Here is a 144,179-nt window from a genome sequence, read left to right on the forward strand (position 1 = left end):
GACAACTGATCCGATGATATCTCTTGTGTTTGTCAATATCGAACAGCATGATATGCATATTTATATGCATACAGATGCAAATATTCTGAACGAAAGTTTATCGGAAAAGATTTGCGAAAATTTCTTTAATACAGTACACACTATCAAGAAATTTTTATTCTCAACACAAATTATTCAGCACTTTTTAAATGGATTAATTTTAATAATTTCCAAATTTAATTTTACTCGATTAAATCGTATTTTGGCTCGAGTCTGCTTCGATTTTAATTCCGTTGCAATTTCTTGACCGGCAAACTGTAATTGTATTTTCCAAAAAATACTTTAAGTATAATTTTAAAATCTTTTTAATTTCTTGCGAGCTAATAGAGATAGAATTATTCTTTGAATAATATCGATATTTTTCTTTTATCCCAATTAGGCACTTCTCGCATAATTTTTCGAGGGCTTTTTCACTAGAGTGTGTACGATAAATATGACGTTGATGATATGTTCGTTATGCCAAATTAATATTTAATTAATGCTCTTATTTTCCGAGTATTTTATATTATTTAATATATAATGTATATGGAGAATGTACTCTGCACGACTATTATCATCATGCATACAGAATCTTACGATATATTAGCTAAATGTTTAACAATGAGTTTTATAAACAGTATTTAATTATTAATTAATTTCTTTTCTATTCAATATGATCTGTCTAGTGCTTATGAATCGCGCTTAATACAAATATTTGAGAACTGCATTTAATGTTAAATGTATGATGCGGATGTACTATTAATCAGTGTATGAATATATCCCAGGAAAATCTCGTACTGCATTAAAAATAAAAATGTATACACATGACATCCTTGCCGTTCTGTTTCCGCAGGAAAGAAACATTATAGTTGAACCACAAATGTCATATATCTTAGCTAATCTCGCGATTTGTAATGAAGGCATTGCGTGTATTTCAAACAGACCATTAATATTTATGATTTGTATACGACAGAATATAGTCGATTAATATTCAACACTACGTGCATATTTTTGGTTACATAAAAAAAGTGATTGATAAATATGTAAATTATATCGTATAAAGATTGATTTTTTAAATTGAAATTGGCTTAAAAAAATATTCTTCAGTTTGCTTTATTTAAGCGGAAATATGAAGACTCCAAAAAAATTCATAAAACATTTTGTGTATAAATCTATGATTCATGCCTTATTAAATGTTAAAATAACTTACAATCGTATATACGTGTGTATCTATATGCATGTGTAAACTATAATTCTACTTTATAAACCTAGGATCTATTTAATTCATATATTTTTAACTTATATTACTTCAATTTCGAAACATGTATTCTCATTGTAAAATGTTGCTAAAATATGTATGAATTTATATTTGATATATTTTAATATTATATTGGACTCAAATAATTTGTGACATAAAAACTTTCACAATAATAGGTTTTGTAAATTTTTCTTATTTGAAATGTTAAATAATCATTTCTCATTCATATTAGTATTATTTTTAGTATTTCTCAAACATTTCAAACTACCTAATTTCTGATGTTTGCTGATAAAAAGTGATTTCAAATATTTCATATTTTTTACATTAAATATATAATTATATATGCACACATTATATCCAAATATATTTCAATAAAATCTTCATATTCAAAGTTAACCATATTGTAAATTTTAGTTTTAAATGTTAAATCATTAATTAATATTTTTTATTTTATAAATACATTTTCTTTTCGTAGAGCATTGCACGAGAATCTTGAGTAGTTTAATCTTTGTCCTCTTCGTAGGTAAAGCGAATATTCGGTCGCGCGAGACCGACGACGTCCTTTATAACGAGAGTCCTACACAGCAGGAAGCAGGTAATAATGTGCTCCACATTGACACCACTCTCACAATTTCACGCTAATTTTCACACACACGAGCTACATCTATGTACAAACACAATCTCATACGAATTTACTTCACACTTCGTAGATCTTGCAAATTGGCCTAATTGATTACGGTATACCACATGCATACGACACTCACTATTAATAATAGCGCATCTAGTCTCTTTTCTTTATTACGTGCGAGCGACTATTTCAACTCAAAATCAGAAATTATAAAACGATCTCTTGGCTTCTACGAAGAAATCTCATGAATCCTGCTACTTAGACTTATTTACTTGGAAGGACTCGGAATCTGTCTTCTGCCACAAAGTGACAAATAGGATTTTTAAAAATATTGAATTTAATTAAAGTTCTAGAATTATCGTTATTATATTTCATCTGAGAATTTTTTAATCACCTTGTAGTTATGAAAATTCAGTGCGACATTATCTTAATTTTCAATATTTATCTCGAATGTAATCATGTATTAAAATCATCTAATTATATAAAACTAATCTTACTTTATTTTCGTAAAATAATATTTCTGTCTTTATTTTAAACAACGGATAAAGCTTATTTTCCGTCGATTTGGTTCTTTCTTGCGATTGAACAGTAAGTAGCAGCATTCTTATGGAGAACAACCTCATGACCTACCTTAACTCCACGACTATTCTTCATCTTCCTGATATCGCGGCGCTCTTATAGCATGTCGAGGTACTCATTGCTGCTCCACAACATTTGATGACATACTTCAGTGCGTCATATTCAACCCCTTATCATCTTTCCTATCCTGTACCGAAACTTCACAAAACACGCGAAGAGAAGCGGATCTAACTTACCTGCGAGAAATTGTGTACGATTCATAAAAGCGTGACGCAACTTGCTTCAAATTTACCCCAAAATTCGAAACAAAGATGATAATTACTGACGAACGGTTTGTCAAGTAAGGAAATGGAAATTTTCGCGAATATAAAGAATAAAACACAAGATTACAGAAATTGCTCTGTCCGAAAACAAATCATCAGTCGAAGTTGAAGCGTTCTGTGGTTCACCCCCTTCACCGACGATCACACGGCAACTCCGAACAATTTACAGAGTCATACGTGGCGAACGGTGGAGGGGGTCTGGCCGCTATGCTTGGTCCACCTCGTGACAGACTTCCATATAGTCCGGGTTGTGCATTATATCCTTTATCATATCCTTCAGTATCGTGTAACGCGGGAACATTGGATACAACTTTGAGCCGTTGTACTCCTCCTGCGATAGAAAGTAACCCTTATTTAACAAATAATAAATTATACGCATATTATGTCTGTTTTTCCACAACAAAATTTCTCATGATTCGATTCTATCTTCTATATCTTTAAAAGTCAAAATTGATGATAAATTTATTCGAAGACATTAAGGATGTAACAGTAACAAGCAAATGTATGTATCTTTATTAATAAAAATGTTATAAGATAGCAAAGTAAAAAGAAACCTCGGATATGCCACACTAGAAGTGGCATCGAAGAACTATATTCATCACTAGAAATTAATAATCCTTTCCTTTAGAGAATGTACTTAAAGTATGATAAAACACAGATAAAAATTTTAATTGCATTATATGTATAAAAAACGATATATATATATATATATATCGTTTATAGTTCTAAGTTAGGAATAAATTCTTGAGAAGTAATGTAAAATATTTAAACAGTTTCTTTGACTTTAAAAAAGTATTTTGCACGATATATATTTCCGAATATAGACAAAAGAATAAAAAACGACATAAGATGGTTGATATTACGGTACCTTCGATCGCCTTTAATCTTCGATTTATTTGACACTCCATAGAAGAACATAAAACGAGTAGATGATAACCGTCGTATCATTGACCAGAAAGTGTTATAAAAGTAGCAGTATGTAACTTATTGCAACATAAAAAGGAAAAGAACGGTCATAACAATGTTCTAATATGATGATATTATATTTCGTCGCTACTGAACAGTATTATGTATTTTTTTACAATCATGATCGCGAAATTATAATCAATATAGTATAACTCATTCCAAATTTTACTGTAATCAGAAAGAACTACTGTAATAAAAAAATTTATTCAAAAAACGTTGATTTTCTCGATGAATTTTAAAATTTGAAAAGAAAAATAAAAATTGCTATAATATAAAAAAGGACAATTTTACATTTCTTATTACTAATCAAATTAATTTGATGTTGACATTTTGAAAAAGTTTAACTTTGATATCGAAATATTGTTTTATATATAAAACTATGAAAATATTCAATAAAATTTCGAATAAAAATTAAAAAACATTTTCAGAAATTATGAACTAGTATTCATCCAAATGTAATTTTCCTTAGGCTAAATATCCTTTTATGTGACAAAATCTATAAGTTAAGTATTATAAAATACATACTTTTAATACTTTGATGAGATTCCTAAGACCCGTGTATTTCTTCAGCAATCTATACAGATCATTGGTCATCTGGGTATTCTCAGCTTCAATTTGCGCCGTCGTCATATCTATCCGATACACATCAATTCATTAGTTCGTTTCATTTGTTAAATACGATTTCGTAAACATTAAAAAAAATATATTGGAATTAGATCATGGAGAACACGATTGTTCCGCAGCTTTTAAGATAACTATTAATAAAACACCAAACGCGGAGTCAATTATATGTATATGCCTTATTCTTAATAAATTCTAAAATACAACATATTTATTCGATATAATTAATCTTTTTCATTAAATAGCTTTCATGTCAATTATGCGATATAAAAGTGCTACAATATTAACGCGAGGTAACAATTTTTTTTTAAAGAAACTTTTTAATATAAGGTCATAAGTAAAAACGAATCAATCGGGTGTTGCGTGTAGTATATCAACATAGTTCGCTTGATATTCCAGCGAGAGGCACTAATTAATGCTCAGGAAAATATTGCTCTTGCTGGCAAAATAAAAACCAAGCGGAAACGTTGATCGTTAATATGTATGTTTACATGTAACTGAGAATCAAACTGAAGTACTGGGACAGCAATTTGATATCAGAAAAATATTTTTAAACTGCAACTTTTTTCAAAATGTGTTTTTTAAAAATATTATCCTAAAAAATTTGTATTGTCTATTGACTATATATTCTTATTGCCAGAGTCTCTACCTGTAATATTTTGATAATAGTTTCTGTCTTTTATCATACAGGTATTGTATATTAAAAAAAAATAGTTTGTTTTGACTTTCCTGTATCAAAATACATATAAAATAAAATAAAGCTATTAAAATGGAAAGGTACAAAATAAAATAAAATAAATTAGATTACATATATACATATATGTGATTATATCCATATATATATATATACTCAGAAAAAATTTCCAATCAATTAACCAAGTTAATTAATGATTTTAATTAACCATTTTATTCGAGCCATTTGTATCGAATGGTTTTAACTAGAATTTACATTCTGCTATGAAACAAAGAGAGAGGAAACGATTCTTTAATTAGACAGGTGAGAAAGGACAGAATATTGTACCTGCAGTGAATATTTTTAATTACCACTTCAGCTCAGCGTACTCGCGCTATCGACAATTTACATTGTTAATAAGTTCTCTTTTCTGCTGAAGTAATTTACGAATCCATGATAATCACGCACCCGATCATACAATGGTGATGTTCGCAAGTACGAGATACAAAATAAAGAATAATCTTCGAATAATTTTTTACGTATATATCGCGATCATGAAAAATATGATAAATTTATCACGTTTTCTAGAATAATTATGAACTGTACAAAGTATTTAGTTAAATATTTCTAAGAGTGTAAAAATCATCTTAAACGAGACGAGAAAAAGAAATTAATTACAAAGTATGTAGCTTTTCAATTCTACAAGTTTTAAACTGCCTTCGAAAACTCGAATTGTCTGACTTCGTTTAGAAAAAAACGAAATTCGCTCTAATTTTTTAATATCTTATTAACAAAATGCTTATACGAAGTATTAATAGTCGACAGCAATGCTATTTTAATATAATGCGTCAATATTGTCGCTTTAAATATTATACGATATGAAAAATAGTTAAATATACAGTACTCAACAAATTTAGGGAACACTTTCGAACAAGCTAAAAATTGGGCAATATTCAAAACATCGTAACTCGATGAACAATCATTGCAGACAAAAAATTAGAAAAGCATTTTAAAGGTTAAAATCTCTACTTTTGAAATCTATAATTAAAATTTCAATATGACTAATACTTTACGGAGCTATATGGACACAAATGGATATCTGTCAAATCTAAAAAAATAACCGTATAATTTTGTACAAATTTCAGAAAGGTCTATGGTGTGGGGTAAAAATCACACAAATATGCCGTTTACAGCAGTCGAAAGAGTGAATCTTTACCTTTAATTTGCTTTTTTACTGAAAGATTTTTTTTTCACCGAGCTATTGAACGTTGAAACAAAAGTGATCACTTTTGCTTCAACGTTCAATAGCTCGGTGAAAAAAAATCGTTCAGTAAAAAAGCAAATTAAAGGTAAAGATTCACTTTTTCGATTGCTGCAAACTGCATTTTCGTGTATTTTTATCTCACGCCACAGAACTTTGTAAAGTTTGTGAAAATTTTTTAGATATGACGGATATTCATTTATGTTCGTATAACTCCGTAAAATATCAATCATATTGAAATTTTAATTACAGATTTCGAAAGTAGAGATTTTAACCTTTAAAATACTTTTTTTAATTTTTTGTCTGCGACGATTTTTCACCGAATTACGGTGCTGAATATTGCCCAATTTTTAGCTTATTCGAAAGTGTTCCCTAGATTTTGTTGAGTAAATAATAAAATTGATGACGCGCGCGCGCACACGCACACATACAAGCAAACGCACATATTACAGATATGTTTCATCATAATGTACAATGAAACTTTAATATCTTTAATCTCTTGGACACTATGACGGAAAATGATATATCGTAATATTATTCTGACTCGAAAGCTTTCACAGGAAAATCATTGAATCATATTTCTTTCGTATAATTTATAACAAATAAAAATTACAATTGTTTCATAATTGCAGAGCGTATAATATATATACGTTATATAGTTATTATAATTATAAAATTATAAAATATCTACATATTAAACTATTAAAATTACAAGATACCTACACATTAAAATACAATATTAAGGCAAAATTAATAAATAAAATTCATTATAAAAGAAATACAGCTACATTACAGTTAGTAATTAAATAAAAATTAAACTACAAAAATTAATATTGAAGTCTCGTTAAACGAAAATTACCGAATCAAAAGAAACGAATAAAAAAAATCTAAAATTAATTCACAAATGAAATAATTGACTTCCTATTCATTATTTGAGTCGCATCGATTAAGGGCGTTAAAGTTAGACAATAATCAAAGTCGCAGTTAAAAAAACGAACCACAAGGATGTAGAACTATCGACGGAGGACAATGGAGAATTATTTTCCTTTGGCAAAATCTACCACTTTATTACTATTCTCGACAACGATCGCTTACCGCACTTCAAATACTCACTCTCTAGTCTTTCGATGCGTTCTCTCTTAGTCTCGGCCTCCTCGGCGAGACGCGCCGAAGTTTTCACGCCTTCACCGCTTTTGTGAGTCTTCTCCATGATGGAACAAGCACGCAACACGAAGGCGGGCACAGTCTCCTGCTTCTCCTGTCTCGGTATATCTACCAGCGTCCAATATTGCGTCTCCAGCTTAATTACATCCTGGAAGGGCAAAACCGTCGGTAGCTCGGGCTACTATCGCAACGACCGAGGCAACGACGAAAAAAAGAAAATTAAGCGAAAAAAGCAGCGCTCTTGTGCAAACTGATCAGCCATTGCATGTATATATAGCGAATCTGCGTTTATCTACCAGTGTCGAATGCAGTCATTGATCCATTCATCAGACGTGGTTTAACGAGATCGATTTCATCTACGCTTCAGAACACGTAACATCGTTAATCTATATTTATATCTACAATGATGACTTTTACAAACTGTAAAGATATCTTGTCTATAAAAATCAAATTTTACTATAATTTTTCTGTCTGTTCTTTAAAAATAGTTTCAGTCACATATTATTTCTATACCTTTGTAATTAGATTCAATTATTCGTCGATCATGTAAATATCAATTATCAAAGAAACATCAATTTAATTTTAATTTTATTATTTTACGTTTCTTTAACACTTTTCAATTTCCTTTTCATTATTTTAATTTAATTATTGTAATTCAACATAGATTTTTAAATATGCCATTTAAATCGTTTTTTCGTATGAAAATTAATTTTAATTATTTAATTCCGTAATAACAACAATACAGTTGTTTTCCATAATGTCGACAAATGGTAAGTTTACGCATTGTCTTTACAATAACAAAGTAACAATTTTTTCTATGTATAGTGCTAATGTATTGTATTATTTAACTTTTTCTCTCGCATATTGGTAAGCACTTTAAACAATATACTTTGGAATTACACAACCGTCGATGGAACAAACGGCACTATTTACAGGGTGCAATTTTATTTTGCACTCGTATCACTCGAAGATTAATCTCAAGTTGGTTTTTCCTCTGACAGGAATAAACTCCTAGCTCTATCGATTCTCTCGATAGCGCGAGCTGCTGCCTCGGTACAAAAGTTTACACTAGAAACACAAACGTCGTCGTCCGAGAAAATGCACCTGTGGGACCAACGATCGCGAATTGTGTGTATGTATCCCGGAGAAGTAAAAAAAGCGAAAAAGGGGGAAAATAGAACTAAAAGATGGTGATAACGTGCGTTCGTCTTCCACGCCGACTACAAACATATCCGGCAATCATGCTATAGCTATCTTTCACAAATACGTATCTTTATTTGTTGCTTGTCCCGTAGGTGCGCGATCTACTCTTGGATAACAAACGTCGCGCCCGTTACAGCGCGCATTTCGCGTAGATACTTCGAAAAATAAAACGGCTGCGTTTTGAGTTTTTCCCTTTGTTCGTTCATCGGTTTTGTGCAACTGGGAATTGCGCGTCGAGTTGCACGCGGATGAGTCTGGATATTTTGCGCTCTATTATCTATTTACTGACAAAATATCATACATCTGTCATTTTTCCGCTGCTCTTTATTGAATCATTTTTTAAATAATCGCTTCTCGATCAGTTTCATTAAATATTGAATCGACAAATTTAAACGTACCGTTGAGAGAAATTTCAGAACTAGTTAAATATCATATAATCGTAGACTATATTTTTAATTCAGGTACAGTCACATTATTTCTTTTTACTTTAAGTACACCTCAGGTTTTTACATTCCAATTAAAATCACGATTATTGTACGTTAATGATCGTTTTCCGATTTATTGGCACTTGAGAATATTATAAATGCGTACTTATTCTTAATTTTCTGAAAAAAGTAAGAAACCAAATAAATATTAAGCGAAACAAGCACGTTAATAAACAGCTTATTGACAGTAAAAAATAAAGATTTGGGCTGCGTTTGTTTTTCATGCTTACACACTGTAAGCTTCAGTCTATCATTATTGCTCGGTATTTGCAGAAAAAAGATAGAATAAAGTTTATTAGCGTGAAAAACAGCCTTAAATTAATATAACGCTTTTTTTTATTACTGGTTTATAATGGAGAATTACATATTTAAAGATTTGTAAAGAATAATTATTAAAAAGAAAAAAAATATGTCCAAAAATATAAAGACAATAATATTCAATTTTACAATTGATATTTTCTCGCCATTGCACTGGAATGTAAAAATACCCCAGGTGACTATTCCTGGATTAATAAATTTATATCACACATTATCTCTCTGTAATTATAATTATTTACAATTTATTGCTTTCTTTCCGATCATTTTTTATCTCAGTCATATCAAAAATTGGCTATCATGTTTACGTATTAAATATTATATACAATGATTTTGTAAATAAATTTGTTTTACTTTAATTGAATAATAAATAGAAGAGAGAGTTTAAAGAAAAATAAAATATAATAACATTGAAAAATGTGAAATTATTTGAGGAAAAAATTCGACAATATAAATATCATATTTGTTATAAAATTATTTGTTATAGACTTTATAATAATTTGTGATTTTGGGAAAAAATCTATTATAAATTTCTCAACAAGTTAATTACAATTTACATTATAGTTACAAGTTAATAATTAGTTCCTTAGCAATTCCTTAACAGAGAGTCGAGTGCAGGTGACTCAACCGAGTTTTAGCAGGAGCGAGTTACTGTTCTGTGTTCATCGTTTACCTGTACACACCGAGGCAACATAATTACACACCGTAATTACGTCAAGTGACAGTCTGGGACACAGCTACGCTCACCGAGCACAAAGCGTGGGACAAAAACACGTGTGCTACATCCAATTACGACGCTCGGTTTCTCCTGTCTTACCTTAATCATATTTTTGAGGAGGTTATAACGCTGAAACACGTTGCGCACTTGCTTACTGTCGGTGTACTTGCACATCAGTTCGACGAGGGCCCTCTTGGCGGTGTCGTAGCTACCATCCAAACGTATCCTTACGACTCTCAGCCTCTCATTCGTCTCGATCACTTCCTCCTTCGTTTGCCCACCTGCGTCCGTCGCAAGAGAGAAGCCTTATTGCAATTCGAAAAGTATCGGAAGCACGGGCAATTTCCCCTAAACATTACTTCTGTCGTGCATCGACGCGTTTTACACTCATCACTGTATTCGATCGATTTTCCTTATCATGCGCTTCAATCATTGCTCGTCGCGTTTAACAGGGCTGTTAATTTATAGCGCGATGGAAACGACGAAGGCATCGCGCATGCGAATGTCGCCTTCAATTAATTTCCAATTAACTCGACACCGTGATAACGTCGAAAGTTTCGACATAAATAAATCGAGCATGATGCGATAAGCAACTAATCGACGTGTTTCCGCCATAGTTTTATCTTTCTAGGAAAAGTTCAAATCCCAAAAATAAATAAAATCACGATAAATATTTTAAGCAACATAAAATATATACATTTAAAAAATTTTATTCGTCAATTCTTCATTAAGTTTACATTAAATGGTACTAATTATGAATTGACTTTTTATGAATCGATTAGAAAGACGTATAAGTAATTTCGAAAATTATTGCATGGTTGTAAAAAAAAAAAAACCGATTATTCTTGATGTTCTATTGAGATTAGATCGATTTTAAATTTTTTGAGAAATTTGCCATCAAGATCGAGATTGTGGATCTCCTGTACATATGTTATTGCCGTACGTTAGGAATTTATCTGATCGCATTTCACCGACGACGGCACGGGAACGTTAATGTCGGAATTAATCATAGTTCCACATTCGTCGATGGGAAAACGTTAATCTAAGCCTGACAGAATTCTCAGCCGACGAAGTTTCCGTCCATTCAGCTAATACAGCGACAGTCGACACACCGTTACTCTCTGCTCCAATCGAATACAAGAGTTTCCGCTTCGATTCCATTCATGGGACAACTAACAACGTTCGCTGTTGGCAGACTGCCAGACACTTATTTCCGAGTGATATGTACAAACGTCTCTATTGCTGATTCATTGGAATTGCTATACTTGGAATGAATGCTCGCCTTTTATCTTTAATTCGTTATTTAGCATATTATAAGACAAAAAAAATTAGAATATTTAATTTTGATAAACAAATTCAAAGCTAAATTTATATCTAAAAGTTGATGCAATGATTAATACGAATGGGACATTATCTTGTGCCATACTTCTATATTTTGAAAGATATTAATATTGTAATAGACAACCTTCATAAGAAATTTAATAGTGACCAATTTAATATTAAAAGATAGTAATTAATTATTTATTTGAAGTATAATATTAAAAGTGTTGCTGTTCAATGCTTTTAATATCTATTCCAAATAAATATTACAATTAATTTTTGTCTTTCAATAATAAATTGGTTAGTATTAATTTTCTCTCTGTCAAGAGTGCATGTGTCCTAGGCTAAAAAAACTCAACTAAATTGTCGAATAAAAAATTTCCAAAAGGTTTTTTTTTAGGAATGTTTCTTAAAATATTTGTATACAGAGAGAAGTATCAAACTAGTCTGCAGTATTCTTTGTAAGAATATTTCTTTGTAAGAGATATAGATATTTAAATTAAATTTATAAATTTCTCTTCTTTCTCAGTCTACTATTTATTTTCATAAGTTTTTAACAAAAATTTGTTCAGGAATTATTCTTATTAGATTTTTCTGAGATTATCGAGGAAAATCATAAATTCACATTTGATTTTATGAGCGAGCCGTAAAATAAAAGCATTCTTAAAGTAAAGAGGAAGCGTAGGAACACTTCATCATTTCGCAGTCTTTTTCAGCGTATAAGGTTATCGAGTCGCGGCGATTTGCCAAGGTAGCGGCTAAAGTTTAATTAAACTCCCACGCGAGATGAATGTGATAAAATATCGAACTTACTAGAAGTACCCTCGTCCTTCACGTCTTGGACGATTCTCCGCACACTCTGTGTGAACTTGCCTACGAGATTGGTACTAGCTGAAACACACAAGAATTTATTTATAATGTTCCATTGTACTTAAATAACACAAATATAGTACTTCACATTTTTGAATTAAACAATCTCGTGTTGTTCGCACGATAAATAACATTACAAAGTCAAATTGACGAAAACGCGCGCGCTTCTTTTCGCCGCGCCGGATAAAGACTCGCAAGAATAATGGATGAGGTCCGTCGAGAGGATGAGAAAGAGAGATCTCTTTGAGACAGAGCGCAAACGTCACTCAGTGCATCCGGCAAGTGGATGACTTGACGAGAAATACCAACATCGTTCGCGTCCGTTCGTGTCGGGAGACATAAAGCGCAGCGGCACGGAAAAGCAGGGTAAAGCTTCTTACTCGTAAAACACGGGATTGTTCTTAAAGCAACCGTGGGCTTTTTAAAGCGATCGATTCGTTCTATCGACCAGTTACCGCGGTTGATGCGACCGTTATCTGTAACAGTTCAACGCGAGCTATGCCTCTTCTGGCTTTATCGCATGTATGAACAGTCGACAAGTCGTCTATTTATATCGAGAGATTTCTCGCGAAATTTCTCGACTGACATAATGAATAGCTTTATCATGTTCAATCCTCTCGGTTGGCTTAATCCTTCACGAGATGAGAACGGGACGCCGTCCCCCGTCACATACTTAACTACTATGCTCCGTAATTTCCAAATAAAGCTCCGCGAGCTCTTACTGTCTACACTTACGTCGAATTCACTAGTATTTCGCTATTTCTTTTTTTTTTTCCTGTTTTTGACACAAAATAGATCACAGTGAGATACATTAGTATGTGTATTTTAATCGTAGAAAAGGAATTTTTATTCTGTGAAATCAATAAAAAGTATACTTTATAAGTAACAAAAATGGTATTTTGTCTTTTAAGACGATCTTAAACATATAAGGACCGGTCTATACCTACTTATTACGCGCGTCTGCTTTTTACTATCATAATGAATTTAAAAGGATGAGAGAGTTAATTTCCGAAACGTTTAAATTTTATTGAAGAAGTTTCGTCGTTATGCGTGAGAGTAAAGACGGCTTGATTATTTGAGATATATATATATATATATATATTTCACACATTCATCATTGTTGCAAGTAACATAAAATGTATTGAACAAAGTTTTCGCTATCTTCTACATTTCCCTCACGGGGAAATAGTTCCGTTCCGTCGATTTCTTTCTTGCAAGGAATCGTTTCATAAGTTGTTAACGAGTGAACGTAAACATGGTAATGCTGAGACTTTTGTCGAGGCAAAGAAGGAAAGATTCCCTTGTAGCACAAAACGTACGAAACGCTCCGCAATCCTCTTTTACGGCTTTGTAAGTCTCGACGTTACAAAGTCGAAAGTCCACATTCCTCGTATTCTTTGTTACGGTTCCGCGTACGTATACTACAATGCGGAAGTTCATTGCGGCAAAACGGAAAACGATTCGTAGCGCGTCAACTACTAAAAAAGCTATAGCTTCTTTGAGCAACTTAAAGATGAGTTTTCTTTAGTGAAAAATTTGATTAATTGTCGTTTTAACAATATAGAATATTCTCATCTAAAAATATGTGTGTAAAATTTATTATTCAACTAATTTTTTAATTAATCAATTTTATCTGTATCTATTTTAATGTCAAAAATATAATCGCGTTAAGGGAATAATGCGATTCCTCGTCGACACACAATATGGAAAATTGAGTTTCGTAACATCTGTCGTGTTCATTAGTATGAAACTGCCCGGCTCGGCGAGCTTGGCTGAGTGCCAGTTTGTATAAGACACCTTATAAATCTGTATTATCTCGCTCTTCATAATGGAGAACGTTCGGCCAACGAGAACGACGAATAAACTCGCTTTAATAGCGATACTTCGACAGGCTTTCTACGGTGAAATGATTGTTCTTGTTACAAAATAGGAGAAACAAACTTTTCTGTATTTGCTCCACTTAACCATTTGTTATGTGATCATTATGTCACAATAATTTTATTTGCAATACAGACATCATGTATGATGTCTAATGAAATAGTCTATTTTATTAAAATTATGTGACAAAGAATTTTGTCTTACTAATTCACGAAATAAATATAGGGAATAATAGAGATTACATATTATTACTTGAAAAATTTATGTAAGTATAAATATGTCATGAATATTATACATATATTGTACTGTATACTGTGGAAATGTAGAAATTTAAATATCAGAATATAAATAAATCAGTAACAAACACCTAACCCTTTTTATTCTATATAAATATATTAATAAAATTTCTTTCTCTCTATAAGCTTTTAAAATCGTACAATTTTAATAGAATCTCGACGATATAAAGAAACGTAATTTGCCTCAGTAGTCAATTATCCAAACGGAGAAGTTTTTTATTCTCGTTTGCGTTTAACGTTTTACGATTGCGACAGCCTTTGATTGGGAGAGCGCGATACATTCACACATCATCGTTCATTGACAAAAGGGTACTATCTGGTCTCGTTAAGATAATACGATTTGCCGAAGAGAAGCTGGCTGGATGCCAATCTGTAAAACGCACCATCTTGCCCTATAGTCCTTCGAATTACTCGGTAATTGCATTTCGTCGACTCGCGGGAATTTAGTGGATTCAAATGGAATAATAGAAAAGCTTTCCAGATGAAATCTCAAAGCACAAAGTGTTACTGACTATATTTTTTTTTCCCTGAAAAGAAAACGTATATGTAATCTCTTTTCAGAGAACAGAGATATAATAATTATAAAAATAATCTGCAAGTTTATTCATTAACTTCTTAATTCTTATAAATTTCTATGAAAATGTTTAATGCGTATTACATCCTGACATACGCTCGCTTCGAGGCACGTAACGTACAGTAGTAAAGGTACGTTTATGATCCGCCATATTCGCGCTACATATGTATGTACCTAGATACGAATCGTGTAGATCCAGACACATATAAAAGGGAAATGTAAATCTTGCTTGAACTCTTGGGTAAATTTTGCGTTATGTAAAGTATCACAATTTACGATTGATATACCAATAGTAAAAGTCGGTCATTGAAAATCGCGATTTGCGAGACGTCTCGCATTGTAAGATGTCATTACAGGATAAAGTAATCGCCTGAGGTACAAGTATAATCCAACTTCGATATATGTCACGTCCTTTTCCACATCACACGTTTGCGTTTTATAAAATTTTCTAAACCTGACGCCATCGTGACTCCCTTTCAAGAGGATTCACGTCAAGTTATCCATGGGGAATTCTCAATGAAAGGCTTCTAAATCCTACTCGTACGTCACGCAGTATCGCGCCATCCGGTATTTTATCCACGCCGAGTCGAGCCGAAACGAGAGGACTGCGCATGTCGTTTGGCATTTGTACTCTGTCGTGCCTTATCCAGTAGATTTTCGGACGGTTTCATTGGAATTCAGCGCGCTTCCCCTATGTGGGCTCTCGTAAACCATCGCTTCCTCGATCACGAGGCGATGCACCGAGATATATCCCGCGGAATAAGTGACCGATGGAGGAGACCTCTTTGTTCGACGGGCCGGTTGCCAAAATGCAACAAGCGTATTGCCGTTCGAACCATACGAAATGGATTCGTTTTCTTCGACACGCGCCAGCTAAGTGAACTGTCATTTTCGACTGCTGAAAGATCGAACGTGACTATTGTTGAACGAGTTTTCATCATAATCTCCCAAATTGATATCAGCACTAATACAATCTATTTCGTAGTCAAGTAAAAATAAAAATTCTGCTTCAGATCCGGTTTTTCGAGCATAAGAGATAAATTAAGTTTTCAATAATTGCGATTTACGATATCGGGATTATCCTACATGATGTACAATGCGAAAACCTTTATATTTGTTCTCTGCTGCTCAGAAAGCAATGCGACGATTTTTTTAAGATGTACAGTAATTTATCGAGAGACAAAAGACAAGGAACGATTTAGTCTGGTCGTGATAAAAGTTATTTCTCGAAACACTCCCAAGTCCTAACAATCGTAACCTCGATAACATTCTAAAAAAGGAGAACGCGATCGTTAGGAATACCCATAAGAGGAAGGTCGATCTTCAGACTTCAGACGCCCAGGATTTTTATCCTGAAAGCCAAAGTTTCTTCGTCGGTCTCAAGAGACAGTTTGCGACCACAAGCATGTCGTCGTTTTAGTCGTTATTACCTTTGGAATTGTACTGTTGTGGAAAATCGTGACTATTGAAGTCGAATTTTTTGTTGTACAGTTGCGTGCGAAGTCGCGCAAGTTCTTTACATTTGATCTGACACAGATAATTTAAGTTTAAAAAAATTTTACTATTTCTTATAAATAGCAATTTACAGTATCGATATTGTATACAATAATGTTACTCAACAAATTAAAAAATATACATATATAACACTTTAGGAATAATGATAATTTGGAACCTTATTTATAAAATACTGTATATATAAATTCACGCATTTAATTAAATAGAGAAATAATTATATTTTCCAAATGGTTCTCGTGACATCAGAATGTAATTAAAGATTTCATATATAGAAGGATATAAAATTGTCGTTAGCGATTTACGAGCGTTTGAATGATTACTATGACGAGCGTCTTTATAATCAGGTTTGTTTCTCCTCAACTTATAAATAGCGCTCGATACTTAAAAGTGTAATAACATAGAGATCTAAATTTGTCATCAATTATGAAACAGTCATCAATAATGCGGAACCGTTTTACAGAAGCCGTCCTGTATAAATGTGGATGATGTGTTCTCATCATGTCCGCGCGCCATTGAAGATTGGTAAACCAGATTTTTCGCCAATGAAAGCGACGCTGCTGCTGTTTGAGCGACTGGAATACGGATGGATGCACAGACGGATTTCGCCACATAGATCAAACGTATTGACCACACCTCTGCGGCTTTCCCGATGCGCGCGAGTGTGGTCGTGTATGCAGACTGGATTATAGTCTATGCTTTTTCGTCGATAACAAACACAATTGCTAATGGAAAGCATCGCGTGATTGGATAGCCTAACGCTGCAGGAGGAACAAAAACGAGAAACAAAAAAGATTTAGTCAATATTATTCAATGTCTGAATTGGATGAAGTTACTGTGTTATCGTTAACTTGTGACGATAAAAATCAGTGTTATTCTTGATTATGCTACTCGTATTTAAATTAAAAGAACTGATTTTAAAATCTTCAAATAGATATATATTAATGCTATTATAATAAAATTATAAGCTGAACAATATTAAAATCTCCTATTCCTTTTATCATATAAAAATAATATACGTCTGTATATTTTAAATGGCTAAATTCGTAAAAATCAATCTCATCTCGTAAAATTTTGAGGGAGACTTTTAGTAGGCGAAATACTTTGCTTGAAATCTCGAAGGAGTCACAAAGAGACACCGAGAGAGCGAAAAAGGCAACGATAACGAGTGAAAAGCGCTATCCGCTTGATGGGAACCTTTCAGCGTTTTCACATCTGAAAGTTCCTGTTCGGAAAAGGTGTGCTGACGCGCACACGAGGTCCAGCAATCCCACTATTTTTCGTTACGGAGCGAGAACTGTACGGTACATCGTTCACATACAACTCCTCGGTCCGAGTAACGCTGGATTCGTGTTACGTTGACGTAAATTTTCGTTTACGCTAAGAGCTCGGCTGGAAAATTCAATTTCATCCTGGCGCCGCCGCTGCTAATTGGAAGTCACGTTAGGGCGCGTCAATCGCAAATGCATATGCTCTCGTTCATCATTCGCTCATGGTATCGCACAAATTGATGATCATTCAAAAAACGGTAATTTGGAATGGAATGTTAATTAATTGAATACCTATCTATCGTTGTTACGTTGCTGCGTCTTGTTTGTGATAAAATGCTTTTTGTTTTTTCTTCTTTTTTATATAATTTATATAATATAATAAAAAAACTAAATAAAATATTTTGTATACGAAATTATTTGTGCTAATAGATTCCAATATAAAATATGAAATACATCTCTTTTTCAATCATTTTTATCTTACAATTTTTTTAATGGCAAGAAGAATCAAAAAGAGATATTCTATAGATATAGTTAAGTTATACAATGTATATATTACCAAAACAGAGAAAATTGTTTTTGTCTCTTGCTTAATTATCTTGCTTAATTTTTTAATGAAAATTGTATATCTTCTATTTAGTTAAATAAATAATAACTTTAAGCTTAGGATTCTCCTTTTTAACTGTATAAAAATCTCTTATATTTATAAAAAATTTCACGTTTTATTAAAAAATTAAAAACTTTAAATTCAGAATACAAGTGGCCTTTTTAAATAAATTTAGTATTTTAAAAATATTGTTGTGTCCTCCGTTGATATTTCATTATTCCAACAAATTTTGTACATTTTTTTAGTTTCAATATCTTGCATACATATAGAAAATGTAAAATATTTAAACCAATTGAAATGAGCCATTGCATTAGAAAATCCACATGCTTGAAAATTAATATTAGGTACATCATCACGTTCTCGCGTAATAAAAATTCAAAGAACACTTTTCTAACTCATTATAACCCTCTATAACTTGTTCGGTGGCTCATTCCAGACAAACTCTTGCTCAAAGATGCCGCGTCAGTTAAAAATTTTGTTGAAAAAATTTCCAATTGAGTGTTTCGACGAAGATGAGAATATTTTGAGCCAAGACTCGTGCTTCATTTAATAAAACTCCTTGAAGCTGCACGTTTGATCTTGCTCCGTTGGATGAAATTGCGATGCAAAACGATCGCCTGAGGGAATCGGCGGCAGTGGGTCCGATAGCGACTGATCAGTCATTAAGAAAGTTCCGCTATAGTCACGGATCTATTGGACAGATTCCGAGTGGCTACGGCTACGTGTCGGGACGTGAAGCTCTGCATGGGAAGTAGATAAACGACGAGAAACGTCTGATACATCGCTTTGCCCGATACTTCTCCTCAGTCAATCCTTCTCGCATTCGCGTCTCCTCAAGGGGCCCTAGGCGACGAAATTATTCGAGGTCTCTAATGTTCACAGTGTTTCACAATACGACGCCCGAAGACCCGGAAATTTATAACACAGTATAACTTCGGTAAATTCAAATTTCGAAACTATGAATAATGATCTCTGCATTGTTTCTCCTGATAATAGAAACGCAAATTAATGTGAGATAGCTTCTTCTATATTTATAGTATCGAAGATTAAAGTCGGTAAGATAGTACTGAATTTCTCTTTATTCATGAGTATATATAAACATAAATGTAAATATATATATTTAATTATAAAATACTATACTTTGAACAATATTGTATTCATGCTAAGTTCGAAACGAACAATTCAGCCGTTGAGGAATTTGATTTGTAATTTAATTAATTAATTGAGTAACAGATATAGGTATAACAACAGAAATAAATAATAAAACATTATCAATCCAAGGCTTTGTTTCATAATGAAAGATGGCACTGCATCCTTATACATCGAGATCAACATCAAAGAATCACTACACACACACACGACACATACTATCGAATAATTACGATGTGCGCTCGAAGAAATATCAGGTGCACTGATTTTTCTCTCATCGAATGATATCCCGATAGAAAAATCAGATTATCAAGGTACTTTTCAAGAAACCCTAATATTCTTTGCGTAGTTGATACGACTTAAGTAATAGCTGCAAACAAAAAATATATAGACAAACAAAACGAGAAAACGAAAGAAGCAGAGAAAGAGAGAGAGAGAGAGAGAGAGACAGAGGTAGGATTATTCCTTTCATATACAATAGAATGCGCTATCGATATACTATAATATTATAATTCAGTCGACATCTTTCCAAATTTCTGTTTTGCAGAAATCTTCACAGAAATTTAGAATATTATTATAATTGCTTTTTACGTGTGTTGTGTGTGTGTGTGTGTGTGTGTGTGTGTGTGTGTGTGTTGTGTGTGTGTGTGTATATAATATTACAAAGTTTTTTAATATTTAAGAAATTAAATGATATAACAAACAATTGTATATAAAAATTTTTTTCACGAACATCGATTCTTTATATTTCCTTGTTTTTTACGACAGTTCGAAAAAAACACGTATAGGGTGAAGAAAGATAAATTTGTAAGCAATGATAAATGACAAATAATCGATTATCAATATTGAATATCTACGAAAAAGTGATTTTTTACAAGCAGTATCGACAGGATTACATCTATCGCATAGTATAATACGTATAACGCTGTCAGCATGCTTTCCAAAGAAAATTTCTATCCGCCCAATATAAAAGTTTCTCGTGAATTTATAATTTTTTCTCGCAGATACCGGTTTCAACCCTGCTGACACGACGCTACAAATTTGCCGGAACTTTTACCAGCAATATCGGAAAAACGCACCATGTAAAATCCTTCTTTTTATAAAAAGCAATTTTGAAAATTGTACGACAATTTTTACAATCATTAAATTATCAATCATAATATTATTAAACCTTTTTACAATAAATAGTAATAATTAAATAAATACAAAATATTTTATTTAAATAAAGGATATATATATATTTTTTATTATCATCCAATTATTTTCGAATACTTTTTATGCTGCAAAATATTTTTATTCTAGATAACGTAAAATAATTATTAAAGTAGTATATTCATAAACGAAAATTTTTATACTTTGGAGTATATTTGACCAAAACGAAGCAAGCCAAATTACAAAAGAGTATCTAAGAATAATATCTAAGAAGGATATTTATAAATTATAATCAAGAGATGCCTTCAAAATATAATTTCATACTTGAAATTATTGTTTTATTACACTAGTATTATTATTGATTAAATTACGAGTACTTTGGAAATATGAATTTCCTATATAATTTTCACAAAGAAAGAAAATGCTTTCCATATAATACTTTACAATTTTAAATCTTCACATTTTCGAAATTTTAAAAAATAGGCGTCTAAAATTTTGATAAAATAAAGTATTGAAATTAACGAACATCTCACGCCCCTCTCTTATTTTCGACATTCAAGCTTCATTTGTAAGAAACTCTTGGTTTCTAATTTATAATAAAAAAAAATTGTTATTATCTCGACGGAAAAATTTACTAACTCTCTCTCTTCCTCTTTGATTGATTTCAAATTTAAACTCAATACGTTCACTTTCTGGAACACTCTGTATTACTCATCAAGAAGAATAGCGATTGTACGATCTAAATACGTGCCACCAGATGACTGCATCGATGACTGTCATACGAACGAGTGGACAATTATGCATATTGCGAAATATTCTGAATTGTAAAAATGTTTCGCGATAATGCGTAGTTGTACGTGAGCAATGAAACATTCCACATTGAGCCCCACCCATATGTAGTACTATATAAGGTATGTATATTACATATGCACAAACTATAAAGACTGCACTTTGCCAATTATTAATAATGATGATCTCGACTAGTTTCAGATTTCTTCGGGATAACACTTTAATGCGCTCTTCGTATGATTCTGTCATTGTTCAGTATAGTTTTAATTACAAACATGTTTACTCTTTGATACTGAATTTTCTCAAAATTGTGAGTATAATTGTCCATATTTCATAAATTAACTAACAAGAGAATGAACAAAAGACAATTATTCATCTTTTTTAAAGTTTTTATTACAATTTTTGGATTAAATTTTTCATCACTTTTTATTTAAATTCCGAAATTCATTTATAACGTCTCATCTTCTTCCGTCTCTTTTTTTTGTCAAAAAATTTCAATGGTATCGCGAAATTTTATATCAAACTTATCTCATGAAAGTCTCGGACACTTGAACAGCTACAGCCACAAAAAGTCATCGTCCAACGCTTGTCGGTTATCACAACGCGACATCCCAAAGCGCACGTGCACAAAGTCGGTGATAATGAGGTGTGAAAACGATCCAACCTTCCCTCGTGGTTGGATGGCGTATATCAAGTATCCCTTTAATGGTGATTCTAGTGAGAGGCAGAAGAATCGACACCGTCCAATATCCATGATTTACGATTCTCGCGAGCTCTCGTTGGTCACGAATTTGCGGCGAATAAAAGAAGAAGTGAGGAGGATGGAAAAAAGTGAGGAAGACGAGATAAAAAAGCGAGGCTCGCACAAAAAAGAGGTGGTGAACCGGTGGTCTCTCGAGATAACGGGTTGCTCAAACATTTGCATCGCCACTGACGATGAATCACGGTGTGCAGCGCGTTACATCCCGACGGAGGGGACTATAATACCTATATAGAGCGAGGAAATAGCCGGATGAGAGCACTGTTTTGTTCTGTCTAATAGGAGCAGAAAGAGGTGTTCTCTTATTGCGTTCCGTTAATCCTGTCGCGCTATTAAAATCGGCTTTATTGTAATTAGAATCGTAACGAATATCGCCTTCTGTATTCTGTCGTTGGCACGAGTCCTTCGACCGGTCCCTCGAGAAACGGAAGTAAATGGATGAGAAAAATATAGTAAAAGAACTGAGAATCGAATAACTCGATTATGTGAATTTCATTCTCGGGATAAAAATTGCTTCGTATTTTTAAGGGCGATGTGTAATTGTCATAATATGCAATTTCGCCTTATTCATCTGATTTTATGTATCATTCATTTGCTATAACAATGAAGCAATTAAACAATTGTGATTTTTTTTAACTCACAAATTAACGGAAACATAAAAAAAGGGGAAAAAACATACTTAAGAATATTTTAATTCCTTTACAATCATTTATTTATCACATAATTTCAAAATTTAAGTCCCAAAATTTTTATGATTCAAAACATATAAACTTATTTTCTGAAAAATTTTATTTGTTACCTTGTACCGTTGTAATAAAGTGAATGATACAGAGAATTTTATTCTTTTCATCTTATGTGTATAAAACATTCTTGTTTTGTTCCAGGTTTTTTTCTACGTATGCAATTTTATCTTTAATCGCGTTAAACGCATGTGAAGAATTATCTTACTCGCCGATCGATTAACTATTTACATTCCTCGCTTTGGTTTAATGTTTCGTTACATAATTACGATCGTAAATTATTGCATGAAGGATACATAAAATCCTTTTGTTTCTATGTATATTTATGTCGAATTATTAAATCAATCAGAACGTTCTAGACGCTCGCTATTTCCTCGCTTATCACAGCGATGGGTAATTTTTATCTTTTCTCAATTTTATTCTTACAAATTAATTAGAAATATCATAAAGAAAAAGATCGATATAGATTTAAATTTTCTACTTTACACTCATGTATGCGTATTATTGCTATTACGCAACTACAAGTCTAGTTGAGAAAAGAAAAGAGAAGGAAAATAGTTTTTTCATATTTACCATTGTTGCGCTTCATGAGAATATATGTGCCTATAGCAACCGTTGTAGTAATTTATCGCATACAAGAACATTCACGTCCACAACATAGAGAAAATAATTTCTTTGTTAAATGAAATATTGTAATCATAATGTTAAAGCATAAATTATCATCAGAACTATTGTATCTAAAAATTAATTTTTCAAAAATTTTTAATTTTTTTTTAATATTCGAAAATTTTTTTTACATATCAGGAACTCTAGGCAATCGCAAATTGAAGCTATTAAGCCGCTCAGAACTATTCTACCTCGAAATTCGATAAAAAGTTAGCACCTCATTTTTGAAAAATGTAAAAAAAATGTTTATTGAGCGGAACTCTTGTTATTAACTATAGGGAACTCTTCGTCTCGTCAAAAGGAAGTGGGAACTCTAATCAGAACTCCTGAGTACTATAGTTGGGGTGCTAACTTAACATATCCGAGTTGCGCAAGATTCACCTTGTAAAGATATATCGCGGCAATTTTGATTAACACTACCGATTCATGATATAGGTATGTAACACGCGTACCGTAAATTCTAAAAGCATAATTATTATCTGTGCGTGTGTACATTTGTGTATGGAGAAATATAAGTGCCTTAAAAATTTGCTCAAGTTGATTAACTATGTATATTTGTAATTCATAAATACAAATATTAATTAAATATATCATAATATAATTGTAGAAATCTATTATACATATATGTATACATACATATAGGGAAAACAAAATATGAAAAGATTAAAAATTTGTCATGTAGCACAATCTTATTAATATATATTACACTTATTATAATTAATAAAATCAGAAGAGAAGAATATAAGTTCTATTATATCCAACGGGGATATTATCCAAAATCAAATAAGTCTTGATAATATGTACTTGAAACACAAAAAAAACGATATTCATTAGTCATATAATGATGTATCAGTCGTAAAGAACTTACATATGTTTATCTTATCTTAATTCAACGAAGAAATCTAAGAAGAATGGAAGATCAGAATTAGCTGAAGACTATAATTTACGTTTCATTTCACTTCAAGGAAGTATGACTAGCGAAAGTCAAAATCATTTTTCTGTCGTCTTTATTCTGTCGACTCAATTTATTTAATCTTTTTAAAAAGAAAAAAATCAAACCATATAATAAAAATTAGCAAAGTTAAAAAATAGATTTTACATAATCAGAATGCAATTTAATATTATCTTTTCTGAAAACTATATAAATATTAAATGTTTGTCATTAAATAATATCATTTTTGTAAGATAGAATTAACACAATTAATATAATTAGCATTTAATTTAAATTGCAATACCATTTAAAAATATTCTAATAATATTAAATTTATGCATATTTCAGCGAAACATATTTCTCTTCTGTTTGATTGTAGAAAAATGATCTGATGATTTCGTATACCTAGAAAAGAGTGATATCATGAAAAAAAACCCTTATGAAAATAAATTTCAACAATGTGCTTATTTCCGTAGTACAATAATTGAATCTTGTAAAATATAAATTATCGTAATAGTTTCCATAGAAATTCATCGAAGCGGTTACGTAGAAAAAAAAACGCGAGAGTCATAAATACACATTTTAATCGTCTAAAAAGTCTCACAGCATCCTTTGAAAGTGAATTAATTAGTAAAACGTATGTTGAAGAATATGTTAAAATACAGATATTTTCGAATTAATTCTATAATTCTATAATTTCAACTGCTGATTAATTACTTATTTAATTATAATATAAATATTTAATATGAATTATAACATAATTAAGATTTAAATACAATAAATAATGCCAACAAAATTATTAATAATTGATATTATTAAATATATATATATATATACACATGTATAATTAACATAAAATATTTCATTGTTAAATTATTTTATTTTTATGCTTATATTTATCATTAAATTAATGTAACAATGTATTATAATATACAATTCATGGCATTCTTCACTACATTACCTCACAAATAAAGTTAATTCGTAATGTTAAAATGTAATAAGAATAAATTTCTTTGTGATAATTTTTCTATATATACCGATACTTTTAATTCTCACCCATCAAGAATGCGTAATTAAGAAGCACAGTTTAATTAAGTAAGGTCCATTATTAGGTTTATCCCATTTAAAGTTCCCGTTTTCTGGAGCTAAGTTCATCATGCCTTTGAAGTCAGAAATCTTCATGATATATATCCACTTTAGTCGGCACGCAGACGGATGCGCGTTCGTGGTCGAAAAAAAAAACACGAGGTTTAATTAAATTCCGTGGATTGCTTTCGTGCCGTAGCGTTTCGGATCGGTGCATTTTGTGACTGCAACGAGAATTCTCACAGCAAGAACTTTAGAACCATCCACTACGTCGTTAATAACAAAGGCAAATCAATCCCTACGCACTTTCAAATTTGCTGAAAATGCGATTGTTTATTATTCTTTAAAATAAAATAAATACACAATTGTCTAAATGAGAAATATATACATATATAGTTTTTGCAGAAGTACAACTTCTACTTTAAATCCAATAAAATTCCTAAATAACATAATATTTAACGATTCGATATATTTTCAAAAAATTTTTGTTGAGAAATATATATATATATATACGGTGAGCAGTGCACATCAATTGAGTTCATCTCTATCATTTCGAACTCTTTTGTCGCCCATATTTGCGCAACATACCCTTGAACCTAATGTCCACGATTACAAATCGAGGTCGAAATTACACGATGTAAATTTATGAATAATGAATAATCAATGTCCCTCGAATATAACTATAGTTCATTCAAAACACTATTCTATTAAGAGCAAACTCCTATACAAAGTGTCTTGTAATAAGCACTCGATCATCTATAAAACTACTTAAATTTAAATAATTCACTGTATAAATTTTTTCTTGATTGAAATATCAAAACATAAAAAACGTAAATTTTGAAGTAAGAAAAAAGATTCGTAATCAGTTGCATATTGTTATTTTTTTAACTTAATAAAGTGAAAAATACACATGTAAAAAAATTTTTATTTAAGACTCAAAAATAGAAATATATTTTTTTTTTATTTAATATTATATAACATTAATATAATTCACACAACAATTTGAACATTCAATATAAGATTTGTAAGGAAAATTAATCAAGAATTTATAAATAAAGCAATATTCGTGCGGAAATATGACATATATCGCGAAATTTAATTTTAATCCTCTAATGCCATCGCTTTAAATCCTTTATCGATCTACTCTTTCATTCTTGATATCCGCAACATACACTATCGATAGCAAATACCATGAATTGATAATAATTCTGGTATCAAGCATAAATCAAAATGAATCAATCTAGGCTTTTGGGGAATTTAATAAATATGTGGTAAGTTCCTTTATTCTCAGGATGATTTATTATAATTTTAGTTCTTTAGAAATTAGTGCTCACAATTTATTATTTCTGATATTTTCAATTTTTCTTCTTTTTCTTTTCCATTCATTTAGTTTTATCTGTCATTTATTCTGTATCTTAATTATCACGACGTGGAAGAGCTCACCGTTGATTAAAAAATTGTATTGAATAGTTATGTAAATTAGTTTGCTTCTCTGAAAAAGGCTAAAAGGTTAGCCTAAACATGTAAAAACGCTACTATCATAATAAAAGATAGTTATTCGAACAAAATTGCTCTTTATTCTTTCTAATTTATTTTTGAATTATAAGGAGTCTTGATTGATTTTGTTATTATAAGGTTTAATAAATATGCGTAGTACTGTAGGTATTTTAAACTTTTTTAAATGAATTTTTATGATGCCATGCGTCATCGATCTTTCATTTTACAAGCAGTCATTAATATTCTAGATGATAGAAACATATGAAATTGAAATTATTAATTTTATACATATTATCTGTTGATTCAAGATCTTGGCAGATCAAGAATATGCCATGTAGGAAAACTGAAAGATAAATTAATTATCTGAATTTGAAAACGGGATTGATTTACGATTGGTGCTTGCCGCATTAATACGCAAGAAAAGGATCGATGAAAATCTGGTTCGGTTGCAATTCGCGTTCTCGATTGAAAATAAAAAGACGGACGTAAACATGTCTGCCGCAGCTCTTTCGCGTATCGACAGGCCAGATGCAGCGACGACCGCAACAATACCGAACTCGTTATTTTCCTTCACTGGTAAAGATTAATTTGACTGCGGCTGATCCGCACCCACGATTCACGGAATTAATTTGGAGTTCGACGAGATAACGAGATTATTTAGAATTGGCGGAAGAAAACTATTGCGTTAATCGTTTTTCCCCATGAGTGATAAATTCATAGGTAAGAGAGATCGTGAATCATGCGTGGTGCAGATTATGAACTTTGATCGCGTCAATTCTTAACAAACAGAATTGTAAATTAAAACTAATTATCACCATGAATAACTGTATAGTTTATGAATTTATATACTTTGAAATCATTGCCTGATCAAACGTAATCATTTTTCGTAGTTTTTAAGATATTGAACGTGAATTTGTTTTCCAAATTTGTGGTTATTACGTCACAATCTTTAGAACATTTGGCATCAAAGAGACAAAAAGCGATTATTTAAAGATTTTTATGATGTTATAGTACAGGAAGCAATTTTAAATTTCGTTAATACCGGACGCAGAAGACGTCGCGTAATTAAAAACACCACTACTAAGTGACAAAAACCATTTATTCGAATAACTATCTTTTATTATGAAGCGCTCTTATATATGTTTCGGCTAACTTTTTAGCCCTCTTCACAGAGAAACAAACTAATTTACATATTATTTCTTAATAATATATAAGAGAGAGAGAGAGAGAGAGAGAGAGAGAGAGAGAGAGAGAGAGAAGAGAGAGAGAGAGAGAGAGAGAGAGCGAGAGAGAGAAAACGAACATTACCTATTAATTTAAAAATGTTTCGGCATAATTTTTTGTTTTCGAAATATAGAAATTTTAATATAGTCATATTCTATTTTATCAATTTTCTGTTGTTTTTTAATTTAATATGATCCGATATGTCATATAAATATACAAAAATAGTTACTTCCACGAAACACATAACTAATTTACTTTCTGCCGACATCTTTTCGCAAAAAATAGAATATGTCTTTTCTTTAGATGTATTATATAGAAAGAGAGCATTATGTTATATTTTAAAAATAAAATTATAATAAAACGAAACAAAATGCATTTTAACGCTAAAAGTTAATTTTCACATGGCATTAACAACAAATGTATTGTCAGCGAGTATAAATATAACACCATCATAAAAACCTTTAGATAATATGTTTTTTACCTCAAAATTTTTCTCAAAATTATAATAGCTAAATTTAGAAAAGGATCGTGTTCAGCAAGCAAAAATACATGAAAAATAATTTATTAAAACACATTTCTTATCACAGACTATAATTAAAAGAGAATTTGTGTACCTTTTACTGTCAGAAATAAATTAAAGTAAAACTCAGAAGTAAACTAAAATGTAAGATTTTAACTTATGAAAGCTGCTTATAAAGTCAATCTAGATTAATCAAACAAAGTATTTATAATATGCAAGATATTCGACAATTATGTATCGCACAATTATCGTAAAATATTACAAAAACAATTCTTATAAATATGCAATACGTAATCTCGTGAACATTTTTATATTACAAAGTGATAAACAATCTACTTGTGTTGACATCATGTCGTTCGCTAATATCACTAAATAACCTGTTAATTATTCCGTTAACAAACAGTTTAATTAATTTATTTATCGTGTGATTTTCGCGTATACTCATTTTCATCAACGGACTTGGCGCGATCGTTAATGCACGTACACAAAGCATGTACCAACAGATGCATTCCCACGTACAAATTTAACGTGTGGACGTGCTCGCGTTACGTTAATGTTCCGTCTCTGCATCTAGGACGACGTTAGCGCGCGCGCGAATTCAGTCAGCGGTATCTAGACACATTGTCGCGCGATTGTTTGTGCTGAAACACGTCAGGCCGCACCCGCCGAAACATTATCTTTTCGTGCTCCGAAACTGTCTCGCCGTCGAGGAACGTGGAATCGTAACGAATCCCTCGGCCCGGGAAAGACGGAAGAATACGACAAGCTTCCTCGTCGCGAAAAAGAGTATGTTAGAAAAACGAAGTAAAAAAAGTCGCGCGATGTTACTGATTGAACGTACAGGAGTAGAGGCTACAACAACGCGTACAACAGCTGCAAAAGGAATAAAAGATTTGCATTGCAAATTTAAATGCAAGATATAACATCCACATTGATATAAGGCTGAAATAAAAATAAATAATGCTACGTAGATATTGTATGATACGATATATTCGTCTCCGTTACATTTCCGTTAAGTGTCGTGAGATTTAACCATGCAAGTGAGATTCTACATTCTCTTCATAATCGGCATATAATTTGCTTAAACTGGAAATTATATACATAAATTCACAAAAAAGAGTTCGTTAGACACTAAGAGCCGCTTGATCAAATATGGTGTTTTCCAATGGCGTTTAACATTTTATCTCTCTCTCTCCCTCTCGGTCAATTTTCTCTTAATATTGTTTTATTTAAACGTTAGGATTTAATTATCTCTCTTGTATCTTTGATTTTTTTCTCGTCTTTCCTTGCCAATTATATTTTATGCGTAAAAAACAGTCCTCTCTATTAATTTTATGGGTCGAGTCAGTGGATTTTTGGACCAGCGTTTTCAATTTTATCTGCTACTTAGTCTTTATGATTGCACACCATTTCAATGTCTGGGTTTCACACAATTATTGTTTCGTTTTGTGGTTCCAAGATTTCTTACCCGGCCGTAAATCCAGCCTTAACAGAAATTACTGTTAACAATAAATTCAGTATTGAAATTATTTTCAAAATAAAAGACATAATATTCGCAGCATTATAATTTTTTATAATGTTAGTTAAAATATTTTTAACATAAACAGCTATGTTTGTACGTGATATAATTGTGCAAAACAGTTTATGACAGACATTCGGTTTGCAGAGTGTCAGTTATCATGAGATTTTCCCACGCACAATGACGCATGAGAGAAATCTATTATATAAAGTAACGAATCTCTTCTATCCAAAACAGAGATATGTTTTATTTTTAAGCTTCAACAAATCAACATATTTAATTTTACACTCGGCAATAAAAATTAGAGAGATATTTTGGTAGTTAACTATGAACTTACTCCATATTTTGAGTAAAATATGTGATTGTCTGGTCCTAGGTTATATTTGCTCGAGAAGAACCCGTTTAAAGTAAATGTTGAATAGCAACTGAATGAAGGTGAACAGTATTTGTGCGGGGCAAATTAACTAATTATGACTGTAGTCCAACGAAATTAAATTCATTAACTATACACAGTAGAGTGCGACAAAGCAGCGAAATTAATAACCGTTTGTGTTAAATTTAACAGTAAAAAATTAAAATGCTAGAAGCATCATAAAGTTAATTAAAATTAAATCACGAATTTGCAATTTACATACCTATATACACGCCATATTCCGATTTTTGAAAAGAAATCAATACTGTCGCTTTATTTATAAGTTATTAAAACAAATGATTGAACTGTAGAAATAAATTATCAAATTACATTACAAATTATACCAAAAGCCTGCTAAAATAAATAAATTTTCTTTCGATGAAAGTTTTATCGCAAAATTAGGTCACTAAGCACTCTATACGTTAACGAGATTGTAAGAAGAAGTTAAAATAAACTATCCTGTTTGAAACTTTTGTCATCATTTTTCTCACGACTGAGATAAGAAGCTCTCAAGTTCATGAGAAAAAGCTTTTGTTAGCCTTTGGCGTGCAAAGATAATCCAAACAACGCATATTGATTTTGTTTTAAGAGGATTCTTTCTAGGCATTTTTTGCTTATGAGCATATAAATACGGAGAAATGCTCTTATATATTGTTCACATTCTATATGTGAAATTAATTATGACAATACATAATTACTTAATTTTAAGCTTTGAAATTAATAATTAATATTGTAATTGAATGTAAAATATTGGCACATGTATAATAAAAGAGCATCTTCTTTTCCTTCAGCAATATTCTATATGTATTACGTACGACACATCGGCATCTTTATTGCCGATTCCCTGCGACGTTGATTAACTCTAATCTCAATGTACGTATATCTTTCTATTCGTGTCATGATGCGATCATCTAGAGAGAATGAATTCAGTTAACTTCAATTAAGGTTAATCAGTGTTAGAAGCATCGATTTCTAAAATAAGTCTATATAATATATTCTAGTAATGCGTCAATCATTTTATAGATTACATAAACTCATCCGATTACATAAACCTAAATTAAACGACATTCCTGATCTGCTTTTTAATAATCATTTCCCAAGTAACGCAATAGATGTATATTATTACATATTTCTTTTAAATATGTAGAATAAATTAGAACATATTCACAATTACAAGTATATTAATAAAAATAAGTTCTCCGTCTGCAATCTGTATCTTTTGCGACACAAACAAAATTTAACTTTTAAATTTTATTGATTGTCTTTTTAACTTGTAATTTTGTTACTTCAACTTCGGGTTAGGATTGTGTTTCAAGATCGAAACTTCATAATTCATTCATATTTATTTATTGTAAATAAATGCTTGTCTGCGATTTTTTCATAGTTGTATAAAAAAAATTGTTTCCAAACTTGCATTCTTATATTTTTTTCAGAACGTACAGAAGAACATAAATGTTGGATTGATTCTGGGTTCGGCTTTAGACTTTAGGCTTTAGACTTTACACAAGCGATGCGACGCAACGGTGGGTGGTAACGGCTGGCATGGAGGGAGAAACGGTCACTTGGCAGGGGAATAATAACGACAGCCGGACTGACACACGCGAGGCGTGTAAAGAGCCGTTGGAGACGTGAGGCTTTATAAATCGCGAGGATGCACATCGAAGCAGTGACACCTCGGCTGACGACGGTGAAAAACGCGCGGCCGCGATCAACTAGAAGCGGCGAACACATTTTTCACACTTGAGCATCGTGAGTATCGTATCCGTGGATTAAAGACGCGGCGCAAAAGTTTCCAACAAATGACATCGAAAAGTTTCCTACTGATGATCAACGATCGTTCGTCTTGTATTTTTTTTTTTTCCGTAAAAAGATGGTAAAAGATTCCTCCCTTCTTCAAGGGAGGGATTGAAATCTTGATTCGAAGAGTAGTTGGATCGCGATTAATTTACTTTCCAAATTTTTTCTTTGTTTTATCGGCCTCATTTCACGACGAGCTAAAATATTTGAAATAACGAACCTCTTCCAAGATTTCTGAAACATCAAGAACTATATCGACATTTTGGCGCAAACAAACATTTCGTTCGCCATATTGCCACACTTTAACCGTGTAAAGTCGATCGTTCACGTCGGAACTATTCAATCGGTTACCTTCCCCGGAAATAGATCGACCGGAACTCGCCGCTCCGAGGAAGATTGTGAGATTCTTCGACACGACTGGTCGATGCGCTTCCAGCTGCAGTAGTATCGATCGTTGCAAATTGGATTGCCGTTAAGATTCGAGCATTAGAGACCACCTTGGAGTCGAGCAGACTTGTTCAGTGTCGACGGTATCAACGCGAAATTTCCAGAGAGAATTTCGGAGTTCAGAGCATTTGCGACTTAATTTGCCACTGCATGGAGAAGCACACGTCTAACACTTGGGGGATGTTCCGTAAACGAGCGTGACCGAGAGAAATAAGGGTATGCGAACTGCACGTGTTCACGAATGAGATTTGTTAGCAGGGCTTGTAACGAGAGTCAGTGATCTTAACAAATAGGTAAGTACGAATTCTTTGACGCAAAGAATAATAATGTAGATATGCATTGATAAAAAAAGTGACACAAGTAAAAAATTAGTATTTTTGAGATGATGAAAGGAAATCAAATCTAAATATATAATATATTTTTATGAAAAAACAACGCATTTTTAATGTATTTGTATGAAAAAGTATTACAACTTTAATAAAGGAAAATGAAATTTACACTATACTAGGATTGCAATGTTCATACCTTAAAAACTCATGATACACAGAGTTTTAAAGTATACATTATGATTAAAAATATAACTTGGAAAGAAAGTGAAGTTATAGAAATTGCATATTCACTATTCTAAATTAAAACTTGTTCTAAAAAAGAATTCAGAATTTTTACAATAAAATATTCTACTGAAAAATTGTTAATTTTGAGATATATCATTTTTCATGTTGATGCAGCAATGCAATGAAATATGAATTAAAATAAGCTTTAACTGTTTGATTACGAAAAAATATAAAATGGCATTTTAAAATAATTATACACAAGCTATATGTCTAAATCTTTTTCTTAGTAACAAATGTTATAAAAATATGTTTTCTGTTTTATCTCTATTTTTGTCGTTTCGACTGAAATAGAATTATTTTTCTCAATTGCGATTTTTATTATACGTTTCTTTGCGATTGTAAGTCCGACATATAATGATGATAACGCATGCAGTTGTCGGGGATGATTTTACTTTGGAAAGATCTAATAATCTCTATAATCACACAAGTCCCACATGATTGCATATAATTAAACGTGACCTCATTGATAGTCGCATAGGAATTTATATGGGGCACTTTAATTACGTTATCGTAAATGAAGATCAATTGAAAATCCTATTAAAGCATTATGCAAATTTAATAACTGTTAATTAACAGGTTACTATGAAATTTCGGTATGTAGCCACATACGAAAGTCTTGATGCTGATGTAATTATCGATATTTAAATGTTTTGGAATAATCAATTACGGAATTTTTTTCAAATATTTATATGTTTTCCGTTGCACAATATGAGAGACCTCGACATAAATTAAGAATGAATTGATACTTATTTTCTTTAGGGTTATCCGACGCATGATAAAGCATGATAAAAAGTGCACTGTGAAAGGAACTAATACATTAAAAATCGCCAGTTTTATACATTACTCTCCTTAACTATCTTATATAATATATTTAACTACAGAATCGCATAATTCAATATCATAATATTTTTCTAAAATTAAATTGTATCTCATATAAATAGTTAACTTTTAAAAGAATTAAATCCTATTCTAATGTAACGTGCAGTTTTTCTATTGCAAATTTATCGAGTATAATGACCATGAATTTATTTGAACAGATTTTACACCTTTTATATACAATCTATTCAAACTTCGTACGATAATTAACAACTTTTCTTATTATTTATCATGCTTCTTGTTATTCACATAAATTTTTTCGATATCTTGCGTGAAAAATGGTAATTCATTTTTAACGATTTATACTCATGTGATGAATATTATAAAAAAATATTTGTTATAAGAAAAAACTAAAAATAAAATATGCAGGTAAGAATGTTGAATCAACAGTTAAATCAAGCCATAGTATATTAAAATTAATTATGTAAAAACTATTTCTAAAATAACACATACAATATATATTCAGTGAAAATCGCAGTATTTCAATTTCACGTTATAAATGTTCGAGAGAAATAAACTTATAAATTGGAAGAGTATAATAAATTTCTAGAAGTTTCCAGTTGTATGCCAGGTATATTATTACCTAATTTAATAGTCGGCAATTATTCGCTATATCACTCAATATGAGCAAACTTCCGCCTTGATTGATCCCACCGATGATGCTGTGTTTGCAGCATGCAATTATCGTTAATTAGTTATTCACAGAAAAACAAAAAAGATCCACGCGAGGCTATTGCTCCTTATCGGTTCTTCAATCCACGAAAAAAAAAGGTCTGTTTATTAAAATATTATCGATGTGACATTATCACATGCGCATGCGTGGGATTCTATATGTAAATACGAATGTGTATAATTACGATAGTGGCTTTGCCTAAGACGACAAATACAGTCACATTGTTGCGACGTCGCAGGCGATTGAAAGTTGCAGCAATTTTATAAAGAAAACCGTAATTTCCGCTTTTTCTGAAACCAATTCCTTCCACTATTTTCTTGTTGCATATAAATGTTAAATATATTTATATTTATAAATATATTTTAATCAAGATTTAATTATGAAATTATTTACTTAATATATAAAAATTTGATTCTAATTTTCTAAAAGTAAGATCAATACTTAACTATATTAAATTTTACATTCTGAAATGTATATTATTAGACTATGTATTTTTGTATCTAAGAAAAAAATAATATAAAATGAACAGGTAATCTTTATACAAATCATAGATTGGTATGCCTTGCTTTTATAGAAATCTGAAGGTAAAAATTATAGTCATTTATTTTTCATACGCAAAAATATATACACGACTACGATGAATACGGCAATGATCTCATAGATGCTTGACACGTTCGTTTCCATGCCAGTGGATGCTATTAAGTCACAACGACGTTTCTGACTGTCATTGAGAGCATATGTCGTTATGTTAGCAACGTGGAGCCCTGCTGACAAGGTCGCGCGATTTAATCGTTGACTTGTGAAATGATTCCTTTGATGTTGCGTCAACATAACATCGAAGCATCACCGTAATGTAAATAATGTTACAGATCTCGGGTGTCAATTATTTGTAACAATGAATGCAACCGATCAAAGGATTTGCTATTGCGTTATAATTACCATCAAACAAAGAACGTTAACAGAAAAATTTATTTTATTGTAAAATAATAAATGATTAGAGCAAATACAAGTTCATGATGAATCGAGATTTCCATGTAATCAAGGTTACAACATTAAAACTAATAAAGTTACGAAATTAAGTTTAATTTTTATGATCATTAGAACAAAACTCGTTGAAGAATTCATCATGTTTCCGTAATATCTGAAGTAGTTTTTCTATGATCATTTATTATCAAATATGTAATTATTTATTATCTTATTATTAAAAATTTCAAAGTTTTCAACAAGATTGCTTGAAAGAATACAGTTAAAAAGTAATAAGTCAATTGTTGAAATTATAAATAATAAATTTATTATGTCTTTTTTAGTAAGAAAAGCTTAAGGATGTTTAATATTAAAGATTAATGCTAAAGATAGTGCAAGTAAGTTTCATTGTCTTTGATTTCATATCGATATTCATTTATTTAATCTTAAATAATATGTATAACATATCTTAAAGTGTAATATACATATATCATTTATTTCTACATTAACGATTTTTTTGGACCTTTTTCTGAAGAAACTGATACTTACACTTTATGCTTGTACTTTTTAAAGATATTGTAAAAATGTTAAAGAAGATAATTCTTTTGTCCATTTTCTCAAAATTATGCTGGATCAGAATAAATACTACTCGACCTCACCGCATTGGTTACATGTATTATAATACTTTGAAACAGGTCTCGAGAAGTAGATTCGAGCGAACGCTACGCACGCGTTGAACCACGCGCGCGCATGCAGATTAACGCATGCATCGCGCGCGGCTTATCGACAACCTGGCGTGTTCGACCGATCGGTCGAAATTTTCTCGACGAGCCGATTGCGCGACGGGCTTTACAAAATCGACAATAAATCTCTAGGGCGCTAACGGGACAAGGCAGAAGGAATAGAGGAGTGTCTCTTCCTCTACATTATATCTATAAACGTGAGCAAGCTATTAAACTGTCGCGAATTGTGACAAAAAATCCCTTGCGCGCCTTGGACCATCCTCCCCCTCCTCCTCCTCCTCCTCCTCCTCCTGCTTCCCTTCTTCCACCTCTTCCGGGATGTACGCTTATCGATCAGGGAGTGCACCGTATAGCCCGGTAAAGCGGTTACGTCACGTATATAAATGTTAAATATCCAAGCTTCGAGAAACATCGCCCTTTCTAACCGGAAACGATTTCGTATTCACAAATTGCTTAGACAATATTAGAAAAATATATATATTTATATTATTGATCGAATGATTAAAATGTCTCTCTGTCGTTTTAATATGCCAGATACAGTCTTAAAAAAATTAGGGTATATACCAAAAAATCAACAAATTCAAAGTTATGCACTTTTGTGAAAAATGGTCCCAAAATGACATATGAAAAAGCGTTTTAGAGCTTGAAACTTTAGCTTTCGAATGCTTCCCGTGTCTCTGTAACAATTTCACTACAAATGATTTAATTTAAAATAAATCTTGAAAACTTGAATTCTAAACTTCAGCTTTGATGGCGTGAATACGGGAGAACATTGTTTCTGTAACAAAAATTGTTTCTGTAAATTTCTTTAATATTGTATATCGTAAAATACATATATTATTTTCTCTTTAAAATACTTTTCGAAGCATTATGCTACGATTTTGTTCCACTAATTGTAAGTTATAATGGTTTAAAGTGAATAGTGTATTTTTTTTCTAAAAATCTGTATCTATCGTTGCATCCGTATTCTGTTGCAACAATTTGAGCTGTCTGTATTTCTATAAGTATTTTCTTGGCATTAAAGAATATGAAAGCGATAAAGATTTTACCAAATCTATGCGTAATTATTAAATATGCGTTCGCGTGCGCGTCATCCGACAATATCCAATATCGTAATAATTCATGACAACTTCACGACAGTTAAAATTTTTAATGTCTTGAAGTTGTAACGTATTGTTAACTGCATAATTTCATTGTCACGAAGTTGTTACACGAATTATCACGATATCATTATTGAATGTGACAAAATATATTCAAAATTTGAAATTTCAAGCTTTTCTAAACTTCGTTCTCTATGCAACTATTTTTCACGAAAAATACGTAACTTTAAATTTTCTCTTTTTTAGCATTGATTTTAAATAATTTCTTAATTTTTTGAGCTTTAAAAAAGGCAAGATAAATTATAAAATTTAATTCACTGAATAAAATAAAGTAAAATAGTATATGTTACATCAAGAAATAACTTATATAAATATGTATATAAATAATGAAAGAGTAAAACTTATTAGGTAATAAAAAGACGCATGGCAATTGTCCATGCAATAGAATTCACGTGCGCCAAGTGCAATTTGAAGCCAAAGCGCGGACGAAGCAAGACGCGGAAACATGTGTCCACACATGTGCATACTGCTGAGTAATGATATTAAAAATTTTCAATTTCCTCCATTGCATAAGCAGATCCTATTCATGTTATTTACTGCAACTGTCAATACGTGAAAACTTCTAAGAAATAGTTATCGTGTGAATAGAAAATCGCGAAACTGATATACGCTTCAAATAAAATGTTACACTACGATAGGGAAGTTCATGTTACTTTGTTATCATCGAAATACATGAATGGCATGAAAAATGTTGACAACTTTCTGTATATCATAATACTTTTTTTAGACATACGTACATTTTTATAATTTAGTTTTAAATTTTAAGCGTAAAATGCTTATATAATTTTTATCATGTAGGATTTGTGCTGTCACACGTTTTCAAAACATTGTATTTTTTTCATTTTTATTTTACATTGCTCTATCGAAAAGTATTAATATAAATAATATCTGGATATTCTCTCTTGCTATTAGGAGAAACATATTAAGGTACATATAACGCGCGATCGATAGTTGGTCTTACACGCGTTGCGCGCATTAGTAAATTTAAATTACTGTTTACAAAAATTATGAATTTGTTTTATGCGTAAACTACATTTTCTCTCACATTTAATCAATGTATGTTTTCATCAATGCTATAAATCGCACTCTCTTGGAAAAATAACACTCGGCTTTTAGGCAAATATGAATTTTTAGTAAACATCAAGCAATGACGATGCCAATCGATAGCGAGCTGTTTTTTTATTTCTGTTGTCATAATCGAGTTTATAATAATAACTTTATATTATACCTTTCTTTATTCATACGAATTTTTAAATTATAAATGCATTTTCTGGAATTCACTGAAATTCGTTCAATTCACGAAATCTCATAAGTTAAAAGAGATATTATTTTGTCATTACTATTTACGAGTTTTGTACACATACTTTAGACGTCACAAATCTGCCAGTTCGTGTACGAAATATATATTTGATCAAATGTAAGTCACACAACGTTCGTCAATCTTTCAACGTTATGGGACTGTATATACTGCATATATCTCGTAGATAACATATTAATAACGATGCATAAATATTTTTATTATTATTATTAACCGCACATTTAGTAATGTTTTATATTATATACTACTTGTGAAAAATTTAAATTCAAGGAATGCACAAATTATTATCAAAACTATATAACAACTACAAAACAACACAAGGAATATAAAAATAAAATAATAAAAAAAATTATATATGAGAGAAAAATTAAAAATAATTTTAATATTTTTTTTTTACTAGAAAATACAAAATGATATTAGTTGATATCATAGGCAATCTACAATCAATTTTATAAAAACAAAGTTATCGTATTGTTCATCCACAAATTTTTATAAAACCTTTTTTATAAAAACAATTTTTATAAAAAGAAATCTCGAAGAAATAGTCCAGAGAATGGTCTTCAGGTGACATAAATCGAGCCATAGAAATCTCTTCTGTTTTTATTCCCAAGTAATATCCATAGTTTTTGAATGTAATCATTGCGAAAGTTTAACAGCTCGTTAGAGTGGTCAAGAGTGCCGGAAATAGCATCTACGGAAATCATCCTATAAGCAGTGATGTAAATTGTAAGTTGAGTCCTGACGGGACCTGACAGCGCTAGGGTACTTTTTTCGGAAAGCCAACAAGCCTGGCGGTGTGGCGATCAGAAAAGATTCTTTCTCTATATAATTATTTAAAACTAATTTTTTTTAGTTCGTGTAATAAGACGGTAAAAAAGAAGAAAAAGAAGCATTTAAATATTTATTGAAATCTGAATTTCGACATGAAAACATGGCGATAGCGTGGTTAACCAAATCATCTAATTACAGTACGTAGTATATATAAATTTTATCTAAAAGGGGGGAATCGATTGCTCGCCGATCAATTGATTTCGATCACGCCTCGCACGACTATATTCGCGCATATCCTGCCATTCCTGCCATAATGCTATACATATACCATGTACGCGTATTTACGTGATTTTTAAATCCATGGGATCAAGCTCTAATATAAATAAAGAAAAAGAAACAGAATCTCTTGTAATGTTCAAATCGAACATATACCTACACAATCGTGCGACATCGCAATTGTAATTTTGACTAATCCATACGGCGAACATCACGCAATTGCATTTTCCTTTTTTTTTTGTTTTGGTACTTTGGTTTGGTATTTGGAGACCCTAGTAATCGTATGTTCGAAGCATCCACCAGGGTTCTTTTTTTTATTAGGACTACACTACTGTTTATAAGCATGAAATTTGACATGAACTTCTTCACTGCAATTTTTAAAGCACATTCTACATACATATTCAGAGAGTATTTTCTTTCATAAAAATCTTTTTCATTAAATTGCACATCTTGATATCCTCGAAAAGCTTACTATACTTAAATAAAGGCTTCGTTCATGAACAAAGGCTAGATTCATGTGAAATATTAACGCCATTTAATTTTTCTACTCGACAAAAAGGCATATTCTTCCCCAATTGAATTAAATGTATGACGCAAATGTACATACGACAAGTTATATAATTTAGTCATATAGTTTATTGAGGTAAATTACGTTTACGTGTGCGTGTAATTGCAGTTTTTGTTACCGCCGGTCTTTATTACCGAAGCGAAAATGATTCGTCGGTAGAACCGTAGTTGCCCCGGAGAAAACATATTTCACGCCTTATCCGGTGAACACATCATACGGAACGTGTATGTATCCATGGAGTAAAAGAGACCCTCCTTACAATACTCGCAGGCGGTGATAAGAGCGCGCAAGTTGTTCACTCGCGATTCGTGATAAGGAAGGTGCCGAAGCCCATAATGACTCGCCGTCCATAATCTAATCTGTCCCGCCTTGTTTGTAAAACGCACGTACAGTCTAATGTTCAATGAAATGCCAAGTCCAAGAATAGTTCGTCTGTTACGGAAATGCGTATCTTAACATTACAGTATCCTTCGGAGAATAAACGTGAAAAATATTGTGTAATATTGTTCGCAACATCAAATGACAGCAATTCATGACGTATCATGCTGACTGTATTACACGGAATTTTTATAAATAATATACCAATCACACCACATACGGGTGATATTTATAACGAAGACATGCTATTTCGAATACTATATAAATATAATACGTCGAAAGGTAATTTCGATACAATTCTGATTCCACCGTTTAAAGCAATTCCTGCTAATTTTGCCAATATCTCACAAATTTTTGTCAATAAATATCCAATTGATCAGTCTTCAATATTTAACAGCTCGATAAAAATATATTTATTTCGTATCGTCAAATATGTCGAGAATGAAACGGAGAAAAATGCATTTAAAAGCTCTTTAAAATCTTCAGCTGTATATACAATGTATTACATATATGTATATGTATATATACTTAAATGAAAAAACGTTTATTTTAAAATTTAGGATAACAAATGATTACAGTAGATAAAAAATATTACTAAAATAAAATACATTTTTTCAATTTTATATTATCGATCGCAGCAGAATCAGCTGCGATATCACGAAGAATTGCAGAACGTCATCGAGTAAATGAGAAAATTATAAAGAATTTTACTGAAAAAAAGTATTCAAAAAAATTTAACTAAATACAAATCTAAAAATAATTTTGTTGAGCCATCAAAATAATTATATGAGACACTCGAACTGATTACTGGATTAAAGAATGTCAAAACTTATGTTACTTTTTAATAAAATGTCAAAACTTTTTGCAGCATTGATCATCATGCTGGAAATACCTAAGTAATTATTTTCATGGCCCAAAAAATTATTTTCACATTTGTATCTAGCTAAATTTTTAGATACCTTCAACAAAATTGGTCTTTTTGTGATTTTAAAAAGTCAGATCGAGAATATGGCTTTATGTTCAAGATTTAATTATTCGATTTGCCAAATTTGCATTTATTCTCGAAAACGTTGATTACGCATAGCAATCCACCGTGTACAATTTCGATTTGTGATGGGGTGTCGTATGACCAGGATATAATGCCTCGAAGCAAACGCGCAATAGTGGGTGGTTAATTATTCACGATTATACAACGCGCAGGAAAATCGTTTGGATGCAATGACGAATTTTGGGGGCATTTATCAAAGCTGCGTTTTGCTATAGCAGCAAAGTAACCATATCGTATATTAAGTAGGGAAAATAATCTGTTATTAACTGAATTATATTATAAACAAATAACTGTCATTCATAAATAAATAGAAATTAAAATACAAAAAAGAGATAATAGAGAATCCATTGTAAACTCCGCAGTTGTTTTGAATAATTTGTCTCACATTGTTATTGAATTTCTAATGTTTCATTGAACAATTTCCCTTCCATATGGTTAAAGTATAAATATTTGTTGCAATTTGTACAAAGTTAGGAAGTATATGGCAGGGCTATCCAGAAAGAAAATTAATTAAGAGATTCTAGCCGTAATATTCAATGACTGCGTCTCATCGCGGTTTGATATTCGGCCTCAACGCACGTGGTTGACTTTGATTGATACGCGCGCGTTTCAATCACGCATGCAATTAGTCGAACAAGCTCGCACATTTGCTTACTTGCTAGCTCGCGCTTAATACGAGAAGTAATTTTTCATTTGGTTCAATGAATATCACGGTGGCTTCCTGCCAACGGCGACGACGCTGCCTGTCTACCGAGGCTGTAATAACTGCTGTAGCAGATAAGCCGGTCGTTGTCTGCTGAGCGTATCATTGCCATGGGTAGCACGTGAAAACAGATTCACCCGCGAAAGTAAGTATCATTGAATGATCGGAATCTTGAATGAATCTCCAAAATAATCAATCATCGAATGATTTTATTGCAACGTCATATAAAACCTGAGATAAACTTATTTAAAATATAAATATATTATTCCAAGATCTAACATTGACCATAATTAGCATTTCTCTTACTTACGATTAGTTAATGTTTTAAGCAGTCCTATTCTAATCTCAATATCGTTTTATTGCAATATAATCTAAAACTACTACTATTTAATAGTAGCGAAATAGTTTAATAAGACTCACTATGTTTCCGGAAAGATATCGCGTATAGCCAGACACAGTTTGGTACGTGCCCAGGAAATGACAGCTCTCGTAGCGCCATGCCGCTGCACAATCGTAGAAATCACGTATATGCTAATTGCAGTTCCGCCGCGTTATCGATCCGGCCGACCGAGCCGAGATATCGACTCCCACACCTTCGTACAGATCGATCGTTGTTTAGATATCGCATTGCCAATCCTGACGGGATAACGATAATGAGGCGTCATACTGCCATTGCATAGCGTAAATCGATATTCGATAATATTAGCTTCGTCGCTTATCGAATATGTGCTTCTCCTCCTCTCCCTGAGATGACGATGATGACAAGTCGCGGGATATTTCCAAGTCTTGTTTAGGTAAAGAGATTTGAATCTCGAGAAAAATATCGCATAAGAAATATTAGATGAATATATAATATATGTATATATAACACTACATTATTTTTTGTACATTTTCATACGCGAAATTTTTTGAAAATACAGCCTCTGGTTGAGATCTTTTCAGGTTGTTTCAGTCGTATCTCCTTCTCGATTGGAAGATTTTAAGTTACAATAGATAAAAATTGAATCGGTTACGCGATATAAAATTAACACGAATTGGTAAAATAGTTTTGAAAAGCAGCTTGATAAAATGATATTGTGGTATTATATGCAAAATGAAATTCTCCTCCCTCTCTGCTTAAATCATTTGTAAAACGTCAACATTTCGGCCAAGTTTCGAATTAGCCAAGTGTTCACTTTTCAATTTTCATTAAGTCCGTTTATCATCAAATGAATTGTAGAGATTATATAATAAAAAAAAAAAGCGATTGTAATTCCGGTGACCGCTTCCATCTATAACTACTGCTTGAATGTTACCCACTGTAACCACACACTGTGTGTGTCTGTACATTACTACTATAACTACTGTCCGAGTATTATTGTTATAACTACTGCCTTCGCATTGCTACTGCAACTACTGTCCGGAACACAGATTAGCAAATCAAAGCCTCGCGTGTATAATTACTACTGAATAATTAATATCGTTTTGTTGTTAATCCTTTGAGCTCTCAATAACACTCGCACATTTCCGACAATAAATATATATATTACAAGTATTAATTAATTATGTAAATCGCGACTTATAATATTCATTTAAAACTCATATCCTGACAAATGTCTCATTTAACACCAATCTATTATTTTGAATATTATATATAATTAAGGATTAATTTTTTTATATTTTCTCAAATTGCATTTAAAGTTAAAGGAAATTGATTATTTCGTCGAAAATGTTTTATTTAATTAATAAGAAATAATTATATTTTTAATATTTCTCCGCTTTTTTTTTTATATTTGTAGCATGCGATGCGTCGAAAAAAAATTACGTTTGACGACGTGTGTCAACGACGTAATTTCATACATTAATTCTATCCACGCAATCCGTTTTAGCACACGACACGGTAGGAGTAAGTCAGACGTAATTCACGCGTGCATGAATGACATATGAATCATTTTGTTTTGCACATGACAGAATGATGCACGTGGCGGATTACAAGAGCGCGCTGTTCAGTTTTTCTGAGAAAAGTCAGTGAGATTGACTGGAACTATACTCACACGCTACCGTTACATTGATGTAGTTCAAGCACGGTGCAAACGGTTGCTCTAAACAAACGATGTAGTATGAAGAGATTAAGTGGCTTCTGGGAATAACCAGAATGCGTGAAGAGCACGTGATGTAATTGATAATGATATATAATAATAAAATATTAATATAATTATAAGATAAACATTCAAGCCACACAAAGAAATATTAAACGAAAATTCAAAAATATTAGAAATAAAATATTTTAAATAAAATGCTAATTTTTGATACTGTGAAAATTTAATGCGTATTTAAAACTAACAATTAATTTTTGTCGTGACATGTCCAAATCTCGATGTATTCTTAAAAGATACTGATTTTTTTGACGAAGGTGATGAAACTCACGAAAGCTTAGAAATGATATCTCGATAGAAAATTCTTATCACGTTAAAATCCAATTGAGATTCATCGCACGTATTATCTCGCGATCGAACAAGTCGAAAAAAGGAAACAGTCAAAAAGTTTAATAACCCTTTAACACAGACGCATACATCGTCACGAATTAATTTGATCCTATTAAACTTTACTATGCTCGATCAAACGCGTAAATCTCCAATATTAACGAAATTTTTTAATTGTTTCACCCGTTCCTTTTATCTTGCTTTCGTTAACGTAGATCACGAAATTAATTTTGTAATTATTAATTTCATATTGCAATTTACTAGACAGGTATTTGATATAGAATTAAACGCGTACGATATGATCAATCTAAAAATTAAAAAATACAGCCAGTTCGGAAATTTAATGCGCATTCGATATAAATCCTTTGAACTGATATAATTTCGTTAAACTTTCTTGTGTATACGTGCAAATCAACACGTGCGAAACGTGTCCAAATGTCACGTGCATCGTCCTGGTTATTTGTTGGCAGCGTGTCCCACTGAAAATGTAAAATGCAATCGCGCGCTGAAATCTCGTTTCAAAGTTTTGTATTACGAATGAATGAAACGTTTCAACAGCTATCGCGTTTACACACGGAGTTAATATTAATAGTTTCTCGCCGCAGAGATGTGCAATTTGGAGCAAGGTTAGTAAAATGTTTTAATTACATCTGTATGTTACGGCCACAATGCAGAAAAGTGTTCATTTCGACAAAATATGTCTGAAGCTTTCAGAGTACGTTTGAAAATCAGTTTATACATACATATTTTCGTACTCACGGTATGAAATCCCAATAACAATTACAATCTAATTTCACGGTGTGATATAAAATGCTGAAAACTATTTTATCTGCATATCTCAAGTCTACAATGAAATTGATATCATTCTGTGACTCAAAAATGAAAGAGATATGGGTAATATTACTCAAAAATAATTAAAATAATTATGTTGGATTATTAAAATAATTACTTAGGGATTTCAAGTATACAGGGTGTCCCATTTTAATCTATCGGTCGAAATATCTCCTAAAATACGCCAGCTATAAAAGATTTCAAGTATATATACATACATATATAAAATAAGCAATGCTGCAAAAAATTGATATGTTAGTTGAGTGTCCTATATAATTATCTTTATTCTAACTTTCAACATTATCTTTGTATCTATATAGTTAAATTTCTAAATACTTTAACAAATCGTTTTTTCCTATTATTTTTATTTAGTACACGTCTTGCATGTATCATGACCTGCTCGCCCTGATGAAATGCAACAATGCAAGAACAGCAAAATTCACGAAACGTTGACGTTATTAATTAATCACGACACGAAATGATAACCTGCAAATTCTTTGATTCCTCCAAAAAAAATACCCGTGAAAGCCTAAAAAATATTACACAACAATATTACGTCTTTCTATCAATCAACAATACATTGCAATACATTATGTGTATGTGTGAATTTTCTGTGTAACATAAGTGAGGTAAGGCTGGTTACTCTTCAGAACGGTATCTCATTAATAATGGGAGCAGGACACGGTAGTAGTATTCGGATAGAACACCAGGAGAAAGTTAAACATCCTGTCAATATGCGAGAGGAGAAGTGGGGCGAAACGACAAAAGGGAAACGACCGAGACAGAACAAGCAAGGTACATTTAATACACTGAACAGCGTTAATGTACTTACTTCGCATACAGTATCCTTCGGTCTCTGTTAATTCCGCCCAATTCATTCGGTCTGCGCGTCGCGTCGGTAACGATATATCCATCTGACAAACGTTTGTCTTTCTCTCATCGGGAACATTCGGTCTGTCAGTATCGCATATGAAATTATTAACATAATATGAACAACGACGAAAATGTAGAATCATATTACTACCATTCAACTTGTCCGACTCAGGGCAGAAATATATATAACCGTGCAAAATAATGTTTAACATAAATGTAAAGTTTGATTTATTATTCTCCATTTTAAAGTTTTTGCAATAACATTCATTATAATTTTTTAAGAAGTTTTTTGATTATTCTTTCGAATGTTTTTGTATGCTACTTTAATTATACATATACATATATATATATATATATATTTACATGATTCTAATAAGCTTAGTATCTTCTATACGCTAATGCTTTCACAATGAGCACAATATATATTTCCAATAAATTAGCCAAATGGACTACAAATCGACACGTGATTTCCCGTAAATAACGCATGCGCGATTATATTACTTTTTTAGTTTTTTTATCTCGATGGCAAATGTTCATGAAGCTAATTCCAATCGACTACCTATGAAAGTATTATTTGAACTGGGCACGTAAAGCCGACCGACCGACCGACCGACCACAGTATTTGCATAAAATCAATTGACGAACGTTCCACACGAATTTTAAATTAAAAGTATAGCACGGTGGCCCTCATCTGACTCTGACTTTCAATTATCATGTCATTTTCTTCTGCATTGCAATTTTCCTCCTTAAAAATTTTGTTATTCCATATTAAATAAAAATTAATGATAACATTAAAATTAATATTTTCAACAATAATCATATATAATTTCCAAAATATGAAAATCATGAATTCTTATGAGTCTCTACTCGCGATTTCATTTGTGCTTTTGGGTTACTATTGTACATGTTGGGTTATGATTGTAACATGAACGAAATTGATTATTAATATCGGTTATTTGCTCATATACAAAAACGAAAATAAATAAAATATGCAAAACTAAAATTTAACTAAAGACAAATTTGAATACACCGCTTACTATTATGTCTTTCTGGTAGATTATGTATAAATTGAATAGATGCTTTTCCTTTTTCTTTTGTTGAAAAACACGCATTAAAAATGTGGTCAAAATCTTATTACAAATGTTCAAAGCATCTTATTATAATCAATCAGAAGAGAAAATTTCACTAATTGACTAATCAAAGAATGCTTTCAAGCATTTGTAGCATGAAATAGCTATTTCCTAAATTTGTAGCTATATTCTACATCGATAATCGCATTATTGTCGCTTTCTTGTGATTCTAATTAATTACTTTAGTGATTATATGTATTATATTATGCTGGTAAATGGTTAATGCATTAATCTAACTTACATATATTATAATAATGCTGTTTCATGTTTCTGTCGATATATTTTGATTAAAATCGATTTTTTACTAATTTATTAAATATTGGGAACTTTCCGATCGTTTCGGATACAATTCGAATATCCATAATAGAACTGACGAAAAATGGAATAATTCTAGAATCATTCAAAAACGTTTCAAAATAGATTCATAATAGATGCCTAGATATTCTGATTTCCATCATTCTATTTTTCTCCCACTAGTGACATACTTTTCCAACCTCATACATATTTCGGCATTAATAGTACCATTTTTCTCAAGTATTCATCCAATGCACCCTTTTGTTTTCTCTCTCTCTCTCTCTCTCTCTTTCTTCCGACTACCTTTTCCTTTTCCATTATTCAGTTATCTTGTACCTAAACGTTCTTTGTAACTTTATTTTTATTCTTTTATTCTCATACATATTTTTACTGTAATAGAGTTCCATTCTTCTCACCTTCTGTGCTTTTCGTTTTTGCTTTCTCTTTACTTTTTTTGCAGCTGTCCTTTACTCCCCACACATTTTCATTTTTCTCTTCTTACAATTTTTTTCAACTTTTCTATAGATTCTCCCTCACCACTGACTCTTCCGTTTCCTCCTAACGTAATCCTCATTATAATTTGCAATTCTGATTATTTTCTTTTTACCACAATCCACAATGCCACCAATCTCCTCATCGGATTGAGATACTTGAATGAGATTGTAATCCGTCGATCTTTCCGGCTTTATTTGCGATTCTGATAGAAAAGTAATTACCAGACTGTTCCGTTTTCTCGTCTTGACTTCTCTCCCTGATGCAATTCCATTTGCTTTACGTTAACAATGTTAGTTTGATATGTACTATATTCCACGACGTCGCAATCGTAAAAGATGAGTCACACTACGGTATAATTTTTCTGTCCGCAAAATTAGCTGCCTATCACTTTACCTTACTGACATAATGATATAGCGGCGACGTTGTAATTAAATATTCATCTTTGGGCACTTGCATGGACTTACGTGGACTTTACATAACGCATTGTTTATTTATCCTTCAATAGCCCACGGTATATCATATTTAATGAAATTAATTTGGTGACATTTTTCAATTAATTGATTCAAACGTTTAACTGCACTTCGTTGCAACATCTGCGTTGCATTTGCGTTGCAGTAAATTGCACTCACCAGATACGGACAAATAAACCGACACGCGCGAACATCGATGGCGCACTTTTACTTCGAATGAAAATTGCCGCTCTTTGTAATTTTTCTTTATACATTAAACGAGAGAGAGAGAGAGAGAGAAACAATGCACGCGTGTACACGAGTAACATTTTTCTCAGATAAATAGAAAATGCCAAGCGAAACCGTTTTACCTTTCTCTTGCCCTGTAAAGTTATTTTCTTCAATTTTACATCGTGTGTGCTACGATATATCGACAGGAATACTTACAGTTTCAAGATTGTTTATATGTTCTAAAACTTCATAGAATGGAAAACCAAAAAGAATAACCATTGAATAATCCATAAGGTAATAATTTTGACAAAGAATTCTTTAATGTTACGTCTCACAATGAAAGAAATACTGAGAACACAAATAAATATTGAATATTAGAAAAATGAAAAAAATTAATGAAACAGAAATAAAAATTGAACGTAATGCATTAGAATATTATAAACAATATACGAAACATATGCACGGAAAGAATTTTCATTGAAATATCTTAAAAATTTAACTACATAAATACAGACCTAAAAATAATTAAAAAGAAAAACTATTAAAATAATTATGTAGGATACTCAAACATATAATGAACAATGCTATACGAATTTTTCAGCTTGAACGTCCTGCATAATTATTTTGATAATCCAGCATAATTATTTTCTGATCTGTATCTTATAACTAAATTTTTATATTTTAACAAAACTGCTCTTTCTTTTTGTCTTATATCTTATTTGTATCCATTATACGTTACTTTTTACCTATTCCAGTTGTTAATATTTTTCCCATTGTGCGCAAAGTTTTAAGTTACCTGTACACTCATTATAATATTTTATTTTGTTTAACTTCATATTTCTTTTTACAAACTACTACGTTTAATTCTATACGATGTCTATTTCATTATTATTATGTTATTTATATAAATAATTTATATTTTTATAATTGCATCTTTTGCACTGTTTAATGCAATTTTTTAATAGATCGGTTTGGGTAGACGGAAGATTTAAAGAAATGAAAAAGTTTCTTTCATGCGAGTCGTCGATTCCCTCGTCGTGTTCTTCTGCCATGTTCATGAGAATGCAACAAATACGGACGACATTATGTCGATATTTCGCATTTGAATTATGGAGATAATCGGCGTCACGAATCAACAATACCGGCGCAATGCAACGTGTCATGTAATTTGTCGGTGCCATAAATCGTTGAAAAGATACGAACGTGGCTTCATATTAGCGACTCATGCGTAATACGCTTTTGTAATAACACAATTTCACGCTTCTCTTACAAAGTTAAGTCACCGAGCTGGCTGTCCTAAAATGATGATTGATATCGCGATAAGACTCTGTGGTGGCTCTACAACAATACGATTATATATGGTATAAACGTTTGCAACAAGAAAATGTATTGTTGCTTTTTAAAGACGAGAAGATAATGAGACTTTTGTAACATGTGTTTGTAATATAACTCTAAATATTTCATAAAATAAAAAGAAAAAATGCCTTTTTTTTTTTAATAATGTTCCTTCATATATATTCCATTTTAAACTGTCGTTTCAATATTTTAAGCATTAAGATCTCTATAACTCACCATAGATCTTCAGATTGATGTCAGAAGCAAGGAAACACATAATGAAAATTCTTGCAAAATACATGAAAGTTCCAATGCTCCATTTATTACTCGCGTTAGATTAACGAATAGAATTACAATGTTGCAGTCAATACTGGTAATTATGCGTTGTCGTTTGCTTCACGATGAGAAAGACGTGTGCGCAAAAGCGTTCCAGCGTGACTACAAATTGACATTGCAGGGCATGCGGTGAATCGTTCGATATCCCATAGGTGCTATAAATCAGTCCACCTGACACAAGAAGGATAACAAAGCCGTCTATTTCGAGGACAATATACCTGGCTATCCTACCAGCCGTGTCGTATGACTAAGATATCCAATTCAAATCTCATTATACAAAATATTTGTTAATTATTTCAGCAAAACCGAAACAATTTCTTGTTATAATTTTTTGTTCGATTACTTTTTTCAAACATTTATTACAGTCATAAAAACAATCATTTTTATTCAATACAATCATTTTCTAATTAAAAACTTTAATTCGTGGAATGTAATTGAGATAATCGTGATATTTTCAAAAATTGCACGAGAATCTCCCTTGAAATTTTTGCTCAGGAAAAATATTTCTTTAGTGAGAATTTCATTGGCAGATTCATTAGAAAGTTATTTGATATTGAAGATTACAGAGTTTTGGCGCACAGCGTTTTGAAAGCGTAAACTTTGCTTTTGAGCAGTTTGAAGTGGACGTTATTCAAACAGGAGATTTCATTAGTGAAGTATTCACAGTTGCAAATTAAAAATTCGCCATGAGCAAGAACACTGTATAAATCTTATCTATGAAATACGGATTATAGTTTACAAAAGTTTAGACTGAAAATTCAATAACCTAAAATTAACCTTATGCAGTATATATAGAGTTATCTCTTAATTTTAAATGTCTGTTTAATTTGATTATTAAATTATTAAATATTAAAATCGAAATATTAAACATTCATTATTAAAACTTAATATAGATAAATAAGGGAAGTTTTTCTTTTTTAAATATTAAATATTAATTATTTTCTTTTTTTTTAATTATTAAAAAAAAGTTTTCTCACTACTAATTTCAAAATCTCGGATTTATCGTTAACTTACATACTATGATGCTTGTATTATATCTCAAAATCTTAAGTTTTGTTGACAAATTGTTTATCGAATTAAGAAATAGTTTTTTTTGGTAAATATAAATGGGATAAAATATAAAGATGTTAAGAGTTTTATGATAAATTGTTTTACAATTCGATCGGTATAATTGCAAATTCTCAACTACTTCTCGAGACTGTTTTTAATTAATGATAAAAAAATAAATATATACTATTTTCAAATGAATAAACGTGCAAACACTGCTTGAGATATCAGCTATACCCTCAACGGAAATTCCAGATGATCCCTATTCTATAATAGTATCACTGATTATAAGCAGAAGGAAGTTTAGTTATAATTTCAGCGTTCGTGACGTAGCATGTCACTTGTAGTATCCTGCTTTATCAAACTTCCTTTTGTGCTATTCTCTATCGTGCAATTGCGTCACATTGTAAATTTAACAGAAATGCAAGACAATAAACAAAATTAACAATTTGCATTGCATTTCACTGATAATACTAATTACAACGAAAACATGATTAATTACATTGTTCATCGAAATTTATTTTATCCTTGTAGAAATAATTATAATAATAGTAAATGAATTATGCGAAATCTTATCAGGTAATTTCAAATTATAAGCATGAGATATGAGAAAAAAATATAGAAAATATGTAAATTTTTTTAATTTGCGTGAAATTGCAGAAAGATTAAAAATTAACATACAAAAAATATAAAAATCTGTTTTTTTTTTAATTCTTATAAACTTGATATTGTGCGCGCGCTATTAAATATTACACTTTATGAAACATAAATTCGTTTTTACTGTCATTCTTTATGTCTGTTTCTTTTCTCTTACTCTCTTTTTCAAATTTTGTTATTCATTTCTTATAGTAATGATATATCTTTCATTTTCTCTGGATTACAAGTATAAACAAAGAGAAACATGTGCGGCTTGTTTACATTATAAATTTGTGCTATATAATGACTATTATTCTCTCCCTCCTCTCTCTCTTTCTTTGAAATTGAACATAAAAACATGTGCGGCTGCAAAACATAGCTTACAACAACGTCGTATGCAACAATAATCTGGCTGTAAGAATTAAACTATAGATGTATTCGTGAGTTTTTTCACGATTGATTACTTTGTTACGCACGAATGAATGCAAAATTTGCATAATTTACTGAAAACTTTAATCTCGTAATTGGAAATATCCATAGTGTCAATGGAAATTCCAGATCATTATCATTGTTTGTCTGCACAATCTCATCTGAAGAAAGATATTCTTTTTTAGAAAGATTTGCCTTGCTACTCGCAAGAGAAATGGTAATTTCCTTGAGCAACAAAAAATAAAATTAATAAAAAAAATTGTAACAATTATATTGTTGAATAAAATTCTCATTATAGAAAAATCAATTTCAATTTCGTCAGGGAATTTATTACTGAGAAAACTTTTGAAGTGCCCGTGTGTCTTACCTATTAATACTCATAAAATGAATGTTGACGTTGCATGAATGCGCGCCGTTAAATGTAATTACAAAGTCAGAGCGACTAAGCGATTTTCGTAGAGATGGATTTTTCCTTCTTAAACGCTATTAAGGAAAGTCTCGTTATCGTAAAAACGCGCGATTCGCGTGCAAAGCGGTGCTAAACGCGCGTGATCTGGTAAAATAACACGCAATAATAATAACTGTCATAGATCGCTCACGACATGGTTAGCACGATCGCATATATTCGGTAACCTGTTATTTCAATGTTATTCCATTTCTACTGTCACGAAGCCAAATAACAGAAACGATTCGTATTAGACGACGTCACTCGTCGATATACAATTTCGACAATTACCCAGGAGGATTCTGTTGCATCAAGTTTTACTATCTTGCTTCAATTTCCAATAATGCATTTTAAGAATCAAAATGACTTGTATACAACATCCAAGTTCTTTATTAAGTTAAATGAACGAATAGTTAAGCTAAAATAAGCCAAGTGTTGACGATGATATAACATAAGTACGTTACATAAAATAATTTCTATATGGTACATGAATGTGTAATATTTGTTTTAACAAGTACATTTTTATCACTGTACGCCAAATTAAAACAATACGCATTCAAAAGAAATATCACCAAAATTTTATTTAAAAAAATAAGGAAGGTATATGACACAAGTAAAATGTTATTTTCTTGCAAAAGTTCGTTTTATTTGCATGATGATCACGGATTAAGATGTTTTTCGTAGAACTCGCTACACGGATAACGAGCTAATTTGAAGTTTCGTGCGGCACCCTTCACAGACTTATCTAAGTTTTCCGCGCTCTTAATTAACATATTTAACAGGATTGTAACTCTATTATTAGTGCACGTTGCCGAAATATAAAGAGAAAGCAAGTATTTCTATAATTGAGATTATACTTTATAAATTATTATCATAACTTATAGATTTGTAGAAACAATTCAGATTGATTCTTAAAATGCTAAGCTATTGTGTCAAACAAGAGATTGAAAAAATTACAAAAAGAATGCTTAAAATATATTTTACAACTTAAAAATGTGTTTACAGCTCGTTAAAAGCAACTTATTACAAGCGATTAAATCATAAAATTTAATAATTACAAGGATATTGACACCGTTAGATATTAAAGTAACAATGGTAACTTAATCTTTCGTGTTTAATAATATTTTGTTATTTTTATCTGTCATATGTGTCAAAATATAAGTCTTTAATCCTTTTCTGTGGTTAATTTCGAAGTAAATATCATCTATTGATGTATGCACTTAATAAATGATAAACTAAATTTAAGTCAAATTTAATATATTTTCTTGAATTAAATTGTTTAAAACTCCATTATTTTAGTGAAATTTTTTTTTTTTAACGATATATTGGATAGGAACAATAGCGACCCATAAAAATGATTAAAAATAGCTCAAATTGAATATAATTTTTAACATTGTGACTTTAACAATGTATATATATTTATTTGCAAGAATACAGTTAATGTAACTATTGTAACAATATATTTTCTGTAAAAATTATTTAATGTTTCCAAAAATGTAAGCGTTTTGCTTCCTTCTCCTTAATTCTCTTTAAATATAAAAATTATGTTTTCTTTCTGAATACAAATTGATACTAAAACTGCATTCCATTTGCCGCTCATAGCACTTGCGAACATCATTTTTTTGTTTAATATTTGATAAATATAATAACAAGAATGAAATGATTTCATCAAAAATGCTTTAAGCGTCAAGTAAAACGCAACCTATAATATTATCATTTTTTTCAAAATACATATATTCGTAACATTCTTACGCAATATTCTTGATTCTTGCCGGCCTATAAAACTCGAACTCTTGACATTTCCAAGCAATTCGTGGAGCTGTCGTGCCGAGACATAGATGTGTGGTTCATTCCGATCATTAATTCCGATAAATCAAGGATAAATTAACGGCAGCACAATATGTGATTTAAGCACGAATCTTTAACAAGCTAATGTACATAAATCACAATCATTAACGGTATACGACGAGTATATGCGCATGATGATAAACATTTAAACGATCTTGATTGCAATAGTATTAATGTTCGACTCGACCATGAACTTCCTCGAATATCATCATGTTAGTCGTGCAATTTCCTCTAATTGCTCGCAAACGATTAGCCTTTGCATTATAGTTGAGCAAATCCCAGCTCGACGGAGCAAAATATATCCATGACTTATACAATATAATCAGAGATTTCTATATTTTGAAATATTAAAAGAAGAGAAAAACGCGTTAAAAGTTTACATTATTTAGAATCATTAAATAATTTTTATAGTAAATGTAATTATGTTAATTTTCTTCCTACGATAAATATGTATAAATATCTCTGTAAGCTATATACTTTTTGAGATTTAATCGCTTCGAGTAAACAAATTATAAATTTACAATTCAAATTATAATGTACATTTAAATATATTAAATATTCTTCACAAATATATAATATGTATTATATTTTTTCTTATCATATGTAATTCAGTATTTTAAATAGTTTTAAATAATATTTTCCTAAAATCTAGATCGCTGTGCGTTTGTTACACTGCATATAAGGATAAAGATTTATAAATCAAGAAATTCTTTGGAATGGAAATGGCTATTCGTACGATAGTCACATCTCATCGCGCGTATATCTCTGTTGTGGCTTTAAGTTCTCGCCCTTCTCTGGCAGAATTTGAAATCATCGGAAGGAGCGTGATGTGTTGGTTGCTCGAGCGTTCTGAAGCGGAATCCGTGTAATCCGATGGGAATGTATCCGCATTATACGTTATGCGAACGAATAAATTCTTCTGGCGAGCTGGCAAGGTGATTCGCGAATCCGATTTCAATGCTGTCTTACATCACTTCGCAAAAGCTTCCCGAGCTTTTAGCGAAATGGTAGTATATCTCGGGGAGTTGGGAAGTTTTGTAAATTTGAATCGAACAAAATGTCGACGAGAACCTTAATGTCGTATACTTTATGAATGCATTGGCATTTCAAATCATTTCACAATTTATGATTCTATTCACTGTGTGGTATGGTATATCGATCATTAATTTATACAGCAGAATTATTGATCAAAATGTGCATCTTGTTCGAACATTATCAATATATCATAATTGTGTGTAAATTTGTATTCTTACTCCTCTAATCTAAATCAATATTTACTGAGTGCGAAATAGTGTAGCTATTTTCAATGTATTTTATTTTTTTTCTCCGTATTGCAATTATTCTTTTTACAGTCCAATTATTAATTTTACGTTTCATTTAAATTATTAATGTATCAAGAAGTTCTCTAATATGATATTTATGTTTAATAATATAATTAAATTTATTTATTCTTCTCACAGTTTCCCAATAATTATATATTTATATTCAAGGAAATGCAAATAGAAATATTTATTTTGTTTCTATAAATTAACAATGTATCATCGATGTTTTTAGGGGAATAATAATATTTTTCTTTAGCTCTGATAAATCGTGTGTTTTACTGTATTTTAAGTAACAATATACATATACCCACATCTCTACGATTGATTGAGGCACTTAACTGCGCGTTCTAATTCGATGCACCGGTTTACGACGACATCCAACCTTATCGTTCATTGAAGTAATTAGCGATTAAAGTAATTAGCCATTGATAGCGAATACAGAGTGGCGCACCTTGCTTGGTTATGGGAAACATAAAAGTAGAATATTTGAAAAACAAATGGTATCATACTTTTATAAGTACATGTAATCTAGTGCAAATCACTTTTATATAATTTATAGTTGAATGCGGATAAATAAGAATAAGACAATATGTAATAAAATTATGACTTAAGAGTGATAGACACGACATAAAATTCTTTAGAACGAGGAAAAAGGGCATGCTATAGTGATTAAGTTTTGTTAAACATAAATCATGCGACAATATTAATTATTGATGACTGTATCTCTCAGTCAGGCAGGCAGAAGCATAAGTAGAAAGGATTAAGGCCAAAGTACGACATCAAAAAAGGCGCAAATCACTGCTGATTTCGTTGAGCGTTGAGTTTTAAGGCCGGTATTCATAGTCAATATATTTATATTTAAAACTGTTTTAAGTACAAAATCTTAAAATGTCATGAATCAATCAAAGAGCCGTATTAGCATCTTAAAAAATACTACTTAAATATTACTTAAATATTACTTAAGCAATCTGAAAATAAAAACGAACTATTAATATCAGCTTTAAGCACTGACATTCACCGACGACGTTGGCGGCGACGGCAATTAATGTTCGCGGAGGTTATCCGGTTAGTTCGAAATAGGCTCTACGTATTGCTTATATATATACTAGGCCGCTCTAATTATTTTGCTCGCTCGCTCGCAACTAACGTGATAACGCCGCCCGACACTCGACTTGGGAAGGTAACGCATCTGCCTGCCAGCTCCTGATACTAATGTTCGGTTAATTTATAATCGCGCTGTAAATTTCTACCCGTAAAATGGCTGCTGCGGTTACACGAGGCTTGCATCAACTTGCGTGACCTTTGCTCCACCTTGTCATCGTTATGAACTATACTATTAGAATCATATTGTAAAAAAAGATTTAACTATAAAATTGTCTTTCAGAAAAAATCCGTTAATTTAAATCTGTCAATTCTTATACAATTTTCTTATGTATTTAAATCGAATTTGAACTTCATATGGATGATCTGATTCTAATATTTATTAAAAAATATACGAGTCCTTAATTATTTTACCGTAAAAAAAACTCGTTTAGTGTATTGTTTAATTACAAACGCGCGTACGTAAGTTGCATAAATTCAATTTTATCTACTGCGGAAAGAGAAAAAAAGAAAGGAAATATTTTCATTAGTACTTAAAGAGAATAAAAGAATTAAAAGATAACGCGAATGATATAAAGAAGTAATGATTGTATGAAAGAAAAGTAATTATTAGCCTAGAAAAGAATATGAAAAATTTTAATAAGTAGTGTTATAAATCGATCTTCCTAAGAAGATCATAATATGTAAATCTATCGAAGGTAATATATAATACTTGAGAGGATAATAGCCCTAATGATAAAAGCACTATTGACATTTAATATAACTTCCTGCGGGATAAGAATAGAATCTCATCAGACGCGTATCCAGATTTCCTCCCATCCCCCTGTTCTTATCCTCATATTCCAGAGTACAATAAAACTATGTCTTTCTCAATCAGATGGTTTATCCAGAATTAAAGCGTTGCAAAGTATATAAGAATAGCTATTTGAGATAAAAAATACTAAAGATTTTCCAATAAAAAATCCAAAAAAAAGTTACATTGATTTATCGTCTATATGTTTATCACTAATAATCATATGTTACAAAGATAATTTTCGAAAATATTCCTTTCTCATGAGATTTATGGAAAAAGTAATGATAAATATATTAAGATAAGCAAACATTTTTTCACAGAAGACACTTTGTATAATTCGTTTTCCAATCATCGACTTTTAGGCGAGTACGTTGACTTTTATTGCGTAATTTAAAAGGATTTATTATTTTCCTCACGCGTGCACGTAATATGCCCTATATCGCAACGCTTTTGCGTGCGGTAAATAGCCAATACCTCAAGCCGTTGAGTTATTTCTCTAACCCCACGCAAAAGCGTTACGTTATGAAAAATAACGCAATGCAGTGGTAGCGCTCGTACAAATATCAACACGGAGAAACGCGCGCGACCGGAGCGTCCTTTCGGAGCATCTGGACTCTGGAGGGGAGTAAGCATAGTTTTCTCCAATAGTAAAAATAACTACGACAAAACGACAATACAAGTATCTACCATATAAATATCATTCAACTTACAATAACGTTTAAATTTATAATTTCAAATTGTAATAATCTCACAATTATAATTAAAAGTAATGAGCAATACAAAATTTTGTATTGTTAAATATTTATTTACGAAATATTTTAATTTCTTTTTCGGGGAAGCTACGCCCCCCCCCCCGAACCCCCCCTGCTTCCAACCGTCCCATAAATCGCACTCGCTTCGCTCGTGCGACTTTATAATTATATAACATATTACTAACACTCGTGATGAAAAAATCTATGTGCAACTCATGTGCTATAATTGTCTATAGCGCGGCGCGGGCGCAGGGGAGCGCACTCGCTTCGCCCGCGCCCGTGTCGCACAATAAACAACTTTAACACACATGTTACACAATGTACTATTTTGCTTTTGTGAATTGGATGATTTTTATTAATATTTGCAACCTTAATATATTTAGTATCTGCACTTTCGATTTTTCTAATTCTTATATTCTAAAATTTTGATATTTTAATGTATATACAAGTTTTATTTTAATATCTAAAACGTCATTATATTTAAGATACTCTCATCTTTTCATTCCTCTTCTTATTTTTCCAATGATGAAAGAAGAGATTTAAATTAAGGTTAATTCGGCAGAGTGTGGACCGAATAACATCTCGGAATGTAAAGAGAATGTAATTGATGATGGAACGCGATTCTTTATTTGGCTAGCGATTTTCACAATTACATTATCAGACAAATGAGATCATTATTCTTTTTAATACTCTCGTTAGTACGTCCATACAAATCGCTCGGCATTAATAAGTAATTGCATTCAACGAAAAGCCCCATGATCAACAGCAATGCGGGCGCTCAAGTTAATTAGGTGACACTTTTTGCTTGACCATCGTTTTTCCTTAATTAAACGAACGTTAATCGATCGGTGACGATACGCAATGTTGCCTGTATAAATCCAATTGATAAAACATTTAAAGTATATAACGAACAAAAAATGCAAATAAATGTCATCTTTTAGTTAAGCATAGAATATATTATATCTAATATTTACTATTTTCTTTTTTTATAATATTTTAAATAATTTTTTAGTATATAAAATCGATTGATGTAAATTTCATCCGTAAATCAAACACGGAGGAGATATTTAGATCAGGAAATAATTTGCAATCGGCGTTTCCGAATTACTAGATGTGGAGGAAATGGATTAACGTTGGAATGAGGGTGTCTCCTAATTATGAAAGTATATCCGTTATTTCAATCGAAAATTACCGACGTCGTCCAATTATGGCGTTGCAATATAATAACAATTAAAGTCGCTAAGCATGGTTATTGTTTTGTGGATAATCGTCTCATTATATAGTAAAGTTACATGGTAAAGACAGTTTCTTAATTGTTATAACTATAGTAACAAGAAATTATCAAAAAATTACAATAACGAAAAATTCTTATGTAAAAGACAACTGTAAGGAAAAATTCATATCCACGAAAAATGAAAGTTTAAAAAATATTAGATTTTAAGAGATCATTGTCAGAATATTTAAACGCTTAAAAATGCGAGTTGGGAATAAAAGACAGAGAGAGAGAGAGAGAGAGATTTTAATCTACAATAAACCGCGGATTAAATTTCTCAGGAAAAGAAAAATGCAAGCTTCTTTCGGAATATTCGTTACCGTCAGTATACATCTTTCAGAATAACCCTATTTGTGCATTTTTACGAGTGCACTGTAGAAAGAAATTGGACAACTCCATCGCAAATTTTGTAATTCTAACAATGCTATTTTCAAATACCATGTTTTTCTAAGATTTTTGCCTCCCTTTTTTATTTTCGTGTAGTATTGCCAACTTTATATTTTAATTGTAATGATGACACATGAGTTTACGACCGAGACATTAATGCATTGCCCGATATAAAACGGTAGGAGAAAAAACATTCTGTGCCTCGTTTTACGACGTGGGCGTCGATGTTATTTATGCACTTGGACGTGATTCGCTTATAGAAGTAAATCGTTATGCGGCATCTCACATTCCTCGTTAAAAAATTCGCACGTTGTAATGCTGTATAACGGTAATAATGGCAGAAAGCGAGACCGCCTATTAAGTCGCAATTAACCTTCCAACCGGCAATGCTCTTGTACAACGCGGCACACTTTAATATGCTAATGCCACTTTTCTTGATTCTACCGAGAAAAAGCTCTTCAATTAAGAGATCGCTGAAGTCTTCTGGTTGCCGCGATGCTCTGATAGAAAACTTATTATAGCAGTAATAATGAATATTAAGAAGTTTTAACTAAAAAAAATTTTTTTTATAATACTATAATATAATTACATGTCATTATAATTATGATTATTATACTGCTATAATGTTAGTAATGATATAACAGCTATATGTATAAGGGCTGTCAACAAATATATAAAATTGGCAATCGAAAATGACTATAATTATAGTTAGTATTTACCATAAAAATAGTTGCAGTTACTATAAATTATAGTTCTGTTATAGTATATAGTTTTGTTTTTCATGAAAATTTTACTTTGTGAAAACTTCATATATTTGGTTCTATTACAATATCCCGCGGTACTGAATCATTTTATACGCAATATATTGCTATATGATAATGTTCGTTTTCGATACATTATACATCTTTCTTGTAGCATAACGACCATCATTAAAATTTCGACGGTCAATCGTTCATAGCGAGAAAATTTATGATTATGTATTAAAGGTATATATGAGGTTAGTTTAATAGAAAAAAAAAATCGCATTCACATGAATGTACATCGCACTCGAACAATGTGTGCGCGACGTATATACCGGAAACTCGCATAAAGTTCCAATATTTCAACGCGTTATCTACAAAAAAATTAGGCCGAAAGCGGTGCAATCGATAGCACACAGACCGAAAGTATGTACATATACTGTACAATAGGTAAACATCGTTTTTAGCGACTGTTTTAGTGCTCTATCCATGCCGCGCAACATCATTATCGACAATCGAGATACACACGCATTCGCATCGAACGTGATCCTAATCCGATTTCGCATGCCGCATAATAAACCGTGCCACTTGTGTCTCGTCGCTTTCCCAAATCCCTAGACGACCATTTTTCCGACAGTTTTCGAACTGCGCTTCGCATGAACTGCTTACGATTCGGTAAAATCAGCGTCGAAAATTGACAATTCGACAGAAGCTCTGAAATTTTCGATACAAGTATTTCAACGAGAATACAAGATATTCAAATATATGATATAATATTTTTGTTATGGATTGCAAAATATATCCTACGTCTATTACGAATCAATTTGTTCACAAATTCTATCTAGTTAAATTTTTTAAATACTTCAATTGCATTTTTACATCTCATTAAATTAATTGCAAATAAAAGGTGATAAAAACATTACATATTTTAAAAGCAGGTAATTTAAACAAAAAAGGTCTAGTAAATACTTCAATAAAATTGTTTTTTCAGTAAAATTGTTTGTGAGACATTTTACATATTAAAATTATAAATGCAATGAAATAAAAAAACATGGATAATAATATTGAAAGCAGGTATAACACAATTCATTTCCATATTATAAGGAAGTACAAGGAAGAAGGCATAGGCAGCGAAAGCATACAAAAAAAGTATCCTACACATTTGCATTTATTTTGCATTTTTACATCTCATTAAATTAATTGCAAATAAAAGGTGATAAAAAAATTACATATTTTAAAAGCAGGTAATTTAAACAAAAAAGGTCTAGTAAATATAGATGCTAAAACAAATATTGAAATATGATTATTATCTTTGTCTATTAAGATATGGACCTTTATTGTCAAAAGATGCTCCATAATCTTTAGGTCGCCTCATTAGTAAATAAAATGCTAACTGTAAATTGCGGATCGAAGTGTGCCTTAAAGGCACTGATATATGGTTCATGTACAATAGAACACTACTCTATTTTCTACGCATCGTCCGACAATATCTAACCTAGATATTTAATGGAAAGGTCCAGTAATTTGACTTGTCTAATCCTCTGATTTTAGACCTTAATCTCTCAGATTTTTAGCTGTGGAGATACTTAAATGATTCAAATCACAATTATTAGGTGTACAAATTAGTTCGGTCCGTTTTTCGTGTTTAAAAATGCATTTATTTCAAAACAAAATGAATGAACGAATTAATTACTAATATTATAACAGTAATGATTATAATTATAATAGTATAAAAATAATATGTAAGTATAGTTACAAATACCAAAAGATTTTCTCTTAGTGTTGTGTTTTAATGAATAATACCTGCTTTCAAAATCAAAATTTTTCAAAAGTAAACCTTTCTTTAATCAATCTGTATATTAGTAGGTTAACGTAATACTTATTGAAAATCGTATTATCCATACGTGTTTTTCACTTTTAAAATCCTTGATGTACCATATCTTGATCTCGTTAACAATAAGAGAAAAGATTGTAGCGTTTTCTACGCTAGAAATTAGATGTGCAGGAAAGTTCATTTCAATTGTCTCGAGTATGCGAAATAAATTGAAAAAAGTTGGCAAAATGGATCGAGAATTAAATAGAGGAATTGAAATGAAACTGTATGGGCTATTGGCAGACTTTAATCCGCCTTGTCTAGAACAATTCGTGCAATCAAATTCGCACAACGCCACGAGCACTTCTATAATTTAAGAACATGGTATGCTTATTTTCTCGAAGGAATAAATTAATTACTGCTTCAAAATCCGTACTTATGTCTCGTATTTAGTATTAAATATGATCATTCCTCATCGATTTCGATGCGCTTTGGATATGTTGTAGAGCATCAAAAAATATTCGATCCTTAAAATATAATGTTCTCATCTTATTTAATAATATTAAATAAAATATTGCAAATAAAATTGTAAAAATGTCTTATGTAATATTTTGACTTCTTATAAGGATATTTGTGTAGATTTTACAGTGAAACAGATAAATCAGTATCGGTAGGCATGAATATGTATGCAAGAGAATAAAGTACTTTGGCAGAATTGCTCTATATATCTCATTTTATGCTAAACGTAATTGTAATTTACAAGGTAGACCCGAACGTGTTTCGCCCCGAACACGAGTTTGCGACTATTTAATTACAAGCGCGAACTATTATTAATTAATCACTCTTCTACTTGCACAATCGAGCATTATATAGTAATAACTAGTAATTAGAGATACTTGATATAGGCATAATTGTCGACTCCATTATGGTTTGCAATAATGTCTTTCAATATATATTCCCCGTAATTATGCATTGCCGATTGTCAGTGGATTATTATTTTTCTTTCGCCGGTATCGGAAAAACTGTATGATACAGTAATATGTTACGATCACATCTCGCTGTGAATAATATATTTCGTCGTTAAATCGCATTTGCTTGTGGCAACTAATAATAAATCCTCAATTTTTTACCGAGATATTTTTTCATTCGCGTGCTTAAAAATGTATCACGCATTCTTGTTTGAAATCACATTCCTCTCATTTAAGTTGGCTTAATCACTATATCGCTAAGATATATACAACATAAGTATGTATATACACATAAAAAACAATCTCGCGTAAAGTTTATAAATCAGTACATAATAACATCGTGATCTAGGACGTATAATAACAAAACAGATGTACCTATTATGTACATTATTCTAGTAGCAAATTGTGGCATAAGATCCGTCGAATAGAAGAAAAGAGAAATGATTGCTCTAATTGACTTCGTGATGATATGAATATATCAAGTCTGCTATAGAGCGTCCGATCAACCGCGCTTCCTTTGGACGCTAAATAAGTAGCTAAGAATAACTTGCGCTAATCTACTGACTGCAATGACAAAATCTAAACCACTCACTATATAATCTCTTGCTATATCTGTTGCTATAAAAAACTATCTGCTAGAAAAATCATCGTATTTAAGTAAAAATTAAAAAATGGATATTATATGATAAAATTTTGTCTGTAAATTATAATAATTATTCTATAATTTATACATTTTATAATATATAATTTCTATAATCCATTCTATAACCTACACATTTCATAATTTTAAATAAAATAATTAATAAAATAATAAATTTAATTATAACTATGAAACTTTTTCAACATTTCTTATATAGACACGAAAGCTATATTACTCTCCAGAGTACATCATATTATAGTAATTATAATTATTAGTAGAAACATGTATATAATCTATATAATATACATGTCAGTAATTTAAATAAATCCATCTTAATCTCATTGATTTATTTTATGTTTGTATTTTTCGCATATTACGTCATTCTCTGTTATCACAAGAATCATGAATGATAATTAATACACATATCTGCTCCAAATACTTAAAAATCCCGCGATTTCTCAGCATAATATTTCGCATGTTGAGAAATGAAGAAAATCGTCAAAGGACGTTTGGTCGAAATTACCAGTGATTCTTCGGTCAACTCGGCCGACGGATCTACAAAAAGCAAAAGAAAGATAGAAAAAGAGAAACAGAAGAGAAACGTGACGTCAGTTGGCGGAAGTCAATTGGCGCGTCAGAGTGTATACGCGAGAGTTGATTCTACAAGCGGCCTTCCTCGCCTTCTCCTTCGCTACGGTATTAAGTTTAGCTACTTCGGTCTGACGCGGGCAGTGTGTCAAGATCACTCGATCCACTGTTGATATCGACCTTTCTCTATCTCCCCGTTCTTCTCGTTTTCTCGCTTCGCTGAGAGAGGTGTGCTCTAAATGTCGCTCGCAAAGTATCAGCAGATTCGTGTGCAGGAAGTGCTGGAGTGAGAATCAAAGAGACAAGAGGACTAGTTCGAGAGTAGTTCGAGAGTCGCACGGTAGGAAGGCAGGCTGTCTTGTGCCTGCTTTCATCTTTCTCTGCAAAGCGATGGATCGGTCCTTTGAACGATGTTGGAGTAGCTTGCGAACAGAGTGACGAGAGAGATGCTTGTCTGAGATTCAAAGTCAGAGAGAGAGAGAGCGAGCCGAGCTAGCTTTCCCTTTTGGGAATAAGAAGATTCGCGTGTCAGACGGTTGTTACAGTGAATACGTTATTCTTCGCGGTATTATACATTCTGAGAATGGTACTGCTTGGAGCGCATTGGTTTGTATGCTTGCGCGTTTGAATGATATGTAGGTATAAGTCTTAAAAATTTTTCTTCAATTGTAGTTTATTTTACAAAAAAAAATCTCTTTTCTGAAAGATAATTCACATACGTATATATATATTCAAGAAAAACTATTTATTTTTATCACGTTAAAATGTCTGTACCTACTTCGGCTTTTATTGTATATAATTGTATCGTAACTGTAAATGGTAATACAAAACGGTGATTTGATGCTTATTAGCTTTACTCCTTATACCATTGCAATTTTATATCAAAGAACTTTAACTGAAAAACTCAAAAAATGTGATAAATTTAGACGTATTAAAGAATTAAGAGATTGAGGATTCCACTGTAACGTAAGTAAAGGAAGTCAGAATGCTGAGAAGAGCTTGAGGTGGAATAACGAGGGAACACCCGTTTGATTGCAGGAGGATGCAACCACGGGTGACAGTGGTTCTGGCCATAGTCTGGCTGACGGTGGCGGTTCTGGTAGGAGGAGCAGTTACCCTCCACCTCTCTCACGATCAATACTCCCCCGTATCTCCACGCCGACACGCTAGAGTTCAACGGGACCATACTGGAGTCTGGAGAGATCACTATCCGGCCGAGGATCAAACGCTCGACCTTTGGATCACCTCGCGAAGGTCGATCTCCGCGGAGGGTATGTCAGATTTTACGGTACTATGTTAAGCTGAGCAAAATTAAGCACTATATTGTGTTTTGCTGTCAATTCAAGAGTTGATGTTTAATACGAGATTGTCGTTTTAAGAATATAGGAAAAGGCTAATATAAATCTTTCTAATTTCTTCTCTCCTTTTACATACGAAGAAATATGTACAAAAGATGTAAGGATGTTATGATTTCAAATGTCAGTTTTATTTTATATAGAATACTTGCTTCTCTTTCTCTTTTAAGAGAGAAAAGAATATTTTTAATATTTCTATTTGGTATTCTTAGGAGACAAAAAGAGTAAGTACCTATATAGAAATGTATAGTGCTCTATTTTAACTAACTCAAATTACGATTTAATTCTGTCGCGCGCTATCTAATGAAGATGGAATAAACGTTTCGTGACGAAACGTGCCACTCTGCCTAACTGGAAATCCGTTCGCTCCAAATTTCTCATTAATCAAGGTTTCCTTGCTCATCATCTTTGTGCAATTTCAATATCAAATAAATACCGCTAAAAATTGTTAAAAGCTCGAAAATTTTCAACATGCGTGTATTCAATCTCAATATAGTTATTTTCATTTCTCAAGTTAAATTGAAGATAATATTAATAATATACAGAACATAAAAAATTTGGAGACTTGTGATAATATAATATACATTTGCACACACACACACACACATCTTTATATTATAACGGCATGCAAGAATTTCAGGGAAATAAATTGGCGTCGAGCATTACTCACGTTACTCTACATATAGTGTGCAACTATATTAGTTTAGGCAAGTATGAAATCGTTTCAAATTAAATATAAATTAAATATTTTTTAATTTAAAAAAAAATCACGCCTATAAATTAAATCTATAAATTAAAATACATACTAATGTGTGCAAAAATAGTTAAAATTAATTTTGTTAGTATATCTAATTTCTGACTAAGAAATCTTACTCAATAGCATCTAATTCCAAGGGCAATTTGCAATTTGCTTGGATATGTATACATATCGAATTAAATCATTTTAATTTCTCCGACCCGAAGTGTGAAGTTTAAAATTTCTTATATACTACGATTCCTTTTTTTTAAATATAGGTACCTCTTACAATTAGACAAATTTTATATCATAAGATATCCTCACAATATTTAAAATAAAACGGTTCATTAAAGTCAATAAGCTTTTAAATTTATAATTACAGAGTAAACAAGTATATTTTTTGAGATACCTCACTAAAAAAAATCTAATTGCATTTTCCAGAACCAGGAGCTCTATTTCGCAATGCCACCGAGCGAGATTTTCAGCTTGAAGGTTTCTTGAAGGACATTGTCTCGTCAAAGCGAATGTACCCCTTTTCAGGCTGGCAAAGGCGGTTGTCGAATATCGCTGGCGCGCAATTCGCGACCGACAAAGTCGATTACGGCTATGAGATGCCGGAAACGCTTTCACACGAAGCGGAGGTATCCCCTTCAGACCTTTTAAACGACCTCTTTGTAGCAGACGACACGTTCCAGGATCAAGGTCCAGGATCGATGGAAATATATAAATTAGATCTATCCAAAGAGAAGACTTTACTAACCGCAACCACGCCCTCCACAAATTTACTGTCGAAAAATAAGAGCAAAGCTCCAAAAAAAAATTTGAATTCAAAAACAAAGACAACAGAAGTCAAGTCAACAACAATAAATGCGAACATTAATCACAGACAATCAAACTTTTTCGAAGAACAACGAACCGATACTCCTTTGATCAACGAAGACGCCTTCGATGTTGGTGGCGTGCCGGAGCTACAGGTTGGATGCGAAGGTCTCGAAGCGTCGTTGTCGTCCCACAAGACGAAAAGATCGATAGATACGCCCGACAAGGAGAAGGGCGAGGTGCCAGCGTCTGTGCTGCTAAACGTGTCGCCGGTATCCTTGGATCTCGGCGATGTTCTGTCATATGATGAAGAAGAATATGAGGAAATGGATGAACTTCTCAAACTCAAAAGACTGGAGACTACCACGAAAAGAAATAAACCAAATAGGGGAGATATGGATGCCAGCCATCTTAATTCAGACCATCTGGATGAGTTTAGGCGACCAGAGAAATTACCAGAACGAGGAGATTTGGGTGGATCCATCCCAATAAATTCCAGTGAATCAATAACTAGCAAACAAAAGACCAAGCGATCTCTAACAGATCTCGAAATTAAGAACTATGAGGAGGCCGAACCAAAGCGAAAAACCGTTTCATTGTACGGTGATAACGGCGCCAGCAAAAGTCATGGTCGGCGGTTACTGTGGTTTGCCAAAGCAAATACTGAGGGATTTGCGGACGGTAGAAACGAACGGAAGCGCACGAGACGGTCGATCGATTGGGGCTTCGGTGAGGATGAAGGTGTCGTGTCCAGCAACGAGTTGCAGACCGTGAATGAACGTCGCAGGCAGCACGAGATGCGATACCATCAAGACACATCTAGAAGACGTGACCAGCATCATGGATTAAATACTGACACCGATGTTAGACAAGAATACGAGAAATTACTTGAGCAAAAACGAAGAGAAGAAGAGTATTTGCGACGAATGCAACAGGCTAATCAAAGACCGTCAAATAAACGGGAGGAGGAAGAGAAAAATAGAAAAGATGAGTTGCGAAGAAGACAATACGAAGAGTATCGTAAGAAGATGAACATTTCAACACATCGTATAGATAACGAAGACATGCGACGGCAGATACAAGAAAGACAAGAGCAAATGCAAGAAGCAGTCAGAAGAAACGAAGAAGAACTAAGAAGACGAGAGGAAGAAGAACGAAGATTACAAGAAGAAGAAATTAAAAGGAGACCACAAAACAAATGGCAAGAGAAAAATTTTAAAAAATCGGGCTCTAAAACTTCTGTAAGAGATGATGAAAGGAAACGAACACCTTATGATGAAGAAATGAAGAGACGGGAGGAAGAACAACGAAGCCGATTAGAAGAAGAACAAGCAAGAAGGCAGGAGCAATATAGATCGCAACAAGAAGCTCAAAGAAAAAGGGAAGAAGAAACAAGGCGTCAAGATTCAATGAGAAATTTTTCTGAAAATGATAAAAGAAAACTAGAAGACCGTCGTAGAGAATGGTCAAAAAAGAGGCAAGAGGATGAAGATGAGAGAAGGCGACAGCAACCATCGAATTTAATGCACGCAGAACACTCAGTCAGTCATCCGAACGATATCAGACAGCGCGATCGAGACGAAAAAAGACAACAGCACGAAGAAAGACAGCGAAAACAAAAATTGCAAGAATATATCACGCGAAATCGACCTATCAATGTCAATCATGTCGATCAAAGATCGGAAGAAGAGAAACGACGTTACAGACTCGAAGAATATCGAGATCCTCGGATGAATGTGAGTAGAAACGACGAAGAGTACCGTCGACGATTGGAAGAGCGTAAAAGACAGCAGGAAGAAAGAAAACTACAGGATTACATCAGGAGGAACCAACCAGTGAATGTGCCATCGAGAGATAATCAATCGACCACAGCCGGTCGTAACTGGTTCGAGGAGCAAAGACTGATCGAGAAAGCCCGTCGTCGCGACAGATATCCCGATCTAGGAGTGAGGAGAGACCACGGACCGTCGGCGCCTACGTATATCGATCCGCGAAGCTCACCAGAGGAAGTCAGACGGAGGCAGCAAGAGACGGCGAGAAGATTGGAGGAGGAAAGACGGCAGAGATACGAGGCGGAAGAGCGACGGAAGGAACTCGCCAGGCGACAGTGGGAGGAGGAAGAAGAGAGACGCTTACGGCAGCAACGGATGCGAGAAGAGGCGGCCAGGCGAGAAGAGGAAGCAAGGAGGGAGCAATCTAGGAGGTACGAGGAGAACAGGAAGCAACTAGAGATAGCAAGGATACAGGCCGAGAGAAGGAGGCAGGAGATGTTGAAACAACGATCCAGAAACGAAGTTGGTAGAACGAAACAACCAGAAATCACAAGGCCGATCTATCACCAGAATCCTCGTCTTTTGGCAGAACATAGAAGACGGCAGGATAGCAGGCCCATTCCGAGTAATTTGATGCGAGCCGAAGAAGCTAGGCGAGCGGTGGCAGAACACGAAAGGCAAAGATTGGAAGCTGAGAAACGACAACAGGAAGAGAGCAGGTATGTAAGTGGTTCTTAGGGCACGTGCTTTGCAAAAATAAAGTTTTCACCTGGCGCGACGCCAGCGCGAACTTTATTTGAGTCGACGCGCTTCGCAGCTTTCAATATTCGTTATTACTATTATTTGTCTCTGTTTGTTTTTGTTTTATTGCTATTTCTTTATAACTAGGAACTAATAGTATGATATTACTTCCAAGAGTGCAAGTATTATTGCAATAAAATTGAAATTGTGAGTTTAAAGTATAATATATTTCATATAAAGAATATAAAAAAACAGCAATAAAAATGAATTATCCCTCATATGTTTCTTTTTTATTTTTATTTTACTTTATTTTGTAATATACTTTCGTATTAATACTATACATTTGTATTAATACTACTAATTACTTCATCAATTGAAAATTATCGCCTTTCTTGTAAAACAGTATCAAATATTCAAATAAGTTCGATTCGATTTTGTTGATTTAGTCCTGCTAGTTTGTAGATTTTTTTGTATAATAGTTTAATGCAATAAATTTCGCTTGTACTATCTGAGATACTTCTCCATTCGCATGAAATATTAAATATCAACAATTACGACATATTATGAAAAGTGCGACTTATTTAAAGAAACAACCCAAGCGTGTCATCGAGGCAAGAGTTTACTCATTCGAATTATCTGATAAATACGATCCTATTTCCATCTACTGTAGAATGAGGGAGCACACGCAGAAGGAGATCTTCACCGAGCAATGGAAACGACAAGAACTAGCCAGACTAAACTCTCTGCCGGTGAGCGCAAGGATAATAGTTCGTCCTGGTAGCTCCTCACCGACGTCGCCCGTCTCGCCACCAGTGATATCGAGGAACGGCTTCAACAACGAGATCGATTTTACGGTAAGTCCTCCGTTTGTCTGTCAAAATACTTCACCGCACTCCGATCACATAAACCCGATTCGGTTGTCCACCAGCGGTTTATTCACCGACGAATCCGATCTCGTGGTCCCCGATTGTCTCGCGCTACCAAACTAAAGCGTGCTTTATTAAATCACGGGAGAAGTTGCGGCGGATTCGTGCTCCAACAAGCCTTCACTCGCCCTGCTTTGTTCCACTTAATTGACTGAACACTGAACAGCACCGTCTCTCTCTCTCTCTCTCTCTCTCTCTCTCTCTCTCTTTGGCGCTTTCTTACGATATTTTCTCCGAAAGTTGCGAATTTTAGAAAAAATAAAAAAAGTACAAATGTATAAGTATGTGCTAAATTTAGCAAGACATTGTTACTTTTACATTTTGCCTTATGCGAAACATAAACAGATATATTTATATTTATTTCATGTCTCTTATTATAAATATTTCGATATTAATTCTATAATTCTATCGTAATTAATCATTAGAATTAGAAGGATTTAAAATACAATCATTATTTTCAGGGAATCAATCCACATCGGGAAGGTGTACAAGTGGCACAGTTTCCTGTCCCTCCAACGCCGAGACCACCTGCCCAGAGTCCTGCTCCATGTGTTTGGGCAGTTGTTCACTGTTGTTCATCCAATAACAATCGTCTTGTGAAGTGTTTCGAATCGTTGGGCTGCCCCGGGATTAATTGGGATCCTAACCCGTGCAGAGGGCCTGTCGCGGACGCTGCCAGAACAGAAGTCCTCAAGTTCTATGCCAATTCGTAAAACTAATAATATCAATAAGATTCAGCCTTTACTTTTGAAGAGATGAATAACAACTAGACGAGAAACAAAAAAGAATAAGACTCTCCTGTCTCTTCAACACCGACGGAAATCTCCCCCTCCCCTTCTCTCCCTCTCTCCTCCCCTCCCCCCCCCTCTCCCCCCTCTCTCTCTCTCTCTCTCTCGCATGAAAAGTTTCAAGTTACTGTATTTCAAATCAATTTGTGCATGTATGACTTCTACTAGCTCTGTACAAATATTTGTGTCGCTGGATAGAAGAGCTCAGTAAGTTGACTTAAATATTTGCAGAACGAAAAACTGAGATATATTTTTACTTAATAATCATAATATTAATAATTTTAATAACTCAAAATTAAGCCAAAAAAACCTATCATGAATAAATATTTCAGCTTTATAGAAATTCAGTATTTTTACGATAAAATTTAATTAAATGTAAAATAAAAAAAAACATTAAATTGAATTTAATAGGATGTTAAAATTTACATTGAAATATTGTATTATTAACATTTTTAATAAATTTTAAAATATATTTATCTATATTTGACATAAAATATAAACATGCTAAAAAAATATTCATAAATATTAGAGATAAAAAGTCATGAAAATGTCATGAAATTTTTTTTATTAATTTCTTAAATTTAAAAATACATAAATTTTTTTTACATCTAGCAACACAATTATTTGTGATTTCTGAATATCAGTGAAATTCTATCTTCTCTACAGAAGAGAATAAATAATGTATAAAATTAGATATACCTCGAAAAAAAAGTTTAAATAAAGATATAAAAATAATCAATAAAACTGAATATATTAAACTCTTTGAGTGCTGACAGTTATTATCGTACCTATATAATGATTATATTTTATTACACTAATTACGAACAAAAATATAGATATTTTTTTATCCGCTTATTTCTACGAGTGTGGATTAGACAGACTTACATAGTACGACTACTAATTAACGATAGTCTATAAGAGACGTTTAAAAGGTTTAACTTTTAAAATGTAGTAAACAGTATTTGTCTTAAGTAATGTCAGAGGCCAATAAAATGTGTGTTTTTTTAGAATAATAATCAATTAGTCTTTAATATTAATCGATAGCCAACGTTGTAGCATTGCCTCGCATAGCGTGTGTGAAGTTACGTATGTAAAGCTCTGTAAAGAAAAAATATACACGAAAAACTTATGACATGTTTCGTCGTCACGTTTGCATGTGCAAACACAGCGTGCGAAAAATATTGTATATCTTTTGTACGTAGCCGAAACGAGTTGTATTTTTGCAGCTTTTTTCCACATGTGATATAGAAGGTAGGCTCTAATGTGTTATAACCAAACGAATATTTATGTAACATACACAAAGAAAGCAATAAAGTTATCTGTACTTGTGTAACCCGAAACACTGTCACAGTTTTCGTGTAATGATCAAACTTCATTACATATGTAAAATTTGATCAACTCATCGCGACATTGATATGTCTGCACCGTTTGCACCCTCTTTCAAATTATGGATAGCAAACGCAAAATGTAAAAAAAAATTACATATACAATTTTTTAATTTTTTTTGTAAATAATTGTCTTTTTCAAAATAATTATCGTGTTTTATCAGTGCCTAATATTGTACATATAAGAAGATATATATAAAATATTTTAGTATAATAACTTTACTTCCAAATATAATAAATTTATGCGTATTAATCGCTTACTACACATCAGAAGTTACATTTGATAACAAATATAACTTTCGATCACATTACATTTATTTGCATCGTCTTTTCTTTTTCCTAACTCCTTTTTTTGTCGTTTTGCTTACGTTATCGTGGCCGATAACGAGGACATTCAACGTTTAAGAGCTTGCAAACATTTCCTGTCCAATCAAACGCATTGTGAGTCCGAAGGCGCAACCTCATATCCCTCGCGTCTCGACACACACATGTTAAGGCAAAAGCAAATAATCGACTATTGACGTGGGCAACCACTTTGTGTAATGCATTGCGTGTCGCGCTAGTTGCAATCGCCAATGCATTCGGTACAAAATTACTCCGACGAAAATTGGAAACGTCACTTTGCATCCGAGCGCATGCCTGTCAAACTTTAACGACCATTTTTACTATTTACACGTTCGATCGAAGTTCATTTAAAAAGGAAACAATATGTTTCAATAATATTAATTGGAATACCATATATACATATTTACTTGTAGATTGACATTTTTAATTAGCGGAAACGAATATTAAAGTATTCATTATTTTATTAGAATATAAATGAAAATTAAACACAAATAATATGGATTAGAAAGTTATGTAACAGACAACACGTGCGTTTCTTTTAGCACTCATACGTGAATTACGTTAATCACAGTGGCGCATCTAATCATTGAGCAACGCGGTCAAGGCAAACGGGTATTGTCTACGTTCAGTTGGCTCTTTTTCCTATGGATTATACTTCCTTCATCAATATACAAGTAGTAAAAAAATGATAATTTCTGCAACATTATATAATTACAATATAATTTACGTAAATATAAATAACAGCATTTGATCTTTTTTATGTACTCTAAAAGTACTATTGTATTGTATTTTCTCGTATTATACATTATAAAATTTTGTAGAATACAAAATATCTGAATGTTTTTTTTTAACAAAAATAATCTTCCACCTTCTTTTCGTAGTGTTACTATGATCATGCTGAATTATCTTTTCATATTCTTCATACTATGAAATGTATAGAATAGATATTCCTTTAGCACTACTAATCGAAAGATAACTAAGAACTCAGACAATAATATTCAATAGAAATAATTAATAAAGTAGAAGTTAATCGCGAATTAACAGTTAAAAAATGCAAATATCTTTGGAAAACTAGTTATAGCAGATGTAATAAATAAAGATATGAGGTTTCATGTTGAAGATGAAGTTGTTTCATGCCATATTACGTTACAACAACTTGTCAGAGATGCACAGTACAGATCATCTCACGCGAGATAGAGAGAAATCTTCTATCTAAAGTTTCCTGGCACGTACATATAAACCTTAACAACAGACTGCCGACAGAGTCGCCTGTCGACAACAGACGCACATCCGACATTCTCAAGAATCATCCCCAAGGATATTGTCTTCTCACTATGTCTATCTCGATAACGTCCAAGATGTATTGTACTTCCTTGTGTATTTTGTCCTTTCGTAATTTACTTGCATTTTTTCGCGACTTTCAATTTACTTTGTACAACACAATAAGATAGTACAATTCATAAAACTCGACTGGTCGCGATATAATACGATTCACGATGTTTTCATTAAAGACACATTGAGCTTTCACCAAATGGATTCCCTTATTTTTAAAACATTGAAAATATATGTTCAAATTATGAAATTAAACTGTAAAATAAAAGAATTAAACATTAAATTAATAAATTAAATATGAGATATATATATATATATAATTGTATAAAATTATTCCAGCGCGCTGCAATCGAAGGATATGCTATTTTTACTAGCTATTCTCTAAATTTCTTGAAGTAAAATCTCACCTCAACTATTGTCATTGAAAAAGAGTGAAATAATTGCACTCTTGAATAAGAGTGGCAGATTTGCACCTTTTCTTTTTTAGAACGAGATTCATTCCAAAGAAAAGAAATCTCATTCCTATTTTTGAAGTGAATCTTACTCCAAAAAAAATGATAATTTGCACTGTTGAATAAGAGTGACAGATTTTTATTATTTTTCACTCTTTTTCCATAGTGACAGTATTTTAATTCTTCTGGGGAGATTTTACTACAAGAAATTTAGAAAATAATAAAATGACTTATCAAAAAAATGACACGGATGCAAGTTTCTTTCTACTGTAACAAAACTCGCAACGTGAAAAAGCTTTCCATTTCCTTTTTTCCCTCTTACCATCTCTCTTTTTATCTCAACTTGATGGACAATGAGCACACGGTTTGTCGTTGGTTTGACGCATCCGCGCACAAATAAATGTAAAACGCGCGATCTTTTACACCTATAAACAGAAAACTGTGCACCTGTAGTGACTGTTTTATCCGCATATACACGGCCCACCTTCATGTCAGTAGGTTGCTTTTGTTGATTCATTCGTACTGTTTCCCTAAAAGATTCGATATCAAATTTGGAAAGATTTTGTTCGCTCTCATGAGTAAAATTTTGTAAATAATGAATTGTTTTAAAAGCTATTCAAGCTAAATCTTTCCTTCTGCATCAAATGTCACTACATTACTTTTTATGATTATTTAATATAATTTAGTATTAAAGAAAATCTCTTATTACGTATGCATGTGTGTGTTTGTATGTAAATAATTATTTCACATCTTCAATAAATAGTTTGTTCTCTATCACGCACGCACGCACGCACATATATTCTATACAGGGTCTGCCAAAAGTCTTAGGCCACCTGAATAATTTCTGAATGGTTCGAGATATAGAATTGAAATTCACAGGGATATAATGAGATCATAAAATCTATCACTGAATCTCAAAAACATCTTAACATTCCCGGGGAGAAGGGGGCCTGAAAATCTTAAATGGCATGTGGGGTCGAGTGAGGGCTCATTTAAAAGAACTTTTCGAGACGAAAACAACGTGGACTGACTGAGGTCTCTACGATTTTTTTTCATAGAGTTATGATCATTTGAACATTGTTATTCAGAAGAAAGAGTTACATCTCTTGTGTGTGTGTGTGTGTGTGTGTGTAATAATGCTTAATCGTATTATAGGACCGTTTTTCATTAAAGATAACATAACTTTAGATAATTATTAAATTTGTGCTAAAAAAATCAAGTGATACCGGCTATTCAAGATATTGCTGAAGAAGCTTTTCCAGAATGTTTGGTTCCAGCAAGATGGAGCTTCAGCTCATTTTTTTCTGGTGGTTCGAAATTTTCTTAATGATGTTTTTACTGATCGATGGATTGGTAGAAGAGGCACAATAGAATGGCCATCGAGATCACCAGATCTGAGCCCATTAGACTTTTTTTACTGGGGACATTTAAAAAGCAAATGAGACTAAGCCCGCAAACTTAGAATAGCTGCAGCAAAGAATAGTGAACATTTCGAATTATTTACACCATAAATAACAACGTTATCGATACGTTTTACGTACGCATGGGACACTGTCAAGTTGTTCGGAATAACAATATTCAAATGATCATTACTCTACGAAAAAAAATCGTAGAGACTTCAGTCAGTCCGCGTTGTTTTCGTCTCGAAAAGCTTTTTCAAATGACGAGCCCTCATTCGACTTCACATGCCATTTAAGATTTTCAGGCCCCCTTCTCCCCTCTCTCCCCGGGAATGTTAAAGTAGGTGTTTTCGAGGTTCAATGATAGATTTTATGATCCCATTGTATCTTTGTAAATTTCAATTCTATATCTCGAACCATTCAGAAATTATTCAGGTAGCCCGGAACTTCTGGCGGACTCTATGCATGTGTGTAAAGAAACACATCAAATAGAATGTTTACCATATATTTTGATTATTGATTAATTTGCTAATAATATATGGTATTGTTCATGTGACCTCGATTAATACATCTTTTAAATCGTGTCAAAACTTTGCTTTTGCGAATATTATCGCGGCATTCACGGATACAGAAATATCCATCACCATCTTCACTCTTTTCATTCATAGAATATGAATAAAATTCAATAGCGAGAGGGATGTCGGAAAATGTTCCAGATTCTCTCATATGTAAAACTGTGCCGAAATCAGCCATGCATCATTGTTTCGAATGTGTGTATCTAACAATAAGAGAAGTATTCGCATGATTGAGTATATTTCGCTATTTTGATTTTATATTGGGAGTACAAATTAGTTCGGTCCGTTTTTTGTGTTCAAAAATGCATTTATTGAAAAACAAAATGAATGAACAGATTAATTAAAGTATTGTCCATCGCTAGCTACTACTTTTTCCCATCTCTCAGGCAATTTACGAATTCCATCTCGAAAAAATGACTCGTCTTTGGAGGCGATCATCTTTTGGAAAATATTTTCATAACAAGCTTATTAATAATATCGTAACTGTTCAAAATTTTAATTTACATACAATCGACTTAATAATTAATTCATCTTTTACGAAAGATTAATTGATAATTAACCATATAATTCTTATTTTAAGCCATTTAAAAATGTGAATTTGTATTCAATTTATATCACGTTATACGTTGAGTTTCGTTTTTAACAAATGGCTTACACATGAAATCGAGAAACAAACAGCATTGAAGTGGAAACACGACTGAACCGAAATCCCGGATACAACAATGTCGTAAGTGTATGCACAGTCGAGAGGGCAAGCAAGCACTCTCGCGTGGTATCGAGGTATCTCCTACGAGTAGTATTGCAAATATGCAACGAGCAAACAACGACAGGTAACGTAGTGACGACATACCTTGTATCAAGGAAGCGGAAAAGGGTAGAAACACAAATGTACGCAGAGTGGTCTCCCTGTCTCGTTTCTCCTTCGATTCAATTTCTTCGCTACACATAGATATACGAATACATGCTACTCCTTTTCCAAGATAACGTCGATAACGTACGAGATACGTTATTCGCGTATCGAAATTCCGATTGTCCAATGTTACCTTTGCCTAGCTCGAGCGACAAACAAAATGTTCTCTGGTCGTTCTACATGCGTGTCAAAGTGTTTCCAGTTTGTGGGATTCCTTTGATCACGATTTTGAGCGTAAAGCGGATGTGTTGCGAAATACGAGTATAACTGGCTGGAAATAGGTGATTTTTAAGCGAAAGAGAAAATCTGTCGTTTCTAACTGAATTGCGTAAATTTTGGTTTTGCACTAGAAATATATCTTGTAGAAAATATTCTAATCACGAAGAAGATGAGAGTTGTAACACACACCATCTACTTTTTTAATTTAGAGGAACCAACAAATATGAACACTTTTAATACATATATTGTATTATATTTGCTTTTGTTTCAATCTTCCAAAAAATGCAAAATCTAGACGATTTTGTTTAGATTTTTTCTAAAATTTTATGTGTGGATATTGTTTTTTAAATTGATAAAAATATTATTCAAAATTTTAATCCTTGTTAATAATTTTGAATTGCAGTCATCGATAAAAGTATTTAACTTGGCATGTATTACCAATCTATATTTCCCTTATTTTCATCCACGCTTTAAATTATTAATGGAACAAACAATATTCGATTAAAGACCGTTTAATGGAACAAACTCACCACCATCACTGCGCTGTGTAACACCTCTCTTATCCCCTTTTCCCATATTTCCGTCTTCCGCTGCTTCAAGATAAGATGCTTGTTCCTTCGGTCCCACCTGGAATCCAATTGCAAAATATTCCATTATTTCGTTATGTATATATATTTATTTTATACAATACGTACAATGAATATATATGTGCGTGCGTGTGTGCGGGCGCGCGTATAGATACATATATGAACGTCTAGCTATCCCTGTGCCAGTCATATAATTCCTTTTATTCCACCGTGTAAATATGATTTCTGTTTTCCGCACTGATCTATAAAACCGGTCACAAAAGATAAACGAGATTCCGACTGTGTGATATGAAATTGCAATCGTAATTTTTTTCCCCGATTACGAAAAACATCATATGTACAAGTGTTCATTGTTTATACAATGATCGTAGTGTCAAGTTCAATACAGTTTATAAATAGATAAAATAATATTTGCGGATTGAGTATTATTTTGAAACATTTTTAAAGCTCTTAAGCTCCTAACTCGTCGCGACCATATTGGAATTGTGACGTCATAAACGAGAAAGATACGTTAAAGAGTCTCGCACACAACATTTATTAAGTAAAAAGAGTTTAGATAAAACAAAATCATTCACTTTACGTGCCTTTTACGACCACTCATTGAGTGTACAAGTTTCTCTAAAACGTATAAACATGATAGTTATAATTAACTCTCGTTATTACGAGTATTTGTCGAACTATTTATTCTTCACACTAATTATATACTCATACATAAAAAGAAAAGAACAATCTTTTCAATAATATAACTCAATAATAGTGTTCTTCTAAAAATGTGATAAGGGCAATTCTCTCGACCGTCTGTAACTTCAGTTTAAAGCAACGTAAACCTGATACTCACGAGCACAATATTATATACCAAGAGGGGAAACAAGAGAGAAAGAAAAGAGAATCTCTTGTTCGCAATTTTGAATTTCACGAGCCTTTGTGGCACCATCTCTTGTTCCAGGCCGGATCAAATTTACGCATGCATCACTGTGGCATGATGACACTGAAATCTACACTAGTAACGTCACGTCAAGGGATCCTTTTAAATTGTCGAGACAGTAGAACTAATTTTGTTCCAGATTAATAATGTCTTATTAAAATCTAGAATATATAGGTAATTATCACATAAAAGCGCAAATTGATAACATACTTCCAATTGTTCGAAGTTTTAAAATGATTTGCTGCTATTATTATTCCGAACGATATATTTTAGTCATTTAAGACCGTAATTAGAAAATCGGTAACAAAGTGTGAAATGCTTCAATTATACATAGATATATAATGCATTTGGAAAGGAATTGTTACCCACACATTGCATGTGTAACATAGATATACAATATTATTGTAGATATCATGCTGGTACGTGCCATCGATGAAGAATGACTCTGTTAATAATATAAAACGGAGACGCGTGTGATTCTCTTTATTTCTTTCTCTATTCTTCTAATCGTGGACCATAAATTTGTGAACGGAAAGAGATTGAAAAAATCAACAATGAAAATTTTGCTTGATATTATGTATTTACATTTCTATAATACTTTTTGCAATAAATCGATTATGTTTACGAACTTATTGATAATCATATCTCCTATAATTTTACTGTTTTCTCTCTTTACTGTTGATATAAAAATATTTTACAATTATATCATATTGTCACAGTCAGTGTTAACTCGGTAAATGCATACATTTACTGTAGCCTGCTTGTAGTCAATGTACACATTTACTATATCTATTGTTACAGTTAAAGTGTTAATTTACATATAGTAAATGTGTACATTGACTAAAGTTAACACTTTGACTGTAACAATATATACAACAGAAATTGGTACTTGTTTCTAAATCAAGATGTATATTTAATCCCATAGAATCCCTTTATTCTTGAAAAAACTAAACTGCTAAATTCCAATATTAATTTTTTGAAATATATTTGAGGTATATGATGTTAAATCATTTTCTGTAAAAGATGCAAAGAATTTATCATATACTTTCTCCTTGAATTTTCCAAAATATCAATGTAGAAAAGAGATTTAAAAAATATATAAAAAAATTTGAATATTTTTGTTAAATGTAAGGAGAAAAAAGAAGATTCGAAAAACAACTGTAAGACAAAATTAGAGCTAAATAAATCGTATCCTAATGATTCTATTTGCCTTTCTTTTCTTTTCGTGATTTTAGTAAACGAACATGACATATGAACGTAAATTAAAGGATAAACGATATGCAACATGTCGATGCGACGACGATGGTCCTAAGTTTCAGGCCACGAGGGAAACGAGCGTGATAGGGCCCAACACGCTCTCACGTTAAACGATCGAGGATACAACACGCTACACCATTCCGACCGAGAGAGTTTCGCAACGCTGTTACGGCGCTTCCGGACGAATAAGTAACGAGTTTACGCTCGCAGGATTTCAATTTCGCGTTGAAAACTTATTGGAACACTATCATCGTATTCTCTGTTCTCGTTCCTAACAAGTTGCATTGAATATCAAGTCTAAAATATAGCTGACTACATTTCAAGCAAATGAATAATCATGATGACATAGTATTTAAACGAAGAGTCTTGTCTAATAATTTATAATAATTCTATTGTCTGAAAAAAGTGCATTTATTTCTTAATATAATACAGCTCTAAATACGTTACTACAAAATCTAAAATGCTCTTTTGGATTATTTATTAAAATACCTTTCTAAATATTCCAAAAGCTCTTTTCATTAACATATATCTATATATCATATCTTAATAAATTTTGGAAATTTCTTTATTAAATTATTTAACGTATCAATTACTTATATGATATTTTTTAATAATATAAATATATATTTCTACGTTACTAACAAATACCAATTCTTTTTTCTTTTTTAAATATTTATATAAAATAAATTTCTCTAAATTATATATATATATATATATATTCAATCATTATTGTTCAATCATTTCTTTTCATACGATTCTCTTCGTCAAAAAATTAAAACATATTTCTTGCTAATTCGTATAGTTATATGCCTTTAAAAAATCAAGATACATTTTTAATATATGCCTATATTATTAAACAGATAAAAAAGACTATTGTACCGCGAATTCTTTTCGACGAATAAGCAAACAGTATGGAAACCTGATGCTATAAATGAGACAGATTCAATAGTTCTGAAGCATCTAATAAAAAAGAAACATACAAATGGCTCGTTCTATCTGTGGTTTTATCCATACAAGCATATATTTTTACTATTTGCTATCACAGCTACATTTTCAAAGCTTTTTGAGAAAACGATTGATTACACTAGCTATCACTAGAAAGAAGTCGGTAAACATTAAACCGAATACAAGTTTAATATTATTACTTTACGTGCTAATCTTTATTAAACCTATTAATTTTATATATTAAATGTTATTAAAATATTATTTTAATTGTATAATTGCATGTACATTTTACAATTTCTTATTTTTATCAATGTTAATTTACTTCTCACAATTATTATAAATTTTTAATTAACAAAGAATAAGAAGCGCAAAGAGACACTAAACTACAAATCCTTGCATTCGAATGCGTCGTAAAAATATCTTGATCTCTCTCTACAGGCTTATAAAAAAACTAACCACGTATATATGTCATATCATATGTACTGCACTATAACGCGAGTAAACGTGACCCGAGAAAGTCCTTCTTCCTTTTCGACTTATCTTCGCGAAGAGGATTTTCCAATCCTGCCTGGCATGATCTCGCTGGTACGTCTATCGGACATTGATAAGAGATCGGAGACTGCTCTTTGATGATTCGATATCTTGGTGAAAGGTATCAACGAGACCTTCATTAAACCGGTCGAGGAGCGAAATGATGTAATCGAGAGATGAAATCCTTGCTACAGAACGAAAGATCTATACGATGCATTGTACATCCTGGGAAAGGAAAGACAGGAACAGCTCGCAACTATGCAAGAGCCGCGATCGAGCCTGGAGATCGCTGCTATCGAAGAATTTCGCAATTTCCGGCTGAATCCGACAATTTCCTCTCGGCGACGCGTTCGTCGCATGCGGTGCGGAACTTTTCGCGCGATAGACCGACCGGTTGGTCTAATTTACGTTACGGTTGCGAGCTAAAATCGAAGAGAAAAATTCAGGAAGTGGAACGATCGAAGAGCAAACACCGGAAAACCGAAGAAATGTAACATTCATGGCACTTTGGTATTATTGACTGATGTAAGATTACTGGCATGTCAATGATCTACGTATTGTTTTAATTTGACCATTTTTCTTTTTTTGAAGTGTTTTTCTTTGTAAAAAAAAATATCAATATAAATTAATTACAATACATATAATTATAAAATGCAATGTATATACATATGTATGTCTCTTTAATATAAACTTATTCCTCAAATTATATGGTATTATATACTGATGTGATTGTTGCAAAAGAGATGATTATTATCGATAGAAAGGGATTAACACTGTCCGTCGAACGAAAGACAGATGGCAACATTTCACCATTGAAAAATTAATTGAATTTTCTTAAATTATTTTCACAGGAATATTAAGAATGTTACTTACTCACACACGAAAAGAACAGTTTTGCTAAAGTAAAAATTTAACCAAATAAAAATAATTTTATTGGACTCTCTCTCTTCTCTATCAAACTAATAATGTAGGTTACTCAAACTGATTGCTAGAATGTCCAAATTGTTTACAGCATTGCTTGAGATTCTTATAATTATTTCCAGATCTTTATCAAATATTTACCTATATTTTTAGATATTTCAATAAAACTGCTTTTTATGCAGAATAACTAGCCTATCTAACAAAAACTAACGAAACTTAATACCCATGCCAATAAATCAGATCGAATAAAGCCTTGAGTGTGTCGCTAAATCGAATTTGATAATACTGGCTATCTTGTGGAAACCAATAAATCGTAAAATTTATGTTGATCCCCTTCAACAACTCTTTTCTTTCTTTGTGCACTAGTGAGAAAATCCTTGACGTATTTATAAATTCTCGGATAACTCGAGTTAGGAGTTGTAAATAAAATTCGTGAAAAAAGACTATAATACCGTACGGGTAATACACGATTCTTTGTGATATTAGCTATTCTTGTATGTATAAAATATATATAGTATAATAGCGTAATAAGCGTTGTGTGTATATACGCACACAATATTCTTTTACAGAATATTTTGTAAAATACAACGGAATTATACTACTTCAAGCAAATAATTTGTCATTAAACGTATATAATATTATAAAATATGTATATAAATATGCAATTTCTATTCTTTTCAAAATAAATTCCAACGCATTCTTGCAATATCTTTTCACGTATCTATGACAAGTATGCGTTATAAAAAATAAAATTTAACTAAAATTTTTGCGTTATTCCAATTTTTGTATGTATTATATATGAAGTTATATAATTATCATGTTATGCATTATATAATAATACGTTATATTAATTGTCATATAATTCTAATGTGTGTGTATATATATGTCTTCCTTATGAAATTTTAGTATACGTGCATGTCTTGTAAAATATTACAATTAATGTAAAATAAAATATAGCCTCGTCTATATAGGTATTCTTAAGTTTAATAAATGACCACTGTCCGTTTTGTATCAATCTTCCAATATAGTAAAATAAAGGCAAATAATCGATTAATCATCATTTTTTATCTTCTACTATAAGAGCGTTCTATTTATGATAATTCAGCAAGTACATAATTGTTTGCATTTACGATATTTAAAAAAATTTAATATTATCAATTCAAAATCTCATCCGTTTTAATATAAATCATAAGAGAAAAACTACAATCGTTTTCAATTGTAAGAATTCACTGCCTCGAGATTATCGAGAAAAGTATTCCTCTCGTTTCTCATTTCTCCATTCATACTAAAAGTTAAAATCAACTAAGGACAACCTTTCACCAATACTTCAAACTTTTATTCTTTCATCTCCTTTATTATGTTCTTACTCAAAACTCATAGACTTACCATAACATTTTTCTGTATTTTCACAATCGTTTCAACTTAATAGTGTTTCTCGTTCTTTATTACGCGCGCGCGCGTTTCTTATCATATTTAATTAATCTAATTTTTACATTATTATTATTTACACACAATTATTTTAAAGTATTAATTTTAACAATGATTCATTACTTGATATACTATTTTTCTATAAATGTTACATTCGCCAAAATTTCAACGCACCATTGTAAAGCGTTGATATTCTAATAAAAAAACTATTTTAGAATTGCTACTATTGCTCAAACAAAAAAATTCTAGTTATAAGAAAGAATAGCATTAGAAAAATTTAAACATTGAACATAATTTTCTCTCTATTTTATGTCCGAATATTTTTCTCTGTTAAAAAAAATCCTGCTACTTATATATACATATATACAATTTTTTGCTAAAGGTAAAAGAAATTCTTAATTCAATTTTCTAACGCAATTAATTCAACATCAAGACAAGTGTACCTGACAAATTTCTCGTTTCTTCAACAACGCTCGAAACTAATTCTTTACGAAATTGAGATTCCTCTTAGACTCAGAGGTACTATACCTAATAACTCTGCAGGAACGGGAGTTAATATTAATTACTCACCTTTATCTAGCGTTGTAACTCATCACGGACATACCGTCGAAAGCGCGTAACTTCCGTCACACAGCACAACTAGTAGTCCACTCTCGATCTGCTACTCTTCTCTCGGCGATTTTACCGTACGCGAGAAGAGGGTAGGATCGCACCCCTTTCTCCCGCTCAGAAGATACGCGACTGATGTTGCATCGATATCTGTTCGTTCATCGCGATTCTCTCTCTCCCTCTCTCTCCCCCTCTCTTTTTTCTCGTTTTCACTCGCTCATTATCGTGTGTTGTGCTAAAACCGAATCGGTTTTCTCATTTGTCGAGTGGACTACCCTATCAAATGTACATGTCTCTTGCCATTTTAGATTTTTGTGTCCCGCAGAATATGAACGGCTCTCGGGACCGACCGGCACCGACTAAACTCCTACTGGATGGCAACCCGAAGGACGACGTTCGTGCTCCTGCGCCCCGCAACCTTTGCTAAACGACACGGCGCTGCACGTCCTCTGGCATAAATTTTAAGAATAGATCAGCAACAAGGTTGATAATGTAGAATCCTTGCATCGATACGATCTACCAGCAATTGAAAAAAGCTACGTAAGTGTTTTTTAAAAAACTAATCTAAGTGAACTTATCCATAGTAATTCAAAGTTAGAAGTTTACTGTTTTCAAAATTTGACATTTCCTAAAATGACTTCTTTAGATGCGTATTAATGAATAAAATTTTCCTTTTACTAACTGCCAATATAATAAGCTACAAGTTTATCGATAGAGTGAGTACCAAAGAATTAATATATATAAGCTCGTACGCCGATAAATAGCATCAGTCGATAGGATCAATTCAAATTGATCAAATATTAGAAGAAAAAACATCAAGAAATTAAGTCTAATTTAAATATTGCACATTAAAATAATGTTTTATTTGACTGAATTAACTTAATTGATCATTATTTCTTTCGGTGGAGAATATATATAATATTATATTTAACTTAAAAACATATTCTTTAACGAAAGAAATAAAGACAACTAAATTAATTTAAAAGAATAAGTTAAATTAATTTAGTCAAATGAACAATTTTTTTTCAATATACAAATAAATTTTAAATATTATCAAGTTATCGATTACGAATGAGATAAAACGAAAGAAAAAGAGGGAGGGAGAGAAAGAGAGAGAACGCGTTAATTAATTGGGGATAAATTTATAACACTTATGTAGGCAATATAATATTAACTATATATATATATATATAATATTATACAATATTGACTAAATGTACCAATCCCAGAGGACGAGATTAATAAAGATTTATAAAAAATAAGACAGAAAAATATTCTGATTTAAAAAATTGACAAGATCAATATTATTACATTCTATACAGAGTCCAATAACTTGTAATTTTTGTTTTTACTGTATTTAATTTTACAGTCGTATTTGTTCTTAAACATTTACCTTGTTTTTATGACCAGAGAACAGGAGAAAACGTATTAGAGGAAATTTTCATGGGAATATTCTCTACAACTCGCGCGATCGAGTTTAAAAATGTTACGACGCACTCGTTACCTATTAAAGTGCATAAAATATTAAAACCTCAGTATAATATTATCGTTACGGTGCATTAACGTATATTTATGTTGTAGACGTTAACGACATCTGAATATAAGAGCAACAATCACTCAAATATAAAAGACTGAAAGGCAATATCGCTTAACTTTTCTACCATATCACACTTTTATAGTACGACATCGTTCTAATCTTGTCTATTTCTACATTTATTGCGTTACCTAACGCAGTAACTCGAATAGATGAGTTAAAAGGGTCCACGATTAAGCCTTCTGGAATCAAATTTGAGAGGATCTGACTCGATGAGACCTTTAATTATTCGTTGTGAAGAAATCTTTGCGTAGTAATAATCGTGACTAAATATTCATTAACTTTCGATACCGGGACTTACTTTTATTCTTTCGCCGGCAGACTCGCCGTGAGGAAATCGAGAAAACACTGCTCTTCGTCGAATGATTCATAATTCATGACTCGTTACATCTATATATCTACTCTGGGTGATTCGAGGCAATATCGGGGGCCCTTATGCATATTGATACTTTCGCGAGAGCGTTAACTCTTTTTTCCCCTGAACACTTAGACGTCGTGTTGTCGTACGAGATGTTTGCGCATAATTCCACTCATCGTGTTTAGATACCCAATTGTTCATTCGCATGCCCCCGAGAAATGTTTACTCAATCCCTCCCAATGATATCTCCCCCTACCTCCCTCTGAGACGACGAGTTAACCGATAAATACTTCGCTTCGTATTATCTTACCACGACGCTTTCTTCCTCTTTCCTCGTTCAGTGACGTTTCAGTAGCAGAGTAGAGATTGACATCGCTCGCTTTAAATTGATAAATAGGATGGTATCCTTGGTACAGTTTTCTATAAATATGATCCTAAAAAAGGAAAAGAAATATTGTGCACGCACAGTTTATTTAAATATGTTTTATTTTTACCCACATTCCTTTATACGTATCTCATCCCTTGTAAAGTCTATAAAATTAACTAATTTAATATTAAAAAACAGTACCATTTATTTTAATAAATTACTTATTTAATTTAGTGTTTTTAGTATCAAAATAAGTAATTAATTATCTAATATATTTCAATATATCTATGATAAATTAGACAGTATTAAATGTCTGTGAGGGAAATAAAAATATAACACACACAAATGTAAGTTTAAATGTACCAATAAAAATCAGGAATATAAAATAAAAAAATTTTTTGGAATACTTTCAACATTTTATCTACTAACTTATAATCTACTATGTAATCATCCGAGAGAGAGAGAGAGAGAGAACGTCACGACTACGCAACAATTTTCCTGATGATTATTTTCAAGTAAAGACACATGGAACGAACAGTAAAACTACAACAATATCGCATGACACACAATTCAGCTTATTCGATACTCCCGAGATACATACATCCACGACTCGCACAGTTCGCGCGTCGGTTATAGAGGTTATACAATGCGAAACGCGCGTTAACCTTCCTCGACGTGCGAGATTCATCTGACGCGAGGCGACACTCGGATGTATGAATGACCGTTGCCTGTCGTGTCTACGATTAGACGCGCCCGGTATTTCTTTACACGCGCGAGAATGGACGAACTTACTACATTATCAGAAAATGTGATGCGACGTGACACAGTAAAGATGTATGTACTAACGTTGACGAGCGATACGAAGTTGGCGACAAGCGATGATCGCCGAGCGACTTCACGCTGTTTCTCCTTCAACGACACTTCCAACACGATTCGCGCAGCACTCGACGAGCTATTGACAATTCGATATGCAATTTGACGACACAATTTGCACACCAGATTCATTTCCGAGAGAGAAATATCGTTTGTAAAACACGAAAGAGAGACGTGAAATTCGAATACGCGTAATTTCGATTGCGCGATACGCACAACACGGCACACAGAAAAAACGGTTTCCTATTTATCTAAAAATTTAGTTATAAGATCTGAAAATAATTTTGTTGCTAAAATATCGACAATTTTTGGCAACGTTGTTTATCATGTTTGAATTTCCTACTTAATTATTTTAATAGTCCAACGAAAAAATTTTTACATCTGAGGATCGTTTGTGTATCTCATTGAAACGAAATGACAATTTTTAAATAAGTGAGCAAATTTTCTTTTTAGCTTAACTTCTTCACGATTTATCTTTTCTCTTTTTTCTCTCCAATGTGGAGCGAGAAAAGGAAATAAGATGAACCGTGCTTTTTAGCTAGAAAGAACAAACCTTAGGCGTTGTGATCAATGAAATTATATAAATATTCTAATAAATTTTCACACTTTTTTATAATTTTCATCTCGTTACAATCCATCTCAACTCCATCTTTATGTAATAGCTAAATTTTTTAATGATATATCACACAGCAAAATCGTTCTTTCCGTATATGAGACTAAATACAAATGTGACTCACGATTGATGCGGGAGAGAATAACGGTAACTTCAATTAGATTTCTAATCAACATTGCACGAAATTAAACTATGAGATTTAGAGAGATTTAATTAATAATAATGCTTTTTGATACGCGAGATGACATGCGCCGATCTCGTGTTATTCATTTAACTGATTTTAACACATGTGAGCACTTTTAATTACGTACAGTACCATTTCCATGAAGAGTAAAATGCAGCTACCGTTTTCAAACTGATTCTCGATTACGGCACGTGAAATAACAGGGTCGCTATTGTTCAACAACGAAAAGTTACATCGATCACGTGACTGATCGTGCGACATTTTCAAATGATACGTTACAGTTTCATCGAGTTTGAATTTCGATCGTGGAAATCTCGCATGATGACGTAAATATACAAACAGATTAACATAAGGCAGGCATTTTTTCGTAACATTGTGAATTAATACGATTTATGTCTATTTCTAATAACTTAATTTAATCTCGATGTATTTTTCGTTTTTTCTACTTCAAAGAATTAAAAACAGATAGATTAAACAAAGATGTATGACATTTTTTACATTATGTTACAATTATTCATTGAGCGACTAAGTCGAATATAATTAGCGGTTCTCTCTTTCTTATCTTTAGATCCAACTAATTATATTAAATAGCCACTTGATGCACGATTACGGTATTGGTTGCATTCAAAGGCCTTAAGACCCCATTACAGATTTTTGCATGTATTTCATAAAAAAATCAACCGATCAAAGTTCCTCTAGCTTTTCCGTGAAATGGAAGGAAAAAAAAGAAAGAGTCTAACTGGTTAATTCTATTATTGCCTACATTAAGCGTTATATGCAAAAATCTGTACTGCGATCTTCATTCTCGAAAAATATCGCATACAAAAATATTGTATACTATACCTATAAGTATACAATATACCTACATTACGTATTGTATTTTAGATTTTCGTCTACGATCAAGAATGAGTACTTTCAATTTAATGATGACACAAATCGGCATATGTATCATTATTCTAATTTTGAAACAGATGGAATGACACTTGTGTCGACTACTTGTGTAACCAAATGGAAAACACTCATTATAAGGCCCAGAAGACAGAGCCGCGCTTAATGGACACGATACTTTTCATAATTGGTTTGATAGATTTAGCAAAGAAAACTAGAAGCACCAATCATATTAAAGAATCACTGAGCGGCTTTTTGCTTCTGAACACAGCCAATGAACACACCCAATAACGTGAAGCGCGCAATAACAGTTTATTCGACTTCACAATCTCCATAACAGATATACACGATTTTTATTTTCACATTTTCGTTTTTTTATTCCAACTTTTCAATACACAGTGGTTGCATTCAATTGGTATTCATGCAACCCTGCCGTGACGACAGGCGGATAATCTTTCTAGTACCTACCTTCAAATGGGCGAATGATTAAACGCAGACGGTGATCTGATCGAGATCGATATGTAATCACTTCCGATAATATTAATGTCGTAACGTGCCATATATTGTCCTCTAAGCACCAAGAGTAATGTACACAGTAATAGTATAGGTGAGGTGTCATCACCGAATTGCCAATAGCATTTGTAGCCATTGCAATTATATAACAGTCGTATTTACAGCGTTGCAGGTTGGCAACGTGCGACCTTAACCTCTATCTCGACATTTACCGGCTTTACCGCGTCGCGTTTCGTATCCGCCGCGCTATAAAACGTGACTACAAAAATAAACAGTGATGCTGAATATCGTCCGTCACTCAATAATCAGTCATTTGCAAAATCCCTTTTTCTGATCGATCAATTGAAATAATGCTTTAAATAGTGAAACTTTGGCTACGTTTACACCGTGCACTTAGTCCGCGACCTATACGATAGGTATCTTTGTTTAACTTACAGGATAAACAGGGACATCTATTGTTTAGGCCGCGGCCTAAATGCACGGTGTAAACGTAGCCTTTAGCTCTATAATTAACATACTACTACTTGAGGACAACTACATATCATCTTCCTTGCGTTTAGAATCTCTGAAAGTGAATAATTTAGCAAAAAAAAGTTATACATAGCTTTGCAATTGTTGTAAGATTCTTTGATTCTTGTCTTTAATTCTTCGCATAAAGATTCGCCTTAAATATGATATTGCAGATTTCTACATATTGTAAAGCTGCTTTTTCTACACAGCCACAAATAAATGTATACGTAGAATAAGTGTCAAATACTGTCGTATCATCGCCATCGTAACAAAAAGAATTGTTCACTTATCAAGCATGAATCGTATGATTGCAAGAGCGAAATATCCAAGTATGTGAAGTAGTGCGAAGATGCTCAGCGATTATCATTGCAGAGTGACCACGTTCACGTCGCTCGTCAGCGAACGATGCGACGCGATGCTCACTTCTTCCCGTATCGCGTTACGAGTGTCACGATAAGTCGCCTGTCTTTCATAATAATCGGGATTTTTGGGGTTGCAAGCGCGTTTTGGAAGTACCGAATTAGAGATATGTATTGTGCGATTATGATAAGCTCATTATTTGCGCGGTGTCGTTTAATCGCCGCGTCGCGCCGGGAGTGTTATAATAATGCATATTCGAATTTCACAGTGGTGTTTTTATCGCACTTGTAACCGTAGAATGTGAATCCGATATATTCACATATATGGTAAATATACATCGGGAGTGTCGAAATAGTGTGCGTGCGATTGTAATAGTTCGTATATAGAGTAGTGCGAATTGCATGATCGTTATATAGCGAATTATATCGAACGCGTACGAATTGCCGATCGATCGTTACGTTAGTTGCCAGTGCTCGTGAAATTGTAGTTAATGGACGTTTCGCATAACACATCGCGACGACGCCTCATGCATGGATGCAGTTTCAAATTCAAAGATAGGAGATCACTTTGGATGCGGCAACTGCTCTCTCAGGAAGACAATTTATAAAATTCGTGCGACTATAGGTAAGGATGCCTTCTATTTGACACAAATGTTCTATATATCTATCTTTGTGGTCGATGAGGAACAAAGCAAAGACAGAACGATAGTCTAAGACTACCTTCTGCGTTGTTATTACAATATATCGGTGGAATGATTTGTATTGTATAGAGATTGTGATACTAAAGCATTCTTTGATTTATCAGTTAGTAAAAGTTTTCCTTTTGGCTTCGACGCATTTGTGCATAGAAAGAATGATTTTATTGAAATATCTAAAAATTTAGGTGGGTATGATCTGAAAATAATTTTATTAATCGGCAATCTAGTAACCAATTTGACCATTCTACATAATTATTTTCACCACCATGGTCTAACAGAATTATTGTAAGATCTGCTATAAATTTTTAGATATTTTAGAAAATTAAAAAAAAGTAGACCGTACCTTATTTTTCTATTTTGATTCAACATCTCACCGCAACTAAAAAAATTACAAATACAACTTCTTTCGATTTTATATAATTGAATATTTTCTATAATGGTATATAAATTTATAATAAAAATAAAGAAGTCATAGATTTACAAAATCATGCGGAATATGTATATAATTTCAATTTATTTATTAACCGCTATATTTTATTATTTACTAATTTTAAAATGTTAATTTAATTATATATAAATATTTTACAGTTTGTACCTGGGCCAGATAACGGTAACAGCGATTGGTGAGTAAATTATTTTATATTGTACTTGCGCATCTAGTTGATAACGAAAATTATGTCTCACGATGGTCATTTTTTGATGTTCTTTTTTTAAAAATCTTTAAAAGATATTGCGTCAAACAAAAACTATCCTATATATTAAGTGTCTTAAATCTTTTGAGAAAATGGAAATTAAGGGCCAGTATACATACTATATTGACGTAAAAAATGTCATATGTAATAAAATTATACATAGAACTCGTTAGATTTTTTCGAAAATCATGCATTAAAAACATCCATATAAAATAATATATGATATTTGATAAGAACGTAAATTTGCATAATCAATGTAAAATCCGTGAAAATATTTGTTCAAAATTTAAACGCAAGTTTTATGCTTACCCGTCGATGCATTACAAATTTTCATTGAGTAGAAATGAAACACGACACGCGCGATACTAAGATACATACAACTGTGACTGTTTGATAAATTAATCCAAACTATATAAAGTTATCGCAAATCGATAAATTGTTAATCGTGCAAGTTCTCTCTGTCGCATATTCGGTGTCTTAGCGAAACGTAGTAATTCTTCGCGTGTAACCGGCGTTTTACATCGAAACTGCTGGTTTTGCCAGGAGGCAGCCACCGTTTCCGATAGCTGAGCCTTGCCAAAGCTCAGCAGCAGTCAACTACGATATGATATATGCATACGAGATGATATCGCGAGCAGGATATTTCCAAGTTTTATTTGATTCCAAGCAACGCGGAAACACGAATACGTCACTCGAAAATGTAACAAAGCATTCACTTTTGAATCCTGTACATATACATACATTGTAACAGTTACTTATAGTAATTGTTCGTCTATCGTTTAGAAATTAATCATAATCGCTCAACAGATAGATTTAATATTTTATTACGTTTTAATGACGCTTGCAAATATCAATATAAACACCAAACTAAATATTAACATTAATATTTATTTTATCTATCCACTTTTCTGAGAAATATACCACAAAATTGCTTTCATTTAAAAATAACAATGACTAATATCTTCTAACAAGATCAAAATTTATTTTCTTGTTGATTATAAATTCGTCGAAGAGTATATTTTTTTTACTTTATTCATACATTCTCCAATATGTCTTACACTTTTTCATATTTATTTCATTGCTTGTCTCAAAACAATGAGAAACAATAGAGAGTTAAGCAAATTCCTAACGTAAAACTGACGGGATGAGCTACACATTTCGAAGCAACGAGTCGGTGCACCGACTCTAAATAAAGCAAGAAAAGAAAAAGGAATAAGGAAATCGAGATATATGGTATCTCCGAGAGAGCAACGCCTATGGTCGAGCTTAATTATTTCGCTCGCGCGACGGCGGCAGATTAGAATAAAGCTCACTTTGCGGCGAAAAGACTTCGCCGCGCCTCGAGAGGAGCAAACGCAATCTGAAGTTGCCAAGTGCGGCTAGGAAAGAGGGTAGATGGGGGGAGGATTGGAGCTCGCTGGTCTCTGCTCGACCAACATGGATGAAAAAAACTCCGATGGAGTTCCGGCACTGCCTTCTCGGTCTGGTCTAGCCCCAGGAAGCGGCGAGAATTTAATTAAGAATTTCCGCGGATGGGCGAGGGCACCATATTGCCGTGACACACACGCGTCACCCAGCCGCGAATCACGCGACTTTCTCCCTCTTTCTCGTAGCCATCCCTAATTAAATTGAAAGAAATCTCACTCTGCTGTTCTCTCCTTCTTTTCCTTTTTTTTTTTTTTCGATATCCCTCCCTCCCTCTCTCTCTCTCTCTCTCTCTCTCAGCCCCCCCTTTTCCCTTCCTTCCCCCCTCCCCTTTTCTTGGAATTCGTTCTTCCTCAGCATTCTCGATCTCTCTCTTCCTATACCAGCCGTTGAGAGTCCCTTCGGTGCCAATTCGATGGTTCCGGCTGCGGAAAAGTTCACAGAGAAAGGAAATTTGCATTTTAACCTTCGTATCCCCGAGGGTTTATTTCACTATACCACTTGTGGGGTACTTGCTATTAATACAGATGAATGAGACGACTATGTTTAAAGATTGATGTAAAATTAAATCTTTCAGTTCTTTATTTATGCACGTCTCTCTCTCTCTCTCTCTCTCTCTCTCTCTCTCTCTCTCTCTCTCTCTCTCTCTTTCATTATCTTCACTTTAACTTAAATATTGTTAAAAATTAATTAATGATGCGAATCGCACATTTACTATTTAATATTTATTGTAAAAACAATGCATTGTGTTATTGGTATATTATTAAATTATAATATTTATTATAAAACGATACTACACTACGCAACAAAATTATCGCAACAAAATTTTTCATCGAAATTTTGCCATTTTTCAAATGCGCATAATTCAGTCAATTTTCAACGTATCAAGATTTTTTTTTCATTTTGTAGGTAATTATCTGTACTTTAAGAAAAAAATGCTTGGGCTTTATCGAAACATGGAGATGCGGCATCGACTTGCACTAATTTCGTATTAAGTTTTTCTTAAAGTACAGATAATTACCTACAAAATGAAAAAAAAATCATCTTGATACGATGAAAATTGACCGAGTTATGCGCATTTGAAAAATGGCAAAATTTCGATGAAAAATTTTGTTGCGTAGTGTATTTAAATTTTTTTAATTCATTATGGATTATAATAAAATTATTATATATCATCGGGTTCGCGACAACTTTAATATATATTACAGTGATTTTCAACTTCTCTCTCTTTGTAAAAAAAGAATTTAAATATAATAATAAAGATACTAGCTTATTATAAATTATAAACAAATATGTAATTATAAAATACTTAATAGATATATTTTTTATTAACTATATTATGTATATTAAGGAACTAATAGAATGATTATATGTAGACTTTGCTTTTTATCTACCATAATTAATCTAAGCCATATTTTACTTTATATTATTAATTGTATCGTTAGAATTTTGGGGTGTTATTCAGATTTTATTGACGATAGATTCGCGTCTATTGATTATTATATAACGGTGGCAATGCAATCCTGATATGATCGTGTATTAATCTTACTGTGTAATATTTAGACAAAGTTATATTTATGTTTTAATATAATATCAAACTAAATGCAATTATTACATTGCGATGAGTGTATGCAAAGCATGTGTGTGTGATTAGCGATTATTTTCGTCCATCACATCAATTGTGCAATATCAAGAATAACTTTCATGATAAAGTGACATTCTTTGACTCTGCTCAATAATAGATTCCAGAAGAGAATCCGTGATGCCTTTATTGCAATATTTGAAATTCCGCTGGAATTCAATAATGGCTCAATCCGTTATATTGGGTGCTGTAAGTAAATTCTAATGGAGAGGTATTCGAGTTTCGAGAATCATAGTTAACGAAACAACAATCACTATTAAATGATAAAATTAGCGACGACATGCCTTCAATTATATACAAAGGCTTATTCCGAAAGTGGTAAAACTGACGAAAGACATTTATATGTAAAACAGTTATCGAGTCGTTCTTCCCAAAAATCATTTTGAAGCTCTTTATTAAACTCGTCCAACTTTCTCCTCTGTGATACTTCTATATCTATCATCATTTTCAAACTGATTAAAATCGATAAAAGATTACAATTTTAAAATTTTGCATAGAGTTAAAGAAACTTTTTACAAAAAACTTTGAAATCTTATTTTTAAATCTTCTCTTTAAAATTTTCTTTTTTTTCCTTTACTTTAGCTACAATATTTTCTTACGCTGGATTATCGCGATTTCAAATGAGTCAAGTTTACACTTTGTGTTTATAAAGATATAAGTTATAATGTGTGTATATAATCTCTTTGAAATAATTGAATATTGCTAATGCCATCAGCATAGCATTATAAAAAAATTTGAAATCTACCATTTATTTCAAATAGAGAATTTGATGAGGGAGAAATGAAATTCAAAATTTCTAAAAAATAGTATTTTAAACAGAAACCTTTAAGCTTATACGATTTAGCAAATTTTAATTTTCAACTTTGTACATGATCTTAAAATGCATTTTAAAGTTGAATTTTTTTGTCAATGCATTGCATCAGTTTCGAAATAATGTCAGTTGAAGCAGAAACATTGCTGAGGAAAAAGCTTGACGAGAGCTTATAAAAGTAGGGTCGAAAATAATTTTTTGGATATGTCTCTAAAATTATTTTTTGTAATGTCACGTAAATCTGTATTTTATCTTTTCTGCTATCGGTTTAAAGTAACTCCTTAATCTTCTTAAATAATTTGTAATAATTTGTGTGAAGCGAATTTGCATGAAAATAACGATATCATATTTTCTGTACTTTAATCATTTTACACGAAATATATTGCTCGCGATTTCTCCTTTTAAAATTTAATTTCGTATTTTAAATTACGTGATTATAATGCATGCAAACTATATCTTCTATTGTCATTTAATATCTTCTTTTTATCTTTAGTACTTGAATTTAAACATTGAAAACATTTCTCACATTTTTAAAATTATAATTTTTAAATGTGCGAATGATTAGTATTCTTATTTTGTAAAATTCACTGAATGAAAAAAGATTATGGAACAGAAAGGTATGCTGGAATTTAGAAATTCCATTTTAAGTCCTCTCCTTTCTGTCTTTACTACACCTCTTATTTTCTTCCTCTCATATGATACTATAATGCATTCTTCTTTTTGATGTTGATAATAATTCTTTAGCGCGCGCGCGCACTACACACATTATTATTTATAATTTATACACATATAATATTTATTCGTAAAAAGTAATATTTCCCTTCTTGCATAAAATGTATCTCTATCTTCGATTTTTAAACTTTATTCTCAAAAAAAGTTTATTTAAATTTTTAGAATGTTAACAATATCATTACATTAAAATAACATTAGTCTCAGAAAATGGCATAATGTTTATGTAATGTAATAACATTTTTCGTATTTTATAAATTAAAAGAAAACTCCAAAATGTCTAATTGAAGTTTTGACAATAGCATTTACTAAATATAAAATCGAATTATACAAAATTATAAACTCTTACAAGATCCTTTATTAAGAAATTACATTATTGTAGGAATTTTAGGAAAAGAATAAGACGTTCTTCTATACAACCCGTTTATTATAAGCTTGAATCATATGTTAAATGGGACTATACTACTTATATTAAATAGGTATAACTCAAGATATTTCAAATGTACTTCTACATATCTTATGCATATTATCAAACATATGTATGTGTTTACACATACGCCTGTACTAAAAAGAATGACAAGAGCATACTGCAATAGAGCTATAAAAGGAATTAATGATTAAATTGTCGCGCGCTCTGCATTGCTTTGTGGCAAAGCTGCGCGTGAAAAGTTCTTGAAACAAAAAATAAAAATCAAAACATAATGATAGATATTCTCTCGAGTGAGGGAATGAATATCCGGCGTCCGCAAGACACACTTAATATTTTTGAGCTACAATTGGAGCATTCGATGTAATTAGAATCGACTGCTTCAGTATCGTCGGTCGAAGTGAATCGCGATTTCTCAATCCAAAAATCGGTGATAGACGCGACGCCCGCTTTCTCCATACCTATATATAGGTACCTATATAACATTTAAATAAAGGCAATTTACTATTTTGAAATTATCTCTAAATTATCTAGATTATATCATTATAATAGTCAAGTATCATCATAATCAGATCAATAGTTTTCATTTTGGTTTCGCAGATGCGTTACATGACATTTGTTGGATGGAAAAAAAATGCAATCGATATTCGAGGCGAAAATTCGATAACAATGTATGAATTACACGTTACATACAAAAACGTTATTTTTGAAAGTGATCACCGAACTGCTTTTTCGACACTGTTAAACGTCGCGTGAAGAAATTGATCTAAGATGCGTAACAAGTACCAGTTTCACAATTATTTAACAATAAAAATGATCGAGAAAAGATATTTTTAATATAATTTGTGTGTGTCTTCTTCTTAAATACATAGTATAACGAATAACTAAAAAATTTAGTACAACTGATCTAAACTTAAAAAACGAAGAAATCACTCTTGACATTAACTTGCATATAGCTATTACAATGGATCTTTTGATGAAAATGTATACAAATAAATCAATAAAAAAGTAAAGATTATACTGTATATATCGTTTATATTACGAAATTTCCCTTATATTATTCAACTTAATAAATCTTGGAAACTAATTATGAAACTAACTTTGCGGATAACGTTATACATTGAAAAGATTTCCTCTTCTCAAAATTGTGTATTGTCGACACTATCACACGTTCAATTGTCTTGCATGTGTAGTAATGTCGCAAACTTTTTTTCACGTATTCTATATTCAGTGGACGGATACACAAGCTATTAATAATTTTGCCTCGAAAATATTCATTCCTCATGCATGATTATCGAAGAATGAGACAAGGGTAATTTTTTCTAAAAAAAATTGCACTTCTGCTTTCGACTGATTCGTCTTCAGTGATAAAATCATGTTGGAAGTCGGTACATGGAACTAATGCATTTTAATGACGCTTTAAAATCCATTTCGGTCGAAAATCAAGCACGCTCGTGTGACATAGAGAGTGAGTTCGACATTTTTTTTTAAACGTCGAACGTGTGATCGCAACGTAGCGCATTTCCCTTTTCAATAATTGAGTCGATTTCGAAAGAAAAAACCATTTATTTGATTCCAGCGCATACATGTTTTCAACTTCACTAGATTTCGCGCTTTTTACAGAAATTCATCAGTTTATGAACGCAGAAATATATACATATACATATGTACATACGTGTATATATGTATATATATGCATGCTCAGCATAATCTTTCACTTAACTTACAACAAATGAATAATAAAAATAAGGTTTTCCTTATACAAGAAATAGAAACAATCTAGATATCGGAAACATTAGGAGATAAAAAGAAATATTCAAAATATCTTGTATTGAGAGAGAAAATTTTTAACTATTAGCACATAGCGATGCCTATAATAATGCCAATTTTCCGTAATAATTGTGCATTTTCGCCATTTAGAATCTTCATTTTGAAACAGTTCACCATTTACTGCTTTACGTTTCACGTCGTGGAAAAAACCACTTGTCCTCAGTGTTACACATATATTTTGTATGTAAATCAACTCCGTTCCTAACTGCTAATTACATTAATTACGTTATGAACACTTACGAGTAATTTCGTACACTTATGCCAAAACGGAAAGCTCGTATTTCATGTTTCTGTCCGCTTTAATAAAACACTATAAACTTTTAAGAATAACCAGAACGATTGAATTCGACTAACAATGACATCCAAATAATTTTTCATTTATTATAACTTAATTTTTTTTTTAAATCTAAAATTATCATAATGTGTTATTTTATCATTACTTAAAAATTGTTGAATTATTTTTTAAATAAATCTGTCATTAACACATTATACTAATAAAAAAATTCATGTCTTTAAAAAAATAAATAAAATAATTTTTTTAATAATTTTTTCTTAACCTTCAGACATTGTTAGTCGTTCAAGTCGATCAGCATGCACGCTTATCGCATAGGCGGTAAGTTTCAGTCGAACGGGATTCTCTATCGATATCGACATACGCACGTAGGTGTATTCTAAGCTTAATCATATTTGTCGATAGAATTGACCTCATTTCACTTGTTGCTTACTATATCTCGATTCCGTTCTATTCGCATACGACGGTTGCGCCGAAGATTTTTCGTAATGTCAAGATTCGTGCATCTCTACGTAAAAATCGACGATCTATTGAATATCTCTCTTGGTATCCGCGTTTTCGCATCCACTATGCTTCACATTCTGATAAATTTTAACTATTCCATTTTATTCAATTGTTTAAATAAATTTAAACACGAAGCAGATTTGTTTTAGAATCTACTTGTTAATTACCATTTTATATTAATTCCTTGATTAACATATATATCAATTCAACATTGTCATAACAGACTTTGATTAACAAAGCATGGTGGATTTAAATGAGTACATTTAACTCTTAAATGCGTTCCTTGCAAAACTACAATAATTTAATTTCTTGCGAATGATTTTTCTTTGCTAAATAATGTACATCATATCATCATGTGATAGTGTTACAGAAAGTAGACTAAAGGAATCACTTTTCGCTGAAAAACGCGGTTAAGAGTCAAACCTCTCTGTCGAACTATCGCGAGAACTATTTTCGTGGCTAAGACACCGACTAATCTGTCAATGCACAATGCGATTTATCTCTAAAATTGATAAAAACATGACCGCGCTATTAACTAGAGTCACCTGTAAGCTCGAAAATTTACGGTTATTGAGTCGCTTCTCCGTTTTAAGCACCTAAAGTATACTCCTCGCAAATTATTTGATATCGAGAGAAATTCATTAAGAAACGTAGAAAGAAATATCCAAGAATATCCATCAAATAACCAATGTTTCCGCGTGGATTAACGTTTCATCACATTGGGACAATCGCGGGACGAATATTAATATTTAACGAATTCGTCTAAGTTCTCTCGTCGATCTTACGAGACAGGTTTGATCCGACATGCTTTCGCTCTAGTTTCTCCTATAACACAGGTCAGACTCGAGAACGTCGCAGAAAACCGACACGACGATCTCTTGGCTGTAAGACCGATAGTGTCAGAAAGTTCGCAGCTTAATTTTTCATCCAAATTCCCGAGACGATTCCAAAAAGTTCCAGCCAGGCACGGCCTCGTTACGTTACTCACTAGTTAAATTATCGACGATACATCAATCGACGAATATATCACGAAATATATATATATATATATATTAATTTTTTCGATTTATCTGTATACGAGCTCTAGAACCCTCGATCGTTCCAAGATAGCAAAAATAAGCATTTATATATCCAGATCTAGAACTTTTTGGATATATTTCACAGTTCGATCATCTACGCGGTCATAATGTTGTTTGATCAATGTTTGTGAATATAGTCAGTTTACCTCTTTCAATAAAATATTACATTTTAAGAAATTGATTAAAAATTTATGCAAAAAAGAAAGTTTTCATGGTATCTATTATACAATTTAACACATTGAAAGAAAATCAAATGAAAAATTTTAAATTTTTCACGGCGAGAGGTAAATTTCGAGAAATGTTTGTGGCGACTTACGATTTTTATTTCAACCACGAATTTCGACACTCTCAGCCTATTTATTTAGTAGCGACATTGATTAACTATTATTGTTCCGCCGACGAGAAGGACATAAAGTAAATAATATTTACCTATATAGGAAGAAGCACCAAAACGAGTCGTGAACATACAGCTCTCAGCTGAATTGTAACTTTCTCTCTGTCTCTTTGCTCTTTCTCTCCATTTTCCTAAGGTCGATGCAGCAGATTTAAAGTTCCGCGATGTTAAAATTGCATCGTGGATTCGTCCATTGATCGATGACTAAACTTATACTTTTACATTGTCTACTGGTAGTAGCGGTTTATTTATATTAGTTGTACCTAATACATACCTTAATATCTAATATACTCTAATATGATCTAAATATACAATATATATTGTGTACGTAATATATATATATATATATAACGCGTAACACTAGTAAACGTACAATATTTACTTGTATAGAGTATATATTCAATATTTTTCTATAATATCATATATATATATATATATATATTTATATATAACGCAGTTAGCGACTGCTTTTTCGTATTCACCTCTGTATTACTTTAATTACATGTACAATAATATAATGTTTATCTTTCTTTCATATTTATTTATATTTCTTTGCACAGTGCGTCCTTCGGGAAGAACATGCGCTATTAATGCTCTCGACACTCTTCCACAGTACAACTTCAACATTTTAGATTTTATTTTTCTAGTGAAATTTCGAGTTTTTACTCTATTATTATAATAATTGTTCTTCACTGTGTACTCGCTTTATTCGCAACAAAAAATATATAATTTTTTCCATTCTCCTTAAACGTGACTGCTTGCTTCTAATCGTAAATGAGCTAATATGTTTTACATTCAAAGTAAAACAGAATTTTAGAGACAAACAGTCATATTTAAAACTATTGATGATTTTATTGACATCGATATCATATTAAAGAAAAGAAAAAAAAGAGAAAGAACTCATTTTCATAACAATTATTTTACTAATTCGTATTTTTACTTAAGAGCAAGAAATAATGTACTAATAGCGCATGCCGATTTTAGGGGCACATTGTGCAGCGATAGCATGCGCCTTAGAGCACTATGAGGTTACTTTTTTTTATAGACGATAGAGATCGTTGTACGCACGGCGTTGTACGTCGGCGAGCCTTAACTCTTCATCGTCCTTTTCCCGTCTTGCTCTCCACCCGTACTCACCGCCGTGTCTTTACAAAATATGCAGTTATGTAATTATAACAACTGCGTTGTGTTCTAGGATTGGTTCGTGTTTTGCGAGATGGTCGCGTTATAATCTAATTATACCAACGTGTCTTATATCTTAAAAATTGACTGAGATACCCCCGATCGCAGCATCGAAAAGGCTTTGAAGCAGGGATAAAAAATAATATTAAAAAATATCAGTTACAACGGCATTTTTTTTTCATTTTATATAACAACCAAGAAAAAACAAGATTAGTATAATTACCAATATAATATCGGCAACTTTTCGATATCACAACGATTTTTATAATATATGTATAATATATATATTAAATATATAATAATGTATAAAATATATATATATTAAAACATATATATATAATTATAATATATATATAATAATATTTATACAAAGAGATCTAACATTTGTTCTATAAATTTCATATATATATATATATATATAATTCAATATATTATTCAACAACATTAATATTATTAATTAGATTTCTGAATTGTATTTATAATGCATATTTTATTAAAAAATTAAAGCAATAGAATAAGTTAAATAAATACAAAACTTTACGATTAATTATAGTCATTATATTAAAAAAAAAATATTTTTACAAAATATACTACATATTTAATTATTTCATTTACAAAATATTAAGAACTGACAAATTGATTAATTTGAAATTATTGACATTCAATATTATAATAGTAATAATATTGTTATAATATCGATAGTTCCGAAAAATTAATATGGTATTATGAAAATTTCGGTTACATCAGTATTTATGTGACGATTAGTCGATATAATTAAAGGATTTCAATGTTGTGGTTTTATAAGATAGAGATGTAGATAATACTAATGTATAATTACTTATAGTAAAATTACTATAGTATTATTACAATAATCAGTCCCCTGCTTCCAAGGATCTCGAAAAAATCGCATGAAGGAATTACACGGCCTGTTAAAATGACGCTTTTAGCGAGTTAGTCTACCCCCAAATGCTAACGCTCTAAAATTATTCTTTTTGGCTATTTAATGTCTTGGCGGTTCGAATTCTCGATTTCGAAGGTCGGAGACGATTCATGAATCGGGATATCCGCGAGGTTACGGCTCAAGGAAGCTTTCAATTTAGATCTTTTAATAATTAATGATTATTTACAATGTGTTTACTTCACGTAATCGTCATTAATAGTAAGCATTTATTGCAACACGGATATGAATCGGTAGAATTTTCGACTCATCGAAAATAATCGAATATAAATTAACCCTTAAAAAAATAAACTGAATTTATACTATTAATGTAAATCTATAAACATTTGATTTTAAATTAAAAGAAAATATTTTCCACGTATAAACATTATATATAAAAAATAAATTATTTGAATAAAAATATAAGTAAACATAACATTTCAGACTTAGAATTATGATTATATAAAATGAAGCCTTGATGATGTGTAATAAATAACATTAGATTTCTCATCATTGATGTCATTTTTCTGGAGAAATTAAGGGTTAATTATTAAAATAATTTTTATAAAGAAAATGAGAAAATAAAATATGATTGAAATTTAAATTGATATTCTGGAAAAAGAAATAGATTACTTTCTCCATCATATTTTTTTGTGAATCACCAATCGCAAAAGAATGATGAGTTACCAATTGAATTGTAAATCATTCAAAGAGGAGAATGATTTAGAACAGACGACAGAGAACAGAAGAAATAATATTTTACAATATTTTACATTAAAATTTGATTTAATCGTATTATACGTCACGAAAAGTTTTTTAAATCTGTGGGAGCTCGTAACCTCGTAATCGTTACCAGCATCTTCGGTCTATCTTGAGCAGCAGCTCATTGTTAAAAAAGCTGAAGACGTTTGATGAAACGATGAAGCCCTCGCCGACGTTAATCGCACTCGCGGCGATAGTTTCTCGCACCACAATTGCACTAGCGTAAATTGGCATTTTTGAAGTACGTATTTCGTCGTGATCTGGCATCATTATGTCTATATCTTATCACAAGTCGTCGGTTCATCCTCTCGTCCTCGGCATGTCGAACATCTGTAACAGAAAGGAAAAGAACCATGTTATTATGGATTGATTTTTACATAAAATCCCAATTTTTACATGCGATAAGTGCTTGTTTGAAATTATCGATATTTTTTAAAATTAATTAAATCATTTTTTATGCAAGTTAAACAATAAATATGAAAATATTCCTCTCTCTTACAACGATAATAATTACAAAATATTACATTTAGTAAGTAAATATAGATAACATATTTAAAACTCTAGCAACTTTTGTGGCAAATATTTTTAGCGTGGCACATATTTTCTACTCTTTTAAGAAGAAATATGACTTATTGAACATGATAACTTCGCCCGAGAGAGTCCAGTTTCATAGCATTTGAATACAGATTTTCAAACTATCGTCGAATATATTAGTATTAGTAAGGAGGTCGCTAAAATCAGTAAGCAATCGCATTTTAATGGAAAGATAACAGAAAATCATTATTGTCACCGTGCAATCAAAAAAATATAATTTATCGTAATAAATGTCGTAATGTTTCAATGTAAAATAATCATTCGATATTTAATTCATTTCTGTCTAGTGTATTTAATTCCATTTTGCATTAGCTTCGATGAATATTTTTGAATTAAAAATAATATTTTATATACCTACATACAGGGTGAGGCATTTAAAACAGGTCACCTAAATAACTCGCTTGTTTTTAATAGAAGGAAAAGTATCAAACAAATATATACACTGTGTTAATATTATATATGTATAATATATTTTATTCTAACAAAGAAATATACTTATAAGAGAACAGGGCTACGAGCCATAGATTCGTCAAAATCTTTAATTTTTATTCTAATAAATTGCGAAGATTATTACGTAATGTTGGCGTTTCGTCCCGGCTTCCACTACTGGACTCATCAGTAAGATATTGTAATGGAAGCCTACCTTAGACGCCAGTATAAGTTATTAAATCGAGATTCTATATAAAGAGATATACTCAGCACTTGCGAGAATTTGCGAATATCAATAGACCTCTGATGGCGAGATTAAAAATATACTTAAAATTATATAGAGCGTTTCAAAACCTTTTTAATCCTCATTCTACCGAGATATTTTTATCAGTTTTGGAATCTTAAATGTATGCATAACATTTTAAAATGCATATATATAATAAAAATAGCTATAGCTATTATATACATATGTATTAATTATATATACGTATTAAAATATATTATATATATATGAAACCTATTGTGTATGTATTAAAATAATTAGCATTTAACAAGAAAATTCGATAATGGACACTCGATTAATGCACTAGCGAATTAATTCACTCAGCAAAGACTGTTTTAACGCAATTTCTTGGAAGACGGAAACTTCTAAGATTGTCCGCCTGCTAAAGGATCGTTTCGGCTATTTTCCACACGCTTGATCTATTGCCCTAAATTGATCCAGCTACGCGACGAGCGAGTCTGACTTCGAAGAAGTCGACCATGACATCAACTTTTTCATTCCTGATATTGAAAAGTTTCCCCCAGGCCGCGAGAGCCAGAGAGATCAAAATCCCTCTTTTCCGATCTCTCGACGTTCGTCGAAATAGTCGATGACGACGATAGCAACCGGAAGAGATAGTTCTGCAGATTGGTTAAAGAGCGAAGGAGAAGGATCGCAAATCGCGACGGGAAAAATGAGGAAGGATAATTTGAGTGAAAGAAGAGGCGCTATTGGCAAGAGACGCAAGGAGATGACGTAACGCTGTCGTTATATTAGGTTGTTACAAAAATCGCGTCGATTTCTACTAGAGTGAGTCTCCCTACAAAAGCGCGCGAAAATTTCGTAACACAGTTTCCAACTAGATTCTGACAAAAAGTTATAGATGATGAGCAATGACGCACAAATATGTGGAATAGAAGTAAATGGTTGATAAATGTAACAATGTGAGTCACTCAATAATGATGCGTATTTACTAATCATCGAAATTATAATTAAAAACAGAAATAAACTCTTATTTCAAATACCGATGAGAATAAGCAATTTACGGTCAAACTGGATATTGAATGCTGAAATGGCTAATAAGCCATTTCTCATCGGTATTTAAAAACAGAAATGTTTGATAAAGAAAAATATGTGTATAAGAAATAGGGAGAGCATTATATTATATAATAAATATAATAAGTGTGTGATATATTATAATAAGGTGATATAATATGTAATAAAAAATATACAATAAGGAAATATATACTATTGAAAGTCAAAAAGAAAGATGATCAAAGAATGATAAAAGAATAGAATGAAAAAAAAACAACAATGAAAAGAATCATTAAGAAGAACGGAATTCAGAAATATATGACGATATATAACGCAAATCGATAATAAATATAAGGGATGATATAGGAAACTAAAGCGAGAGAAGTCGTAATCGTTCCCTTCAAAGGAAGAACAAGGATGATAAAGAAACAGGATTAAGATAAAGAGCGAAGAAAGAAGAATAATACGGAAGGATATACATCGTATGAGAGAGACAGAACAATGAAGACATGATGAGATAATAAATATCGAGAAAAATAGTGAAGTAAGGATTAAAAAAAGAGCAAGGTACAGAGAAAGACTGTGTTAAGAGAACAAGAACGATGTGGCGAGATAATAAATATCAGGAGAGACAGAAAAACAAGAAGAGGGGAACTTCTCTCAATTCGAAGAATGCAAAGGAGCGAGGATAGCAGGATCAAGATCGAAGTCGAAGGAAAAATAATGCATAAGCGAGCGGCGCTAACAAGGTCGACGATGCAGGATCAAGATAGGAACCCAAGAAAGAAGAACATGAGGTGAAGTTAGGGGACAAGGACAACAACCTGAAGTAATAGATACCAAAATACTCCAATCAAGAAACACAAAGAAGAATAAGAAGATAAAAAAAGTAGAAGCGAAGGGACGTAAAAGGGTGGACCAGGTAACGGATATCGGGTTATAGAATCGAAAAAAAAAAGAAGATAAAACTAGAGGACGAGAGAATGCAGGAGCGAGAGAGAGAGAGAGAGACATTCGCGATCGAAGCATTGTTTAGCGAGAAGTCGATCGAGCTAATATCGGCGGAGTGAGTCGATGCACGCTAACCTACACGACGAGGAGGGAGAGAGGAAGAGGATTTAAGGGGACGAGTGTGCCTGGTCGTCGCCGTCGTCGTCGTCGAAGTGATTTACATGCATGCCGAGGTGGCTTTTACCGTTCGTGAACGTGTTCGTAACACGTACAACGATACGTAGTTCGTGCATAGGTATGTGAATATTTGTGAATATGTGCAGGATATATGCGTGTGCATACAGGCTACATCCACTGTCGGCTAGCTAACGCCGAAATCCGGGAATTGGGTTTCGCGTTGGCGGGCGCGTCATTACTTTGTTTATGTGAACGAGAACGCGCTGAGACAGCGAAGAAAAAGTGTCCCGTACCGAGTAGATCCGAACGGGCTAATATTTACCGGACGGGTGGTAGTAGCGGAGTGGTAGCGCGAGAGAGCATAGCCGTTTCACGATTTTTTCCCCCAGCTTTATGCATGCGGCTGATCCACTTTGTGAACGACGACCAATCGTCACCCGCCCCCGCTCCCGCTGCATTGGCAGCATACCAATACCAAACCGATTTCCGTTTGTTCGTTCGACCGATGTACTTCGTTTGCTACGAGATATTTCTTCTCTCTTGTCGCTTCCGTTTCGCTCTGTCTTTTTCTACCAAAGAGAAAGATTCGCGCGAGAGAATAATGCAAAGATAGTTTTAAGATAAAATACAGACAAACATTAAAATAGTAGTAGAGTAAAAGCAATATAAATAATATAATAATATAAAGGAGATTAAGATATACATCAAGATGAAAAGAGATTAAGCGCATTAAAAAATTATTTATTTTATTAAAAAGAAATTTTCATTGTAAAATTTCAATAATTATAACATATTAAACAAATAATAAACACATTGAATAATTTGAAAATAGTACGCTATCGAATCTACTGAAATGAGTAAAACAAGGTAAAATTATCCTGCGGAAACAATTACATTTCATAGTTAATTTAGATTAAATGGTATTGACTTATTGATCCTCTCTAGAAACAACGGTCCGATCATCATGCTTTATTAAATGATTAATTACATCAATTTCAAGATTAGATATAACATTCATAACTTTTAGAACGTTCTTTGTTATATATGTGTCAATTTTTATGTCCTCCATCTGCAATCTACGTTCTTTTTTGACACAAACAAAATTTTAATCTCAAATTCCATGCTCATTTTCGCTCAAATTTCAATTTTAACTAAATAAAGATTGTAACATTTGAGTTAAAAGAAATTATTTGATAATATAACAGAGATGTTGAAAAGTAACCTTGATTTTTTTTAAAGCCTATTACAGCCTAAAAGATAAAAAACTTGGACTAAACAAAAGACTCATCAGATCACATCTGGAGGAAGTAAAAATATGATTACAGAGAATTAAATTGGTCACACATCCCTCTGAAATTTTCTTATTTCAACGATTTTATCATAACTTTTCTACGAATTCTCAGCGATCATTGATATTTTCCTATGACCTTGAACAAGATGTCGGAGACAAAGACATCGATTCGAGAGAGAAGACAGGAAATGTACCGGGTATACTGATTAAGTACGGGAAAAAGCAATGAAAGGGTGAGAGCGAACAGAAAGTGAAAGGAAGAAACTGCGCCTGCCTTCTCGAATACGTGGTTTGCATAGATAGATTTTACATCGACCGTAATTCCATAAGGATTTAATGGCGTTTGAACGATCGTGATGCAAAATACTGCTATACACATTACTACGAAATAAAATACGTTGCATGTAATCGGAAACCGCCAATGAACTAACATTGCAATCGACTGCTATAGAATCTCGCAAGAATATTGATTTAGAGTCGATCGTAATTGTGTAACCTATTTTAAATATATACGTTGTCAAAAAGATCGATTTTACAATAGTCGAGGTATAAATTATAGTCAGATATTTGAAAAATTATATAGATAAATATAAAATGAGATGCTACGCACGTATCTTTTTGCTTACAACTAGATTCAGTCTCGGAATGGTAACTGCGAACTTAAGCTAAGGTTCTCTAGATAACGGGATCGCGTTCCTTAAAGATTTTATTGACACACGTCTTGCGTGAAAATTCGCTACCGAGAGATTTAGATAGCGACATAGGAGACAAAACGGTAGAGGAGGAGAGAGAGAGAGTAGTGGGCGCTCATTCATTCGCACAAGTACAAAAGCTCTCCCAGCGCAGCGGGATGAAAGATTGGGCGTCGATGCTAAAACGCGGCCCTCTGCCCGGACCTGCTAATGGATTCTGCACTCCGATGTCATCCTCGTCCTTTTTTTCATTCCGGTTCGAATCCATACACTTTCCACTTTCTGCGCCTCGATTTCAGGTGCTCGTATTTCGCGTTTTCATTTGATATAAGGTACAATATGTATAATTAGGCAAAATTAGAATTGAGACACACACATATTTATTTATTCATGATGAAAAAAGTTAGGATACTTTGTGATTGCATCTGTCATTACGTTAGATACTAAAAATCGGTGCTACAAGTAAAACGTAAGTATACTTAATGGGTAGCGCTTAAATACTTAATGAGAAAAAAAAAAGAGATCAAATAATCGACGTAGATCCTCGGAGAAGTGGAAAAGATAGTTTTATCGTCCAAGTTCATTACGTTTCGTGATTTGAGTTGGTGGCAATTTCGAGAAAAGTGTCTCATTGTCCACGATTTTATTTTCGAATCTTACGAGTTCACTGTGTGTTTCTTTTTTTCCTTCTGATTGCGTAATCGCAATTTCCACGAGTATCGTTGGCAATGTTCGCGGTAAAAAGAGTACAATTCGAAACTATATCGATGTCCTTAACGGTGCGAAAGTAGCGGCATTTCTGTCCCAATGAAACCAGTCGACTTTCCTTCCAAGCAGTAATTAACTGTCCCCTTGCAAACGCCTGATTGCGAATTTCCGAATTCCATTTCGCGAAGCGTTTTATTGTGCAACGATCTTAATAGATTACCATTACTGGTGAATTGTTTTTTATACAACGTAACTCGGTAACGAATGCTTCAACGTTGATTTGCACAAAAAGTCTTTCGACATAAACATTATTTTGTGACGCTAAATACTTTCGCGATTGTTCATACATTTTCAGGTAGTTAAACATTACTAAATAATAGTGTTAATAGCATATCTGAAATTCTATGGTTCGCAAAGAGAGAGATTTCACCCGTTTTACAAAATATTATACGTCTAACTTGCGAGTGAAGTAAATATTTACGCGAACAATACAATGTATACGTATATGCTCGCATTCACGTTTCATTCTAGGTCAAACGCTGTTAATTACGAATTAAGTACACATATAGAACGTATATAATTACACTAATAGCGACATTAATTATAATGCTACTGATATTACAAAGCAAACAGTACTACTGAATATATTCGCTTTTACATTCAGTTCAATGTAAGAAATTTGTAATTATCGTTTCTTTTTTTTTTTTTAATCACTATTAATAACAAATGTTCATATTTTTCTTAAATTACTCTAAGTTAGGTATACCAAAATATGAGGTTATGCGACAAGAATTTTTTAATAATTTACACCGAGTTGTTTCAACATTAGCATGCAAACATTTTCTTTTTAATACTACAATGTATACGAGAAAATTATTTTCTTTCATATAATTAAATCTTAATACGAAAAAGAAAAACAATGTTGAGTTTATACATTTTTGACGATGTATTTTTGTTCAGTATAGGATGATACATGACGCTATTCATTGAATAAATTTACCTTCAATATTACGTAATAATTTTGATTCCTGCATTTATTAAAAAGAGAAAATGTCGTTTTTTTTTTTTTTAGCAGGATTACGCCATATTTTTGGAGTATGTGTTAGAACACTTCGTAAACACGGACGCTACCTTCTTCAGTATTTAAAGGGCTAATCGCGAGAGCATTAATAATACTTGCAGCTCATATCAATTGCACAATTACACATCGAATCAACCTTCCATTTCGGCCATCCATTACCGTGACTCCGAAACGCGTCCAATATACGAAGAGCAGTTCGGCTCGATTCAATTTGAAAAAATAGGTTGCGTTAGCTTTGCATAGAGCACAGTTTTTTATATTTTTAATTTCCATCCCGGCAGCGCCATTTCTATCTGTCACTGACACACGGGACGGGGTTTGGGATAGTGGTGGCGTACCATGCCGATGTATGATCTGCCTGCTGATATATGGCAGTAACGTGAGCAAAAATGCGGGGCCGATTGAATTACATTGAGTTACGTGTCGTTACGCAATGTATCTACGAACGGGCATGGAGAATGCAGAGGGGGTTAGTGGGGAAGAGCGGAGTGGAGGAGTGGAATTTATAGCACGACCTTTTGGTTACGTTTGATTTTGAAAAATCGTCACCGCCAAAAATTACGAGCCCACCCACGCGCGTACGTTTTGGCACGTGCGCGGCGCGTCGACCATATTTATTTGTCCCACGTGTTCTTCGTTTCGCTTTGCGTCTCCCTTTCTTTCCTCTCTTTCTATATCGCTCTCACTCTCGTGATTTTGAATCCGCTCTGCCGCCGCTTTCCCGAAGAAATATACGGTCAGAGGAAACGACGTCGTATAATACTTGTGCGACGTTTATCGTTATGTATGCTGAAATTACAAATTAAGAGCGACATGCTTAAAACAAAAAAGAAAACCATGTATGTAACGGTGCTTACTTGATTTGTTCTTTTAACTATATTTGTTTTTTGTACCTTTTGCTTCTCTTAAAACGTATCAAATGCGTATTATATGTATGTATTAAGGTATTGAATGACGCTAATTTTACTCTAACCCATAGAAGAATTAGTGACAATCGGTATGATATATACGATAAAATATTCTTATATAATTCAACTCTTACACGCACATGGCATATTTTGATTTACTACTTTCCCAATTACGGTATAGCTAATCACATACAGACTAAACGAGCATTATCCGACTGGCTATTAAGTTTTTGTACATTCTTCGTTCCAAGGACAAAATCATGAATTTCGCAAAAACCACGATATCGCGGTAGCACACAACTATTCGACTAGCGGTCATTATCGAAGGGTTATAGCAAGCATCTCTATAACGCTTATCCTACTTGATCTTCGAGATAGTTCGAATCCAGATAGAGAGAGAGAGAGACGGTGCCGGTCGGCCACCAAAGGGGATGAGACGATGGAGAGGAAGAGGGTGCGGAAAGAGGGAAAAGAAGAATGAGGAGGGTTAGCCTGTCGAGTGGTGCAGGGGGGAAACAGCGGGCTCGTTGGTGCAAGGGGACGAAAGACGCGTGTCGGTGCGCCGAAGGAGGGTACGTGGCAAGATAGCGACGGGTGGGAGGGTTGGCCACGTGGCGCCGCGGCGCGCCGTTCCGGCGCCGTCGTCCCGCACACCCCGTGTACGGCTCAGTTCCACTTCAACCCCCAGCACAACGGCCCAACCGGCTGGCTGACTGGCTGGCTGGCTGGCTGGCTGGCTGACTAGCTGGCTGGTTCTCTTCGTCTTCTGTGAGACGAACTACTCGATCACGCCTTTACCGAGGAATGCAGTTCGAACCGAATCATATCGGGTGATTCGAAAATATATTATAATTTTGCGGTTATAAATCAAGATGCAGGAAATTAATTTGTATTAGTAAATATCGAAGTAAAAATTAAAAAAAAAATTTTTTTTAGTTCTCTCTTAGAAACGGTAAACGGGATAACAAATTATCATTTATTACAATTTTCATATTAAGATTTAAATAAGAATTCTTTTAGAAAAAAAAATTCCTATAATGTGAAAATTAATATATCGATTGAAAAGTTAATAATTCATTTAAAATTAAATAATTTTATGTTTTTCTCAGTAAACTACATACAATCAATATCGATATTCCAAATAAACGTTATTCTTCTTGTATTCGCATGTTACATTGGCTATTTGAGATAATGAAAAAGATACACGATTGGTAATACATCTAGCATATATCGATCTTGCTTATGGCGACATATATTTAACTCATTTTGCATGATCTTCGACCTATGTATCGTAAAATTAAATTAGGCGCTTTTAAGGTATTGCCGCGACCTCCATGTGCTTGTTTGCAATGAACGGTATTGTTTCACGCCGATTATCGATTTTAGCATGATTGGAGAGAAATTTTGGCTCCTTGCAAGACGCGAGGATAAAAGATAGAAGAAATAACATAAAGAATAGCATACAGAAAGCGACACCATACTCAGATTTGTGATTTTTAAACAGATTTTTCTTTTAACACAAATTTCATAATTAAAATAGGAATTGTACGAATTAAATTTTCACACTTATATGTACACAAATAGTAAATACTTTTCAATTATTTTCAAGTTTTCTAAAAAATTCATTAAAACTTGACAGAAGCAGAATATCTTATCATAAAATAATGTATATCAATAACTTTTAATTATATCTTTTCAATGAAAAATCGATATCCTAAGCTTCTTGAGAAAAAACGCAAGAGAATCTATCTATAAAAGGACGCTTTATGAAAGATATTGCAACGGCCATCAGATTTTTCCACATCACTAGAAATCTGAAAATGCCGCTCGATTAATATACGATTCTTGTAGGAAAAATTAGTATTTTAACTGCACGCTCTTAAGTTGAGATTCGCGTGCTCTACAAATCTTATGCACACGCTAAATAACACATTACAAAGTACAATTTTGTCTTATTTTTATACAATTATATTAGTATTTATCGCATAAGCTTCGTACTCGCTGTCGTAAATAAATCTGTAACTGCGTTTATGTAATTTATTTAATTTATTAACGAAAAATCTATTAAAGGTATTGAATATTTTACATTGTAAAGATCTCAGCGTATATTTCACTTTACTTAATTACTTTACGTAACTCACTTAATTACTTTTCGCCTTGTTTTACTAAATCTTGACGTTTAATTATCTTTATTACGGTAACTGAATTCACGACGTAATTTGGCATCAAAGTGGGCACTTGCTATACATTTAAATCTCTGATTCGTTGACATATTATTGTCGACATATTCGGGAACACTTACTCTTAATTAGTTCATGAATGTTTTATTTGAGACAGTTCAAATCAAGTTTGTAGAAAATTGGTTCGTCATAACATCATTAGCATGATATGATCTTTCATGCTCTATTCGATTATTGTTAAACTGCATAACTCTTTAGAACTTTATATTGCATGTATATATAAATATTATAATACATCAAGCTTAATAATCAAATAAAAATGTCAACATTAGAAGTTCTTTCTAAGATTACAGATTTTATAATGAGTAGTATATATACAAAATATGTAATGTTCAATTTGTCAAATTTATACTGTTGCTCTCTTAAGACATTTATTAAAAAATTTCTAAAAAATTAACTGTCAGTTTTGATTTTTATAAATTTCTTTCGGTTCAAATTCGATTCAATTTCGATTCATATAACGAAATACAAAAAATCACGGTATTACCGCAAGGATAACATGGTGCATTCGCAAAGTAGAACGAGTCAGTCGCGAGTCAGGCAGATCGCAACGCTTTTCGATTCGACTCGACTCGACTCGACAGCTTCAAGTTCTCCCGCTTGCCCGCTCCGCGATCCTATATACGTTACGTCAGCATGTTTCAGCGGCTGCCGGTGCCCGAAAGTTTTCGCCCGGCGACAAGATATTTCAAGTGGTCGCCCGGTCGCTCAGTCGCGCGATCGTCCCGCGCTGAAATATTGGACGGCTCTTTCTTGCAGCCGCATATTCTTCCTCCACCTCCGGGCACACCCCCGGTACTGCCGCCACTTTCCACCGCCAACCACCCCTCGCTACCCGCCCCAACGTCCCTGTCATCCACCATCTCCCGCGACCTTCTTTTTCTCCCCCGGCTTCCTTCTTTTCCGTACCCAACCTCTTCCTCCGCTGTCTAACCTCCTTCCACCACTCTCTTCCTTCTTCTTTTCCTCCGTCCTGACGTCTTCTTTTCGATGGTCGGGCGCCTGCCTTCGCGCAAGAACTTCACGACTTATGACTCGCGTATTAAGTCCGGCGAAGCCCCGGCTATCCGCCGTTAACTACCCATGAATGAGTTACGCTCGGCCGACGCTAATTTCCCAGATTGTCCGAAAGGGACGTAAAGTGTCTATTAATCCGCGTAACGAGGACAAAGCTGCTCCGGTCTCAGTCGCAGGGGTGTCCCCGGAGGAAGAGCTACGAGCTCCTTTCCGGTCCTCTGCGAAGGACGACGACAAAGAAGATGGGAAAAACGTTGTCGTGAAGAATCATGGAAGATCCATATCGCGAACGCGCGTGATCCTCGGTAAATTTAATCGCGTACAGTCCAAGAATATATGTTTTTCGCGAATTTTAGGGAACTGAGTGACAGGATTGACGTGATGAAATGTAGATGATGTGTGTGAGACAACAGGTTAAATTTGGCAAAAACACATGTTTTATTATACTCTTATCGACGAAATTGCTAGATTAGTACCTACTTTTTCACAGATATTTACTAAGTGCTCGTTTTCGTATACGGGTGATTTTATGACAAGCTAAAAATATCAGGAGAGAGTTACATCTACATATTAGGGCACATACATGAATACTTATGGGGGATCAAAACAATTATTTTAAAAAAATAGAAACTTTCAACTTTGGTGCACAATTTTTTAATTGTTCAGATTAATCCTAGTATTTGGACGTTACCTGCACAGGGCAAGATTTTTAATAAAATTGAACAAAATGCAATAATTGTATTTGTGAATAAATTCTAAAAATTCTAATGGCACTGCTAGTTATTGCATAGATTTGATAATTCTAATAAATATTTTTCTAAACTTTTATTTTCATAATATATTGATATAGTTTTATATTTATTGATTTAATAAACATTTCTGTAACATTGGCACCTAATAGTAAAGCATATGAATAGATACGAAGGAGGAGTCTCGTGAGCAGACTTCACATCTAGGCATCAATAATGTTATATATAAAGTACAGATATAATGAATATACGTATCGCTCGTTTGCTACAACAATGACACAATTTAAAAAATTAAATTTTCCACAAAATAAGTTTAAAAGTTTTAAATTATTATAAAATTTTTCAATCTTAATTAGGTATAAAATGCAAAGATCATATATTATAATAATTGATTGTATAAGAATAAAAGTATGTCAATAATTTTAAGTATATTTTTTCATTTCTCTTTATGTTTTTATTTTTTTAAGCAAGCAATTAATAAATGACTTGAATTTTTAAGTTATGTCGTAGTAAATGAACGATATATGTATACTTTTGAAATAGGTCACTTAAGTCATATATTCTAAGTCATAATTAATTCAAAGAGATGCAGGTACCAGTTAATGCTATGTAATTTATCTTGCTAAAATTTGATGCATGTCACTTTTCGAGTAAACTATTCAATTAATGTCATTTCGTGGTATGGAAGTAGAACAGAGGATTTCCTATATTTATACATATGATGTCTTATTTCCTTCAAAGAATGACATAAAATGACATTGATTGCCCTATTTTCCGGAAATTGACTTAAATCATAAATTAAAAGTCCATATTTTTTCATATAATTTATTAGTGCATTAAGTTTTAAGAAATTTAAGATGTTTTTATACTTTTTCATTGTAGGAAAAAAACAGGAGAAAAAAAGAGAGAAAAAATTATTTGATGATTCAATTCTGTAAAACATGTATATAACTTTTTATATTTATTTTTATTATTCAAATAAAAAAAATAAATATCTTTAATCAAGCTTTAGAAATTTCTCGATAAGTCTCAAATCAAAAAATATCTTACTTGATATTATTTACATAAAATATTTAGCATTGTAACAAATTACGGAAAAACAGAGTCCCTCAACTTCTAGTGCATAATTCTCTAAGACTATACATATGTATATAAGAAGTACGCGATGATCACAAGTAATTAATGCTTTATCACTGTGGAATTCCGTTTTACGCGAAAGACAAGGGGTGGCTCGATACTACATGTCGTTACAAGAGATAGCATGAGTCGGACTTCGGTTGGAAAACGATGAGGGTGGCAAGAAGGGAACTCCCTCCTTCGTGGCTCCGCGTCCTTCTTAAAGGATAACGACGGAAAACGCTGGGCGGAACAAAGTAGTTGGCGCCGATTAAACAAATCGCATTATAAGTTAGCCTCTGCTGGCTGGTAGTACCAAACTTACCAACTCGCTTTATATTAAGACGAACCGCCCTCCAGGACATCCCCCGGGCCGCGCGCTACGCTTGATCTGAGACCGGCTATAAACTTCAGAAATGGTTCTCCCCCTTCTTACTTCGACCTCGCCCTCCTCGCTTGAACACAGACGGGGAGAGGATATAATTGTTTAATTGAATTTATTAGGATGTCGCTCGTAGATTTGTCAAGGCTGACAGTTTTAGTTCTCGCGTCGTCGACGCGCCGCCGCCGCTACCACCACCATCACCGACCTATTCCTAACATCCCAATCGCGAGCCTACGTGTTACGGTGTGAGGATCTTTTATTTCTCCCGAATCCGATCCAATCTCCGGTCCAACCCTCTGCGATCCTGACTAACGCTCTATTACTCATAATTAACTCGTTTTAGCAGAGGCTAGTTTGCGAGCGTCTGTGCTTTTCCGCGATTTCTCTGAACTTTAACCTCATGACCTGTAAAGAACGAGCGTCTCGAGGAGTGGTCGCATTTCTTTATCTCATTAGATGAATGTTTCATTTGATCGCGGCATGACGGTCGTAGGATCAGCTGGAATTTTAATGTCGCGCGAGAGGTAACGACTAGACAATTAATAGTTTCCATAGCTAGATCTGACATGCAAAAAATATCATTCGAAAGCCATTGCCCGATGTCATCGGGCGGATAATCAAGCGACTGATTAAAATTTCATGTATGCCGGTCTCCTCTTCGAAACGAAAAAGCGTAGGATACATTTTTAGTGAGCAGTTATCATTCCATGCTTTAACAATACGGCAAACAATTATTCCTCAAGAATATTTTCACTATGAAATTAAACTTAGTTAAAAGGAATTACACAATTTAATTCTGATTCACTTCTCACGCAGAGATCCATTTCTCTAGCATGAAATAAAAATGTGTTTTTCTCGACTTTAGTTCTGAAAATGTTAATGACTTTATCTTTCTATTACGGTAAAAAAACAATTTTTATATGCTTAATAATAATCAATTTCGCATAGTTTAAATATGGTTATGAGAATTACTGATTGATTTTAGATAAGAATGACGAATATAGAAAGAGGGATAGAGAAAAAGAGTTGTGAGAGATTGAAATTCCCTCTAAAATTTAAACACGTCAGTATTAGACTGTCGTAAAAGTTGCTTTACGACGGTGAAACCATCAAAACTATCGAGCGGCCTGATTGCATTTTCGTTCCGTTTTACAATCCTCATGAACGACGCCGGCGAAGTGCACGAGCATTATCGTTTTCAACTCGATTATCGTGATTCCGCGATGATCGACTGCAAAGCTGAACGCATACTGCACAACGACATTTATCTAGAAACTTTTTCCCCCAAACACGACGTGTCCTATCTGCCCGACATAAATCCAGCAAAAACGAATGAATCGATAGATCCAGTATATACTTCGATTTAATAACTCCTCGAAAGAACTTAAGCGTTATAAAACTATTATAAGTGAAATTAAAAAATAAATCGCTGAGAATTTTGTTGAACATACACGAAGTCGACAAATTAATTATACCTAATTAGGGAAGACATATTAAATTTAACGTATTAAATTTCAATCAGCGCTTCTTAAATTCCTTTTTTCTACCTCTTAAATCATCTGCAGAGAGGTAAAAGGGCAAGATTTTCTATGTAGATATATGCGCGAATGTAATATAAAAATTTTTGTCGTGTGATTGTATAAAAATAATTAGAATTACGTGCTTTCTATAGTACATTGAAGAAATTTTATTAAAATAACATGCATGACCGAATATTTGCAGCGTGCATGGCAAGGTCATGCGATTAATTTTGAAGCAGGCCCTTATAAATCGAACGAATCAGTCGCTTATTCATCCGTCTCAGACGGATTCATCGGCTGTGTCATCCTTAGTCACTCTTGTGCCATCGCTCATATTCGAGGCGAAGAAACGTGAGTTTTACGAGTAAAAAGGAATTTCAGTTGAGGCGAAGGGTGCATCGTCCGCGAATTCTTTTGTAAGAATGTTCCATCGGCGATGTTAGTGCAACGTACGTGATTTCTCGCAATCGCGGTAACTCGATATCGGACTCATAAATTTACATTACGTTGGTAGAGAGATACGATTGCACCCTCGGAACGCATTTCAGCGATGTTAAGAATGATAGTACAACTGAAATCGTATCCCGCTAATGGATGTGGAAAATTACGCAATTGAGAGATCTTTTTGCGAAAATTACCGTCGCTCGAAAAGAAATAACTGGACGTTTCACCGATTATATATTTAATTCAATCAAGAGCACTATATCCCGCTGTGCTGAACCCCCCAAATATCAGGTCATCCAATAAGTTAATGCGTATTTGTTACGAAGGGTATATTAGTCATGATGAATTTTTCATAGAGATATGAAATAATAAGATAATATATCATTAAGAAGAAAAATCGTTGAAAACAAAAAATAATATATGTGTATATATATCGTTCAATTTTATCAGAAAAATAAGCTTTTTTCATTTACTTTTCAAAATTTGTTAAAAATACGTATGAATTTTTACAGTTCAATTTGAGATGTAATATATAGGTATGATATATAATTTTAATTAATTCAAACATTTAATTTATATATTATAGTATCGATAAAAAAATATAATTATAATAACTACTTGATATATAAAATATCCTGCAGTACTCTCGTAATGTATTATATATACTTGCAATATTTCGGAAATACGCACTTTTTCACCTAACGAACGATACTAATCTAAAATACTCTCAGAAATCGGACGAAGCACTTTAATTTCCTAGTAGGTGGGTGAGTGAGTGGTCGATGGAAAGGAGAAACTAGGGAGAAACGAATGGAAACGAGACAGAGTGGCCGGAAAATGCGCGAGATCGAGATAGTAAGAGGAGGCGCGGATAGGCAGGCGGATGGATCGTTGTTGCCATGACAGTCCTCTCTCGGACGAGGGCGGATATATCATTCCTCTCGCGGTTCTCGATTTCTAAGATTCCATGTATTCTCACTTAGCAAAAATTACATCCAGTTCCATGCAAATAATGTATACACAAAATTTATCTTTCTCCTGTGTTAAGACAAAATACTATGAAAATTAATATGTCGAAAATTATTAAAATTTTATAAAATAAAATAAGCATTTAAAATTTATGTATATATTATATCTACATATATATAATTGTCATCTCTTTATTATATCTTGGATATCCTTTATTGTTCACTAAAAAGAAATATAAACGCCATATTTATAAATGATCAAAAATCATCAAGAGGCGTAGGTTTGGATAGTCGGCATAGAAATTATCATATTTATATATTACTATAATAATATAATATAATATATACTAAATATAATTCGTTCGTAGAGCGAAGAATTTTATAGCAATTTTTCAGAAATAATGTTGATAATTTTGAAATATTCTTCAAGAGAGTTCGTACTACAATATCACCAGATTATAATAACATAATTCACTGTAGTAAAAGAAAAACACTGTCGTAAATAAAATTCAGATTACTTATAGAAATCAAATCGAAATACCGACGGAGCATATAATAACAGTGTTACGAGTTTAGAAAAATGTGTTTATTACTAGCTGCTCTATCTATGACAGAAATATGCAATCATGGAATTAAAGGCATACGCATACATGTTCTTGCAGTGCAATTCAAATACTTTAAGGAGCTATGAGCTTGAATACCGTTTGAAAAGCTTTAAAAGTGAGAGAGCGAGCGAGTGAATAGGTAAACAAACGCCGGGGTTGTTTACCCTTCTGAGAATGTAGACTAGAGCAGGTTGCCCGGAAGCCGGAGGCATCCATTGCATACTTTCCTCCACCATGACCTATCCTATTTCATTGTGTTCCCCGATATTACCCCGATCTCTCTTGACTTTCTTTCTCGTAAAAATGATGCCTTTCTCTGGATATTAAAGTATTTGAGGCAGTGGACGTTCATTGACGATTCATTGGCTAATTAAGCGCTTTCATATTCGATCGCGACTGTCAATAAACGATTAATCGAGCAATAAATAAGCGTCAGTCGAGTCTATTTTTCTCTCATTTTCTTCTCTGATTATTCTGGAATATATTGTCTATCGACATATATGTATCTGTGAGTAAATTAAAAAACGTTTTCGAGTGAAAAATAATTTAACATAAAGTAGAGAGAATTATTTTAAATAAAACAATTAAATGAAATAAAAATATTAATTTTTTTTCGAAGATATCGTTAATGCAATAGTGTTGTTTTTATCATAGATTTATCGCGCTCCTGGTACATTTTGTAATATTTTCAAGAATTTTTCTATCGAAAATTAAGTTTTTGAAATATATTTCTCGCATCTCTTCTTTACATTAAATCATTTGTATAGAACTTAACATATTAATTCCGATGTTCTATTCAAAATCACAAGCGCGCACCTCCGTCTTTTCGGTGGTATCAAAAGGAAACCTCGCGTTACCTCCATCGAGAGGGCATTCCAGATGACGTCGCAAAACGCGTCATTAAGGGAACGAGAGCAAGTGTCGCTTAGTAGGAGCGGCGACGACGACGACGACGACGGGGGAACCGATGTAATTATTTCAAGGCCACTGAACGCGCGATCGAGTGAGCGCGCCTCGCATCGGATCATACTGCTCCAGTGATCCTGAGGCGCCGCTAATCTCCGATCCTTCCCGCGAGGACATATGTCCTCGAGGTCCATCCGTCCTTCCTTCCTTCCTTCCTACATGCTGCCTCCGATAATGGTCGCGCAGACGTTACCCATCACTGATTTACCTAGACGAGAGAACCGCAGCACGGAAGTTCACTCGGCGCGACAGTCGGGGGGAATTAACGCCCGGGGAGATTCGTCGTCGCCACCGCCGCGCCGCGCCGTGACTTTATCGTGCGCGATCGCATAATCGATACCTGTCGGGTGGGCGCGCGAAAGTGCAACTTGATAAGACCGTAATGTGTCATACGCTTTATCAGGATTAACGATTTCACATGTTCCTATTGAAACTCCGAAGATGATGCCTATAACCGATTAAATGACTCGATATGATGTAGACATGGTATTTGCAATAAATACTTAATAGATTTCTTTAGAACACCTATGCATCTTTAGACACTTTAATTTATCAAATATCAATATATATTTTTAAAATTGTCAGATCTTCCTGTAAATATCCAGATTTCTGGAATTTCCGAATTTTCAAATTCTAAATTTGCAAATTCCTTTTTTTCTGTGAAAGTTTTTATAATTTTTAAACTGCATATATGGTTCGAATAAACACATAAAATAATCGCGATAGTATATAATTATTTCTATAAGATCATAATTTTGAAATGAGTTTGCAATTTCTCGAAAAACGGTCCAGATATCTCTCTAATATTCCCTCATTTTACGATAATCTGGTTAAGAAAATTGAACGAAAGTTTCTATTTATATGTATATGTATATTCGTAAATGATACTATTGTAATCATTGGCACAAAATGCTTTTAGATACATCAGACGATAGGTACTTATATAGTCATCATAAAAAAGAATAACAATTATATAAATTAATTACACACAATGTGTGAATTCAGTTGATGTGCGATTCATGATAATAAAATGTGAAAAATAATAAAAATTATATCAATAAGTACGTACTGTCATTATCACTACTTATAGAAAAGTATTTTTTATATTTACGACTATAATTACACGTTACTACGATTATGGTTATTACTGCTCTAATGTTAGTAATAATAACTATACTTAAACAGAATGTACATATATGTATATTCTATCAACAAATGTATATACATAGTCGGCATCGAAAAGAATTACAAATTTAGTTATCATTACTGTAAAAATGATGTAATTATCATAAATAGAATTTTTGATGCCAACTATATTATACAAAACTGTACATAGATAATTACTAATATTAACATTATAGCAATAATTACCATAGTCACCAATACTAAAAACTTTTCTCTCAATCCCCGTCATATACTATTTTATTACCTTGTCCTAACAGTAATTGTAGAATGCATCTAATTGTAAAAGTATATTTAAGTTAATTATGCTGTATTGCATATATATATTTATACTGCATAAATGATGTGTAAAGATACAATTTTTAATTGAAAATGAAAGAAAAATGCTAATCTGAAGATTGAATTGGACAAGTCGATTGATACAGTTCGATTTGTGCATATTCGCCACTACTTCAAGCGTACTTATGAAGATCGTTAAGTGAGGTGAGGTGAGGTGAGGTGAGGTATAATAAGGCAAAGGTACGCGTTCGAAGTTTGCTATTAAGCGTGCGACTACGCGCGCGAGTGCGATAAATTTCTCGAAGACATCGAGCGTACTTAAGTTATAAGTTATAAATTACAAGTCTTCACACGCTCGGTTAAGTTTCCAGGCGACCGTAATTAAAGGGTAAGATTTCTGTGAGGCTGTGTTTCGTCGCAAGAGATAATTATACGTCTGACCTACTTTCGACGCTGCTTTATGTCAACATCCCCTTTCAAGATCGGGATAATTTATAAGCATATCTGCATGTGACGGCCAATTTTTAAGCAGTACTTATTATTCAATATCTCTTTAGACATTTCAAACATAACTCTATATTTTTCATCACAAAATACATGACGAGCTATCTTTGACTTTGTTGACAATTAAACATTTTTCTATAAACAATTTTCTATAAATTAAACATATTTTCAAATAATGATATAAAGGTAAATGCGAAATGTAATTTATAATAGGTGTAATATATAATTGAGAAAAATACCAAAAATAATTTAAGAAGTGCCAACTACAGTCAAAGTTAAATGTATTGGAATAATAATTCTATATCTATACAATAATTTCATTTTAAATACATTTACACTTCAGATTTATAACTGCACCGAACACTTCCGGACTTGAACACATTTAAATTGAAATAATAATAATCTCATAAATTAAATTTGATCGTTGATTTAAAGAATTTTATTGCGCGAAGAATATTACATACCTTAAAAAATGTATAGAAAGGTAATTCAGTCTCTTTAATTGAAAATATTATTTCATAATATATAGTCTTTAAATGATTAAATGTGGACTTTATTTTAGGAACTATCTGAAACTAATAACGAAGAGAATTAAAACGAGACTAGCAGTGAATAAATTGTACACTAATTTGAGAAAAAAATAACTACATTTTCTAATTTGTAGCATTATAATAATAAAAAGAAAAAGGCTGATAATGTTTTCTCAAGTTTCATACAAATTCAGGAAAAATGTGAATTCATCTTATGTAATTAAATTCCTTTAAATTCTAAATTCAATTATATTTCTTATTCTTGGATATTTAGCAATAAAAGAACTATTATTTAATCAAATTTAATTTGAAATAAAAATTATATTTTGGACATTGGCTATATAAGAATGATATATGTGCGAGTTCTCGTCAGTTCGCATGTTTCAGCATCACTGTACCACCGATCATCTCTCGGGTGAAAGACAGAGGGATGTAGAGAAAAGGAAGGGGAGGAGTCGACCGTCATTGATACCTGCCAATCACTGAGAGCAGTACGCTCCGATTGTTCGTGGTGCAATTACGAGGGTAGATGGAAAAAAAGAGGATTAGGGGAGAGGGAGGGAGGGAGATAGGGAGAAAGAGCTGTCACGCGTCGTGACTGCGGCGGGGTGTCAAACAAATGACTCCCCTCAATTTGGCACATTCAGCGTGTAGCTTGTTGCGTGCCCATTCATCCTGCGATACCTCATCTCGCGGCATCAGGTCGTATACTCTTTTCTCTCTTCCTCTAACGCGTGTCTTTGTGCGTGTATCACGCGCATGTAAAACCGTCACAGCAATAGTGATACTCCGATGAATGTTCGTACACTGAATATACGATTTTCCTAAAAGACTAATTAAAAGATATACTATTTTTATGTAATTACGCTCTTTTTCACATCATAAATAATAGCATCAATGAAACTATCCGTTTGTAGAATCGTTCCAACATGTTGTTTAATGCTTTTATTTTACTTGATATATATAAAAAGTATTCTCTATCCATTTAATGACAAGTATGATGAAATGTGAAATTTCCAATATACACGAGAATTGTCGGAAAACACAAGTGGCATGCTATCGTATGTTACAAACGTATAGGTAATCGGTATCATCATATGCTTCAATGAAATACATCATTTAAGTCTCAGTTGCATAAATCAAGTTACAAACATAAATTACATATTAGACGGTCCCATTTTTTGTGTTAATTGTAGAAAATCAATATAACTCTCACGTGATTTGTTCAATAGTATTATACAATATAACGAAAAAAGATTTTATAACATAGTAATAATATGTCACTATTGTAAAAGTAACATCTCGTTGTCAACGACGAAAAAAAATCAGATTTGATAAAACATAATTTTCCAACAATTAGAACAAAGAAAATAATAAAAATGATAACGAGCAAAAGATAAAATGTATAATATATAAAATATATACAAATGTGTATATTAATCTTTAAACACTTTCGGTGTAGCATACCCGACTTTTTTTAATGCTTCTTCTATTACTTGTAATTTCTTTATTAATAAAGATATATATTATACAGATTGCTTATAATACCTTTATATTTCTTAGTGTCTGACGTTTCGATTAAAAAAAATTATTTATAATAATATATGCGTTCTAATGGAAATTGTAATCAATCGAATTGAATTGGGTATGTCATACTTTTATAGAACGAACAATTTTGCGCAAGTATCTAAAAATTTAGCTAGATACTATTTAAATATAAAGTTATTAAAATGTCTAACACTCAAATATAGTAGGTATAATTATAATATTCTAATAACCAGATTGAACATCCTACGTAATTATTTTGTCTAACAAAACAATACCTATTATAAATTGTATTTTCCAAATTTCGCGATGAGACACCAATTCGTCAGGATATTCTCTGACCAAAAGAAAACGTGACAGTCATCGCTAGAATATATCGCGTACATACGCACAAAAGACAACACGAATACGCTGAGTACACACTAAAAGTATTGTCGAGACGGAGGAACTTGGTCGTCGTCGTAACGGTGTTGTGTACACTTATTTAGCGTGTAAACACTCACGGGGTTTGCCAGAAGAGCAACAAGTGCTCACTGATACTACTGTCGAGGGTAGCAGCTTGGCTTTACACCTCGCCTGTACACAGGGTACATACCAGAAAAGTCGGAGGTGCACCCGCACTCAAGCCGAATATCTCGAGTAGTCCGTGGCGTAATAAGAAGCCGCCATGACCGGATGATTCTTGTCGCGTTTAACGCCGTCCTTAGCACTCAGTATGTCAACTTGATTTGAGATTTATTGATTGAAAAAATTTGACGTTAATTTAAAATGAGAATCAAATAGCCAAATAACTTAAAATGTTTATTTTTATTATGCTGTAGTACGTTGCGAATATTATTTTCATCTCTTGAAACGCTTGTTATGTATCATAAATTTGAATTTTGATACGTTACCATCTTATCTCTCGTTTCCTTACTTCAAAAATGACTAAAAAAAATTATTTTTTTTAAAACCGAGAAAATTTTTTTTCAATTTAACAGACAAGTATTGAAAAGAGTAAGAGAATGTTTTATAAACATATAATGTCCATTAATTACGAAGTATTGATCGCCATTATTTAAGATTTTATAAAACACGATAATATTGTACCTGTTTTATTTATGAATGGAAAGAATTGTTTTTTTCTATAAACAGCAGTTCATTTCCGATCCGGAAGAAATTGGATACTGAAAGAGTAGCTTGATTTCATATACGGCAAATATGTTTTGAAGTTTATGTATAGACGCCATCGCATAACGAGCGTAAGTTACTGCGTCTTAGCTCTTTTTTTGATCGTGCAAGATTATCACGGAAAGAATTTTTCTCTGATTTTGGCAAGAAGCCGCCGCTGTGGGGTGAGAACAGGAGTGGACGATGGACCAGTCGTGCGTCGACGACGCTGCCAACAGGCTACTTTCCCCCAACGGAAATACAGCGGACGGTCCCGCCGATGGATACCCGGCGATTCGAGCTTCCTATTGCTGTCGCGATCATTCCGTAGAACGTTATAAATCGGCGCTTGTGTGTATATCGGCGGTTTGTAAAGTTTGGATTCATGGCATGGGATATCGGAAGGAAGCGCTTCGCGATTCCTTCTTATTCGAGATGTCCGGTTTGCGATATACAGACAGTAGGTAAAAATTTTATGATATATTTATCGACATTATAGATTCATAATAATATGATAAAATCCTTGCGTATCATTTGCGAAAAAATTATCTTACCGTTAAATAAGGAAAGATAAAAATAATTTATTAAAATTAAAAGTATGAAGCAAAGAAAATATGTATACTTATGACCATATAAAAAATTGGAACTATATGTAGAGTTACTATTGTAGATAAAATCAAGTAGCAGTGTATTACGTCGTGAATATATTGTTATCGATAAAAATAAAACGGTATAGCTAAACGATTAGAGCAATTCAAACGCAGTTAATAGTTAATTTTGCATAATGTCATAATATAAGAGATATCTATATTAAGCAAAATCAAATAAATTTTGATGCTGCTAAAACTTTTATTGCTTTAATCGCAATTATATAATTTGAGTAAGAAATAACTAGTAAAATAAACGGGAAACTGCGAGAAAGATGTGCTGTTCTTTCGCGTCAACGTTACTACGTTTTGGATATTATTTTCCACGATGGGGCTCTTCTGCATAAATGTAATGTTAATTAGCACGTATACTGAGCGCAACGTCATAACTCTGTGCGGATTTTGCATCGAGGTCGAGTGAGTATAATTTGCGAGCGTACCCCCGCGAAATACGGGGCTTAACTCGTATTTTGTTTGCGAATAGTATTTAATGTGATATTAATTTAAATTGTTCGTACCAAATCAAAATAGCTAAAAACATTACAACGCCGAGCAGATTAAAACGATCTCCTAAATGAGAGAACAGTACTTGGCGAAATTTTCAGTAAATTAGCGTACATATACGGAGACATCGTGACCATAGATTTCGCATCGCGGTTAAAAGGTGCAGTCGAGTCATGAGCGTTTCATGAAGCACAAAGCACGCAGCTTTTATTTTCGAAGCTAAACGGTACGAGATGAGAGCGCCTGCTTGAGTATGCTTAAATTACTCCTTTCCTCCATTTGATTCCCACAACGACCGGCCGCTATCTTCACACTAATTGGCTTAATTTCTGCACTGATTATGCCAGTTATTCGCAGCCCCGTTTCAAACGCCATGAAAACTGAGATCCGTGTCTTCTCAAATAGCTCGACTACGTACTCGAGAAAGTTCTAAATATTCTCACGTGTAATCGCGATTCGATACTAATTCAATTTCATTTCGTTGTCGCCAGCTATAAGAAGATTAAGTAGAACAGTATATCGTATAATTATACAATAACAAATATTTAGCAATAATTTCATTGAAAATGTATTTTGTATGATTACTATAGTCATAGTCAGATTTGACTCGACATGTAAAAATTAAGATAATTAATATTAAAATATTGTAAAAAAAATATGAAAGTAAAAATTCCTTGTTAATTATAAATTGAAATATTACTTAAATTTTAATTAATTTGAAAAACTTTCAAAAATTTAAATCACTACTACTTAAAATCCTTGTAACTTCTATCTAATTGTTTGATCGTTAATTGATTAATATATAATTTACACAGACGAAATCACGGACGATACATTTCAGTAACAATTATATTGTCTTGTGCATCAACCATGAAATAAATTAAATTTATTATCTCGTATTAGTATCATACATGTAAATCCATAGTATTGTCGCATTTATCCAAGATGGACGATTCGTCGAAACGCAAAAACCGCTGCTTCAAGATGAGGTCATTTTTGCCCTTCGCACAGAGAGAATTCTGGCCCGACAAACTTTAAATTACATTCGAAGCACCCGTCCTCCGGCTGTCAGTGCTGCGAAGAACGAGCTCGTCCTCGCGCGGCAGCCCCGTCATCGGTTTCCCTTAATTTATATAGACGGGGTCGCTTATTCGCACCGCTTTCTTCGGACCTCCTTCTCGAAGAGAAGGAGGTGAAGAAGAAGAAGAAGACGAAGAAAAGAAGAAGGAGAAGCGAACTAGCAGCCATATCCCCGGAAGTTAACTTTCTCCCTGATTGACGTTCGGTTATTGTTGGCATTTGCATAACTCGTCCTGCTCGCTCCAGCTGCGCTCCTTTCGTGAGACGCACCTCGAGGTAACTGAAAGACAAGGCTGCCGAAGAGAAAGATGCGAAAGAGAAAAAAGAAAAGGAAGGTGACGATGGAGGAGAGGTCGTAGAAGAACAGAAGAAGAATGCGGGAACGGCCCGCGTGTCAAATCGAATTTGCCTCATTTGCCCTGAGCGGCGACTCCGCCAGCCAGCCAGCAAGAGAATCTATTAGAATAATTTTTATGAATCTAATTTTAAATTCCGGCGAACGAAGTTACTTTACTGTCACGCTGTCAGCGGCTCTTTATTAAGTGGTCCTCCTTGGCGGCGATGGCGCCTCCGCCGCGCTCATCCCTCGTCCACCCCTCGCCTCATCGCCTTCACGACCCCGCGCGCCACTACCACCACGACGACCTGTCACCCATTGGAAAGGAATAATTTAAATAATTTCCCACCTAATTCCTCTCTGTCCAACGAGGGGAGAGAGACGCAAACGATCCTATCCTTAAAGCCAGATTTTGCAACGACGATTGCCGGAAATCTTTCCGTCTATGTTATTTAAATTTCACATTATAAACGATTACCTGCGCTTGTCTATTAACCTGCTTAGCGGCCTTTAATGCTTACCATCTTTAATCGTGAGCGAAATGCTAGAAATTTCTATTTTTCTCATGAAAAGAATCCCATAATTTCTGATTATTTATACTATATCATAAATTGTTTATATTTAAAATTTTCTAATAGATTCGAAATCTTGTAATCATTTTACTCTTCTTTTTTAATTAATTAGAGTACAATTAATATTGACTATAATTATTATTTATTGTCGTGATAAAAGCACTGTGTGATTAATAATAATAATAATGATGATGGTGATTTTTAAAATAATAATTTAATTTTCTCGGATATACAATTAGCAAGATATTAGATTAGATGTAAAACAATGTAAAGCAATATGTCGTGTAATATCTATTTGCTATTACAAATAATATGAAAATTTTAATATCAAGTCATTAGCTATACAAATTGTATGTTTTGGTTGAAATTATTTGTCAGCATATATATATTGTATACCACGCACGTATACACTTCGTATAAACCACTTGAAAAAATATTGATAAAAACATCTTAACCGGCTAAGCATTTTACCTCTCGTGAAGAGAGGGGCTCGGTTCTGTGTATCTGCTTGACCAATTAATTGCGAGATTAACCTAATTCGTCATGTAACGTCATCACTTATTTCGCATACGTATACACTACGTACAAGGCACGTGTGCTCCATGTCGATCTATTCGCGTACACGCTCTCGCATACATGTGACCGAATATGAAATAACCTTGGGAGATACATTTTACAGCTCTCTTACCTACATCACGATCAATATACTTTCGATCGTCACACACTTATCACATATAATCTTCATCGTGTAAAATGATAAATAGACCTTTATATGGAGTAGCAGTATACGTATAAATCAGTAATCAATCGTGAACGTATCTTAAGACATTTGTTACATTTTAAGATTTATCATTAGTATCTGAAAGAGAGAAACATTATTTGAAAATTTTTATCTAAAGAATAAGTATATCGCGCATACAGATGAACAGCGAATCAATCAGGAAGATTAAAAGTGATAATGTATTATATAACAGAAATAAGAGTTGTAACAATTTTCCCATGTATATATGTTGGCGCGGATGACATGTATTTCGGAGATGATACGTGGATATTTAAAATATTTGCTTTACATGAATATCTTTCTCACTACTTAATTATTCTTTAATGAAAAGTTATCAGATGAAGATGTAGAAATTCTCATATTTAAACCTCTTATAATTTTCTACTTTACACACGATTATCTCAAATCGCAAATCGTTCTCTCATGCAAAAAATTCAAAGGAAGAATCCCTTCCTTCCTTGGTAAGGCAAGTAGGTAAAATAAACGGTGCGTGGAGTTCCAACGGGCAGATGAAGTGCCTCGACGGCCTATATTCGCGGCTTATTTTAGAACTTTACCGAGTGGAGCCAAGCGTGCTTGCACGCACGCATACGCGTGAGAAAGTGTGGACGCATATGCACCGATTGCGACTCGCTGGACATCATGCGTGCGTGCGTACGTGCGTGCATACGTGCGTGCGTGTTCGCTCGCCGTGTGCTATAAGTAGAATGTACGATACATTCTATATAGTCGCGCTGCCGTGTCGCGTTATCGAGTTTATCGATATCTACGAGAAGCGCAAGTAAAACCCAAAAGCAATGTCCCCTTTGAATGGCATATTTAATATTCGGATTATTTATGGCATAAAGAATTATTAGAGTACAGATCTCTGCTAGAATTAACGAGAAATGTTGCTGAAATATTGCGATAAAATATCTGCATGACACTTCTTCTCGTACTGTCTTTTCTATTTAATTTTAAAGAGTATTAAAATTGGTAATTGTTGGAATTTTGTTTTGAAATTTATATTATTATATTGATAGAACCCAAAGTGCAACCACAGTAGCACTAACGAGATTTGTAACTAAAAATAAAAATATTCATCTTTTTCTTGTACTTTAGAGAAAAAATAAAATAAACTACGTTCGTCAAGCTATAGCACGCCATGTTTTCAATTCTTTTAGTACAAACAATATGGAACTCTTTTCTATTTTTATAAGAAATATAAGGAACTGTAGAATTATGAAAAGTACTTATTAGAACTGTCATACTTTTATATTAATAGAATATAACGCTGATTTTACAGATTCTACTTTTAGGTATCTGTGAAGTTAGCACGACGTTCTATTAATACAAAAAAAATAATGACATTTCCGATAACATTTTGATAGTTCTACAGTTTCTTATAAAAATAAAAAAAGATTTTCGCATTTTTTTATACTAAAAAATTAAACAAATATAACATTACGAAATTCTGCTTACAAATAATTGCGTATACACCATTCCTTTACAAAAATGTGATTATTGTTGTTAATTATTGCCACACATAAAAATTTAAGTTCATGAAAACTAAAAGATCTAATTGAAAGGAGTGGATTGAATAAGAATAAATTAATAATTCGCTAATAAATTGTTCTCCATTTTTTAAATAATTACTTGACTTTTTTAGTTTTCTGTCTTATCAGGGTAGTAGTTCTCGATGAAATGTACTTATTATTAATTTTGTATGTATTATATGTATATTCTGTTATTACATTCATTTGTGTTATAATATATATGTATTATCTCGAAGTTTGACAGAAGTTGTTTAAGTTCTATTGCATACATAGTGTTTGGTTAATTGAATCTTTTAGTACGATAAAGTGTGTTATGCGATGTAAGTAATAAGACCTTTTGCTAACGGGAAAGTTCTTGCGCTTTTCATGTATAGCACTCAATTAACCAAATATGTATACGCGAAAAGGGTGACTTGAAAAATATCATCAGTGACGCGTATTACGCGCGAATTAGCCTACTTTTTCATCGTCAAGAGCTCGACTATCGAGAGATTCCGCATATATCATTCGCATATACATGAATTGATTTTTAGGCGCCAGCAAACGGCATTAAGTTATCGCCTAGCTGTAAGAATACTAAAAATAACAAATGACTGTGGTCACCACTGCAAAACCGGAATTTTCAGAATTCACATTTCACTAGTATTGTTTGTTTACAAGGCCGCGGATATTAATTATTTAAGAGGAAACTTGCCAATATGAAGAAGTTACGTGATTACTCTATATGTGATTGCTATATAACGCTATTAAATTAAATTGACAAAAATGTGCCTTTTATGAAAATAAGATAAGTAAAACTTCTTCAAGAGTTTCTATTTTATTATTGCATCATAACTCAAAACTCGGTCGTGATATCGTCTATTAAAAGTGAAACTTAAGAATAATAGTACAATGCGATTTTTAACTTTCTCAGGAATCTTCTATGAGGAGAGATTAAATTTAAATCAATTTTTCACTTTTTAACTTTTCAATTATTTATTTTATTTAATTAATCATTGCTTATAAGATATATAATGATGTTTAAAATAACGCGCGCACGCGTGATTTCAATTTTAGACAAGTCAGAATAGACATGTTAATCTATTTTGTTAGATTCAAAATCAATAATTTGACTGACAACTATATTTTGTAAAATAAAACTACAGTTTTAAAATAAAAAGCATATTCCATAAACCGCGGATACTTTCTGCGCGTCTTGCAAAGTTACTGAACGATAAAACGTATGTAAATCACAAAAACGCGCACTATTGTATGCTGCGGTATGATACAGTTATAATTAAGCTATTACAAAACTATGTTAACTTTTATATATACGAATATATACATACTAATACGGAGAGAATTTTTTTTTTAAAGTTTACTCTGAAAATATGATAGTCGTGGGACAACATTGTATTTAGAAGAATTTTTATGTAAATTTCTTATTCACTAATAAAACTACAGTAAAATATAAGTTTGATTAATTTTATACTGAAACTGCATAATAAAAATCTTTAAAATATTGTATTGTACCACACCTACCATATTTTCAGGGTAAATTTTAAGAGAAAATTCTTTTCGTGTACAGATGAGAAAATAATTTAATTAGATTATTATATAAAACAATTTAACAACTAATTTGAGTGGCCTACGTAATGATTTTGACGGTCGCGAACAAAATTATTTTCAGATCTGTATCTAGTTAACATTTTTAGATACTTCAGCAAAATTTGTTCTATTCGCGTACATATCTACATACATACATATGCGCGTGCGCGCACGCGCGTGTGTGGTGTGTAGAGAGAGAGAGAATGAGTTACGATCTATACATGTAAAATTGTGAGTGTAGAGCGATATTAATCTCTCACTGTAAAGTAATAAAATCTGTTCGCCATGTTTTAAAAATACCTGTGAGTCAAATCAGAATATTTCTCTTGAGGATAGTTTTGGAGGCTAAATGTTCAATCTTATACAATTATATAAGATTACTTCAAGGCACCTGCGAAATTATGCAAAATTATGTGTAATATAATTATACCATATAATTTTGCATAATTTTGCAGGTGCTTCGAGGTAATCTTATCAAAAAATATTTATAAATAATACCGTTAAAAATTTCTGGATATTTCTATTATATAATATATCTATAAAATATTATTTATAATTGTTATAAAATTAAATAATATTATATATAAAAAATTCTTCTCTTTTCAAAATATTAAGTTCATGTAAATAAATGAATAGTGTGGCTTTTACTTAGAGCTATATGACATTACAAGAAATAATATTCTTTATACAATAGACAACTGTATTGATATATTATTATGCTGCTCGAAATTAATTTGTAATAATTGCGAGGCCACAAAGTGGCAAGATTCACGATGATACGCGAAAAGCAAAAGCTTTTGTTCCTTTTGAAACGCAGTTAACGTAACCACTGAAAAGACGAGACTTACGCTCTCAGTGGTATAGTCAGCTATGACTAGCTAATGAGATGACTTGTGTATTTTGCCCGCGTGCATCACTACGTGCGTAGCAAGTGCAACCGCACTGAGTAGTCGCCAAAATGTCAGTCTAATCTGCTGCGCATTCGAGCCACATGCGCGCACAGGTACGCTCGTACTTATTCTGCGACTAGCATATATCACAATGAAACGACGGCAACATCAAGTCATTGAGATGTATCATGCACTTATCACTTATAAGCTCGACTCGTCGATATATAATCAGTAATAATCGATAATAGTGAGCAATTACCTCGTCAGTAGCGCATGATTAACTACTTTTATACATATATTGGTATAATAAAATTCTTTTTATATTTTCGCCAGATTTATAAAATTTGTAAAAATAATATTCATTCAATTTAATACAAAAATGAATGGAATTTATTGTAACTTGCAGGAGTAACGTCGGCTCTATACGTACGGAAAATTTATTACAACGTAATATATTAAATGAAAATTGTTATACAAACAAAATTGTATGATACGAAAATTTTATTATACTTAATATTTAACTTATATTATCATAACATGTAGGCCTAATTATATTTCCAATTATACATATATACATATATATATATATTTCTCAAGTTAAGAAAGATTTCAAAAAATGATAAAGAGAATAAAACTTATATACCTATTATATTCTTACTTTTACAAATTATTACATTGAAAAAGTGTAAGATATTTTGGTTTGTATGTACATTACTGTAGGGATTACAAGGCGGATATAAAAGCGCAAACTAAATATTATGAAGGTATATTATAACGCGGAACGCGAACGCGGAAACGGACGCGTAAAAATACGCCGGCGGATATATTTACCCTAAAATTTTAATCAACCGTTCAGCCCGACAATAGCGAGAGCGTACCAGTCACAAATATTTACGCACGTCAAGTGTAGACACATTCAGAACGCACGCGGCCGGCTGGATATCAAAAATAAATAAAATATCGGGTCCGGGAACATTTTTATTAAAACGCCGCAGCGTTTTATCGCTCGAAATTATCGTCGCCGACATCTCTCTATTCCCACTGCTGGAGAACTGACTGGCTCGGCCGAAAGCTCCGATAACGAAGGCGCATTTTAAGTTAGTCTCGCTTCTTGTGAAACCAAGCGTACGTAGAACTTTCTTGTGTAACTATGCATAACACATGGAAAAATCCACACACGTACTACACATATATGTTTGTAAGCATTTTGATCTACGAATATAGGTAGACGACACACGTGGTTATATAGATATGCGCACACGCACATACACGCACATACACGTGAACCATACACGCACGCATACTACAGATATTCTTTTGGACGACGTTCTCCTTGACTGAGGAGTCTAACACTGCGTCATGAGCATTACGCAAGCAAAGTGCGTAGGCCAAGGCGCCATGGCATGATATCTAACGGGTGTCCGCTTACGAGTTAAACAAACGATCCATCGACGAAACGTCGTTCTTTAGCAAGACAAGAAGAGACACAGTTGCAAATTTCGCTTTGCGCATTCGATATTCTCATGACATGAACGTACAATTATTACTGAGTTACAGGATAAAGTCCACGCAATTTGTTGGATATTACTCGTTGGCTGGAAGCACATAAAGCGCGATGTCTATTTATCAAGCGTAAATTGAAGCGCCACTTACGTAAGAATCTCAACGGCATTCGGCGATCAAAATGAGTAGTTTATGTAACGATCCGGAAAAGAACGAAAAGATAAAAGGCTGAAAGATGTAATTAATTCCTATATACAAGAAAAAGACATTCCACTGATATTGTGGAAAAAAGAAACTACACAAAAGGAAAATGGGCTCGTAAACGACCCCAACAATTCGAAGCACGAATTCCAAATCGTAACTCTGAAAGTAGTTTACCTTTATGAAAAATAAAAATATTTAGCTTAATTATAATCTATAATTTGTTACACATTTTTGAAGCATGATATTTACTTCTTGGAATTATTTTTATTGAATTATAACAAACAAAACATAAAAATGAATAATAAATTAAAAAATGATAGAGTGATTTAAAATTCAGAAATTTTTTTCACGAGATTTGTTTTTACGGGATACACAGAGCAGACAGATTGTTCTTACGATAGACTGTAATATTTTACGCTTTGTTTAATTCAATTTATTGATTATACGTAATTATAGCTATGTGTTTTTAATTTAAATGTAAGAAATTCCATTAAATTTGGAATTCTTAAAAATTGGTCTAATAGTAGGGATTAATACTCTGATGAAATTTTCAATATTGATTTAATTCCTGCTCGCGACCCACATATGCGAAATTATGTAATGAAAGGCGTAAGAGTGTATTAAAAAGCAGTCGGGCGGTTATCGATGCGTGATACCGAGAGCCTATCACGGTCTACTTAGCGACGTCGGTCGTTGTAAAATCAATTAAACCACTCTTAACCGTGATTTTTCCTTATTTCCTCCCGTTTTACTCGTCCGTCCCACTGTGTGATCATCGGACAGTCGCGTTCAATTGCTCTTGCCGCATTATAGAATCAATTTTTCATCAAGTCAGGTCATCATAAATATAGTCATCGATTATGAAAATTTTCTGCACGTTTAAAGAATCAGAAGTTTACTTCATATATCTTATAATATTACTTTTCTCGCAAAAAATTAAAAAATAGTTAATAATAGAAAAAGAGATCAATAGAAAATAAATGGTACTAATAATGCATAAGAAATAGTATAGGTATAGGATATTCCATGATCACGTATCTCTTTAATCGTTAATACTAGATTAGAAGAAAAACGATTTTAATTTTTATTGACACAAGACATTGACACAAGACTATGAATTTATTCTATGTAGAAAATTTTAACGATATTACGAGAGGAAAAGAAAAAGGAGAGGCTGAGAGACTTACGCTACGCGATTTATGGATCGTGCGCGCAATTACGACTGAAACGCGGCAGACAGGTTTATTGCGAACGACCAGTCGACCAATCGGAGCGCGCGTACGAGAGGCGTGCGTAAACGTCGCAGTTCGATTAGAATTTCTAATGGGGCACGTTGTAGTATGTGCGCCCATGTGCGCCTATAACGCGTCAGAAACGCGTGGCCGTCTATTGCTTGATCGTGTCGGATATAAATATTGCTTGCGAATTCCGCGAGTATTTTTCAGTAACTTTTTCGCGTAGGCTGTTGACTGCTCACTTTCATGTCATTAAAAAAATTCGTATAAAGATGATTGATTGCTAATTTGAATATTTTTATATATTACTGTTCGATGAAGAATACAGATCCAATCTATTATTTGGAGATTTAAAAAACTGAAATCTATTCTCGACTGAAAACTGACTCACTAAAAACTATTGTTGTTAGAATGTTGTAAGAATCCATATTATATATTTAATTATATATTCCTTTATTTCTCTCTGAGTACCTATAATTATTTTAAAATTATACTAGGTAACAAGAGAATTTTTATATTAAACATGCGCGCGCGCACATACACACAGAATTAAAAATCTTTTATTAATCTGCTCGCTCAGATTTGATTTCTTTTCACGCACACGCACACACACACACACACACACACACACACTGGATAATACATTCTATCTGAACAATTTTGCAACTAATTATCCAATTTTAAACTAAATTATAAATTATCAGTTTTAATTATTCGAAAGGAACAAATTTCGAAGGGAAATGTTAAATATATTACCCTGAAATCTCTTGAAAGGGTTGATGCGAGAGCCAGAAGGATGCAGAGAATGAAAGGAAGGGCGTCTTATCGACGCGTTCGTACGAAACATAGGACAGGCAAGCGGCATAATGAGAATAAATGCCTAACGGCTAAGGATTGCCAACTCGGAGCGTTCGATCCTGAATAATTCATCGGAAACGGACGCTCGATTAGGCAAGACCGCAAGCCCGGCTACCCCCACCTAGAAGCGTCACACGTCGGTTGGCGCCCTTCTTCGTACTTCAACCCCCCCCCCCCCCCCCAACGTTATAGTTACATCATTACACTTGCGAAGGGCTGAGAACTAGGGATATTCAGATCTCTCGTCGTCAGGCATCATTTCTTAACATGTGAAATCAAATGGAAACGAATTATAATCCCAGGATCACGATTTGTCACTTTCATGAAAAATCAAGGCAAATAGAAATTTTGTCAGAAATACTAGATAATAATTACATGATAATTTATTTCTGGAAATTTCTCATCTTTCTTAATTTTAATTCGACGTTATTATCTTTTGTGTGAATGTAAGTAAATAATTTAATTAGCCATAATTTCTAGAAAATCAACTCTTAGCAAACGTGAATTCCCTCCTTCTAATTAATTTTGTTTCCTTCGTTCGAGTTTTGACCACGAAAAAATTTCTTGCGATTAAAATATCTTACGTTTGATATTTTTTTTTAAACAAAATTATGCGGAAGTATAAAAACATTAATTGAAATTTTGCTTATCGGAAATCTGCATCAGTAAATTTTTTAATATATAGATATATATATACATATATATTATTTATAATTATACATACTTTTTTCATATTATTTTTCCTTAAGACAAGGTCAATAACATATAAGTATAAGCGAGATAATTGGAAAAACGGAAAGGAAATGTCGATTGCCAAAGACACGCGATAGTCAATTTCATGTCAATTCACAGGAAAAAGAGTTGACTTGAAAAAAGATTATGCTAGTTCATTTATAAAAAAATTGATGCCGCAATATACTTTTTAATCGAAGCGTGCGTGTCAAGCAATAATTAGAATCGCGTCGTATTGACGACGCATGCTGCAACAGAATATGCTGTGTTATGCATACAAATATTTTTTATAAATTTTTTTCGTTACATATTTCTATAATCCAGGAGCTGAAAATTAAAAATTAAATTCCGTATACATACATAACGCCTCTTATTATTCTATATGTAATTTATGCAAAATTAGTAATAAATAGATACATCTTTTTAGTTTTCATCTACAATTTATGAATCAGTTTTTAATTATTTTAGACAGAAATCTCTGTAAAGAAAAGTTATCTTATACTCGTAGAATAGCGTAGAATTTTCTTTTGTAGAAAACAATAATTTTGAGAGCAGTAATCGCAATCAATATAATTTTTCCATGTGTGTGTGTGTGTGTGTGTGCGTGTGAAAAGTAAAATCTCTTTATGACGAAACGTCACGCAATAAATCTACAGTAAAGAACGATGAGTATTGGATTATTAGCATTTTGTTGATGAATAAGTTCGTAAAATATATTAAGAGAATCTGTTTAAGAAGTAAAACGCGGCTCGCGTCTCGCCAATTATATCCCGCCTTGAGCCTCTCCTCGCGATTATTCCTGATTATGATAAGAACAGAAGCTGAACGTGCCGCGGCTCATTCCTAATTTCCTTTGAGTAAGTATGCCGTTATTAACTGGCGTATGCCATTACGACAGTCGTGCATGTATGCTTGACGTGCGCACGAAGGAAGCTGCGATTCTATTTATGCAATCCCTGCATCCCGTCTGTCTAGTGATTCTTTTGGTTTCTCGCGTCGCGTCGTTCGCCTCTTTTCTCCATGCTGGCAACATCACGACATTTCTGTTCAAAGGAATGTACGCTCGGCGGCATTCCTTATTGGCATTAACGGAGGAAACGTCGAGGCCGCCTAGTTCGAGTACCACTCCTACGGGCTTGGGAACAAGTACGGAAGAGACGAAGTGACCAGAACGGGTATCATGATGCTAAACGGAGGAGAGTACGATCCGCAGAACGGACGTGTCGGTCAA

At 32.6% G+C, this 144,179-nt stretch overlaps 2 protein-coding genes across 4 annotated transcripts; one reads left to right on the plus strand and one right to left on the minus strand.

Annotated features, from left to right (window-relative positions):
• Window positions 1-3,011: 3,011 nt before the first annotated feature.
• On the minus strand, window positions 3,012-89,798 carry LOC108782868 (uncharacterized). Of its 3 annotated transcripts, none has more exons than XM_018551253.1 (7): window positions 89,756-89,798; window positions 80,824-80,917; window positions 12,346-12,423; window positions 10,312-10,493; window positions 7,441-7,639; window positions 4,298-4,404; window positions 3,012-3,137 (listed from the first exon to the last, which is right to left on the minus strand). In XM_018551253.1, the coding sequence occupies exons 2-7, from the start codon at window positions 80,864-80,866 to the stop codon at window positions 3,012-3,014; spliced, it is 735 nt and encodes a 244-aa protein (XP_018406755.1). In that variant the 5' UTR covers window positions 80,867-80,917; window positions 89,756-89,798. The 3 variants fall into 3 exon arrangements, with proteins under 3 accessions (XP_018406755.1, XP_018406754.1, XP_018406756.1); XM_018551252.1 differs by lacking the exon at window positions 89,756-89,798 and adding an exon at window positions 87,455-87,861; XM_018551254.1 differs by lacking the exons at window positions 3,012-3,137; window positions 89,756-89,798 and adding exons at window positions 3,714-3,789; window positions 87,455-87,861 and having other exon boundaries at window positions 80,821-80,917.
• LOC108782867 (trichohyalin) lies at window positions 32,641-73,757 on the plus strand. The gene is made up of 6 exons (XM_018551251.1): window positions 32,641-32,731; window positions 33,146-33,519; window positions 67,574-67,806; window positions 69,068-71,936; window positions 72,629-72,812; window positions 73,346-73,757. The coding sequence occupies exons 3-6, from the start codon at window positions 67,578-67,580 to the stop codon at window positions 73,595-73,597; spliced, it is 3,534 nt and encodes a 1,177-aa protein (XP_018406753.1). The 5' UTR covers window positions 32,641-32,731; window positions 33,146-33,519; window positions 67,574-67,577; the 3' UTR covers window positions 73,598-73,757.
• Window positions 89,799-144,179: the final 54,381 nt, after the last annotated feature.

This window comes from Cyphomyrmex costatus, unplaced genomic scaffold (genome assembly GCF_001594065.2).
Source record: "Cyphomyrmex costatus isolate MS0001 unplaced genomic scaffold, Ccosl1.0 scaffold135, whole genome shotgun sequence".
NCBI lineage: Eukaryota > Metazoa > Arthropoda > Insecta > Hymenoptera > Formicidae > Cyphomyrmex > Cyphomyrmex costatus.

Excerpts from the sequence above, each read along its gene's own strand:
- LOC108782867 (XM_018551251.1), top strand. The coding sequence starts at position 67,578 with ATGCAACCACGGGTGACAGTGGTTCTGGCCATAGTCTGGCTGACGGTG. Across the intron at positions 71,937-72,628 it reads CGACAACAGGAAGAGAGCAG|AATGAGGGAGCACACGCAGA; the intron begins GTATGTAAGTGG and ends CATCTACTGTAG. Across the intron at positions 72,813-73,345 it reads ACAACGAGATCGATTTTACG|GGAATCAATCCACATCGGGA; the intron begins GTAAGTCCTCCG and ends CATTATTTTCAG.
- LOC108782868 (XM_018551253.1), bottom strand. The coding sequence starts at position 80,866 with ATGGGAAAAGGGGATAAGAGAGGTGTTACACAGCGCAGTGATG. Across the intron at positions 10,494-12,345 it reads GAAGGACGAGGGTACTTCTA|GTGGGCAAACGAAGGAGGAA; the intron begins GTAAGTTCGATA and ends CGACGGACGCAG. Across the intron at positions 4,405-7,440 it reads ACGCATCGAAAGACTAGAGA|ATATGACGACGGCGCAAATT; the intron begins GTGAGTATTTGA and ends TGTATCGGATAG.